Raw genomic sequence first — 114,330 nt, forward strand, 5'->3', positions numbered from 1 at the left:
ATAAAAATTAGAATGTAGGAAGAGAATAAGATGTACGTATTCAATTTCATTAAGGGTCTCTCCTTTTATAGAGAGTTATAAATAAAATATTTAAATTTGTACGTAGTTTCATGCTATGAACTGTTTTTTTTTATATATATATATAACTTCAGGCTATGAACTATTCATTGGGTAAATTTGTACATAACTTCGAGCTATAAACTTTTATTATGTAGATTTGTACATAACTTCAAGCAATGAACATTTATTTATTTATTTATTTATTTTATAGTTTTTTACCATAATATTGTTTGGTATAACTTCTAGTTATATCGTATAATTAAAAATAAATAATTGAAGATCATATACATAACTTTTGGTAATGTATTTATAATTTTGTAATTTTTTCCCCATATCTTCTAGTTATAGGAATTGCAAATAGTTTTCATAAGTTATCTTCTGGTTATAGGAATTGCAGATAGTTTTCATAAGTTATGGTTATGAATTTATCTCATAATTTATAATTTACCCCATAACTTCTGGTTATAATGATTATACATATTTTTCATAACTTCTAATTATAGAAATTATACATATCATTCATAATTTCTGATTATGAATTTATCCCATAATTTCTAGTTATAAGGATTATACATATTTTTCACAACTTCTTGTTATGAATTTATCTCATAACTTTTGGTTATAGGGATTGTAATATTTATGTATTCGAATAAAATAAATGAAAAAAAAAATCAAAGAGTAATAAAATAGAAAATCATGATATAAATTCATCACATACCTTTTTGTGAGAAAGAAAAGAAAAGAGTCTTTCTATAAAAAGGAGAACGTCTTTCAATTTCTCTGATTATTTTGTAGAGACTACTCTGATAACGTGTTATAAAATTATAAAGTGAAAAAAGAAAAAAACAAGAAAAAGAAATTAAAAAGTAGGAAGAGAATAGGATGCACGGAAAAACTCTATTCAATTTCATTAAGGGTCTCTCCAATTTCAATTTCATTAGGTTATAGAAATCTCATATTTTATAACAAAATTGAAGTCATTTTTCAAATATGAGCATTTTCTCATCGTTGGTATAAATATTTATAAGATTCTCATCAAGCTCAATGCTGAATTGGCTCAAGTCATCTTTTTGGGCTTGGCCCAATGTGGCTCTCATTATAGGCATGAATATCTTTGATACTTTTAACTCGTTCAATTTATTATAATTGTTCTATATAAAAATAAAATAAATTAAACATATAAGTTTTTTATTTTTTTGTATTTTTTATAATAAAATCAAATATAAAAATCATTTTTTTAACATTTTTTTTCACACTATTACTCAATTAAACACAACATGAAGTCGCTTTTAAAATTGATTTTTGAACTCCAATAATTAAGGGACCGTTTTGGCTTTGTTTTTAAAAATTTATTATTTTTAAAAACAGAAAAATAGTTTTTCTTAAACTAAAAGTATTTAATAGTTTTAAAATATAATTTAAAAAGCCAAAAAATACAAAAAGCTCGTTTTCATGAATAAAATCGAACGTCTTTAAATATAATTTTTCTATTTTAATTGGATTAAAAAATTCTACTATTTATTGGGTTAATTTTTAAATTTCACCTTATTTTTAAATTAATAAATCCATAAAAAAATCTATAGCATTAAGCTTATTGTAGCAGTTACAAGTTACAACTGTGAGTAGTTAGAGAGCGGAACTTTTCATCCTTTAACCAATTAATTCCTAGAAAATTAAGCTTTATGGTTATGATACTCAGATACGATCCGACACCGCCGCCGCTACCAGAAATCGACCGACAAAATACAACTAACTGTAATGCTTTGGTTTCAAATTGAAATAGACGTTTTACTTTTTTTTTAAAAAGAAAGAATTATAAAACTTATTTGAACTTATATATTGAGAAAACGAAAAAATTTCCAAAATTGAAGAGATCAGAGATCTGGCTTATATAATTTAAGAAATTATAGCACAGTTGGAATCAGATTCGATCATATGGGGAAAGGCTCATCATTTCTCTTCCAAGGAAAAGACTTGAAAAATAAAAATTATAAAAATAATAATAATAAAGACAATAAGCAGAAAGAGGAAGATGGATCAGAGTAATGGCTTGGAATCTCAAAAAGAGAAAGAAATAGCACAGTATAATCAGCGTCGATCATCTGGGGAAATAATCATCACATCCATCTTCACCCTTTGATTTTAATGAAAAATTTTAAAATGAGAAAATAAAAAGAAAAAATAAGGAAATAGGGGAATTTATCCAGATCTGACAACAAAAAGCTGCGATTCAGCACATGACACATTGAAGATGGTGTTGCAGAACCGGAGCAACTATTGCGTCGGCTCATACACAGCGGCCATGAGAGATGATAGAGCGCTGGTAATCAGTAAATCGACGCATATGCAGTACAAAAAACAAGAAACAAAAAGGCAACAGACACGGAAACCCTAACCCTAACCCAGACTCCAGAATATCTACACACTGGAGGAGAGCGGCGTCGTTTGCTGAACAATGGGGTGTCGATGGCGTTATTTATAGACCGCGGGGTTCTGCGAAACCCTAATCACAATCTCTCCGATGACGAGCTCTAACTAATGGGCTTGGGGTTGGGCCCAATATGTAAAAATATGGGCTGAAATTTCAATTTTGAGAAGGCGAGTGGAAGAAACCCTGAGAATGAGTCCGAAGCATGAAGCATGGTTTTTTTTACTCGATGGTCCTCGTTTTGGGCCTATTTACAACCCCAGGCCGCATAAATTCAGGCCCAGGCCCGTCCGGGGATGATTCGGATTAAAGCGGTTTTATCAGATTACTAATGTTAGTAATAATCACTATAAACTGAAAAAAAAAAAAAGTAATGTTTTATATGATAAAAAAGTGATTTTTTCTCTATAAAAAACCCGTAGATTTTTTTTTTCTAAAGATTATTCAAAAAAAATTATTTGAAATAAGTTCAAAGCCAATTATAACCATTTTTTATACATCCTTTTAATCCACACACTAATATTACATTTATATCACATGGATATATTGTTAGACTTATAATTTATGTAAATTTTGACAAAAATTATTATATAAATGGTGAAAAAACAGCTAAGAATAATTTAGAAGTGAAAAATTTTGAAAATGTAGAAAATAAATGAAAAAATATATATCTTGGACTATTTTGAGAATGACATTAACTTTAAGGTCTTATTTGATTGATCGGATATAATATAAAATATGATAAAAGAAAGAATGTTATATCATATCCCATGTTTTGTTGGTGATGAGATAGGATACGTTATCTCATCATTTATTATATTTTATGTTCAATCAAACATACAATAAGATAAATGGTGAAATTTATTATTCACCATTTTTTTTTCATCATTTTATATGTTAATCTTATGCTAAAATATGAGATATGCATATCCATGTATCAAAAATTCTTTTTTTTTTTATCAAAAATTTTTTAATATACTCATTTTACAAAATAAAAATTTTATTATAAATTGATTTTATGATTAAAAAAATATATAAAATAATATTAATATGTAATATATAATTTATTTTTATATATTAAGTAACATAATATAAAAAAATATTTGTAAAGTTCGAATATTTTAATCATGAATATTGTTAAACAAAACAAAATTTTCATTTTTTTAAATATAAAATATTTGAATGTGATATATTTTTTATTTTAAATATTGAAAATAATACATATTTCATATTATTTTTTTACTAATTTCACAAAATAAATATAAATACGATATGACTTGATATTCTACTTTAAAATATTATGTCAATTAGATATATATATTTAATGATATCATATCCCATTGAAAATCATATCATATCCAATGAAATATGATATATTAGAATATACATATCATATTCTATCTTATCCCATCAACCAGTCTAAAAATATTTTGGTAGAAAAATGTATTTAGGATGAATATAACATGGGATAAGATAAAATATAAGATAGTATATTTTATTTTATTTTTTATTGTTATCCAATTATTTATTGTATCATATATTAAATTAAACATGAAATAAAATAAGTGATGTGATATATTATCCACATTTTTATTTTTATGCTTTTTACATTGGATATGTTAATCTTGTGATAAGATATAAAATATACATATTTCATGTATTAATTTTTTTATGAATTTTTTATTTTTTAATATACTCATTTTAAAAAATAATTTTTTTTATTATAAATTAAATACATGATAAAAAACTAAAAAAATATATAAAATAATATTAATATATAATATATAATATATAAATTATTTTTGTAAAATTTAAATATTTTAATTATGAATATTATTAAATATAATAAAAAATTTATTTTTTTATAAAAAATATTCGAATGTGATATAATTTATATTTTAAACATCGAAAATATATATATTTAATATTATTTTTTATTTATTTCATAAATTAAATATAAATATAATATCCTGAATTACATTAAAATATCATATATTAGGATATGTATATCTTAGGATATATATATATATATATATATATCTATCTATCTTAGTTTATCTTATCGTATTAACCAAATATAACATTAATTATATCATATACTATTTAATGAGATATAATAAAATAATATCTCATATTTTTATTATGTTACCCAGCCAAAGCATCCCAACCCTTATATATTAAATGAGTCAAATAAACTGTGAATCGCAATGGAGTCAGCACTCAGCAAAGAGATAATAGAGTGGTCTAGAGAGGATCTTCACGGCGCGAGGATGCAGCCAATGGAGAAAACAAAGGGAAAAAAAAGGGTATAGTTCATGACTCCCTGTCTTAATCTTAAATCCTATCGATTATCGATTGCAGACTAAATGTGGAGTAATCTAGCGGTCTGATCCAAGATCTCATGGTAATCGGAGGGAGCTTGGATTCACGTTCTTTTTCCTGAGGTTTTTGTGAGCAATAGGATTTTGTTCCTTTTTTTTTTTTTTAATCTTGTTTTTTTTTTTGTATATATATATATGTTATCTGTTTGGATGCCGAGAAAACGTGGGAAAATCGGAAAAAGCAAAGAAACGGGAATTTTGAGCCTGGGATTTCTTATAGGGGAAGTATGGCATTTCGTGCAGAAGGGAAATTGGGTTGAGTAGAGTTTTGTGTTATGAATTGTTTGATATATCATGCTCTGGTCTGGTGATATCACATGGGTTCATTGTTCTTCATCTTTAGATGACTTAGTTTTTTCTGCAATCCAGCTTCTGATTCTTCTTTTTTGTGTTTTACTCATCGCTTGGTATCAGTAGATTGTTCTTCAATCGTTCTGTGTTTCGTTTTGCTTGTCGGCATCAGTAAATTACTCATTGCAATGACTCAGTTTATACTATTCTTCCATCTCAGAACAGTACTCAGAAGTATCTGGGATGATTTAATTCAAAAAAAATTTCATCTGTTTTCTTTCCTTAAATTCCAAGAAAACTCATAAGAACGGTATTTCCTAACTGTGTTTCGAACAAGTTCTTTAAAGGGCAAGTGATCAGATTGTTTCTGTTTTCCTTTTCCATCAAAACTGGTTAAGAAACACCAAAATAGAAAATTTGTTTCATGATAGAAATTTCTAAAGGAATCTAGCTGCCTTCCAAGAGATTAGGTTATATTTGGAACACTGGATTAGAGGATAGGAACGGATCGATTCCATCCTATTCATTACTGTAGTTGGATTGCTTTTTAGAACAGGAATAGAAATAAAAAATTCGTTGTTATGGAAATCAAATTACTAGGATTTTAATTGCTGTTTTCTACACGGTATTCTAATTCATCTCCGTTTCCATTCCATTTTCATTCCTATTCCCACATACCAAACATGCCTGTGTCCTGAAGCGATCATTGATTTCCCTTGGCAGAAATCAGCATTAGTCCGGAGCTCGATCGGTGCATATGCTGTACAGTGTGAAGCATGCTTGAAATGGAGGTTGATTGATACAGAGGAAGAGTACGAGGAGATCAGAAGTAGATTCATAGAGGAACCATTTGTTTGCAGCAAGAAAGCTGATGTCTCTTGTGAAGACCCCACTGATATCGAGTATGATGCTACTCGAACCTGGGCTGCAGACAAGCCAAACGTTCCAAAGACCCCAAAAGGTTTCCAGAGAGACTTGGTGCTTAGAAAAGATTTCTCCAAAATGGATGCCTACTACATCACACCCACTGGGAAGAAAGTGAGGGCCCTTTCTGAGATAGCTGCATATCTTAGTTCAAACCCAGACTGCAAAGATTTATCCCCTTCAGACTTCAATTTTATGGTTCCAAAGATTATGGCTGATACAATTCCTGCTCATATTGAAAGAAAGGTTTCTACTAGTGGTAGCAATAAAAAACGGAAAAAATCAGAGAATGGAGATGAATAAAGAGACACCAGGATTTTCCGGTTATCCCTGTTGATATTATTCATTGGGTGATCAAGTTTGTTGTTCCACAGGTCATCCTGTAACTTTGCTCCCTGTTATCTGGTTCGTTATGTTAAAGCTTCTTCACTTTCACAGATCAAAATGTTCTTTACTGTACTTGCTACAAGTGTAACTAGTTAAACTATGTTGTTGTTGGGCATTCATCAATAGATTGTCTTGTTTTAACTTCAAGATAGTAGCTATGCTGATCATGATGTTAGAAAATCAAGAAATAAGACCTCATGTATAAAACTCACCTTGTGACATTGTGATAAAGATCACCTTATGTAGATTGTATACAATGTCGAGTCACTTTGGCAACACCTTGTCACCTTGTATCAGTATTGACACCTGGTACATTCCCTCTCCTTACTCTTTCACACTTGATGTTTGTACAAAAATGATAGAAAACCTCGTAAACTTAGGATGAGTGGGGAGAGGGATCAAGAACCCTTTTATATCATGTCTAGTGACCTTCCATCAAGAGTCACAAATGAACACTTCCTTCTAGATACGTGAATCCTCTCTCTCTCTCTCTCTTTCTTTTTCTTTTTTTTTTTAATTTCATATAATATTCATGGTATATGAAAACTTTAATATAGGTACATTACTTTGGTCATTGTACCTTACACACAACTTGGTAGGTTTATGACTTTAGTCATGATTCCTTGTATTTTTTCATATGCTATATATATTTATTTTTCCCACATACATTAGATATATAATATGAAAATGTAAATACATTAGGTTAATGACTTTGGTCATGAACTTTTAGAATAGTGGGGATTAACTTTATGTGGTCGTGAAGGTCACAATAATTCCAACACATCGTGATTCCTTGTGATCATCCATTTCTTCACAAATGACTTAATGGGGACTTTCGTATGAAGTTCTACTTAGAGCATCGGAGAAACTCCTTTTTTCCATGAGGGATGTAGATATATGTTTTTGAGCTTAAACTGAAAAATAATGGAGAAATTATAGCTCTGTTAAGGAAGTGTTTTTTAAAACAATTTAAAAAAATATATGTTTTTTGTAACTGTTATTAAAAATTGTTTTATAATGTTTTGTAAAACAAAAGTTTATTTGAAAACTTGAAATGTTCTCAATCTATTTTTTTAAAAAAATAACTTTTATGTATAATACTTTATTTTTAATCATTCATCGTATTTGTATAATTTTATTTTAAAACAACCCTAAAAAAAAGTAAAAGCATCTTGAGAAAGCATTTTTCTTTTAAGAATAGAAAACTACTTTCTATTTTTTAATTATCAAATTTCCTATTTTTTCTTCTCAAAAATAGAAAGCTATTTTTGTTTTCTATTTTTTAGAAAAGTTAACAAATAGGCCTATGTCTCTTTGGAAATTCCTCCTCAAAACCATTTTTGGTTGTTTTTTTTTCTTTTTTTTCTTTAAAACACCTTGCAAACTTTGGAATGTGTTTAAAAATAGGTTGTTTAGGACAAATTTAAAGCATTTTCAGGTATGGATTGAAAACAAGGATAATATTTTTAAAACTTTTCCATTATATGTAAGTAGATAATACCTTTATAAAGAATAAGCTGACATCACTACTTTTCATATTTGAGTTCCCAAAACAAAATTGTGTTCCTGAAAACAATTGAAAACTAATTTCGATAATGTTGCCAAACAAGCTCTATGATTCTCTAAAATATTTTCAGAGATTAAATGGAAAAAAAAGGTTCAATATGCAATCTCAGGCTCAGCCTTCTTGATTATCTGGATGTAATGGTTTGCTGGTTAATTGACAAAACTGTGACCTGAAGCTGTAGTTGCAACCCATTAATGCTAGCAAGGCCAAAAATATATTCATTATGCTTACTACAATTAAATTCATTCCACGTCTCTTCTTTGTTCTGTTCTTATCAATTAAGTTCACAAAGTGAAAAGTGAAGGACAAATGAACAGTTACTTGATCATATACAAAGATTAGCAAAAGAAATGTTCTCTCATATTCAATCTTTTTGTTGTCCGTACAAGAAGCCAGAATACCCCAACGTTTCAAAACAAAGCAAGACATCCCTACATACATATGGAGTCTAGCATCGAAACTGGTAGATCCTTCTGAGAGACTGAGAAGCAATGGGAGAGCATTTTAGAGCTGGGTAAAAGAATAGCAATCACTGTTGGTTACTATTGTTCTGTAAGCGGGTGTTAGTCATGCCTAATTCAGCATTCAGTCTTTGAAACTTGTTGGGGACTAGAGGTAAGATTCAACTCCAGAACCTAGTCGACCTTTGTGTATTCGAGCAGCATGTGTGGAGACCTGTAGATCTTCACCAGAGTCCAGTAGAGAATCTCCTCCACTCCAAGCTCACCCTCTGACCTTGCAGCATATATATCCTCACAGATGGCTATCAACCTACATCGTAATGAACAAGTTGGGGAAAGTTATCAGTTATCTCAAGCACAAATTGAATATTTATGAAGTGGGTTTAGTTTGAATGTGACGATAAAGCAAGGTTGTTGTGTAAATGCATATCATAATGCTGTTCACAGCCACAAATGGAAGCCTGCAAATCGAGTTCATCTATTTTTCTCCCTTTTTGGTTTGTTCTCAACCCAACAAAATTCGGAAAGAAAACAATTTTCAGCAACACATTTTGCCATAGGCATCCTTGTATTTGCAAATAAGCACATGGGGATATGGGGTTTGCAACAAAGATTTGTATTACCTGTCGCAAGAAGGAAGGTTCTCAAAGGGGATTCTCATTCTTAAGTCAGAGCACTGCAGTCTGATAAACCGGCCAACTGCAAGCACAAAGGTAATGTAGAGACCCCAGATGCTGAACTTGCTAAGAGTGTCACCAAGAATACCCTCTGTAAAATTGGAGGATTAATAATACAATAACAAGGAAAATTACAACATTTTATCGACATCTGCAGTAGCGATGTTTTTTAAACTTACGTGGAGGGGTTTCCTCAGATGCAATGATGGCCATGGGTCCTGTCAACCCTCCACATCCACTTAGATTCGAAGGATTAGTATCGTGGAAGGACCACCATTCAAAATTCCCACGATTTAGAACAAGATCAGCACTGACTGCATTTGCCTGTAAAGTATTCGTATTTAAAGTACCATCTTTATTTTGAAATAGTTTGGAGGCTCTTTATGAAATAACAGCTTTGCGGTCTACTATAACATTATGTACGATCATTATAGTAGATGCAATAGCCAATAGCTACCATTAGTTTAAGCTCCTTTCCCAGATAAAATATTCAATAGCTCATAAGGGTTAAGATTTAATTTAAACAAAATGAAGTCATTAGAAAGGTTTCAGTGGTTAAAAAAGAAACTGATACCAGTTGTTATACTGGTAAACAACCTCAACAATGGCCATTCTTTTCTAAGAATGACATCTAAAGACATTTTTGTTAACTGTTAAAATGGTGTCAATAACAAGCCAAAAGCTAATACATAAAAATTAGAATAAGTTCAGTTGAGAGAGAGAGAGAGCTACTTTATGCATGATGCAGAATGTTACTCAGATAAGCATACCTCTTGTCCTAAAGGTCTGACATCACCAGAACCAGTAACTCGAAAGTATCTCGAATAAACATTGTTTATCCGGAAGCTGTTGGCAGTACCATTGAGAACTTCCTGGACATCTGATTGTTTTGGAAGATTCAAATGATCAACATCTGTATCATATTTCACAACTTCCTTGCCTTTTGGCCTACCTCGGGTAAGCAGCCAAGTAAAAGTAATATCCATTCCCATATCCCAGTCAAGGGATTGAATGAATCTGTTCTGAACCACATGGGGAATAAGCCACAAACTACTTGCCTCAGCTTGACAGCATATTAATTGGACATCACTCTTCTCAAATGCATCCAAATAACCTTTGGGGTCAAGATCAGCACCACCATCAAGCATATCCCATGGGATTTTTTCACATAGAGTGGTTTGGTATAAGGTTAACCTTCCAGCCCCCGTCTTAATATCAACCTGAACACTGCAATCTTTGATGAGGTTTGCAACATTTGTTGGGTTACCACTGCTGTAAATCTGAGGAAACCAACACCCACCCCCCAAAAAAGAATCATTAGTACCCAATTGAAATACACCAACTGTTGCCTTCTCTATTTAGATGAAAATCATAATGAAGTATATTTACTTCTAACCTCATGGTGGAGCCTCAGGTTTTCAAACAAAAACAATAAGAACATTGGGACAGTAGTATTAACAATGTTGGTCACTGTCAGTAGCATAGCTAACTTCATACATTTTTAAGAATGGGCAGAATAACTGCCAACTGCATACTCAATTGTAAATGGGTTCAATATGATTCCTTGATGGTAACTCATTCAAATAAAGTCATCTACTTGGGAATAGACTTTCTTTGGGCAAAACATAGTCCTGCTCAGTGAAACTATTTTCGACTTAGACTGAAGTCAGGAGAAAAATAAGTTGTTTCAGGTCTTGCTCATTGGCCTGGCTTCACAAATCAGCAGCCTAAAGTAAGCATTCTCTCACACTCACACATAACCCTAGGATCTACCACTAGCTAGAGTTACAATTATGAAAAAGCATTAGCTAATACAGGAGCCTGATACTACACTTAAATGTGGCCTGGTTCGGCGTGGCTTAAAATTTCTAGGAGAGTTTGAGTGTTTCTTATTCTCAAGAGGCTGGAGGTCAATTGCCCCTTCTTCACCCCAGTGCAGTTTTCTGATTCAATCTTGGAAATCTCCCTTCAAGATTAAGTCAAAACTCAATATTAATGTTTGATGCTGGACTTCAGGAAACCTAGGTCAATTGGGCATGGTAACCTGTATATCAAATTTGTTGGATTTTTGTTTTCGTCGTGTCCTATAGAGATTGGCCCTTCCTTTTTTTCTTTTTCTTTTTTAATTTTTCTTTTTTGGTTTTGATCGGAAACAAATTGTGCATGATAATGTTAGGTGATCTGATAAATATGCATAACTTTTACTTAAAAAAAAAAAAAAAAAGGCTTAAGAAGGGTTCTTGAGAGGTAATGAAGCAAGGCACAATTTCACTTGCCATGGAACATTTGTTCAAGCCAAGAAATTGAAATATTAGTTAGCTCACTCAGAATTTCATCCAAACCAAATGTATCTTGCTTGTATAGAAGGTTTCATTATCTAATATTCATTGCTGGCAACCACCAAGTAAGCCTATAAATTTAACCATTATTTAAATGAAGAATCACACAACTCCCTTTAAACGTAAGATAAAAACAAATTTTCGGGACCATTAAATTTAAAATGGTCCACTCCCTTGCTGAATCCAAAAATTTTTGTGGTCCTAGACTCCTAGGTTTTATTTTTTCTTTCCTTTTCTTTTTCTTTCCCTTAAGAATACAAATCAATCAGTAGCTTCTTTTTCCACACAAGAAGAAGAAAAAATGAAAAGAAAATCATAACTTTATTTTTCCCAAGTCACTTACCAGCATTGGAGCCCAGATAACACAGATTAGTACGAAGAATAGACATATTCCGTTGCAAAATTTGGTCATTTTTGTTTGCTTCTCTCCCTGTTTGTGAGAAGCTCTATTCAACACTGTATCACATTTGACAAGGAACAAGCTTGCATGTATGTCCTCCAGCTGAAATTGTTATTATCATAGATAAGCATGCAATTATCGAATCAAATTGCTATTGCTAAGCCAATATCCTCAGATAAAACAGCTGATTATTTATCGTAAAATCAAAACTGTTCACCAATTAAAGACAAATAGTCACAAAATTAATTTTAAGTATCATGTTATGAGCTGTTGTAAAGCAACTATGATCACATAAAAAGTTATATGATGCTAAGGCTGCAGCTTTATGAATATGAGAAATCAACAAAGGAAACTCGTATCGTCAGCCTTTGGCAATTCATTTGTCATGCCAAATAGAAATTGACACTCTAATTTTCTATTTATAATTTTTTTTTCTCGCACAATAATGATGCCATTGCCGACAACTGTCTTTGTTAATTGTGGTGTTCTCAATGTAATGACACCAGTGGCATAATTCAATAGTGTCAGAGGTTTCAAGTAAGGTGAGTCTTTCAGTGATGCTATGGATGAATATTACAATAACTTACCTTCAGCCAGTCATACATGGTCAAAGATGTGGTTGTGCACGACCAGTCAAGTACACATCGCAATTCATAAAGAAATGGCAGAGCACGATAAAGTCGGTAACCAAAATAATTAACTCTTGAAATTTTGCTTGTCAAAAATTGCCGACACAAAGTGCTTTTATGAGGAATCCCATATCGGATCTGTATAGCCTGGAGTGCCAGTGAAACTGCCTTTGTAAAATATATTGCACGAAGTGCTAATCCTCCTGCATGCCAATGAGAAGGCTCCATGTGCCAAGCATACTCTGTAACTGAATATGTAAAGAGGATGAGGTTGAAAAAGTAGAATATCACTTTTCCCATGGCAAATGACCAAAGGTAAATTACGCGATCAAGCACAATCAAGAAAAAGATAATCTGCACAAAGAAAGCATTTACTCCAGTTAGGAAATCAAATAAAATGTCATAGCCTTCAACCCATTTAATCAAGAAAGAGTTAATTATTAAAAAAGAGAATTTAATGCAGGAGAAGAAGGGGTGACAATCCTTCAAGGCATATCCCAGCAATAGTAACCCAAACAAATCACAAGGAACTGACTATTCCACTAACTTGCCTCAATTGAGCCAATGATTCAAAGGGGTCTCCATTTTACTTAATATCATTCATCAAATATTTATAGTATTCGTCACCTTTTACAAATTATAAAAAACTCTTAGTCCTCATGCAACATTCCCCAGGAAAATAGTTTACTTATAAAGTTGGCTGAAAATGGTCCTTAGTCCTCTCATCACTGGTGGAGCCAGCATATGCCCGGGGGGACAAGTGCGCCCCCTGAAAAACCAAATTTCCACTAAGTCATTAAGCCACTAAGCCAAATTTAAAGGTAAAAAAGGTTTAACCATTGAACGAAATTTGCACCTTGAAGACACATTGCCCCCCTTGAAACAATTTTTTTCTATTTTGCACCCCCCCGCCTTACATTTCTGACTCCACCAGCGCCTCTCATTGAACTTAATATTTAATTTTCAATATTTAAAATGTTAAAAAATAATAAAAGAAACAGAAGAAGCAGTCTTACCATTAGGATAAATACAAACTCTTTTGGGAATTGATCTTCAAGCTGATACACATCTAGAAATTCACTTTTATTTTTAATCACAGATTGATAGAACATGGCGACTAAGAAGAAAACAGTCAAGTCTGCACCAAATATATAGGCATACAGATCAATTTCTCTTTTGCCTCCCCCAATTATGGAAAGTACAGGGTATGGGAATCCAATTTCTTCTACAAACCCTGCATGCTGTGCTTCACGAATCTCCTTTGCTACATCAGCTGCAGGAGTCAGAGACTTGTACCATTCTGTTGGTGTACATTCTGTCAAAGGGGAGGCATATACCACCTCAAAAACAGCCAAGGCCAGACTTGGGTTTTCTTGGCTTCTTTCAATGCTTTGAACGCGAACCCTACTAGCAGACGGGCAAAGATTAGGGTTTTTTCCATTGCATCTTTTATCATGAACCATCTTAAGCAATTGATTTATTCCAGACTCGATCTTCTCTGGCTGAATCCCATCTTCTGGCCACAAGTGGACATCCATAGACAACTGAACAAAGTAGGGAGGAGATTCTGCTCCTTGTGTTAGTGATTTCCAGTACCTAGAGAAGCCCCTAATTATCATATTCATCACATTCATTATTGGTTGAAGCAGCTTCTGTGCTCTCTCACTCCAGCTGGAAGTCACAAACACCTCTCTCCTATGGAGAATTCTCCTCTTAAAAAAATTGAATTCTGTAAAGGACATCCACTCACCATCCTTTGCAGTTATAAAGCTCTGTATGAGGGTACATAAGTAGACTAAGAAAAGAGGCAATGAGCTGATAACAAAAGATGACATAATTTTATGCCCAGGAAACCCTAGCTCATGAAGTATGCTTGATTGGATGCTCAACCCAGAGTGTTGAATGATAATTTGATAAAGGTACTGAACCGAAATATATACTTCTGTGTAGATAAGCATAATAACCCAGAACATATAACTTGGGCCGTTATTCACACAGAGAGCATACAAGAAGAGGGCTGCAAGGTAGGCCATAGAGAGCAAACTAAAGTTCCAAAGAAAGACGAGAACAAAGCAACAATAACACACAACATCATTATTGGATCGCATCTGGGACCATATGTAACGGAAGATCCTTCCAATCTGCAGACTGGCAGCATCGGATGTGGTTCTGCTCTTATCAGACTGAAAAGAAGATGAATGGTTCAAACATGTGTGCCTCAAATTTTGACCCTCAATCGTGTCATGTATCCCATTCTCAGAAGAATATTGTTCATTTGAATCTGAATCTTCGTGCTCTATGTTCAAGAAGCTCACCAGGTTGGTAACTGCCTGATTTCCAATGGATTGCACCTGGGAAACACCATCACCTATCAGCTGCACTGCAGAAATTAACGGGCTTTCCTTTACTTGACTTTTAACTTCCTCTCTTTTTTCTGAGTCAACTAAGGCTCCATCAGCAGAATCCTCGCCAAGCTCAGTGATCTCAGAAAGAGAATATTCCATTGGATGCTCTGTATTCTTGATCGCAGATGGACTCTCCGTAGCAGGAAAATCATGCAAGTCAGAAGGGAATATCAAGTCTGTACAGAAACTCTGCTCTTGTTTCCTAAGAATGCCTTCCCCTTTATCAGGGGCCCCAGTGTCCCTATTTGAATTAAGAGAAGTACTTCTCCTCCTTAAACCTTCAATACAATGAGAAGCTTCATCAAAATTTGTATTAGAGCTCATGCTATGAAGCTGGGTTTGTAGGTTGAGCATCTCAGATTTAATTTTCTCTACTTGCAAGTTACGCTGGCGTTTGCTCTCCTCAGCTTCCCGAATATGCTTTAACTGTGCAGTTTTCCATGCACTTTTTTTCTCTTGCTCATGTACAATGGCACCTATTTGCTCTGCTTCAAGATACCGTGACACGTTATCGAAGTCATGGGAGGAAAACATATATGACTGCAGGGATACCAGCATAAATATGATAATCTCAACCAGTGAAGATCTTGAAGTAATCCTAAACCCATAATCATATTTGTAAAATCCAATCACCTCATATATGTAATCTATTGTTTTATGCCTCCCAGCACTGGAATCCCCCACAAAAGGAGATTGATAGGCAAGAGAAAGAACAATGATTGAGAAGTTGTATATGCGCAAGAACTTGAAAATTTCATTCTTCTTCTTTAGTATTTTGAGTCTCATCCGAAAGAAAATCAGAGCAAAACATAGGTACCCAAGGTGCAGAATGTCATACTCGAGGGTTCCAGTAATCAAAATCAAAGCCAGCACAAGATCCAAAAGATGGCAATAACAGTAAAGCCTCAGGTAGTCAAGGAAAGTCCACATGCTTTTAGTTTCAAATGAAAGATCTCTCCAAACAAATATATTCTTACGTTGAGACATCATTTGATGATATGTAAATGGCCCTGAGAAACTGGACGAGTGATCAGCACGAAGTTTGAAACATGCAAGCATGAAGACTATATAATAGCTGATAAGCGTTCGAGGATCATCAACAACCAGTCCTACAGCAAAAATGGTACAAAAATTTCAGATTAACAGATAAGGAGTTGTGCTCTGATGGGAAAGGAGAATAAGACTATAAACAATTTTTCCAAAGCAACTTGGACTTCGCCAGGTACTCCCTAGTTGTTAGAGCATTAGGTCAAATTGAAGGAATCAATGCAATACCTATAGAATGGCAGTAGAAAGCCCCTCCATGGGGCTCCTAAAACTACTTCAAAGATTTAAATCAGAGAGCTATACTAGAATTCTTTCAGACAATGTAATGCCTAGTATGGAAAAAAAAAAACAGTTTACTGATTTCCTAATTCTTAGAGCATTTTAAAGAAACAGAATGGCATAGATAATTAAGCAAACTTGCTAAGAGAGTAATACCCAGCCAACAGTTTCTGCAATAATGGAAATATAAATCAGAGCTTCTCCAGCAGTCATGGCAATGAAAATTAGTATCACTTGGGTTGTCTGGACTCAAAGAAACCATATTCTTCCAGAGGGCTAAGTACTCAAGGATGAGAATGGAAGCAAACAAGAAGATAAATACGGGCCATAACTTCCATATAATATGCCGATTCAGAAGAACACAAGCAGCTAGAGCTGCAATATATAGCATAGAAATAGCATTTGACAAAGCAAAACTGGCAAGAAGCAATGCAATCATGTTTATCTCGAGGCCAAACAGATTGAACATATTCTCCACCCAAAACTTGAAATATATTTTCAATGTAGTCTTCTGTGTTTCAAATCTCTCCTTCTTCAAGGCAAGAATCCGCTTCTTGTTCCACTTATGACTCTCCTTAGTGCTTCCCCAGATATTCTCAAATGAAAACTTTCTAGAGCCACTACCTCCAGATTCAGCCGTTTCAGAAGGCACTGGATGAGATTCTTGAGACAGACCAAAGTTAAAGGATGGCCATGAATAGCTTGTCACCCCCCTCTTTTTTACAGACAGAGAGCTGGAATCTGATGATGGCTTACTCACCTCACTAGAAACCGAAACAACAGGCAGGGTCTCTTCTTCTGAGATAAACAGTGGGCAAGGCTCTTCCCATTTCCCCATACTTAGAAGAGTACTTGGCATCTTGTCCAACCAATGAAAAACATTGTATTGAAGGGTACATGCAGCGATCACCAGTACTTTCCCCCTCAAACCTGACTCTATTCCAGAAAACCCAGGCTTAAATACAGAGAAGCCCAAAAAAAGGGACAAATCAGAGTGCTTTTGGCCAGGAAACATCTCAGCCTGTTTACCCCACATCTGAAACAGATACTCAGTCATCACTAAAAATCCAGTGTAGACTAAGAACAATTTTGATGGGATCTGAGAAACTTTAGGTAAAGTTGAACATATGACTAGACCGAGAAGATACACAAAACCAAAGGCACTAACTGGAGATAAAGATGCATAGAATACTGCAACAAACAAGATCTTCTGGCTGTGCCAAATCAGAAGCCGTCTAATAAACCCAAGTATTCCAGATTGCACAGGATGGGGAGCATCTAATCTGTTATACTTACTCTGCCTCCTCTCATAACTATAAAGTTGCATCACAATCACAATTGCTAGAGATTCCCAAACATTTTTCAACAATGAAGCTTCTGGGTTATAACCCAAATTAGGATAAAGATCTATAACTCTAGACAACCACATCTCGAATTTGGAGCAAATGCTCAAGCTATATATGAATATAAACACCAGAAGTGAATACACTTTTAATGGAAACCATAAACGTCTTTTTGTCTTCTCAACAAGTTGTCTTCCAATGATCCAAACAAGGAGAAGGAAAATGTACCCAAATGATATATAATTAGGTGTCACCAGGTATACTGCGAGAAGAATTGTCATAAAAGCTATATACGTTCCACAGGATCGATACATAGATAGAAACTGCTGCCCTATTGCACTGAGAAATGATGCTATCCTTCTCTCTGAAAATAGATAAACAAACAATGAGTAAATGATAATAACCATAGTGGAAGCAAATAAAAATAACAGCAGTATATTTGTAAACACAGTAGTCAATATACATAGATTACATGCAACGGGCATCACTAGAACACCCTATTAACCCTCCTACTAGAAAGTAAAACAAACCAGACATTTTCCAGTTTGCTATATGAAGAAAATGAAATTTCTCTGATCATGCACAACTTTTTTTCCATCCCAGTGAATGCAATATACCTATTAGTTCTTCATCCAAATGGGTTACTTCAAAACAAAGTTTTCAGAAGTGAAAGTGTAAGGCAAGGCGTTTTAAGGCGTTTTAGTGCCTTTGTGGCAAGGTGTAGGCCTTTTGCAACTCAAATTTCCATAAGTAATAAATATTTAAAAAGGATTAAAGTGTATAGAAATAAAAAAATATTAAACTTCATAAAAGGTCAATTTAAGTCACAAAAAAAATGGAATTACATAAACTTTTTGCTACATGAAAAAAAAAAAAAAAAAAAGATTGCATAAACTTTTTGATACATGCAAAAGAAAATAATAATTGATTTTTTGTAAATATTTTGTTATGTTAAAAAAAGAAGGAATAATTAAATTGCATAATACATGAAAAACAAAGAAATTGGTAGAGTTGAAAAAATTGCATAAATAGTTTAGCAAGAGAGAGATATAAATAAATAATCTGAATAAAAACAAACAAAATAAATAAGTAAAACCTTTAAAAAAACTCTAAAAGGTGGACTCAGTTGTGTACATGAGAAGAGGAATAATGTGAGCGGGTTGAGAAGAGGTGGGACTTAAAAACCCAAATAAATAAAAATCTAAAATCTGACTATGAAAATTGAGAAAAGAAGGGTGGTTAAGAGAGACAATGCCGCTGACCCAGGGTTGGAATGCTGATGAGAAGTGCCCCTGAGAGACAAGGAGGAGCAACAATCAGATTTAAATGTTGTTTTTTTCCCTCAAATCTCAACCTTTTCTATAGTAGATTTTTTCCCCCTCAAATCTTAGAAGCTTAGCCTCACACATCGGAGAGTGAAAGGCAACCAGAAGCGTCCTCACTAATGCCCAGACCCCTACAGCATATGCCTTTGGGAAGTCTTGCCTTCTTTTTTTTACACCTCGACACATTTTGGGAGCAGATTGTGCTGAAGCATGCTCCAATGCAAGCCCAAAGCACACCATTGAAAAGACTGCTTGAAAATTCAACAGGGAATCCAATCAACTGCCAACCTGATTCCTTAGTCCCCTATTTTGCACAGGTATCATGGTCCACTCGTTAATTTGACAATGTGTAATGCCTTACCCAAAGATCATATCATAACATCATCATAATTCTAAAGAATTAGGAAATCATTTTGGACCTTCTTCCGTTTTCTTTTGCTAGTCTCAGAGACCAAAACAGACAGTCATTGCAAAATACATTAGGCAAGCATAAACATATACCATGAGAACGATTATCATTGCAGTCTCTGGTAGTTGAAGAGCTGTAAATTGACAATAGAACTGATTTATTCAAACCAGCTTTCAAGATGCTGAATCCAATCGGAGGGTTTGGGGTGTGCTGCACCATTGCTGAGAACGAAAACAGCACATCAAAACCATGCTTATGAACTGCACAGCAGCATGCAAGCATAGCTATTTCTAATGAATCCCAGGAATGGTCGTGCTCAAGGAGACCTACATCAGTTCACGTGAAATGATATAATCAAACTCTGAACCCCACCAAAAAAGAAAAAAAGAAAAAACAATCAAACCAAAGGAGAAATATATACAAAGAAACTTAGCATTTGCATGAGAAAAGATATTAAAATCACAGGTCCACAACCCTTTGAGGCAACAATGTACAGTAAATCAATTAAACATAAACATATACCTATCTGCGATAGAATTTCCATACTAATAGAGCCTTTTTCCTCCAACGTTCTGGAGATAAGATTAAGCTGAAGAATGTACAACAGTGCAAAATGAACCTCACATAGGAGAATCAGGGATTGACATGTCTTCCTGCTGATGTTGTGGCTCAAAAGATATATCAAGAAGAATACCACTGAAGCAAAGGTCAGAAAAGGGAACCAATAAGTACACTGCTATAGAATCATGTAAAATCATTAGCAAGCCATTGAGTTTGTACATATTATTCAATTGATGGGCAAAGGCATTGAGCTTCCAAAGAGTTAACTTGATATATATTGTTCTCTAGGGGGAAAAAAGCAGACAAAAAATAGGCTTAATTAAAACATACTATATACAGCATGGATGAAACCCGGTTTCATGGCAATGAGGAATATAAGCGCCAGCATGATAGCACGAGAGCTTTTACGCAGGCCCCATGCAATTGTAGCAACAATCAATACCTTGGTCTCTTCGTTCACTACAATTAAAAAAAATGGGGACATGATCACATGGTTGAAAGCAAAATAACGAAATTGGAACAAATGAAAGAGTATAATAAAACAAAATCTGAAGAAAATAAATGCCTCTTTCAGGATGAAAACTCAGAAAATAAAATAAATCCCCAAGCAGAAGAGGAGTGAGAAGAGGCAAAATAGCCAGGTAGGCTATTCAGTGTAGCAGAAGATGGAAAGAGGATTAGATCTGAAGACATAGACTGCCTCTTTTAGGAAGTAAGAACCAAGAAAAATTGGCCATTAAAGGAAAAAGGAACATGGTCAATTTACTACAAAAAAAGAAGTAAAAGCAATGCACTTCCACAATGATTTGAGCATCACATATGAATGAAGAAGGCAAATGATCAATTTACCAGAAAGAGAGAAGTAAGAGCAATGCACTTCCACAATGATTTAAGCATCACACATAAATGAAAACTGATCTCACTTGAAGCTACTTAGAAAATGTTGAGGTCAAAGCATTGAAAAGGACCATGGGAATTCAAACACAATTGTGGGTTGCAATGATGAGAAGAAACAAAACAATCTGTGATTTAACAGAGAAACTAAAAACTCCATCCAGGAGTGATTTAAAACACAAAGCAAGAAACTAAAGACAGTCTGTTGGAAATAAGGACCATATACTCAAGCAAAAGGTACTAACAGACCAGACAAAGGTCAAAGTAAGCATTAGTTGGGATGGTGAGGAGTCAATGATTTTGACAGAGTGATTGGATGGGAAAAAGGACCATCCAGCCCATCCAATTGATTGGAATAACACGTTAAGTATGATATGAAGCAAACAAACTGACAAAAACAGGTAGACACAGCAAATAATTTAAGTGGGCCAAGTAACTATTTTTAAGCTAAATCTAGAACAAAAAAAAGGAAGAATAAACTGGATTACCAAATAATCAAGGTTAGAATATAGTGTCTCTACCTTCTACAGTAGAGTTCTCATTTGAAGATTGCCCATCCTCATCAGATAAGTGGAGGAAAACAGTGTTGTTAACAAGATTACCCACAGCAACCAGAATTCCAAGACCAAACTGTGCAAGCAGAAAGAAACCAGGTATAGGATAATGCCACAGCCCAACCATCTCCCAAATCTCCATGTCCTGCAGGCAAATGTACCAAGAATTATCTAATAAATCTACCAAGACTTTGGTAATAAATGGAAAACTTTTCCTGAAATGAAAGACTACCTTCCCAAGTTGCAGGTCCAGGAATGCAAATGCCACATTGAAAATATACGTGCTAACAGCCCACAAGAGAATAAAGACAAGCAGCAGTCCATTTAGCCGATGCAGATGGAACAAGGAAGGGAAGGCATACACAACATAGCCGACATATGCGAGTAATCCAAATGCACATACACTTGTGAAATGAAAACTCCAAAAAGAAAGGGCAAACAAGGAAACCTGGCAAGTTCACCACTGAAAGTTTTACATATAAGCCAAAGATAATGATAGACTCACATGCCAAAGAAAACTGATTAGAGTTAAAACTTATCAAATAACAAATCTCAAGGAAGAATTAAACAGGACCATCCATGTCAACAGAATATGATAGAAAATTAAGGAATGATCACCATAAAGCACAAAATGACAGCTCAATATAATTTTCTGTCTGCAAGAATAGCCGGAAATGGGTTAGATGGTGGCAAGCTTAGGAACTGCCAAACCCAAAACATCTCCTTTGTTGAGGAAAACCTAATGCTGAACCCACTTAATAGTGGACAAACCAAAACCACCCTGCCAACCATCTAGATTAAACTGCTTGAAAGTGCTAAGCATACATAAAATTACTATTTTGACAGACTTTCAATTGGCATATCAGGAGGCTGGCACAGACCTAAACCCTTCACACCGCTAGGATTTGGATTGTCTGAAACTGATTTGAATAATTGGAAGCAGAAATGGTTTTACAAGAGATGGCCCAAAGGCCTTGATTCTCAGGTTTGAACTCTCATATGGCAATTCCAAGATAATCCAAGCCCCAGTTTGGTGCCCCTTAGATGAGTTTAAGGATCAAAAAATAATGTCTTCACTTCATTCTTTGATACCAGAACTTCAACTTCACCCAACATAGCCCCGTCAATGCAACATGTCAAGAGTGTGGGTGTGACTGTGTGACATCCTTAATGGATACTCCTATTTTGTTTCGGATATTGACTATTTTGATTGTTTCTATTTTAAGAATAGGAATAAAAGAGAAAAAAAAAAAAGGAGAGTGCAAATTTTTTAATCAAGGATATGTTATTTTTTGCTTCTAATTGACTTTCAATTGATTTTTTTTATATTTATTATGTCAAATTCAAGTACCATTCAAAATCATTTTTCAACCAAGTCCTTATATTCTAACATTTGAGATATGAAGGATCAGGCACCTAGACAACACCTGTACCCTAAGCCACATAACATATACTTCATTTATTTACAGTTTTTATCTTTAAAATAAAGTACATTTGAGTTATTGTATCATTAGTGTGGTCAAGTTATTGCGGCAAACACCAAGTAGTTGGGATCAGGATGTGGAGGACTGGAGGCATTGGAGCCCCATTACAAGCAAATTTTATTTACCATAAAAAATTGCTACTACTCAAACATAAACTGGACTTAGAGGTTCACTTTCACAAGCTTTTCAAACTACTGAGATCTCTACCAAATACCACTAATGCTAACTTCTAGAACATAACTTTAAAGAAAGATGCCATCAACCAAGACAAGTCAAAAAAAAAAAAAAGCAAAGAAAAAAATGATGATATGTGTGGTTAAGGGATATGTACCGGGAAACCATACGTGAAAAAATTGATACTAAATGTCCGAAAGACTGATCCCCTTAATAGAACATTGGTATGCCTTACACCAGATCTGCAATTTTACCAAAAAAAAAATGAAGTAAGCCTCATGGGCAACATACCTTGCAAGAATATATGTTGTATTTTAACTTTGAATGCAATGCCCTTAAGAAAATTTATTACCAAATGTCAAACCTGATTTTTGAAATTGCATAAACACTTAAAATTAAGTTGCTACTTCAGATCAGGTAGCTTCTAAGAAAGGAACATAGACTATTTTAAAAAAAAGGAACAATATGAGCGACTTTTGTTAGGAATAAGGCTAAACAAACTGGAGATCAAAGGTTATAAAGTTGGATTAAGTATGGAAAAATTTGTCATAGAGTAACCACATTGATAATTTTTTTTTTTTGTATGAATTCGGAACAAGATCCTTGAAAAAGATAGCATAATGCAGATCAAGAGAATGGATATTCGAGTTAACTACCTTGATTCACGAATAAAAAATGAGTGCTTCGAGGGAAGAAGTTGATTGGTCAAGTCACTCTCCCCCGTTGACATAATGAAATCCATTTCCTCCAAATCACATTTGATGTAGGATAGCTGTAATCGAGGGAAAATAAGTAAGGATACAAAATTAGGAACCATTTTTCAACACATTGCATTTACAACTTCCTTCAGAAAGTTAAATATGAATTTTTGGATGTGAATCATCCAGATCTGAAAAGTAACTTGGATCTGGATTTTATAGTTTGCTGCTCAATAAGTTGGGTTCCTCAAAGTCAAAACTGACTTAGTTTGAATGATATTAAACTTCTCATACATGCAAAACTAAAAGAAAAAAAAAATCCTTAGATGAACCTTTTAGCCCAATTAATTCAGACAAGGCACTGGGGATAACAATTATCCAATTTGTCATATTATTTTTTGAAGGTCAAGAATGAAGGGGGGAAAAAGTCATGCATGGCTAAGGTGTTTAGGGGTTTCAAAGGATAATATATTTTGCCCAATAAATGTGTTTGGTTAGAATTTAGGCCAAATTTATTGTCGATTTTTTTTTTTTTGGATACTTAATGAGAAGTTAATGGCACCTATAAAAAAAAATGAGAAGCTAATGGCATTCCTAATGATGTGGTCAATTCCTCAGTTTAGGCTAATGGGTTGCTTTAGCACAGAAATTCCTATTTAATTCTATCCAGCTGCAATCAGGATTCATCAGATTGCTCTTACCAGGATTAGGGTCCAAAAAGTTTACTCTTTACTAGGATTAGGATCCATGAAAAACTAAATATCAATTAAATCTGCCATGCTACCTAGAGGCCTGGCTCAAAGTGGTAAAGGAATGGGGAGGGTTTGCGGGAGGTTCCAGAGGTTCAAGTCCCAATGGGGACAAAAACTTACCTATCAAAAAAAATTAAAAATCTGCCGTGTTATAGACTAATGGTTTTCCAACTTACAATTAAACCCATTTTGATAAAAAAATTTCAAAAAAATAAAACAAGATGAACAAACTTGAGCCCGGACAATAAAAGATCAACTAACATCTGCACTTCTCAAAAGTGAAAAACACACTTGATTGTTTCACCCTAAATCAAGAAGAGTGATGACACAAAATTCACCTAATCTTACGAAACCAAAAAAAAAAATCCCTGAATCCCTTTAAATGGACAATTGCTCCACATTGTACAAGAACTCTTTTCCACTTTCCTGTCCTCACTATTTTATCTACTCTCAATAACAATAAAAACTCATTTGTTTAATAAAGACTTTTATATGGATGTCATGCACATGGTCTGATCTATGAAGACCTTAAAATGTTAAGCTGCAGCCTCAGTTAAGCAGTTCAAAATTTTCAAGGCACCTGAAAGTTCCAAAACTCTCATTGAGAGCCAAGTTTAAGTCAGAAAAATACTCTAGATATTTTGAAATTTTGAACAGAAAGAAATGCAAAAATTGCATCCACATGTAAACAAAATTGTTGAGGAGATTTGATTCATAATACAACTCCTTTTACATATTAAGCCAAAGCATTCAAAAGAAAACTTACATCCAGTAAGGTAGGTAGGTTAAACTGATGTGCATACAAAGAATTTTAATTCTTGAGTATGTAAAATCAATCATTTTCACTTCTACAAGCAACTCTGCACTAATTTGAAACTGAATTGAAATTTAATATTCCAGTAGTACATACCACGATGTAGAAAACTACAAGAGAAAGAGCAGAACATATTTCTGGCCAGTCAGATTTTCCAGATATTTTGTACAGACCAATGAAATCAGCTATTCTCTGGAAAAGCTTAGGGAGCCCTATAGGGAGCTGATACACATAAAGAAGGACAATGTTGAAGCCAGCATACAGCTGAAGAGGCCTCCACCACCTTCAATACCATATAGACAACCATAAGCCACAAAATTAAAAAGCAGCTAATCAAAACAAATTCTAAAAATTGATATTATTCTAACATTATTGGATAAGCCATCACAAAGTCAAATCATCACCTGAAAAGGCCCAGAAAATTGCTTGTTAGAGACCAATCTACAAGACCAACACAGCTACCAATAAAAAATGGTAGAGAAATCCAAGAAGGATGGCTAATTCCCACAACCAGCTGAACAGCAGGAAACAGCAAGCAAGAAGCAACCCTCAGATGAGAACCTTCCATGTGGCAAAACAGAGAAATGATCACAGGTCAGCTTCAGATTAAAAATAAAAAACATATCTTTGCCCAAATAAATACAGGACATGGCAAAAAATCAATTTAGTGTACTCCCCTTTAGTAGCAAATAAGAGCTAGGCATAAAAATGGAAATACAATAAGCAAACAAAAAATTGATAAATAATTTAGAATGATAAAAATGAGAATAGTAAAAGTGACTTAAGCCATCAATCATGTTCAGAATTTGAAATGTCAGAGAAAACATTCCAACAAGAAAAAGGAAATGCAAAATAAGAACAGACTTTCTTGTATAATGAGTGCTATGTGCCCCAAAGGTCAGCCATTGGTGACTGACCTAAATGTTCAACCGCTGAAAAGAGATGGCCCCAACATGAATCTCGCCACGGAGTAGGACCAAATCTGTTCCCAAAAATCTCCACCAAAGCAACAAAAACCACTAGTAATTGTATGACCAAGAAATAAATCGCAGAGGGAAATCTCCAGGACATGACTCTGCAAAAGCAAACCACAAATATGTACATAAAACAAAGCATTAATAGAAGCAAGGTTATATAGGAAAAAGATGAAAAAAAAGAATGTCAATTCCTACCTCATGAATCCAATTACCTTCACCCACCAAGCATCTTCCATACTCCATTTACCCCCCTCAACCGCCCAAATAATAAGAAATGTCACTTGCGAAAGAATAACAAGTATGGAAAAGATAACAACAAACCACAATAATAGATGTTGCCTTCGAAAACGAAAACCTACAGAAAACCAATGATAAGTCAGTGTTATTAAGAAAAAAAACAAGCAAATTATAATTATTCAAAACAAAAAGGAGAAGCACAAGAATATAGTAATAATAAAGAGTCATAATTTCCAAAAGATACTTATCAAACTTAAGTTTTTAATCTTTGACAACTTAATAATGAAATACATATGGCATTCTCAAAACTCTCCTAAATTCTTCCCAAAAAAATGAACTTAATCATAACCATTTATGGCTAATCTTAATTTAGTTCTTTCTGAAACCCCTCAAGTCCTTAATACAGCTGATTCAAAGGTCACTTGAGTTTGGAACTAGATAAAAGTGAGTACAATTGCAAATACTCATAGCTATTGCATACCTTTATCCACAAAATTGCATATTTGAGTATCATGCAACATTATTAGTTAAAATATCTTCTTCTTTTTTTTTTTTATAGGCAAAGTAGAATATTATTAATAAGGCCTAATCAAAAGAGGGCGCAAGAAGTGCATATGTGGTATGCACTAATGTCAGAAAGGAAACCAAATTGATAGATTGGAAAAAAAAAAAAAAAAACTTCTCTTGCATCAAAAGAGCCCAAGCAACCAACAAAATCTAGAATAGACATAGAGGCTCCATCTAAAGACCTTATAACCTAAAGTCAGAAGAGACATGAAAGAGTTTTTGAAAGCTTGATCTGTTTGTGCTTCATTGATAAAAGCTCCATAATTCCTTTCCTTCCAAATGGTTCAAAATAAACATAAGGGAGTTGAGCAGCTCTTTGAACTTTCATACGCTTCTTCCTCCCAAAAGTTCCTTACCAACTAGATCATATTTCTCTAACTTTAGAAGGTAACACCCACTCAACTTTAAACAATGAGAATAACAAATGTCATAAGATTCTCATTTTTAGAAAAATGAAGGACATGATTAGTTGTTTCCTCATCAACTTTACAAAGATTACATATATTCGCCAAAGTCCATCCTTTTCTTTTTAACTAATCATGAGTCAAAATTGCCCCTCAAGCTACTTCCCAAGAAAAGAATCCTACTAGCAAAGGTTTTTATTTTTCTCTTTCCAACTTGTTGGGGTGCAACAACATCGCTCTTAAGCCCGGGGATGGGTTACCCAAATGATAGCTCTTAGAACAAGCCCGCAAGGTGTGATGTCAAATTCCATAAAAGGTTTGGCCTACCCTCATTGAACACCAATTGGTTTTCAAATGAGATGGTCAAAACTCAATCCAAGAATTGGTATTAGAGCCAAGGGTCATGGGTTCGAGTCATGGGAGCATCATGTTGGGGAAGGAATTATTAGGGTGCAACAATGCCGCTTTTAAGTCCAAGGATGGGTCACCCAAATGATGGCTCTTAGAACAAGCTCGAGGGGTGTGATGTCGAATGCCATAAAAGGTTTGGCCTACCCTCATTGAATACCAAATAGTTTTCAGATAAGATGGTCAAAAGTCGATCCAAGACAACTCTAAGTGAGAGTAGAAGGCTTTGACCAAGAACAGTCCACCTTTTGATTCTTTCCAAACCAATCTATCTATTGTGTCCCTCTTCACTAAATACTTTTGCAAATTTACTGGAAAAGCCTCAACACTTTCTAGCTCCTAATCTTAGTTAAAATATTTGTTGATTTCGGGTTCATAATTATAGGAGGTGACCCACAAGGGACAATGAGGTGTCAATACTTTAAGAGGATACTAAAGTGACAAGCAAGAGGAGGTTGGAGAGAGTGGTATGAAATCAAAAAGTGAACTTAGGCAAGTAAGTATTTCTTGTTGTTGCTTTTTGGTGGGACATAGGGTCTTTTCAAAATGCACCAAAATGATGATTCCTATATTAATTTTTCCATGATGAAATGGAAACTTCTTGAGACAACACATTACAAACACATGTAGGTCCCCCGTTTCTCTAATTCAATCGAAACATGCTCAATGCATGTCAATCTCACCCCAACAGGCCTCCAAGTTTAGACATTAACCAAGACTTTCAAATAAGTCACAAATTGCTTGCTAATGGGAGGTTAACTCCACCATTGAGATGCATCAAGTTTGTATTAGACCCCCTTTAGCCTTGCTTTTGGATCTAGTAGACATATTATTATTAGGGCATTATGTCAAAGGTGATATTTGTTGCCAAGAGTTGTTTGTGTGAATAAAACGACGACACCTCGACGCGCTAGGGACCAGGGTAATGGGAGCACATTGCTTCGATATAGTTCCTTGGTGTTTGCTAAAGAGGGCTATTGCGAGCCACCCCCCGCCTGTGCATGAGGTGCAGTGACGAGTGGGGCTCCTAAGGCCTCCTAAACGGGAGTGGAGTGGTACCTAGAATTAGTTAAACGAGACCAATGAGTCATAACTATTTTAAAGAAATATTTGTCTTTCTTGCAATAGCAGTATGGTGTCACATTCAAAAAAAGGAATAATAGGAGGAACCCTTTCGACGTCTGCCTTCGGGAAGCATCCATGTTCCATTGCATCCAAATACATAGATATTTACTTAAAGATAGGCATATGTGCACAAATCTCTTAGCACTACGACATAAATGAGCATAGGAGAAAGTAGCGATGTAGCTATATATTGGAGCTCAAAGGAAATGAATCACCTAGTGACATATTGGTGCAGTCTATCCATGTGAAATCCTAAGACAAGTGGGATCTTGTAATTAGCCAAGGCATAATGACATACACATGTCACAAGTTGGACATGTGGCATGCGGTAACTAGGTGATGTGAACTTTGAAAAATAAGACATCAAAAATATCAAAATAATTTTTAAGAGTAGATTAGCCTAGAAGAACTACCACTAAGACGAAAACAACAAAAATTATTGCAAAGAATCAATATTTTTTGTTGCCAACTGGGTACATGTTGTATGGAGGCCGGATTATCAACTGCTCCCAACTGAGACATCAGTGTGGATTCCTGGCCCACAAGCTTTGCAAAGGGAAAGGACCACAAGTGGTTCTAGGTCTGACCCATCTGGATAGCACATGCCAAGCCCCTATATAAGGTCCAAGGGAAGAAATTTAAAGCTCACTCAAGGAAATATCAAGTCTTGAGATTCCCACCCCTATGCTCTTCACCAAACCCAACTTTCCTCCCAAGCTGCTCTACTTTTCCACAAGCTAAAACAACTCACTATCCATGTGGCAAACCCCATCCAACCAAGAACCTTCTATTTATATACCAAAATACCAATTTATACATTACATATGTAGGCATAATTCAAAGAGCAGCACCTAGCATCAAAAAGCATTGATAGCAAACGCTTGAAATCAATAAATATAAATTAGCACAAAGCTGCTTACCTGTTTTTGGTGTTGTGAATTGGATGAGAAGAAAAACAATCAAATCAACAAGAGATATCAAACTCCAACTGAGTAGAGCAGCTGCAAGAACAGGAAAAATTAATCCCTCATTTCTTGGTGAAGTTTGCATTGTTGAATGAATAAAAGAGCAACTGTAATTGTGTTTATCATGCACATTAACAGCAATCTCTATGGAAGGCAGCATAATTCTGAGAAAGACATGCCAATAATTCTAAGAAAGCCAACTCACTAATAGATGACAGAACTTATGAGTCACTGCATCATACCAAACTAATGTAATTTGGGGCTGCAACCCATTCACAGGTATGTGCAGGAATTGTAATGGGGAATGTAGCACAACATTGGGAAATATATCTTTCCACATGCATGAGCTTCCTTCACACAATTTTGGTTTAAGAATTGGAAATATTGCTTTAGTCACCGACTCACCAAAAATATGAGAAAACTATTTAGATTCACCATAATAATCTGAAATGATAGTCAGTAATCTAAGCAGCTTAAAAAACAGCTGTGCCCTCAGCCCAACATGAGTCTCGTATGATGTCTGAGATCCCAGCAAGCTGGCCACAGATATTTTCTAAAACCTGGACATTTGAGGTGCCAGGCGAGACATGATGACCCTGCCTAGTAATGTGAGGTACTGATTCAACTCAAATTACCAATACATCTGAAACTTATCTATGTCTAGTCAAATACTTCAAAGGCGCGAGTCAATTAATGGTTGAACACCACACTGTGCACAGTGGAGTCTTGCATAAGCCACTGACTCAAATGATAAACTCATAAACATCAAGGTTCACTAATAAAATTCCTTCTCATAGTATCGACAAGAATGCAATATCACACAAAAAATAATCATTTAATAAATTATCAATATCAACTATCATACACAAACTTGTAACTTCAAAATTAGAACCGTCTCATCTTTGAAACATACAGAAATCCCATATCCAGAAACAGAAAAAATGATTAGACTGGTCGAACTCCTTCCATATGCCATGTAAAATATCCTAAAATACACCAAAGTTTATACTAATCATTGGCAATTACCATAATCTTACTCAGTTCATCCACCTCAAATGATCTTATCCATTCAGCCTATTGTGTATAGAATACGACTAGAAAAATCTCTATAAAAAAAACGACAAAAAGGAATTATTATTAATAATAAATCACTGCATACCTGTTAAAAACAGCAAGGGTAATACAACCCCACCAAGGAAACTCCCCATGACAAGCTCTTCTTAACGATGCAATCACTTCAACTTCATCGTTTCTCCCCCAAAACCCATCAAACCCCCTTCAATCTACGAGAAAATAAATATAACCCATTTCACGGAAAATGCAAATTATCTAGAAAACAGACTATCTGACCAGAAAAAAAAATGATTGAAATAAATACATACCCACAAGATTGTTCAATTCTTTCTATATCCCTCAATGGGTTTTCAATTCACGCCAAATTGACAAAAGCCCACTTCATAGAAAATAAAAAAAAATCCCCAAACAAAATAAAGGAACCAAGCTCTCCCGCTTCGTTTTCTTCTCAGCAGAAACCCGCCAATGGGATTCCGTAAATCTGCAGATAAAAACAATAAATGTGTATGCAAAAAAAAAAAAATTCTCACACGCGAAAGACTAATTTTAAGTGTATCCACCAGTCCAAACTAAAAGTCTCTGAGACTCGGTTGGTACCGAAAATTCAGGATTTTTCCTTTTCTGGAAATGCTATAATTGCCTGAGACGGAAAATGGACAAAAAAAGTTCAGATTTGGGAATAAAAAAACCGTTTTTTCTTTAAATTATGCCGTAAAGCTGCGTATTGAGTCTGTTGACAAATGGGGTTTTCAAAGTTGGTGATGTTGCTTTACATTTGGACAAATAAATATGATTTTTTGCTTTCTTGGGAGGTGAGGAATCGAAGTTTTAGCTTGATGGGGATTAGAGCCATATCTGAAAAATGATTTTGCCTACAGCTGGTTCCGGAAAATACACATAAAAAAGAAAAAAAATTATTTTCTTGTAATTAAAATTAATAAAAAAATTATATTTTAAATTTATTTAATTTTGACGTAAAATAGTTAAATAAATATAATAAGTTCAAAATAATATATAAAAATAATTTATAAATTTTAAATTTATTTTTTTATTCTTCTTCATTTTTTTTCTTTTCCTTTATTTTTTTTTTCTATTTTCTTTTTTTTTGCATTATTTTTGAAACTTTTCCAGAATCAAACATAACTTTACTAAAAAAATTTTGAAATCAAATCCCGAAATATCTTTTTGCTTGTAAATTTTATTTTAGCAATCATACATGTCGATTTGAATTTATGATGTTTTTATTTTATTTTTGAAAAATATTTCTAATCAAATTAGGCTAAAAAGTGAAGTGGGAATTAAAATTGCAATTTTATGAAAATTTTATTCAATACAAAATGACTTTTTTTATATAAATTAAATTAGAATTTTTGAGAGAAGTAATATTTTTAAAAGTTAATCTAAACCAAACAAGATATGATAGTCTAAAAGTTTTATAAAATTTAAAAATGAATTTCTAATATTAGGACATAAGATATGAAAGAAAACTAAATAAAATTATAATTAATTATGAATTATATATATTATTATTATTTAATTTTAAAAATAATAAATAAATAATCTAAGAGTTTATATAAAAATGATTTATTAATGTTATTATTTTTTCACTTTTTTTTTCTCAAGTTTTTTTAGGAGAATTAGTTCCTTGAAAGCCAATTTATAATTTAGTGGTTAGCAACACAAATCCAAAGTCACGTTTTGGAAACTTGAAGTGGACTATAGATGCAAACAATTTTCAAAATTATTTAAAATTTTGATTTGATTTGAGAAATTTTAATCATTATTTTGTCTATTTTTAGAAAATTTTCAAAAGAATGAAGAATTGTGCTTTTTCTCAAACTTTTAGGTGGAAATATATTTTTTTATTTAATTAAAAAGTCTAAATGTCAAATTATTTTAAATTTTTATATAAATTTTTTACTTCACAACGAAAAATCAATGCACACTTTTTTATGAATAAAATAATAAAAAAATAAGGGTTTGTTCGAGAACATTTTAAAACATTTTTATAATATTTTTAATAATCAAATTTCATTTGGGAATTCAAAATATTTTCAACCTAGTAGGAAATTTTTTAGAATATGAAAATGATTTTAAAAATAGTTTCAAACATGTTCTAATATTTTAAGATTTATGAAATTTGTAAATACTTAAAAGCTTTGTGCATATTGACAAATTTGAAAATATTTATAACTTCATATATTTTTGACAATTTGATTTTAATTCGAGATGAGTGATCCCTATCTCAACCTCATATTTGATTATTCACACTTCTTCCGATCCTCCTCACAAAAATAGTTTTAAATGGCCTTACTTATTCCCATTTAGTATAATTTAATTTTTTTTCAAAACTTTTTATTTTTCAAAATTTTAATTATATATTAAAATAAATATAATTTATAAATATTACATTTTTAGAATTTATTTTTATGAAAAAAGTAATTTTTAAAATTTTATGTGTAGAAAAAGGAAAAATAAAAACTGAAATCAAATTACTTGTTTCTGTTTAATCATAATTATAATTGAGTATGAGGTAGCGATATGAAACAAAACAACATCCGAACTTGTACTAGTTTAACATGAATTGATATATATATATATATATATATATATATATATATATATATATATATAATCCATCTTATTTATTATAAACTTGTTTTATTAGAGACGGGATGAAGTGGGTAATCGAAAAAATCGTCTTTTTGTGATTCATATTGAGTATGAATTGACAATGATCTTGAATGATTAACAAAATTTTATCTTAGGTGATCTGGCTCAATAACATAATCAATTCCAATTAACGAGTTTGGTTCCAGAACGACGTCGTTTTTGTCCAAGGCACATCCATGCCAGCCTGCACCCACACATCCCTTATCTCCTCTCCAACCTCTGTTACCCTCCTCCTCATTCCTAATGAAACTCCACTGTAAACAGTCTTAACAATATGAACACCATAATCCCAACTTCTTTCTGCCACTGCCCAATTTCAAAGCTGGGCACCACCTTCTCCACTCCCAGATACACTCAGTTTCGCACCAAAACCATCAGAATCCAAGCAAATTCTAATGAAGTTGACACACAGACAGTAGAGGAACGCACAGAGGAAGAGTCACAAAACAATGGAGCTTCCAACATCTCCACCCCGTCTTCCACTGCTCCTGCCCTTGACAAAGACCTCAAAAAGGTGGGTTTCTTCTTGTTTCTCCATTGGGTCAACTGAGAACTGCCACTTAGAATCAGTTTTTTCACTTCATGTTTGGTATGGTTATTGGGTTTCTTGAATAATGAAAATTTAAATTTTGGTATTATGTGCTTTTCCAATTGATATGGACCACAAAAAGGGTGGGTTCCTGCTTGTTCTTTACTGGGTCATCCTGAAATTACATTTTCATGTTGATATGAGCATGCCCAGTTGTATAATTCTAGGGTTTTAAAATTTGGGAGAGGCTTCTTCTGGGTCTCAACTCTCTCTGAGTACTTTCATGCTTCTTCTTTCATCCCTTCCATAGCTATGATTCTAAAAATTTGTTTTAGGAAGATTTTTAATATTATTGAACTCGCTTGATGTTCTATTCAATTCTCTTTCTGCAACAGGTTGTTCAGAAGACTGCTGCAACCTTTGCACCAAGGGCTTCCACTGCTACCAAAAACCCTGCCGTTCCTGGAACTGTACTATACACTGTTTTTGAGGTTCAAGGCTATTTATCGATGCTGTTGGGTGGAGCTCTCTCTTTCAATTTTCTATTCCCATCCAATGAACCAGACATATGGAGGTTAATGGGAATGTGGTCTATTTGGATGTTCAGTAAGTCATACTTAATTCATTGATTTCAACCTTCAATTTTACTAAAAATTCAGGCATTTGTGGCATATATGAATTCTCTTGCTTCATGAGAAACTATGAGACATGTTGCAGACATGGTTTCTCTGTAAAACTGATTCGTCCAAGTTCATTATCATGTTGGTGGTACTGGTGATGACTCCATTTTATATGGAAGATCAGTGTGTTAAATTTCCATGGCAATTAGAAATGAAGCATCTCTTTTATGAACTTCAGAAATTCCCTTGAAATTCACTAAACATTCTGTAAAATGCAGATTGGTGTTGGTATCAACTGGTTTTTGTTTTGTGCCTTTTGTAGCAATTCCTTCTCTTCGTGCCCGAGACTGCTCAAAGAATGAGAAAGAAGCTCTCAACTATCTCTTCCTCATCATTCCATTGCTCAACATTATAATCCCATTCTTCTGGAAATCATTTGCAGTTGTTTGGTCTGCGGATACCGTGGCCTTCGTTGGGATGTATGCATGGAAGGTGTGGTTTTTATCTCTTTAGCAATGTCTATTTGCTGTTCCCTTGCATAATTTCAACTCTGTGCATTAAAATAATGTTGTTTCTCTACAGTTAGGGTGGCTACAAAAGGAGGACTAGGCAGCAAACCAGTGTGGCCTTTCTTCTATTGGATCAGTTGGGTCACTGTTTTCAAATTTGATTCTCAAGTCCATACCTCCTGATGCATGTCAAGTCTCGACTTTCTTAAGCCTGTAAATGCAGTAAACTACTAAGAAATGACAGTAACATATGGAGAACAGGGCATGCAGCATTGGCCTTAGGGGATCGATGGATAAGCATATCTTCACATTTGGAGTGTAATGACAAAAGGGTATTCATTCATTCTCTTGTATTTTGGCAATTGGGCAACGACAGTTGTTTCATTTTATCAGATTGAGATGGGTGAAATTCACATCATTTCAAGCTCGGTTGGAGAATGTAATTTGATGATAAAAGACCTGAAGGATATACAATTTCTACATCAAAATGCCCCCCTGATATATTCATATAACTGGGCACAATCTTCTTTTTCCCTCTTTTCCCTGATTCAAGACATCAAGGCATTGTTTCATTATTTGCATTGAAAGCTTTGAATTCACTGGTATGCACAAATGACCAAGACAGTTCTACTTCTGCAATGAAAATGAAGGAAAAATTACTAGGACAGACCAAAAAGCTAATACAAAAATATAGTGATTTTTTACAACAGTTCTTGCATCTTCATTTGGACTACTCAATATAAAGTTCACAGGTGAAGGTAATTTTCAAACATTTGGAAACAGGCTTGATTAAGATAGCCTTGGTACTGATGGAACATTGTCTAGCTGTTTATACGGGGTGCTGGCATCTTCACCTCCATGCACATGACCCAAATCCCCACTGAGAGTAGTGCATATAACTTCAGTTCTCTTTTCATCTGGATTCTGCTGAAAGAAAAGGGGGAGAGCAAGAACACTGAACATGTTAATGCTGTCTGTGGCGATACACAAGGAAAAAGAATATTTTGACAGTATGAGAAGTTTTTATTTATGGATTAAAAGCAATACAGAGACACCCCCCTCTGCTTTTGAAAACCCAGACCAACATTCTCTAATCACTGATTCACTGGTATTAATAGGTTGATTTTACTTCTGAAACCTAAACTACATCCTTTGACCAGTAGTTTTAAGAGGTTGGTAAGGCTCCAACTTGACCTCAACTCTTTGGGTCTCTGTTGACATGGTGATCAATCGAACTCAGATCAGCTTGGCATACGAAAATGCAAAAAAGGAAAAAAACAAATACTAAACAAAACAAACAAAAAACATGGATGAGATATTCATTGAAAAGTATTGTGGGTTCGATGCATCCTACCTTTACAACAAAAACTTGTCACAAAAGCAGAACCCGAAGGATTCAACTCAACAACTCGGTGAGCTCAACATTTATAACAAACAGATTGTGTATTTCAATGTGCTACTTTGTGACATGCAGATAGTGAAATCAAGATAAAAATCAGTATTATACCATCTTTTTGTATCTAAAATCAACCTTAGCCTTTGCAAATCAAAATATTATTTCAATAAGTCATTCTCATTTAGGCGAACTAATCTGTTGTGTTCGAAATTTGAAAAAGAAAAGATTCAAGTTCTTCAAAATTGAAAAATTTACCTTTTAATTATTGCACCCACAATCTCTAGATGAAGATTCAATTTGACAAAGTCTATAGCAGACCATTAACTAAGTTGAATCATCCTTCTATGCATATTCATCATCACTATCCTCCTCGTAGTCAGAAGCAGACTCATCAGACTCATCGCTCCTTGGTTCCATCAATGTGTTCATGTCAAATGATGACACCATTTCCATCTCCTCCAACTCAATAGAGTCATAGTTCATCCGTTCCTCGAACTTCTCATCAGAGCAAATGAGAAGCCATGAAAGAGAACATTTCAACCCTTTCTTTGCAACCATCTGATGTCTCGGTCTTATGGTAGACTCCAGACCATAAGTGAAGAAAGCAGGGAAAGCAACCAAGTCATCTAGAGGCCTCTCCATCTCCTTCTGGAAGAAATCAAAGCTAAATTTCATGATGTCAAGGTTCAAAGCAAGCAATTGGGGGCATCCTACAACCATCTTTCTCACTTGTTGCAAGGAGAATCCACAATCCTTGAGGAAATCCACATGCTTCAACATAGGTGTTTTACCAAGGCTAACAACCTGTGGCATCTTTTCAACAACCATTGGGAAATCCTCAGGACCCAAATCAAGAGCTGAATTGAGAAGGCTCCGTTGACTAAGAAGCTTTGGCTCCAGGTCAATTCCTATGATCTCAGGATATTGTGCTATCATGGAAGCAAGTGATGTTTTTCTCACATCAAATTCTAGAAGGGATTTGACATTAGCTTTCACCCTTTCCTCCAATCCAAATCCAAGGATGTGAGGCCGCTTCTCTATTAATCTAGCCACAGCTAATCTTGGAATCCCCAAACTTTCAAGATACTCCACAAAAGGTTTGATCACACGACCTACTCTCATACCCAATATCTCTGGGTATCTAGTTAAAACCCCTCCAATTTCTCTTCTTGCCACCCCAATTCCAACCAAATAAGCCACAGATGTGCTCATAGTTCCCTCAAGTTTGAATCCCAATACTTCTGGATACTTCTCAAGAACCCGAGGAATATCATTTGGCTTGATATCCATCCCTTGCAGGTTCTTTACCACAGGTGCAAGGTCTACCACAACACTGGCATGGAGGACTTGTGGATATCTTCGCAAGAACTCAGTGAAAGTGGATTTCCTAACACCCAATTTGCCGAGATAATCAAGCACGGGAATCATGTTTTTCTTCACACTACAGCCAAGAACAAGAGGGTAGTTGTTAATGTCTTCAATTGTAAGCCCTAATTTATGAAGGAAATCTACCCGCTCCTTCATGACCTCAACTGTTACAGGAAGCTCCAGTCCATCAAGCTCATCAGGAACAATACCAATCCCCTTCAAGAACTCATAAACCCGGGCACGATTTTCTATTCGTTGATTCTTCATCTGTAATAAACTAGGGCGGCTATATAAGGATGAGGAACCTCCTTGCCTCTGTTCCAAATGGGTGGCGTCCACCTTGGATAAAGGTGAATTGGTAGAACTAGACACAAATGTTTTATCTGCAACAGAGTACTGTAATCTCGTAACGTGTCCAATTCTCTTCTCACGGTTACTCGAGAACCCAAGACTCGATGCAAAAATTAACTGGGGTCTACAAGGTAACTCTGGATGTACAAGCAAAAGACTCGGTTTTGTAATGCAGCCATAACTTCTTATCTTCATGTTCATAATGGTCTGTATCATGAGCCCCAAAATTGACACTGTTCTGTTTAGAAAACAAAATATACAAGAAACACTGCTTAGACAATGGAAAGTAATGGAACCCAATAGCAGCATAAATCTGCATAAACCAATAAATTGTAGAAAAAATTGTAGGACAACACCAAGAATGTAATAACAATAATATTAAAAATTAATATCTCTTGAAAATGGGGAAAAAATGTGGGTTTTTGATTTGTAACCACCGCAAATGATTTGAAGAAGCACAAAAGAAATCCACAATAAAACAACCCCATCTCGTTGCCGAGAAAAATGAGGAAAAACAAAGTAAAAGGAGTGAAAATTTTCAAATTCTACGTCTTATTCTGTTTACCCAGAACATGAAAAATAAGAACCCCCATTAAAAATTTTCAAACTTTTTACTTTCTTTGCTTCTTCCTACATTTTCCCAGACACCAAACAGAGAAGAAGGAGAAGAATACTAACCCGTTTGTGGGTTTCGCCGGAGGTGAATCGGACTGTAGAACCGGAGATGAAGGTCGGGCTTCAGCCTTCAGCCTTCAGCCTTCAGCCTTCAGCAAAGGGTAAGGTTTGAAGAAGCCAACATCCCTTCCCCCTTGTTTTAGGATTTTTTGCAAATTGGCCCACAATGTTTCTGTATTTGCTTAGATGCCTTCTGATATTTTGAGGATATATATTTTTTTAATAAATAAAATCTGATATTTAAAAAATAATTTTAATAAAATATTACTTATCGGAAAGGTTGAGTAACAGAAAAACAGCAGAGGGTCGAGATGCTTCCACTTTCCCTACTAACGACTGGGTTGAGAAACCAGAGAAAAGGAGAAGAAAATAATCAAAATATAGCCGAGAAAATGGCCGGGATTTCTATTATTTTCTTTATACTTTCCATCTTGTTATCTGCTACTGCTGAAGCTTCTCAATGCCCAGCCATTGGTACGTTCTCCCTTTCGGTTCGACGCTAATATCTCTAATTATTTGTTAATTTTGTTTTCTGGGTATTCATTTTTCTTGGATTGCAGTGGTGGGTTGATGTGATATCAGGGTAGGCGGGTTTTCATGTCCATGAAACCGGAACAATGTGAAATGGAGAAACTTCTTTTATTTATATTTATGTTTCTCGGAAACTAAAGGGAGCATAATGATTTATGGGGACGATTCATTGGAAAATTTGTGATCCGCAGTGGAAGTTGAGTAATGTTTTTGGTCAGTTATAGAAGAATTATTCTATCTGATTTATGATCGATGCCTCCGATTACTGAAAAGTGCTGAAGCTTTTGATTCCAATTTTTTTTAGTTCTTGAAATTTTGGAATGAGATCATTTCTTGGAGCTCTGGGAAAATTTGAAGGTTTCAATCTTTCCGTCCAATCTCCATCAAACTTCATCATAATTTTCAGTTTTCTCTGTGGATTTTAGGTGAATGGCTGAAATGTAAAACCGAAGACGCAAGCTTTTCTAATTTTTTTTGGTATTTGGTCAAAATTTCTGAAAACTTGCTGAAGATTTTTTCCTGCTGAAATCCGATTCAGGTGCTTTTTATCTGGATTTGGCCTAATTTACACAATTAAATGCAAATTTTAAAGCACTTATTTCTCTGTGACTAAACTGACCTATCTGTTACATGAACATGTTTTTGTGTATAAAACTAGTAGAATTCACTGTGCTGTAGTTTGTGGGTTTTGGTTACATGTCTTTTCGATTTATGTACTGACTTAATTTTCTTTCCAAAGTTAATTTCTGGGTATGACGTATATCTTCTGCATTTGGATGTATTTAATTTCTCCAAGGTTTTAGCATGTTGTGATTTTGTAAGAAGGTATAATAGGGGGAAGTTACATTATAAGCTTGATGAAGGCAGCTTCTCATCGTGTTTACCATTTTACCTTGCCATTCCTTTCAGTTGCCCTATCTGCTGATGTTTATTAACTCTCTTATAGCTAAAGAAAGTAATGTTTTTGTTTGCCATGCAGGACTCCCTCTGGTAAGGAAGATTAATGAGCTTCCACAGGATAATTATGGACGGGAAGGTTTGTCCCACATCACTGTTGCAGGTTCACTTATGCATGGGATGAAAGAGGTATGCAATAATCAAGTCCTATGAGATTGTTTTCTTATTGTAACAATCTCATAGGTCTTCCCGGTTCATTTTTTTTTTTCATTTTAGATGAAAATATATTAGATGAAAATATATTAGATGCTTAATAAGACTATTCTATCAGTAATCTACTATATGCCAATAATTGTTTTATATTTTCCGCTTCCTTTTATTCTTTTTTTTTGTCTTTTGGAGTTGGGGTTGTGGGGACAGGAGAAAGAGGGGGGGTGGGACAGCTGGCATATGATAGGAGTGATATTGGCAATTTTCTTGTTACAGACACCAAGATTGTTTAATCAACTATAGAGGATTGATTTCCATCTCCTCAATAAACTGAAACAAGTTGTCATGGTAATTGAGATTTTCTTTCTATAACTGACTTGTATTGATAGGAATTCTGAAAATTAGGTTCAAATAAAGCATTCTCATATTTATCCATCTGCTCTAAACCTCCTTATTGGCTGGCCTTGAAGCAACTTTAGTGGCAAGCAACACAACCAGCAGTCATGGGAGCTGTTGTTGGTGGCGAGGTGGCCGGTGGTGAGGGTAGGCGCAGGTATGGTAAGAAAGAGAGAGAGAAAGAAAGATAAGAAAAGGGACAAGAGAAGAAGAAGAAGAAAGAGAGAAGAAGAGAAAGGGGAAAAAGGGGGAGGTGCGGCTGATGATGGGAAGAGATGGATTTTAGGGTTTGTTTTTGAATGGGTGGTGGAGATGAAGTGTGAAAATGGAGGGTCGAGACGGACTCTCTAAAAATGGGTATAAATGAGCCTAAATATTGAGCTCTCTAAAAATACATTTATATTTATCTTTATCATTTAATTTGTTATATTAAATATAAAAATGAAATATTATTAAATTATATATATATATATATATATATATATATATATATATAATTTATTCTAAATATTTTAAAATTTAATAATATATGAATTATATATTTACCACGTTATTGGTTTGATTGTGGTTCTGACCAGTGAATCGTGAATTGGTAACTTTTTTCGGTTCAATGACTGGTCCGATTCTTAAAACATTAGTGGCAAACATTCATTGAAGGACTAATACATGTTAAATATCAATGTTCTTTAAAGCACTTGGTAATGCATTTTATTATTCTAATTAAGTACTCGTCTCAAACTTTCTTGATAGGTTGAGGTGTGGCTTCAAACATTTTCCCCAGGATCACACACGCCAATCCATAGGCATTCATGTGAAGAAGTTTTTGTTGTCCTAAAGGGGAGCGGCACACTCTATCTTGCCTCAAGTTCACATGAGAAGCATCCAGGAAAACCCCAAGAGTATCCCATCGTTTCAAATAGCACATTTCAGATCCCTGTTAATGATGTTCACCAGGTAAATTATTGTATGCCTCGTGTTTTTGTACAAGTTATGAATTTTGAGAAATTGGAAGTATTCCTTCACTGTGATAACTGTGAACAGCATCAGTAAAGCTCCTAGACACCATCTTCACCAAGCGAATGATACCCTATATTTGCCTCTTTGTGAGAGAGAGCCCTCCGATGAAAGTGTCAGTTACTTTATTGCCACTGAAAGAGTGAACTTCATAATCTGAATGCTACATAAAGGATTTCTGTTAGTGATCCATATTTTCGAAATCTTGAAGGTTTTTATAAAATTGTAAGGGTCTTTTATGCTGCTGTCAATAGGTGGCATCCTTCCCAATACCGTTGAGACTGAATTTACATGCATTAACAGATGGTTATCATCAAATATTTAACTTGTATCTAATCCTCTTCTGCTATTTTGTGCTAAAATGATCAAATCTCATCATATATAGTTACTTTTTTTCTTATTAAAAGAATCCCACATAAAACATTTGTTCTTTGTACCAAACCTGTCACTCATGTGCGAATGTCATTTCTATTGCTGACCAGATGCTAAGCCCCATCTACAAGTGTGAAGGTTCTCTAGAGTGGTTTTGAGATTGTATGCCTGCCATAGGCTGCATCAGCATTTCAATTTTTTTAAAGTTTGTCATATTCGGCACCTTGCTTCCATGTTGGAGACCATACCTGTGTTATTCTAGATACCATGAGTTTCCAAGTATATGACTTGATCTTAATGAGTACCCCTAAGTCCTAATACACCTGGCTAGGAAATTGGTCAACTAGCTGTTTGCCAATCTTAGATTCATAACCGAGAATATGTTTGAATTGTTGCCAGTTGTCTTTCTGTTTGATGGCTATTCACAAGTTCCATCTGGTTATCCTGTGTTATTTCTTGATTTTTTGCCCCCCTCCTTATAGGTCTGGAATACAAATGAAAATGAAGATTTGCAGATGCTAGTCATAATATCTCACCCGCCAGTGAAAGTGTAAGTAACCTTTCTTTGTTCATCATCTTGCTCATTCTAGATTTACCACCCGCATGGTTATTCTTCCTGTCTTCATTTATACACTATTTTCTATTTTGTGCAGAAGTTTGTACAAATTCCATGCATGTATTATTTGTAAACATGGTTAGGTTCTGAGTCCTTAGAGTCTTTGGGGGAAAAATGTTTTGTATCTACCATGAAATCTTTTATGACGCTCAATTTCCATGGATCTGGTCTCTTGGTGATGGAGCTGGCTTGGAAATTAAATTTTCCTTTACTTCTTTTCAATTACCATAAGAAGTATTTTAGAAATGATTACTCTTAAACGGAGCAAGTGTTTCCCCTCTCTAAACATATAATACCTATCTGCCAAGAAATACGTGCGGTAATTTTACTCTGCCAAGAAATGCGTGCTGTAATTTGCTCTTTACCTTTGCATCTCCAATTTCCACTTATGGCAATTTCTCTAGAGAAGCTTCATTACTTCCCAACTTTATGGATTAGTTGCACTATATGGTAGTTTCTCTTGGGAAGCTTCAAAGTTCTTTCCATACTTATTCCAGTTACTCCCATGAAGCAAATTTTGCCTTTAAACCTCTAGGTTTTATAAACCAAACAGCTAATTCTGAAAAGGGATCCCAATTAACAATTTAGAGCTTAGCTATCTGATCTATTCTGCTTTTTGGTTGGGATTGGTTTTTGTTTCTATATCCTTCCTCTTTTGGCCTGTGTGTGTGTGTGTGTGTGGTTTTGGGGCCATGGGTGGGGTAGGTGGGTTTGGTTTGTAATTGTTGGTATTGGTTTGTTTGTGTTTTTTTTTTTTTTTTTGGTTTCTCTTTTTCTTTTTCCTTCTCTTTTTGAATTTGGGACCTTTTTTCTCTTTGCTTTCTTTTTGCTTCTCTTTTTTGAATTTGGGACTTTGGGAAATAAGGCTGTCTATCTACACAGAGTCTAATAATGGTAAAAAAGGCTACGAAGGTTTTTGGGTACAATTTGTCAAATACCTCAGTATTTTGACTGGAAAAAACGACCAGAACTTTATATTTTTCATATTTAATCCTAAAATTTTGCCTCACATCCTGAATATATTAGAGCACAGATTATTATCTGTGCTTGTGGTTAACAATATAGGCAGGTTTCACATTGAATTGAATGAGAGCTGTGAGACTAATGTTTGAACTTGGCTACTCCTCAATCAATTTGAGCGAGAAACAATCAATAATAATCTGTGCTTGTGGTTAACAATATAGGCAGGTTTCGCATTGAATTGAATGAGAGCTGTGAGACTAATGTTTGAACTTGGCTACTCCTTGATCAATTTGAGTGAGAAACAATCAATAAATACATCATATCAAAAGAACTTGTTGGGTAATTTCCAAATAAGGCAAGTTAGGTGCCCTCCACATGAATGTCTTTTAAATGCTATGGATGAGAAAACTTACTTCACTCTGAGGCCAAAAATAAAAATAACAAAATGTGTAAAATACTGTTGCAGTTTCTTTGCCAAATCTACTTGACTGCCTAAATATAATAACAATATCCATACAGGGCAGTAGTGCAACTTTCACTATCTTGTTTGTTATGTGATTTTTCAAGTGTTGCCCATATGGGGTGTCTCCTTTGAAACTCCATGTGGTAAGCAGTCTTTCTTCTTTCATTGCCTTATCGTGGTTACTGACTGAAAGTTGCAATCTGCCTTTGCTTTTCAGATTCATATACGAGGATTGGCACATGCCTCACACTGCAGCAAAATTGAAGTTTCCATATTATTGGGATGAGCAATGCCTTCAAACACCCCCAAAAGATGAGCTTTAGTTTTCAATCCACAGCCTTTGCATTTTGCTGTTATTGGGATGAGTAATGCCTTCAACACCCCCAAAAGATGAGCTTTAGTTTTCAATCCACAGCATTATCATTTTGCTGTTATTGGGATGAGCAATGCCTTCAAACACCCCCAAAAGATGAGCTTTAGTTTTCAATCCACAGCCTTTGCATTTTGCTGTTATCCATCTGAGCCTTTCATTCATTGACTGAAAAATCCAATGGTACCATTTTCTATGAAAAGACAAAGGAGAAAGAAGAGTTTTACTTGGATTTTGAGAATAGGTTTAGAGATTAAAGTTCAAAGGAAGTTGTAGATTCTTTATGGCCGGCTGATTTGGTATAGGATAACGATATAAAACTAAAAACTTGATCATCTCATGTTTATTGTTCATACACATGGTTTGTTTTATCCAATTAAGATTTAGAATATGTTATTTTGCAAATACATGTGGAAGTTGTGAATGAGTTGGTGGATTTGATTTGATTTTCTAGTTTGCTGCAAGCTTGTATATCAAGCCTCAAAAAGCCCCCTTTCCATTGCAAATCGCCAAATCCACTTGCTAATAAGAGCCTTGTTGAGCAAAGCAAGACGCCCCTTTATCTTATTTGAGCAAACAGTAGGCCACTTCACTAAATGAGGCTTTTTCTCAAAATTCCCTTCACCCCAAAGGAAATCCCTTTGAATCTGTTCCAACCTCAACCTCACTTTCCTCAATATATGAAATAACTATATGAAGTAGATAGACAAGCTAGATAAAATGCTCCAAATTAGTATGAGCCTCCCCTCTTTGGAAATACCGTCTTTTCCACATTGCCAATCTTTTGTGAAATCTCTTTTTCACCCCATCCCAAATTGTCAAAGAATTGGAAGGGACACCAAGAGGAAGACCCAAATAAGTGCTCGGAAGATCTCCCATCTCATACCCTAATACAAAAGCCAAATCTTCCAAGTTTTCCACCATCCCAACTAGAATGAGATTGCTCTTGCTTAGATTTATTTTATAAGTAACCAACTTAAATAAGTCTTTGAGCTTGGGTGACCTTACAAAAACCAAAGCCTCATCGGCAAACAACAAATGAGAAACCTCTAATCTCTCACCATCTTTGTCATTCACCTTGAAGCCAGACAAATAACCACCCTCCCTAGTCCTCCTAGGGAGGCAACTGAGTGCTTCCATGGCTAGGACAAACAAATATGACGATAGTGGGTCCCCCCTACCTCAAACCCCTAGAGATTTGAAAAAAAAAATTGGAAGGAGTGCCATTCACCAAAATCAAGAAGCTTGTTGTCGATATGCACCATCTGATTCAATTGATCCACTTCTGCCTAAACCCCATTTTATCCAAAACTGAAAGCAAGAACTCCCAATTTACATGACCACAAACCTTTTCGATATCAAGCTTACACTACACCCTGCAATTGTTGCTTCTTAACATAGAGTCAATGGCTTCATTGGCCATAAGCATGACATCTAGGATTTGCCTTACCTCCACAAAGGCATTCTGGCTAGGAAGTTTTTAGATGGAGCCTCTATGTCTATTTTAGAATTTGTGGATTGGTTGAATACTTTTTTATGGAAGCAAGGTGCTTTTTGTTACTCTTTCCTACTCATTGCTGTTTTGGCACCTTTGTATACTTGTGTACTTTGGTGTGTCTTTTTTCAATTAGGCACTGCTAATAGTATGCTTATTTAACTATATATATATACTGCAGCCCAGTTCCATTATACCATGTTCTCATATGGACTACTTCTATAAAGGTGCCACAGCATGGTTATAAGGAGGATCACTAGGGTGGTATTTTTCTTTTTGTTCTGTTTCTAGAGGAGCATATCACTTTTGATAGAAATTTGCTTGGACAATGATGAAATAAGGTTGAAATGATACAGATTTTCAAATCTGACTCTTTCAACTGTAGGATTGCGGTTATGTGTTTGTTTGTTTTGTTTGGTGTGATGATAAGAGTGATTTATCTTCATAGTCCCCAGTCCCTACTGTCTTCATTGAAAGTTCATAACAAAACGATCTTCTTTTCCTTTACATGATTGATTGCATATCTATCATTTGGAATTGTCTTTGAAAATACAGTGGCGTACCATATAACAGAAGAACAGAAAAAATTTGGCCTTGGTGGAAGATTCTCAAGGAAAGCCTTCCAATGGCAGCATTCAAACACTTCACTGTCATTGGAAGAGTCAAAACTCCACAAGATCAGATTGCTAGTTTCTTCATAAAAAAATTGTTGTGTCCAAACCATGTTCTCAACTCTTGAAAGTTTTTATTCCTGTAAAGAACTTGGCAGGGTATCAATATCCCTGCCAAAAGGTAGCATAATTACACTTGCAGACATCTTCTGGACTGAAAAAACATGGATTACAAGGCGGATACCATTAAATATTAATCTGTATCTAGTCACCAATGTGCTAAAATAATAAGATTTTCACCATTTATATATATATATAGTTTCTTGCTTGTGAAAGATTATTCAGCATAACATCTTTCCCATAGTGAACTTATGAAACTCCTACATGGTAATGACATCTGCATGGTTGGACCATGTAACAAGCCTCAATTTACTGTTGCAGAGGCTCCCCAAACATAGTTTTGAAACCCTAAACCAGTCTTAGGCTGCATCAACACTTTAGTTTTATTTTTTTGAAGCTTTTCTGGAGTGTACTTCTACTAGTTTTCCCTTGCCTAGAAGGTTATGCAAATTCCCATGGACCAACATGATCGTATTTTGGGGCCTCCTACCTCACACAATGTCCAAGATCTTTTATGGGACAAAAAGTTTTTGTGAATGCAGGTTCATGGATCTGAAGAGCCCTGTGATTTGTGAATGAGTAGGTGGGTTTGGTTTTGTTTTCTAGTTTTACAGCAAGCTTTTCTACCAAACCCTAAGGACTCTAATTTTTTCCTATGAAATTAAGAAGGATATGTTAATCACCATGAAGTAGCCATCTTTTTAAACAATGAATCTGCATCTCTTTGTAACAGTTACAACTCTTAAATAAGGGCGGTTTTACTTAAAGGTACATGATGATTCTTTCCGATCTGTTATCAAATCATTCTAATTTTCATAAATATGTAAATAAAAATAAAAAGGAAGAAACAAAACTCCTCTGATCACTAGTTCGGTATCCATAGACCAGGATCATCCCTTCTTTTTGGTAAACATGCTTTTCCGTGTAGCCTCACCTTCTGCAACTAGAACATAGAACTCTGATCCAAGCATCTCATGTATATCAAGATTCAGAGAGCTGCTCAGGTTGACCGTCTCCTTGATCACTTCAACAGTAACACTGAAGCCTAAATTAGCCAAGACCCGAACAGCATTTGCAATTCTGCATATGTTCTGCCTTGTTTCCAGGGAGGTGTAAGTTCGTTCTTGTTCTTCAAGACTCATGAAGGTACTACTACTGGACTTGGTGTTCAGTTGTTCAGCTTTGTCTGTTTGATCCTCTATCAGTGTACCTTTGGCTTCAACGTGTTCCCCAACCCAGATGAATCCATTACAGCCGAGTATCAAATCAACTCCAAACTCTTCCAGATAATGAAGATGCTGTTTTCGTCTTTTCACTAAGTAAGGAGAGATTGTGAGAACTTGACCCCTCTCAAGCTGTCATACACATTATTATCATTAATAGAACTAACATATGAAAAATAAAAATGGGATTCATAATGTATGGAGGTGACAAATGATACTAATCAAAGTGATAGTGATATTTGACACCATTCCAATCAATGTTAGGTTGTGAAAATTTGCAATAAATTTGGGCTGCATGATGTTTTTGCAAATGTAAGAGCACATAGACCAACTAAATAAATATATACTGACTAACCTTTCCATACTTCTGACTCCTTGCTTGAAGATGTAAGCTGCCATCATGCTGGAAACCGCGAACTTCAGCCTGAAAATAAGTCATTAAAGAAAAACATTTTCATACTTCCAGATTGAAATTCAACAAAATAAGTTTGTTGACAAGGGTAGGAAACATCTTGAGTTTTTGTGCATGATATCCATTATGATTTTGCAAGACAATAAAGGAAATAGAATTTTTTGCCCTTTTTTTTTAGATCTATCCAGTGTTAACTACCATGCTAGATGTTGAGAATGCTACAGCTCACAAAGAAGTGGATCAATGTGATTAACACTGATTCGGATGAATCCAGTACAGCTTTTGAGGAATGTAAAATTTTATTGAACTTACACACACAATGTCGTTCTCTTCAAAAATGCTGCGCATATTAAGTTCATCGACTGCAGTTCGTCGCCTCTAGCAATTAGAAACAAGGAAATGCAAATTAATCCAAGAAAGAAACAGAGCAATTGATCATGTACTTCAACAAACATTAAGAGTTAAAACAAATATTTCATGCTTCACGTTGCATCCAAACAGAGATAATTTTAGGATCATGAGGATAAATTGAGATGCTACCAACCCACACTGAGTCAACCAGCAAGTTGTTACCAAAGGGTTGGATAATCCCGGTTTTGCAAAACAAGGTTAATGATATTAATGTGTTCATTGTTCAAATGTGCCAGATTCAAGGTCACAAATATTTTATAAGCACAAGTCAAGCATGCTCACATCTCCAAGAAACTAGTTAAGGCTCAATTCAAGAAGGAGATGACATAATGAAGATGACATGAAGTAAGACGACTGCAAAGATTCAAGTGAAGACCTAGTTAGGGTATAGTTTCAGCTCCTTTTGTGTGCTAGCTACTTAGCTTAGCAAAGGAGCAGCTAATGAGAATGACAAAAACCTTACCAAATGATATATGACCACATTGAACCTTGTTTTTTTTATGGAAAATAACCTTTTTCTTTAAAGGCTAAAAGACCAAACCAAGATGACTTCAAATTTCTACTTGAAGTCCAGTTTAAATCTTAAGAGGCGGCTTCATAGATTAAGAGGCTTTAGGACATCAAGAGTTCCCAAAATGGAGCCTAGAGAGTAGCAAATGCACTGTTACAGGCCCTCATCACAAGTGGTTGACCTATAGGTTGATCTAATGCTCTATGATGTGCCTAAAATTGAAAATCATGCAAAATCATGTGGTCAACCTGATAAATTGTTTTGTCAACCTAATAAGTTGTTCTCTCCAATAGCTACCTGTGGCACACATTTAATGCTCTAATGGATGGTCAAGTGATCAAGCTATAAGTCAACCTGTTCTAGGAAATTTGTGTCTAACAACTAGTTTGACTCCTAAAGGTGTGTTTATGATGCCTTAGACACGTTTATTGCTTACCAAACACCTGCATGTCAATTATACTCTATTAAATACCCTCCTTAAAGTCATTTAGAGTCTTTGTTGTATCTTAATTCACTGTACTCTTATGAGGCTATGTGAGGTAGGAGTATAACACCTAAAAGCTTGTAAAGGTCCATTGGAACATAAGTAATCCAAGTGTAAAAGAAGGATAAGAAAAGTCTTGGCTAAGAAGATCCTTGATTTAGTGAATCATCTCAAAGCTTGTGGATGAGCTAAGAGGTCATGAACATAGCCAGGTTATATATATATAGTAAAAATGTGCAATTCCTCCCCCTCCCCCCACCCCACCAAAGAACCGTTTCCTGAAGAAATGGTTTTATTTCGTTTAAAATTTTGGACATAGATATGTACCATATTCTCTATCATATGCAACAAGGAGGATACCCAGTGCAAAACCATTTACGTTCTTTATTTGGACAACTTAAAACTTTTAGTGGGACTCCCTTTCCCGTATTTGACAGCTGGCTTGAGAGCCAAATATCCAGAAGAATTGAAGTTTGCATATTCTATGACAGAAAGCCATCACTATTGATTCTTTTCAAAAGGATTTGGAAACAAAAAGAGATTCAATACCTGGATACCATCAGGCAAGTTCATGGAAGAAAGCATCAAAACTGCATCTTGGCTAAAATTTATATCCAATCTCCAACGCTTAGGAGCAATCTGTACATAAATGAACAAAACAATTTAACTGGTATTGGCAGCAGGATAGCAAATTGACCAATAACAAAGTACAAAAAACATCAGTTTTCCCAGAACAAATCCACTAAAATGCTGACTTTTTGAGCCCATTATGGAAGATACTGTGGGCATATAAATGTGGCAATACTAGTGATTTCTGAAAAACTTTCAAACTTGCAAAACTGTAAAATTAATTGCAACCATTACATGTTAACAAGTAAAATCAATGAGTATAACAGAAAAAGAATGCTCATAGCATTTAGAGAACTTCACTCAGGAAAATCAAGACCAGCGTTGATAAATTGATAAAAATAAATAAAAATGAAATTAAAAAAGACACCAGCAAGGTATAGTGGGATCCTAAAAACCTGATATCAGAATGTGACAGAGGTTATTATGCCAAATGAAGATGAAATTAAGAAAGTCTTTGGTGAGAAATAGAATCGAGGCACTTGTTACCATAGTTTTCAACTCACAAATCATCGCAGTGTCATTATATTCATCCATTAATAATCAAGTACTGTAAGGTTGTTAACATATTAAAAAATAAATAGGAAATAAATATGTATATATATATATACGAAATACATGTTAATTGCAAAAATAAAGGGCAAACCAGTATACAAAAATTTTTACAAAGTAAATGGAAAAGAGGTAACATAAGCATTAATCAATACAATAAATTTATATAACTACTGAAAACTAAAACTTTGATGAAATTATCTTAATAAAATATGATATTCATATAGAACAAATCCCACAAAATAGATTTCGAATTTTAATTTTTTAAGTTCCAAGTTCTAACTCATTTGCCAATAAATGTTGTCACACAAGAGGTTTCAAGTTTCTATCATTTCCCAATCAATTTATTAAAAAAGAAAATATGAGGACAAACAAGCGTGAGAATATGTGCCTAAGGAAAATTCACATTTCTATCTTCAGTATTCATCATCTTGAAGATCAACAAGCGAATCATCTAAGTAAAACATATTTCACCAGAATACCATCATCCCAAATATTTGTCGGAACAATAACTTACACCCAAAACTTTAGTTTTCATGCATGCCTTGAATAATGAGTTCATGATGTTTCGACATAGAATCATTTTCTCCCTTTCCTTCCTTTGGTAATTTACTTTTAAGCTTAAGTTATTATTCGGATAACGATATAATAATCTTTTTAAGGGCAAATAATTAAAATGCAGTATTTCCTACAAACTAACACAAATAATCAAACACGCTCATTTAATACATATCATGTAACACATACATATTGTATATGTATTATAAGTATATGAGAAACACTTCTTTTTACATGAAAAATATCTTGTCAAATCCAAGATAACCAAAAGCTTCTAACTTCAATACAAAGTGATGTGTTCTTATGAATCTTATCTAAGTATATTGACTGGAATGATCCATGGATAAATGTTAGGAATTTTTGGATTTACCTCTGTAACACGTCCCACTATGATATCTCCAGTCTCTGGCTTGTATCTGACAATCAGTTCAAAAACCAATTAACCACCATTAATCAATTGGTTTAAACATTGAGATTAGGGGCATTAGAAGTACCTTGCCCGCAAAGTCCGGATATAGACCAGCTTATTCACACGTTCAACCACTCCACACAGTGTCGCAACCACTTCACCATCGAGCTCTAAGGTGCCGTGTCCCCTTCAACCAACCCATCAAAGTTACTGAGACGGAATTATTAATTAAGACCAAGAAAAGGTAGATTATAGCACTTCACAGCACAAGATTTCTGTTTGTTTCAATGGAAAAATAGATCCCATAAGAAATTCCCAGACTCTTTTTTTTCCCTTTAGGCTGCGAGATACACTTAAAATTTTCTAAAAACAACCCCAACATTGTACAAAGCTAGAAAGAAATTCGATTACTCTGTTTGCTTGTTGGGAAAAATAAAAAAATAAAAAAACAAAGAAAATTAAAGTAATCGGAATAGTTTTTTCAAAAGTGAAAGCCTAGAAAATAAAAATTAAAAGCTTCAAAAACTAAATTTCCCTTATTTTCCCACAATATTCTCCGAAATCAAACGGAGGGAATTAGGGTTCGGAAACGTACTTGAGAACGCCGTCTTCGTAGTTGACGGGGATGGTGTCGGCAACGGCGACGGAGGCATTGGAATTGGCTTTAGAAGACAAAGACTCAAGCTGTTCCAGCGCTCTCTGTAGCCTCAGCTTCTGAGTTTGATTCAGAGAAAGCTGAAACCCTCTCATCTCTCTCTTCTGCAAAAACAAAAATGGTGGTGAGACGACAGAGCCCTCTAAACCCTAAACCCTAACCCAAACCCAAGTCCAAATCGTTGGGCCTAGAAGCGGTTTGGGTTTTGGATCAAATTAAATAAATAAAAATAATAAAAATAAAGGTAAAAATATATTCCCTAAAAAATTTATGGATTTTCTCCTCTCTTTTTTTTTTTTCCATATCATTCAAATATAAAAAATTATTTTATCAGCATTTTTTTTTCAAAAAAAATTCTTAATATTTATACATTCAAATCAATTATAAAGTAAAAATTGTAACAAAAAATCTTATACATAAAAAATAATTCATAGTAAATAAAAATAATCTACTACCTAATTTATTTTATGATATTTTTTTTAATCATAGTTTTCAGTCTTTAATTAATCCTTTAATAAAATATTAATTCTTATAAATAAATTAAAGAAAATTTTGAAATTATATTTTTATTATATAAAAAAAAGAGGACTTTATTTTAAAATAAATATAATTTTAAGATAAATCAATTATTAATTTAATTTTATAAATAATCAATTTTCAAGACAAAGTTCAAAGTTCAAAGTTCAAATTTCTTTAGTTTTAATATTTTATACAAGTCAATTTTAAATTGGAATTTTGACTTATTTACGTAAGTTGCAAAATAAAATTTGACTTAAATTACAATAAATAAATAAATAAATAATAAAATAAAATTTTGATTTACACATTCTTAATTGATGAAATGATTTTCTGACCTTTTTTAACCCTAATATAAAGAACTAATTTACGAGCTAAAAAGTTTGATTCAATTCACACGATCTCAAAAAATTAATTTTAAAAAGTAATTTTCTGATTTTACTGACATTATTATAAAGAATGATTCAATTTGCATAATCTTACAAAATTAATTTTCAAAAAGAAAATGATTTTATGATTTTATTATTGTTGATAATAAAACGATTTTTCACATTCTATTAATGTAAATAGGTAGACGATAAATATCCAAACTACATCATCTCATTTAGACAAACTGAAACATGTATAATGGTCCTAGGCCCACGATCAAATTAGAAGTCCAAAGGCCCAAACCATATTAACAATCCAACGCAAAAATTCATAACTCAAGCCCAAATCCATCAAACCCAAATCATATAGGCTCGTATAAAATTCTACTAAAAGCCCAAAAGCATACCTAAAATGAATGATCTGATATTGGACAGAGCAAATGCACTTAATCTCATTTGCAATGGCACCATTAAGCTCCAAAAAATTGAATGACGTATAAGTCAAAGGTAAATTTTAGGGGTCTATGTATATATATACTCTAAACCTAATTAAACAAGGAAGATATTCATAGTATTAATAGAATTGGGATGCCTTCTAAAACTGAATTGAGTCATTGCAAGTCAGGGAGATATGCCTGTACAGCTTCAACTAATGTAAAGCTGTGGATTTTTTTTTTTTTCCCTTTTAATGACACAGGAATTTTCCATGTCCGAGTCCTTCCAATGCTCCATGAAGACCCAAGCCTCAGGGTACGGATCATGTCTGCCATAACCAGCACTGGGTAATCCAAGGCAATTAACCTATGATAGGATTCGAACCTAGAAGTAGGTCACATGTAAAGCTGAGGATTTTTCAGGAAGATGAGAATAATCTAATGACTAAATGCAATGGTTTTGGATTAAAGAGAGGGCAATCAGTGGGAGATGTCAACCATCCTAGAAATCAAAAGAATACCAGCAACCAAGGTTCAACCCTACTAAAAATCATAATATAGTCCAGGAGAGAATACACATAATTACTTTTATAAATGGCTCTAATCAAATCCTCAACATTTCAAACTAAGTTATAATACCTGATAGAAGTGTCTAGAAATCACCTTCTGGGTTCAGTAGGTTTAGCAATGTCTCAACTCTAATTCAACCAGACTTTAAGATAGTTCTTGCGTTGGCAGAACAATTTCATCAACCACGGACAACTTAAAACAACAAAATGCCATCCGAACTATTTGAAACCCTATGAAAATTTCATCCACAACATAAAAAGAATTTCCTACTGACAACTCATAAAAGAGTCTAAAATCCAGTGCAATCCGAGAAAAGATTTGTATTTCTTGAATTTTATCAAATAATTTAGAGGTTGACAATGAGTGGTAGATGTGTTATCTGTAATTCACTTAAAAATGATACAAAATTGGTTAAAACCTGGACGAGCACTGTCTATCATAGAAAACTTTTCTTTAAAAATCTGTGATTGCAATTTCTTTTAGCACATATTGTACAAGAGGATACCTTTTGGAAGGCTCCTCTGGAGGTCATCCAGAATAATACTGCCAACCAGCAGCAATCCCAGCCACTAATATGACTTTGAATATTAGCTTAGAACTAATTAAGGATGATGAAGCTGATTGCGTTTGGGTAGGTTCCCATGATTTTCCTCTCAGCTTAGCAAACAACTTGGATAGCAGCTGACCAAGCCGACCAGTCTTCTTGGAATCTGTATGCAATCAGGAGCAAACATTAGCAAGTGCAGAAAGATTAATGAGAACACAAACCAAATACATGCCCATTTCATAGATTATAAAGTGGATTAAAAAACCCGTTTCACAGTTCAGAAAGTAGATTAAACAAACCACAACTTGGATGGACATTTTTTTTCCAACTACTGAAAGAGAGTGATAGTCAACGGTCGAACAATCTGAGTGCACAGATAAGGGGCATAGGAGATCTCTCTGGGGAAAGGAGAATGCATTTCAGATATTCCACTGCACTTGTTGGTGTGCCATCCATCACAATAAAGCTGAAATTCTATTAAAGCCCATAAAATGACAACCTTCTTAACTACTTGGCAAGTGTAATTCCCAGGGATAGTCAGCTCTGCTTATCTAATTGAAGCCAGTGACCCAAAAAGTACACAGCAGTACTTCTAGAGAGTTAATATGATGAAATTTGGAGAATGAAAGAATTCCTAACAAGTAACCATTATACTGAAAATTGTTAAACGCTTGAAAATGATTTGAAGGAGATAATAGCATCTCAAAAGATTAATTAGTTAGGTGATTAGTCAACTAAGTAGTTTTGTGTTCACCATATTATTTGATTTCACACATTCCTAATGAGGTTTCCAGGCCAGTGCTACTTGTGGATGACATTGGGTTGGTTGATGAGGCCAAAAAGGGGCATGCCTCCAAATCTAGTAGCTCAAAGTAAGCTTAACAAAATATGTAATGTAGAAGAGACCATTAATTGGGTAAGGTTAGTTTAGCCTGAATGCATGTTTGCCCTCTTTTCTCTTCAAACCAAACAAGTGTCCAACTTTATATCCCTCCATCAAACATGAAATAGAATCCTATTTGTCAACTCCTTCACACAATAAATAACTGTAGGTATCTCGTGATTTTGGTTAGTTCCCACTTTTTGGTTTTATTTTTATACAAGGAAATTCTTTTGGTTATGGATTTATGAAAAGGGTGAATGTTGGTTTGAAGTTGGTTTTGTGTGATTGGTTATGCAGATCAAAATAAGTGAAAATGAGAATTATAACTCACTTTCTTGGTTTACGTGTCTAAACAAATACCATGCCTATTGCAACATGGGTATATAGAGAAAATGTAAAACACTTGTTATTACCAGGATTTCAAAAAATAGAATTTTGCTGCAAGTAGTGTGTAAAGTTTCAAATAAAGTATCTAATAGAAATCTCATAATGCATGAAACAGGTAAATAGAAAATTCTTCTAATTTCCCTTCCGAGATAGTGGTACGTAACTGGATTGAATTTTTTATAATATTCTTTTATTATCAACTCCTTGGGACATATTTCTAGCAAACTCAGAAGGGTAATGCAAGTAAAAGTGAGTCTACCTCTATTCAACAAATATTACTTCTTCTAACATGCTATTTCAATATGCTCAATCAGTGGATCCCACACTACCCTTGATTTCAAAGGGGCAACCAAGAATAAACCAAAGTAGAAAGAAGGCAACTTACCCACTTTACATGCCAGTAGCAGGGCCAAGACCTCAATATCTACTGTCCTGCAGAAATTATCCTCACTCTTTGAGGAACTAACCCAAGCCCAAAAACGGCTTCAAAATGAAGTTTTCTCCTTTCTTCATCTCTTTTCTCTTTCTAAAATTATTTCCCTTTGCCTATTGTTCTTAACCATTTCATATATGATTATTTCCCTATAACCACTAAGCTTCATTATTAAACCAAATCTCATTTCACCCCAACTTTGCTTTATAAAGATAACATTCTTCCTTGTTTCCATGGGGCTATCTTGCCTCAGATCAAGAGCCTTTAAGCCCAAATAATGCTCCTAAATTCCTAATTTATATCTTGGATAAGTGCGTTTCACCACATGTCTCTTGCTAAAAGCAAGGAGATTTATCCATCATCAATACATTTATGGTAATTCCAGGGGAACTACAGGTCGAAAATAGAAAGGATGTGCAAAAATTGCTTCATCTCACTTTCTTGTTTTAGGGAAAAACATTGCACATTTAAGGGGCAGTTAGGAAATTGAAAAGGTTTAGGTGACTTTTGGGTTGTTGAGATTTTAGGTAAGTTACACCTTTCTCAGTTGTTAAAGTATTGATTAAAAATATATATATATCAGAGCAAGGCTTCAGTATATATTACCAATGTGTTTCAGTTAAGTATTGATATATGCAAAGCAAACTATTTCATGATAACTGATTCTACAAACACTATTAACCAAGACAATTACTGTCATGCATACCATAATTAAAACCTCCATTAATGTAGCACCCATTCAATAAACTTGAGATTTCTCATTGAACTTAACTAACTCCAGGAAAAGTAAAATTACCTTTTCTTTTTAAAAATCTTTCTTCCTCACCAACACGCCTTCGAAGGACATTGAGCAGTGATCCAAAATATAAAGCAAATACTGTGCATGTAATCGTGATGACATTATAAGGCATGCTAAAATCAGGAGTGGTCAATGGTACAAGTAACACTTCTGTATAACAGAGAACAGGACTTTTTTCCTGCATAAAATTCCAGAAAATTAAAGTAAAAACACAATCACAAGTAAACCCAAATGAGGCACCCTTGGAACTGGTAAAATTAGCAGTACTTAATACCTGGAATTTTGATAACAAGGGTGACTTGTTCAAAGAGTCATCCTTTAGAAAATGCATGCTTGCATGGAAGTCAGGGAAGCTTATCACAGCTGATGGGATGTCAAAACCCTGATTTGCATCTGGAGGATATTCATCAATGTGCAAAAAACCCTGTGGATGCACATTATAATAAATAAGGAAATCAACCAAATCAAGAAAAGGAGCTACAACATATGTAAACTTAATCAGTGTTTCCTCTGGGTTTGATTGGGCTTTGGTGGTGGGGGATTCCTCTAGCTTGGGAGGGTTAGCCGCTGTCGAAGGTGTTGGTTTTCAGGCTCTGTTGAGTGTTATTTTGGCTGCTGGTAACTGTGGGTGATGGAGACAGAGGGGGAAAAGTCCTTGGCAGAGATCAGAGTGGGGGGAGAAGTTGAAAGGCCTGCGCTTGATGAGCCACTGCAGGAAAGGGGGGTTTCTGGCAGTAGTTGGGATGATAGTTGTTTGGCGAAGTTCAACAAATCTTTGGGATTTTCGACAAAAGGTGTTGAAGGGGAAATCCTAAAATTGCTTCTAAAACTGAAAAGTAGAAGAGATCAAGGCAAGAAGAGGGGAATTTCAGGGACTACTAGGTTTGAACGGGAATTCAAAATGTTAGAATGTTCGATTAATTATGATGGGGTGAGCAAGGAGAATGGTTTGGACAGAGGTGGAGGGATAGAGTTTTGTATTTTAAATGAAGATTAAGATCTTATCTTGGAATGTTCGAGGGGTCAATGAAATAAATAAGAGGAAGATAATCAAAGCCTTAATCAGTTCTCAAAAAGTGGATTTGGTCTGTCTACAGGAGACTAAAATGCAGGACATGTCTCTAGGGGTGGTGCGAAGTCTAGGAGTGGGGAGACTTTTAGAGTGGGGAGTTTTGAATGCTGGGGGTACTGCTGGAGGGGTGGTAGTATTTTGGGATAACAGAGTTTTGGAGTTGGTAAGGATAGAGGTGGGCCTCTTTTCCATTTCCTATCAGTTCAGAAATTGTGAGGATGGTTTCGTGTGGATTTTTTCAGGTGTCTATGGTCCTACTATGAAAAGATACAGAGAATTTTTCTGGGAGGAGTTAGGAGTCATTCGTGGGCTTTGGAATGACCCGTGGTGCATTGGAGGAGACTTTATTGTGATCAGATTCCCAAGTGAGCGTAGTAGAGATGGGAGGGTGTCTTCTTCTATGAGAAGATTCTCGGAGGTGATCGATGATCTAGATTTGAGGGATCTCCCTCTTAGGGGGCTCGTTTACCTGGAGTGGTGGGTTGAATAGCCAATCCATGTCAAGACTGAATAGGTTTTTGGTCTCAGAGGATTGGGAAATCCATTTCAATGGGGCGGTGCAGTACATTCTATCTAGGCCGGTGTCCAATCACTTTCCCATTCTATTGGATGAGGGAGGGTTGAGGAGAGGGCCAACCCCTTTTCGATTCAAAAACATGTGGTTGAAGGAGGAGGGGTTTGATGATCTATTGAAAAGGTGGTGGCAAGGTTTCAATTTCGACGGATTCTTCAACTTTATCCTTGCAGAGAAATTAAAGGCTTTGAAGTCCAATTTAAAAATCTAGAACAAAGATATTTTTAGGAAGGTGAGGGTGAATAAGAGTTTGGCTCTGGACAAAGTGTCTTACTGGGACTCTCAGGAGAAGTTGAGATCTTTATCGATGGAGGAGTTGGAAGCTAGAAAGGAAGCAAAAGAGGATTTTAAGAAGTGGGCTCTTATGGAAGAGATTTCTTAGAGGCAAAAATCAAGAGGAAGTGTGGTTGAGGGAAGGTGACAAGAATATAGGATTCTTCCATAGGATGACTAATTCCCATAGAAGGAGAAATTGTATGTCAAAGATCAAATTGAATGGAATCTGGTTAACAGAAGAGCAGGAGATTAAGGGGGGCATGGTCAGTGCCTTCCAGAACCTTCTATCAAATCTTGGTGATTGGCGCCCAACTTTGAATGGTTTGGATTTTGATAGAATCGGTGTTGAGGAAGCTACTAGTTTGGAGGTCTTTATAGTGGAAAAGGTTTTCTCCGCTCTCTTAAAATTGAACGGGGACAAGGCTCCCGATCTAGATGGCTTATCTTTAGCTTTCTGGCAGTGCTATTGGGATTTTGTGAAAGTTGAGGTTATAGGTTTTTTCAAAGAGTTCCATGAGAAATGAAGATTTGTAAGGAGTTTGAATTCTATGTTCTTCGTTTTAATCCCAAAAAAAAGTAGGCGTGGAAGACCTTAGAGATTTTAGACTCATTAGTTTGGTGGGAGGCTTGTACAAGCTGTTGGCAAAAGTATTAGCTAATAGGTTAAAGAAGGTGGTGGGTAAGGTGGTATTTTTAGCTCAAAACGCTTTCGTTGAGGGAAGACAAATTCTTGACACTGCTCTGATTGCCAATGAGGCAATAGATTCTTTGCTGAAATGGAATGAGAGTAGGGTGTTGTGCAAGTTGGATATAGAGAAAACGTATGATCTCTTAGACTGAAATTTTTTTATGTTAGTGATGCAATGAATGGGTTTTGGGGAGAAGTGGACTGGATATCCTGGTGTATTTCCATTGCAACATTTTCTGTTTTGATCCATGGCACTCCGTTGGGATTCTTCAACAGCTCAAGGAGACTGCGTCAGGGAGACCCTCTTTCACCCTACTTATTTGTGATCGGGATGAAGGCTCTTAGTAGGCTCATCTTTAGAGCAGAGAGGGGAGAAAAGGGGGGTATTTATCAGGCTGCAGGATAAAGGGTAGAAGTGGTGATGGGATTCTAGTCACTCATTTGTTGTTCGTTGATGATATGCTGGTCTTTTGCGAGGCTTCCCAAGATCAGATAGCTTATTTAAGCTGGTTGTTGATGTGATTTGAAGTCATCTCAGGTTTGAGAATCAATTTGGATAAGAGTGAAATTTTGCTGGTAGGGAGAGTAGAGAATTTGGACGCTTTGGCTCTTGAGTTTGGTTGTAAAGTGGGGAGGCTCTCAACTACTTACTTGGGGCTTCCATTGGGTGCGCAACACAAGTTCGTGGTTGTTTAGGATGGGGTGGAGGAGAGATTTAAAAAAAGGTTTGCTATGTGGAAGAGGCAATTTATCTTTAAAAGAGGGAGAATCACTTTGATTCACAGTACTTTGTCTAGTATGTCCATCTACTTGATGTCTTTATTGCGTATTCCAAGAGTGGTTAGATTAAGATTAGAGCAAATTCAAAGGGATTTTTTGTTGGGGGGTGGGGGGGGAAGCTTTGGAGAGGAAGCCTCATCTTGAAAAGTGGGATACCGTCTATTCAGACAAAAGGAAGGGTAGTTTGAGAGTTAGACGTCTTTCTACTCTCAATAGGGCCTTTTATGTAAGTGGAATTGGCGCCTTGCGAATGAAAGGGAGACTCTTTGGAAGCATGTTATAAGTAGGAAGTTTAAGGAGGAAGAAGGGGGGTGGTGTACTAAGGAAGTGAGCGAGGGGTTTGGTGTGGGATTTTGGAAGGAAATCAAGAAGGAAGGGTCTCTTTTGCAAAACAAAGTTGTATTTTCTGTGGGGGATGGTAGAAGAGTGAACTTTTGGAAAGACAAATGGTGCGGTAACATTTTGTGATTCTTTCCTCTCTTTGTATGCCTTAGTGGCTTCTAAAGAGGCTTGGTTAGTGGAGTTGTGAGACTCAACGGGCGAGGAAGGGGGTTGGAGTCCTAGGTTCTCTAGACCTTTCAATGATTGGGAGGTGGAGAGGCTACTTGTGACAATACAAGGAAAGAAGCTTAATCCTAATTTAGAAGATAGGGTGTTGTGGAAATAGACTAAGGACAGGATTTTTTCTTTCAAATCTCTTTATAGTGCTCTAGATTCAAGAAGTGTTGTTCAATTTCCAAAGAGCATCATTTGGAGTCCTTGTGTTCCTACCATAGTTTTAAAAGGCTCAAGGCGCACCAAGGCGCAAAGTAGTCCTGGAGCCTGAGGCGCAAGGCGCATCTAAGGCGCGGGCTTTAGTGAAGTGAGGCGCACCCTTTCCCCTTTCTTTTTCTCCTATTTTCCCCCTATTTTTCTTCTTCTTTTTCTTCTTCTTCTTCACTTCTCCAGCACGGAAGAGGCTAGGGCAAAGAGTGGCAGTGGTCTCGGGTTGAGAAAGACCAGAAAAGGGGGGTGGATGGAAGGAACAGGCCAAAACGGCGTCGTTTTGGCCTGTTTTTTTTTTTTAAAGAACAGGGTCCAAAACGACGTCGTTTTGGTTCCTGTGCACTTAAGTGAATAGGCTCCAAAACGACGTCGTTTTGGTCACTGTGCACTTAAGTGAACAGTGTCCAAAACGACGTCGTTTTGGGCCAGAAAAAAAAAAAAAAAAATTAGGGCTGGCTGGGGTGTCTCTGCAGCTCGACTGGAGGAGGAAGAAGAGGAAGAAGAAGAAGAAGAAGAAGAAGAAAAAGAAGGAGGAGGAGGAGGAGGGGCGCGTACCTGGTCGGGCCGTCAGAGGCGCCTCGGGCGACCGCCTCGCGCCTTGCTGGAGGAGAGCGCCTTGCGCGCTTAAGCGGCGCCTTCGTGAAGGGGCGTCGCCTCCCTTCAGGCGAGGTGCCGGAGGGTGGCGTCGCGCCGCCCCGAGCCTAGGCGCGCCTTAGGCGCGCCTTTCAGAACTATGGTTCCTACAAAAGTGGGTTTTTTTGCTTGGAAAGCCTCTTGGGGTAAGGTGTTAACTTTGGATCGACTTAAAAAGAGGGGGTGGACTTTAGCTAATAGATGCTTCTTTTGTTGTGAGAAAGAAGAGTCTATTGATCATATTCTAATTCATTGCACCAAGACAAGAGTTTTATGGGAGTTATTGTTTGCTCTTTTTGGAGTGATGTGGGTCCTTCCTTATTCGGTTAGAGATACTCTTCTTGGTTGGCATGGTATCAACATGGGCAAGAAGCATAAGGTGTGGATGGCAGCCCCCTTATGTCTTTTTTGAGTGGTTTGGAAGGAAAGAAATAAAATTGCTTTTGAAAATGAGGAACTTTCGATTCATAGGATGAAAAATTCTTTTGTATGTAATTTTTGGCTTTGGACTAAGTCGATTATAGATGAAGGACCTCTTCTTTTAATCAACTTTTTTGATTGGTTGGGTGTCAGATGAGGGCTGATGATTTTTTGTATCCCCCTTCTTTTTGTTCTTGCTTTTTGGCGCCTCTTGTATCCCTTGTATGCTTTGGGTCAGCCTTTAGGTACCCTTTCTTCTAATATATATTTTTTCTGTGTGTTTACTTATCAAAATATATATATAAACTTAAGAGTAGGAAATAAAACAACCATGATGGTAGGACCACCGATCACAATCTAGATGTTCTCATACATAACAACTGCTGCATTTTATCCACTTGAAGAAATTAAGACATTCTGTACATTCATAGAACTTCATTAACTAGACAGATAGGGTGGTAACTGGACAATGGACATTAAAGAGGAAAGCAAAGGTTGCATAGCAATTCCGGAAGAAGCACTATACATGAGATTTAATATTCCTTTTTGGCATTGATAAAGTAGGCAAAGGATGCTCCTGCCTTACATAATGTGATAGATGTAAGGGTTATTTTTCCCTATTGTGCTAATGATGCCCGTACTTCCATGCCCAAGTCAATAAGCAAAATCCTCCCAACACCTATTGGCATGATTACCCCTCCCCACTAGTTTTTAACACTAGCCAAGCTGCACAATTGACCGTATTGCACTCTGGCTTGACAGCATCAACCCTCTCAATTTGCAGCACTAAATAGGCTTCCCCTTTTAGAAGCAAACAGCAGTCCTGAATCAATTGGAAACTGTACATAGTGCAGGATTTTCAAGAGTTTATCAAGAGAACTTAGCAGAACAAGCAACCTAGTACTTTTTGCCATTCCTAAAGCTAATCAAATAGCCCCTAGATGCATTCATCCTTCCTAATTCCCCTACTTTTCTCTTCTTTTCTGTTTCTAGAACATGCATATGAATCATAAAAATTAAATGCATCGAGTCTGATAGCCTATCAGAAAATATGAATTAGCTGCATTACATGTGTTTTGCATGTGTGTGGACACACAATGTTCGTGCATGACCTATGTCAATGACAATCCATTCAAGTTACAACATGCAAAACTACCTAAAATACCGTCTCTTTCTAAGTTACAAAGTCATCTAAATATATTTGCTGCAAAGCTCTCAGTAAATACATGTTAGTTGATAATAAACGACACAAATATCCAACATAGCTGCCATATAATAATTCCAAATCTAACCTCAATCAATATAAATGTTAGATCATACCTTATCAAACTCTAGAGTTAATGTAACTGACTTCACACAACAAGGGAGTTTAAGGGCCATCTCCATCACCCCTGGTGACACCTTGTCTTCAGAAGGTGAAATGCGCATCCTCTCAATGAAATCCGTGACAGATTGAGGTTTTCCATCAACAAACACTTGTAGGGTATGAAAATATACCCTAACATACCAGGGCACAACTTGGAAAACATTAAACCGCAACATACAACTGTTTTCAATGGTATCAGCAACACAGAGCCCATCACTTGGTTCAGTAGCTTTTAAGGAAATAGCAATGGCACCCCTTTCATTTCCACTTCCCATTAAAAATCTACTAGCATGTAATGGTGCTTGAGGAGATGACCAAACTACAGGAAACTTCCATGTAAACCCCAAATCAAATGGCTCGGAATTACTATAGTTATCAATCAAGTATTCATACAGAACTATTGAGGTATCATCATGCAAGATATTCACTTCTTTAATCACCCTATTTGGGGCAATGGATAATTCAAAGCCTGGGTTATTCCAAGTCTTTTCAAAGGTTACATTACCAGCCCCAGATCCTTCATCTTCTGCATGCAAATTTTTCAGTTCAGACACCAAACCCCTCTCAACTTGAACATACACATTACTAGATTTTGCAAGAACACATCTTCCACTGACTTTCCTCCCAAAAATTGAGCTCAAAGACCAACTGGGTTGTAATACTGAGTCACTGGAATAAGTCATGCTAGCTCTTTGAGAAGTAGTAGGTTGAAGAACAACTGTAAGGGTTTGATCAAGTGCTATCCCCGATTCTACCTCCGTTGAGCCAAATTCGGTTGAGCTCAAACGCAACCTCTGGGAATGATAAAAGCCTCTATAAATAGATGGTCTGTCCATTAATGCAGCTAGCCCAGCTTTATCTCGACAAGGAAGCAACTTCAACCAGGGAGTTAGGTTCTCAGTGCAAACAGCTTCACGAGGCAAAGAGCCATACCTCAGACTGCCAGAAAATGGCTGAAATCCCCAATCAGGAGCAGAATATGCAGTAGAAGACTCTAGGAAGTTGATTGAAGCACAAAAGAGACCCGAAAGTGTGTGAGTTAAATTTTTCCAGGAAGCATCAACCAGATCATGTGGGACATCAAAGACTGCCCACAACTCAACCCCAGGCGGCTTTGCATTGCTGCTTGATATGGGGTCAAACCCACCCCAGCGTTCGTAATTCCAGCGACCTTGAGTGAAGGACAACTCCATCTCCCGAATCCGAAATTTCTGGACCTGCTCAAGCATCACCAAGGCCATAATTCAGTCACCAAATTGTCAAGGACTCAAAAGCACTAGCTTGAAACAAACTATAAGAAACCAAAATTAGCATTACTTTCCTTTAGCCTTGTTTGCTTTAATGGAGAATCCCCAGAATTTGTTTCTTTCAAATTTTCATAGATCACCATGGATATGTTACCATGAAGTTTGAGAAAAACATTAAATGTGCTTTGAACTGCATCCAGAGTTCAACTCATGAAAATTTTCCTATGCAACTAAAGGAAAGGAAAAACATAATGAAAATGAAAGGAAGCCATATGGCTTCTGACAGAAAGTCCAACTCATGCCTTGCTAAATAAGCAAAACCAGGAGATTCAGAGAGTTATGGTTTTCTTCAAATTTTCGACATCTTTCTCAGCAACCAAACAGAGCACACAAACAATAAAACATCCATATAGATGGATAAAACGTGCGGTTCAATGCAGACACAAATCCAACTTCAGCTGTATTAACAGTGGAAACACAAATAATAATAGCCAAGATAATAAAACCTTGGAGATTCAAACGTTTTTCTTTTCTATGATTTTACTGAAAATAAAACAAACAAAATCATAGATACTACGACCTAATAAAAAAGGCTTTGGGCACAACATCCTACTTCTGCGGTGTTAATCATAGCAACAGATACCTAAGTAATAAAAATGTCCGAGATTAAAAAAAAAAAAATCAGTGTTCCTTAATTTTCCAACATTTTCTCAGCGACCAAACGGAGCACAGAAACAAGAAAAAGAAAACAAAGATACAGAAATTACCAGCTGATAAAGAGCTTTCGGGAAGAGGCGGTGGTGGTGGCCATAAGTTCTCGTGGGAGGAGCTTTGCTTTCGAAGTGGAAATGCGCGAGCACTTTGCGATCGGCCAGAGGTTTCAGCAGCAGTTCTTCTGAGAATTCTTCTTCTTCTTCTTGGCTGAGTGAGGCGGAGGCTATAGAGGAAAACAGGAGGACTGCGATGAGGAAACGAAGAACAGCAGCCATGGCGATGGAGGTGGCGGTGGTGGGCTGTTGGCTACCAGGTTATCGACCGGAGATCTGTCATTGCAGCCACACCCACCCTCTAAACCGATCGGAGTGCGAGTTGGATCAATGTGAGCGATCGTAGGGATCCAACTGCAAGCCCGCACCTCCGGGTCGGCATTTTGGATCTACCCGAATCTTTCCATTTGGGTCTACCCGACCGTAGAAAATTTCATGACTAAGGTCGGTCCGTTAAATATAGGGCAAATCTATTTTTTATTTTTTTTATTTTTATATTTTCTTTATTTTTTTCTGTTTTTCATCTTTATTTTCTTTTCTTTATATTTTCTTTCAAAAATTTCAAGAAATAAACATAAGGTTAGTATTCTACTCTCTTTTATAGGATTTCATACTAAATTTTGGCATAATCTAAAATATTAATTCATTAATTAACCTTGCTTTTATTTTATTTTTATTTTTGAGTTTTTACTTTATTAATTATAGGGTTTAATATGGTAACCAATATTTGGTTAAACCTAAGTTTCGATGATGATAAAATATGACACGAATTTAACATCTAATTTTAAGTGTAATAAGTAGGCAGATTTTCTTTGATCAATTAAGAAGAAACTATATAAAGCTATGCAACTTAACGTTGATGTGCACTAACAATGGACGCATAAAAAAAATTTTAAAGGTACCTAACAATTCAAAATCTCTTCAAGTTTGTTGATAATAAAATCAATATTTTCTTATCTATATAGGGTTTTCAAAAATGATTAGAAGTATGTTATGGTCGTTCTCGAACCTAACTGAGTTTGAAAATTGTAAATTTACAAAATTTTGAAAAATTAAGTGGACTAATTGTTTGATTGGGGGGTTTTGAGTTACAAACTTGACAATGACTAACAATTTTGCGGTAATTGAGGTTTTGCTTCAATCGATCAAGAAGTTTATAGTTTAATAGTCACTTTGTATGATTTTTCCAATGACTAGTTCTCTAGTTGTTGACCAATCAATCAACTAGTAGAGCTAAAACCATGCCCAATTGCTAATTTCACTCCAAAACTCTTGTTTAAGGCTTTCCAAGTGCATATATAAGAAGCCCAACATTTTGAAATTATTTTTACATAATTTTATTAAGCTTTAAAAAGTATTTGAGTACACTTTTTCATACAACTTACTAATCTATACTTAATGCACCTTAATTATAGTTTTTCTTGTATAATTTAATTTTATTTTCAAGCTAATTTACAAAAGGTAGACTCATTATGGTCATGATTAAGTAGGACGCTTAATAAATCACTTTCATCCAACCAATATTAATATTTGGAAAAAAATAACCAAAGTTGATTTAATTAATTAGATAAAATACTAGTGGGGTTTATGAGAAATCACATTGATAAAAAAATGTAAATTTATTTTAATTGCTTAATATATGGTACATTCACATATTTGATGAATGGAAGAAAATTCAAATTTGTTACTAAAATGCAAACTAATTTCCATTGATGTGGTGATTGTGTTTTGGGTTTTGATAATGATAAATATAATGATTATGATAATTGGATTACTTAGAGAAAATGACTAAAAAAAAAAAAAAAAAAAACATGTTGCATGTTTTAGGGCGTATTTGGCAACATTTTTTTAAACACTTTTCAAGAATAGGTTTTAATAGCGATTCTTGATTATTTTAAAAAATAAATTCAATTTATGAAGTTAAATATAAAATCAATTTTCTTTCTTAATTTGTGAATATACCATGCATTTATGTATAATACAAATGCTTTCAAAATATTTTTCATATTTTTAATCATTTATCAAAATATCTTAAATTTGTTTTGAAAAACAACAAGCTTTCATAATAAATTCTTAAAAAACTATTTTTAAAATTCAAATTTTATGTTAATTCCAAATGAGGCCTTGAAATGTTCAAATATGCTTTCAAGCATTTTTAACCTCAAATTCTTTTTATAACGTTAAATTATTAAAAAAAATATTTTTTAAAGTGAGGACAATAAGTTGAATTATAAACTTTTTTTTTTTGAGAAAATAAAAAGGGAAGAAATGGGATTCATTCCATACAAATATAAAATACCATCTCTTGTGGGACAAAAAAATGGAAAAATATATTTGAGAGAATGAAAATTAAAAAAGAAAAAAGAAAATTTTCAAAATTGTTAATTTAAAAAATACTTTTCATATTAAATATTTCTCATAATAATAATAATAATTAATATTGAAAATTAGCATGGGATTGATGTTTAAGTTTTTTTTTTTTTTTTTTTTTTTTTGTGATTTATAGCATTTTTTCATTGGAAGGAGGGTCTGGTTCTCCCGAGGTTTCTTCTCTTCCTCACAATCTCACCAACCTCTCTCTCCTTTCTCCTTTTTTTGTCAAATCATTTCTAACCTCTCCTAAGCCTTCTCCAATCCAGCCTACAATGGCTGTCGATCATCATCTTCCCTAACCTCCACCCTCCTTTTTCCCTGTTAATCATCGCCATAGCTAGACAGGATGGCCCTTTGGAGCCCCCCTTCATCTCTACCCCTCCTGGGCCTCCTGTCCATTATAATTTTTCTCCGTCCCACCTCTGTCGTCACTTCTCCTTCTGGTATACGCCATGGAATTATCCGAAAACCCTCCTCCTATGAGCCTGCAGTCGTCCTCTTCCGTGAAGCCCCCGCTTTCCGAAATGGGGATGCCTGCGGCTCGTCGGATGCGGACAGGATACATGTGGTCATGACCCTTGACGCCAACTATCTCAGAGGCACCATTGCAGCTCTCTTATCCATCCTGCAACACTCCACCTGCCCGGAAAACATCGATTTCCACTTCCTATGGAGTCACTTTGAGTCGGATATCTTCTCCAGCATCAACTCCACATTTCCTTTCCTGAACTTCAAGGTGTATCGGTTTGATTCGAATAGGGTTCGTGGGAAGATATCCAAGTCCATCAGGCGAGCTCTGGACCAGCCTTTGAACTACGCAAGGATATATCTCGGTGATATACTGCCGGCGGATGTCCGGCGGGTTATTTACCTTGATTCAGACCTGGTAATGGTGGACGACATCGCCAAGCTGTGGGGGGTGGAGCTGGGTGACAAGGTGCTGGCTGCGCCGGAGTACTGCCATGCTAATTTCACTAACTACTTCACCTCTGCGTTCTGGTCTGACCGGGCTTTGGCCCAGACGTTTGATGGCCGGAAGCCATGTTACTTCAACACAGGGGTGATGGTGGTGGACGTGGAGAAGTGGAGAGAAGGAGGGTATACTAAGAAGGTGGAAGAATGGATGGCGGTGCAGAAGAAGAAGAGGATATATCAGTTGGGTTCTTTGCCTCCTTTCTTGCTTGTTTTGGCTGGAAATATGCAGCCAGTCCATCATAGATGGAACCAACATGGGTTGGGAGGAGACAATCTTGAAGGGAGATGTAGGAGTCTTCATCCAGGGCCAATAAGCCTGCTACATTGGAGTGGGAAAGGGAAGCCATGGTTGAGGTTGGACTCAAGGAGGCCATGCACCGTCGATCATCTGTGGGCGCCTTACGACCTCTACCGATCATCGACGAGCTCGCTAGAAGAATGAGGTCAATGGGGGAGCTTGGATTGATTGGCATTGAAGGATCATATGATTAGGAGAGCAAGAAGGTGACATTGATATATATGTGGGATAACAAAAATATTCAAAAAAAAAAAAAAAAAATTGTTGCCTAGAAGTTCCATTTGAGGTGAAGTTGTGTAGAGGAATAACAAAACTTTTGCTGATCAGGTGGCGGAAGATGGAGGGTGTTAGGGGGACTATGAGGTATATATGTATGGAGGAAAATTATGGGTTTTGTTATTATCTTACCTACATCACTCAATGGTGTTCTTATGTGTAGATTAATCAAAAAATGAGTGCTGATTCCAGACGAATCTATGATTGTCTATCAGATTTTCCATGTTCTCCTTTGAACAACTTTTCTGTATATTAATTAATCATCTCCAAATTAATCCCACATACATATATATACTTATTTCTTTCCAATTCTCTTTTTCTTTTGCTTGGACCCCCACCCCTTTCTTGTACCAAAAGTTATGACTTCAACAGACCATTCAAAACAAATTCATGGAATAACTGACTTCACCATTCATTTTGAGGGATATTCATGGTTCTGATCATGGCTTGGGCCAAATCCCAGGGTGGGATTGTTGAAAAGGTTTGTGCAAAAAGGAAGAATCATGTATTACCCACATGTGATGAAAGTATGAAGCCATGATAAGATCATAATTGAAGTGATTGCAGATGCCTCTTCATGGAATGTGTTTGATGAAAACTTCAGAAATGCAGCAATGTACTGACCATGCACCATTTCTACCCATCATATTATTGCCATAGAAAAAATCAAAAGCTAATTAAGTTCTTGTTATTTAATCCCCAAAGGGGAGGAAACATTGACTAGAGAAGCATAGAATTGAGACGGGTGAATTTCACTAAGCAAGCTGCAGGGAATGATCTGTCACACATCGTATATGGCCACTTCAACACACAGAGGGATATTGCCCAATGAGCCAACTAACCTGACTCCAGAGTCCGTGCTAGAATTTTTTAGGCTCCATGGTGCTAGTCCTCTGCATTGCCTCCTTCCTCTGCCGGATGAAATCACCTGACATTTCATTTATGTTGGTGACCAGACTCACTGGGGGCCGTGGCCTTTCTGCTGTGCTGCCGGCCTTCCCTCCTTTTGTGGGAATTGGCTTGACCATAGGTGGCCCTTTATCTTGGAGCTGATCAGCAGAAGTTTTCCCATTAGATATTGCGATATCCCGAACTGCGGGAAGCTCCTTTCTCTGATCCTTCACTGGAACAGTCTCAGGTCCCTTCTGCAGTTGAACCTCAATGGCAGTGACAGTAGGACTACCACACCTCTTATCACCTCTATTTTTATACTCAATGGGCACATCCGTGGAGACTGGAGGCCGGAAGCCGATAAGTCTGCTCAAGACCAAGTTGAAGAGCCTGTGGCAGATGCCAAGAGGCTTGGAATCCTCCTCTTTCTGCATTACTGGTTTTGAATATGAGGTAAAAAAAAATTGAAGGGTGGTTGGTATATGAACAAATGGACTGGATGGATGTATGATGATTCTATTCTTAAGAAATGGGGTAGCCTCTGGTTTGAATGGGAACGTCTTTTTCTCTTTTGATTCAAAAGGGGTCTCATTTCTTGGACAAATTCAGCAGAAAAAAGCAAAAGGGGGAGCTTGCAAGAATATAAAGATTAGAAAGCACTGGTTGATACTATGGAATGGTGAGAGAATTGGAATTCTACCTTTGCTTGAAGCTTGTTATATTCCCAAATACCAGGAGACACGCCAATTTGCCATAGTTGTCTATACCCTACAAAAGATGGCTAGGTATGAATCAAACGTTTCTAGGCATTGGCTTCCAGGGCATTAGGAGATTTATATATGGCATTGGAATGATTCTATTCTAATGCAATCTCTTCATATCTCAATTATATTAACAAATTGATGGATTCTCTTGTACCCTTTGGATAATTAGTGTGAGAGAACAAAATACGTTGGACTTCCTTATCTTAGGTTTTGAAAAACACACATTAAGGAAAATGATTTTTTTTATATTTAATTTTATTATAAAAAATATAGAAAAATGAATAAAATATAATTAAAATTAATTAGATATTTATGCATTTTCAAATTATTTAATTTTTATATAAAAAAAATAAAATGAATGAAATGAGCTTGAAGTGATGTATGAAAATAATTAATTGAATGTAGATGAATTTGTTATTTTTCTTCATTTTTACTTGCTTTCTATTGTTCATTTTTATTTTAATTTACCTCAAATTTTATAAATAAAATTTTATAAGAATCAAACATGATCTTAAAGTCTGATTATGGTGATTTTAGTGAAAGGATTTTAATTCAAATCATGTTCGATTCGATCCAATGATTAAAATTTGAGATTTTTTTTTTTTTTTGTGAAATATCGATAATATTGACGAAATATTGGTGATATATCAGTTTGAAAGCGAAAAATAAGTGAAATAATCAAACTAGCTCGAATACTATGGAATTGATTCGGATATATCGATGGATATATCGAATATATCGGCAATTTATTGGGGAAATATCAGAGATTTTTTTGAAAGTTTTTTTTTAAAAAAATATTTATCTTTTTTTTAATTAATTTTTTTATTTTAAATCTATATTATCAATTTATTTTTTATTTTAAATCTATATTATCATTTTATTTTATTTTATCTTTTTTTATTTTTAACTACTTTTTATATTTATCATCAATGGTGTTATTTTAAATTTTTTATTCCATCAAAAATTTATAATAAATTGTAAAAAATAGAAAAACAAATAACTCAAAGTCTAAAAACAAATTATTTTCAATAAAAAGTTTAAAAAACAAACATTTTCTAATCTTGTACCATTTGAGTTGAGCCTCTACCAATTTAAGATCAATGCTTCTTTTTACTAATATTTAAGGTTATACTTGATTATTGAAAATTTGTTTGGATATATTCTTTTTTTTTTTTCTATTTTTAAAAATAAAAAATAACAGTAACTTTAATATATATAGATGTAAAAACTCTTAAAATTTTACATTAAAAAAGTAATGATTTTAAAAATTGTTTTAAAAAAATTAAGATATCAAAAAAAATTAAAGTAATTTTAAAAAATATGAGATAAATTTATATTTTTTTGTACTATATGTTTTATTTTTATATAGAAGTTTAATAGGTGGGAGAGATAAATTATTAAAAAAAAATGTATTTTCCCCATCTTTTCTTCCACGTGGCTTGAGATGATTGGATTATAAACATAAACCCTAAAATTAGAATCCAATCCAACAAATGGCAAAGGTATTTTTGAATATTCTACACTAAGATTTGGGCTCATATTCTATGGGGCATTGCTTATCATATTCAAACACTACATTTGAGTATAGCATCCCTCCATTAATTAAGTTATCCTCATGGTTGTCTATGATGAAAAGGACAAAAATAATATTATAGACATCAAGCATTCAATTTGTATCACTTTATTATTATTATTATTATTAAGGAATTTTTTATTTTATTTTTAAAAATAAATCAAAAAAAAAAAAAAAAAAACACTTTGTTTTCAAAACCCAATTTGGAAGTAACTTCTAAAATGAAAAATATGGCTTGCTTTGCTATAAAGATACTTCATGCACCACCACCTAGATGTTGTTATAGCTTGGTCCACAAGATGCCAATGATTATGATATAATATTTTTTTTTATCTTATTATTAAAAAAATAAAAATAAAATCATGCCATGAATTTTATATTTAAGAAATCCTTTTATTTAAAATAAGGATAATGTTAATAATTTTAAAATTTTAATGAATTTTTTAATTTTAATGAAAATCCTATAATAAGAAGAATAATTTATAAATTAAAATTTTTAAATGAATTTCTTGATCTTTAATATTTATGGTGAAATATGATTTTGAATTTTTTTCTTTTTTTTTATTGGTTCAGATTTGTGAGGGACCATATTGATAGCATAGTCTGGCATGTAGAGGAACATGCTCTCTCTCTCTCGTACTCTTCTCTCTCAAGATTGTTAACTCATTTCTGTTTTCGCAATTTTTCTGAGAAATCCCAATTCTCTCTGATCGAAAACCCTAATTCTTTCCATGGATTTCTTCAAATCCGTTTTTTCAGACGACCCAGATCCTCCAAGATTCGACCCAGATCCGGAATCGCCCAAAAAACCATCCCAAAGCGAAGAAGACGATGCCCCAGATGCGAAACCGGACCCTAACCCTAATCCCAGTGCTGGCGGTGGTTGGAGCTTTGGGGGTTTAATCAAAACCCTAACCACCAAATCCGAATCAGTTATCGAAATATACCGTCGAGATCTCCAGGAATTTGGGACTGGCCTGAAGCATGAAACGGCGGCGTTCCGTGAGGTCGCGAGCCGTGTCGTGAAGGAACTGCCGGCGTCGATCGAGGTCGGCGCGTCTGAATTCGGGAGCTCCGTGTTGAAAGGAACGGCCGAGATCATCTCACATGGTAAGGAAGCTCTTCTAGCAGTTGACACCGATACTGATGAAAATGCCCAGAATCATAGTAATCAGGGTGTGATCTCGAAACCGTTTAGTAGATTTGATGCTCAGGTTCGTGCAATTCAGAATGATGTCAATACATATGTTGAAGAACCTGAGGATTTGGATGATTACAAAAAGTGGAAACTAGAGTTTGTGTTGGATGACAAGGGTGAGGAAATTCAGAATTTGTTAGAAGAAAATGGGGCTATGGAGGGGATTTACAATCGGATTGTTCCAAAAAATGTCGATCAGGAGACATTCTGGTTTCGGTATTTTTACAGGGTTTATAAGCTCAAGCAAGCTGAGGATGTTAGGGCTAGTCTTGTGAAGAGAGCTATTATGAGGGAAGATGAGGAGGAGTTGAGTTGGGATGTTGAGGATGAAGACGAGGATGATGAGACTACCAGAGAGGTGGGTGGGAAGAATTCTGAGAAAATGGAAAAAGAAAATAGAGAATTGGGTAATAAAGATTACGAGAAAATTGTGAAAAAGGAGGAGTCTGTTGAGGAATCAGGAGTCGGGACTTCTGCGGTTTCTCTTGAAAAGGGAGAAAATGAGGTGAAAGTGGATGCTGGAGACAAGGGCATTCTCACTATGAGTAGTGAGAATGTGTCCGTGTCCGATGAGAAAATGCAGTTGGAAGTGAAGAAGGATGAATTAGCAGTGCAGTCTGATGAAAAGGTGGCTTTGGAAAGGAAAGTTGATTCTGGTGAATCTTCGAAAGAAAGCAGTGTTCAAGTTGTAGCAAGCCAAGCACCAGAGGAAGAAGATCTTGGGTGGGATGAGATTGAGGATCTCAGCAGCAGTGATGAAAAGAAAGTGAATCTTGGCAGCCCTGCAAACAGAGATAACGTGCGGAAGCGGCTGAGTGCTGCAGATGAAGAGGAAGACTTGAATTGGGATATTGAAGATGATGATGAACCTGTTAAAGCTTGATGTACATATCAAGTTCATAAATGCTTGAATTCATTGCGTTCCATTCTACTTTCCCCCATAATTTACGTGGTTTGGGATATTGTTTTTCCTTGTTCTTTCGTTTATAAATGCAAATATGTGAATGTAATGCTAGAATTTGAAGGGTTCTTTTCCAACATTGTCAATAACATTTGTGTCCATCCATCAGTTTGAATATTTTAGCTTTCTTGTTTCTCTTCCTTCTATCCTCCTCTCTATTTTTATCATGAGAGATATTGAATTATAGCTTGCAGATCATTTGTAGGGTTGGCCGAGTGTACATACGGTGCACTCCTTTTTGTTGGGTGCTGCTTAATATATTCTCTGATTACCTATGAAAGCAAAAATTTGTAGGGTGAATGGCTGATGGGTTCTGGAAGAAAACCTAACTGTTTTTGAATTGTGGGCTGATTTGGCTGTACATTAGGCTTGCAACTTGTAGCCTGAGGTTTTCTTGACACTTCTTTCACATGTTGTTTTGTGGGGACGATATTCCTTTGCTAGTAGCTATCATTCATGTGTTTTATAAGCATTTTGAGTTGTTGTCACTGTATATTAGGCTTGCAACTTGTAGTTTGGAGTTTCTACTGGTAGACCTTTGACATGTCATTGTTTAGGACAATGTACTTCTGAACATGCATGTTGATCGATTGTATTATATATTTGGCTTGCAACTTGTAGTTTTGAGTGTTTAATGGCAGTTCTTTCCCTTGTTATTAGTTGGAACTTGGAACATTGTACTTCTTTCACAAATCCTAGAAACAGTGCCTATTGCTCACATGTTTGATGTTAGCTAGAAGCAACTTATGCCCAAGTTTCTTCTACTTGTTTTTCTTGATTGTAATTGCGTATTAGGGTTGCAACTTCTACAGTTGAGTTTTGTTGATGATGATCATTTCATTTGCTATCAAATTCCCAGGATATGGTTACTTTGATCAACATGTTCAACATGACTTGGAAGCATATGGTGTCTGATTTTCTACTCCTTTTCCTTTTCCCCTAGGATGCTGCATTGACAGATTATGTTATGTATGTTGAACTTGGTCACTACCACATTTTCTTTTAAATGGTGGAAAGGTTATTCTTGGTGTTGGTAAAATCCATCAAATGCAGTTCTTGATCACAATTCCAAATGTTTGTTTTGTAGGCATGTATTCTGGTGATGATATATATATATATATACAACTTTAACCTTGGGAGAAATTACTGGTGTTTATGCTCTTTTTTCTGGTGGTATCTCATGGCTGTGAGTTGACTTTCATGGATGAAAACATAACTATGAAGCACCTCCCTTAAACCATAAATCATAATCCACCCAGAAAAGAAAAAGGGGAAAGAAAATGATACAAATGAGGGGTATCCCATTTTGTTGTTCTTGGCAATTTTTATGATCTAGTCACACCTCTGGGATGTGGGATATTCTTATTCAGGCCATTGCAAAACTGCAAGCTCATGAACTTATATGCAAATTGGCCGAATGTAAGATCGAAAGCAAACTGGTTTCTATCTCATTTTGTGATAATTTTCAAATCCAAATTTTATAACATCTTTAGGAACATTTGACTTCCAAATAAATAGATTCTATGTTACAAATACTTGTCTTATTTAAACAATCTGATGTTCGATTTACTTTCTTATAAATATGGTGATAATTGTAAATATTTAGATCCTAAGTTAACTTCCAATTATCGTCTATGAATACTTAAAAGCGAAAACAATTTCTCACACCCTCGATCATCCTTACCTAGAAGTTGCCAAAAGGTTTTGGGCAAGCCACTCAATCAGAAAATGGTGCAGCTGGTTTATAGGAATCCCATACTCATAAAGTACACTACAGCTGATCTGGTTCGGATGTCAAACAAAGTAATGGGCATTTGCAATAGGCGCATCCTAGAAAAAGAGAGACCAAAATAAGGAATCTTAACAAGAAAATGCTTCTACCAAGAACCCCTTAAGACTCCAATGATCTCCCTGAATGTAGGGCAACAATGGATGGTCCTATATCTAGATGATAACTTGCAAATTTTTTCAAGGGCTTCTACAAGATGTCATGAAAATTGATACTATCACCTAAAAAACTCTTGCTAATGCAGACAAATTCTTGCAAATTCACAGGCCATTCTCCGGAGAGGGAGGGGAAAAGATGAAGAAGAAGATGGTTGAGTAGAAAAAGAAATAAAAATAAATAAATACCTGCATTTTGGTTAATTGGAGCCCAATCAATATCCCAGAAGGATGAAAGCATTACTCAATGTTTCCATAGGAAACCAGTCCTAAGGTTTGATATCTTTTACCATTACTGTATATTATTTTCCCTCTTGGTTGTGGTCCTATCATGCCTTCTTAGCATTTCATGTAAATTTGGTATGCAGTAAATTGGACCTCCCACATTTAAACACTTTTCAATTAATGCACACACTATTCAACACTAATGGCTGCTGCTTAGAAGCTGACTGATTAACACTCTGATGTAGTCTTCAGAAACCTCTTTTTTACTACCAGAATAGGCGCCACCCCCTTCCTTTACCATCACTGCAAGGTGAGACAGGTTTTTATCTTGGCACAGCCGAAAATGGCATTCCTAATGGTTCTTATGGAATGAAAAGAAACCAATGCAGCTATGATGATGACAGGCATCTATATGAGGCATAGCCAAGAATTATATTCCCCTAGGACACTTCTTATGAACCAAAAAGAAACCTATAGATAATAAGTCTATTGAAACATATGAAGCTCCAAAACACTACAAGGAGATGTCTAGCTATGGCAGATGAAGCAACTGCTATGAAGGAAAGCAGAATGGCAATGGAAGTACTTTATCCATCCTGAAGTTACTTACACATGTGACTCACTTGAGGATGAAGACTTAATGAGGACAGCAAACGCGGTTTTTATTTTAATGACAATCGCATCATCCCATTGTGAATCTTAGTTGAGCGCAAACAAAACAAAGAACAGCTGTGTAGATTGCCATGCGACAGTAACATTGATGAATTGGGTAATAAGTAAAAGAACAAATGGCATATCGTGTAATGTAGAAGTTTCCAAAATATCTACATGACCTAGCGTCATCCATAAAAGCTTAATTCAGGTACCATTTCAGCAAAATATGCAACCAGAAATTTTTGTGTCCTTAAAAGAGATCAATTTAAAAAAACTTTGTAGCCAATACAAAATTCCACCCCCTATTCAGGCTATTCACACTCCCTTAAAACTTTAAAGCTCAATGGTTTCTAGAACCCTAGCATGATTGGCATCCAAGAAAAGGTATAAAAACCAATAAACAGAACCTAGAGTTACTGAAGAAAATAGGAAAAAGGTAAATCATTGAACAGCACCGGAGGTCTTGTGTGTACAAGAAGAGAAGCATCTTCAGAGGAAGAGATCATGAGCAATACCTCTGTTGATTGGTATTGCTTTGGCCTCGGAGCTGCCTTAGAATAAGCTCATACTGCTGTTCCCTCAACGCTGATGCATGGCTCAGAAGTTGGCTCTGCTGCATGTGTATCAACTGTAGAAGGTAATGCAAGAAGCCGGCTTCGTTGAGCACGTGGAGGAAGATGCTTTGCATGTTTTCTTGATTTCACTGCCCAGGGCAAGAAAACACCTGTGCCACTTTGTTGCATCTTTCTGGGGCTCATCACCATAGGGGTTACTGGGGCCAGCATGACGAGTGGAGCACGAACAACTTCCCATTTGGGCATTACATCCATCGTTCCATAACCACTGAAAGCTCCACTTGGCATTGTGTATCCAGTAGGAACACCTGGTTGCCACAGGGTAATGGCTTTTGTCAGGGGGGGGGTTACCTGTGACCGGTCTTTGTTTACTGGTGTTAGTTGGTCTCTGTTGGTTTCTGTCCGAACTCTGAAGAATGTGATGCTGACCCTTTTGTTTGAAGATGGACACATAACATGTCTTGCCATATCAGCACTGTTTCCTCTCATGACTATAAGAGACCTGCAAAGCAATAAGAAATTATGGTTATATGATATACCAACTTATGTGTTAGAGGACTATGCGGAGCTGATGATGGACATTTATTGAAAGAAGAAATGTAAGTGAAAGCTATTTCTAGAATCTCCATTTTTTAGCGTCAACCTCTCATTTAGGTCAAGATATGCAACTTTATAGGTTGTATTTCGATTTCTGTAATCCCAAAAATCATAAATGTGTAAATCAATACAATTTTTTCTTTGAACATACCCTTCCTTCAGTGTAAGCATGAATGGCCCTTTAAAGTTTCCATCATTGTCACTTCCAAGAACACGTCCAAAAGCCATTGTTGATTCAGAGAGGAGAAGAGTAGATATTGGTTGCTCCAAATGAGGTGGCTTCAGAAAAGGTTGTGAATATTCCCCCTGCATAAAAGAAGCATATTGATTTTAGTTCTTTTGTAGAAACAAAATTACCATCCAAAGTTTGGGTTAATAATACAGGCATAAGGATGAGAAATGCCCTTTCCTAAACCATGTTTGAACAAAAAATAAAAGAGAATAGTGAAAATGATGATGCAGCAAAGCTAACTATACCTCATCAAAGAAGTTGATAATGCAATTGTTTGGTTTCTTATACTCTGGTATTAGTTCCCATTGAATCAGGTGATCAATGACATTTTGGAGAAGGGCTGGAATAGGCTCCCCATTACCTATAAAGACAAATATTCCAGTCACAAATCTCCATAGAAGATGCAGGGCAGTGTTATTATTGATAATTGAGGATTCAATCACCGATTTTAGGAAGCACAACATAGAATCTATTAGAACATAGAAATCTTATTGAATTGATGCTTACATCCTTCGCTTATCTGTCCAAAAATTGGAACCCCGAACTGAATCAACTCTCTCTTGTTTCCCTTGATCTGCTTGTTGTATAAGATAAAGGTCTCACCTATATTCATCCAGAGAAGATTCACTTAGATGTTTCCAAGGAAGATTTTGGAACAATTTCAGTAATCATTACTTCACCAAGCAAGCCATTCCATTGCCAACTTATAAGACAATCAGCATGTTAAAAAGTGGCAAGTAATATTGTGAACCCAATTGCAACAAGCAATTGCAGAGAAGCAACAGAAAGTACACCCACAAAGTGCCTCTAATTTTGACAATCATCGTGTTTATGCAAGAAATATGGGATCCGGAAGAGGATCAAAACAGGATTAATGGCTAAATTATGAAAAATTGAACAAATTATAGCAGAAAAATGCTTTAGAATGAGGGCTCACCTGAGAGTTCTCCATTCTGGCCAGCAATACGGAGTTCATCCACAAAATAAGACAGCTTAGCAAGCTCTGGAACAGTGAATACGTTCTCGTACAGCTTTAGCCCTTTCACAACATTCACCTGCCAGTTACAAGCAATAGTCATTTGGTAGTTCGTTTTACAGTCCACCTATGATGATGGTATCCTACCTCTTGCTATGAGCTCTCCCATTCCTTCAACACTTTGGGGCCCCACTTTCAGACACGCACCAGGTGATATAAAATTTCATACTGGCGGTCTTACTCGTGTAAATCAGCTAAAAGAACAATAAAATTGGCCCACAAGCGCCGGTCAAAATTGATGCTGAATCAAACACTGCTAAATGAAACAAAACATCAAACTTTAATCAGCGCCTGCAATTAATTCGCATGATATTTTTCTAACGACATTATGGGTGACACCCATGTAATGAGTTGCGTGACTAGGTTGGGATTCACGCAACCGCCTTGAAATAAAGGGAGAGCCCGTGATAAACTATTGGATATCTATCTATTCCCCGGACTCCATTTTCTTTAAAGAAACAATGTGCTTTAAATTCTGAAAGAAAGAACTCGCCATGTGCCCCTTCACTGGCTCCTTGGCTACGAAACCTTTTGTTAACTTGATCTGCGTTGAACGCCCCCCGCACTCTTCATGGTTACCACAAATCCCAATATTTTCTGACGTAGGCTGGGATTCTGTGCTTTCTGTTGTTGGCTGCACATCTTGAGACCCTGCATTCCAAACAATTGTGTTTAGCAGAAGAGGGATTCATGATCCAAAAATCTTCTCATTCCTAGAAAAAAAATTATAACTAATTTTACTATTCAAAATACTTTCCTTTTGATTTTACTTTTCTCAAACAATTTCCAAGCACCTTCTAGCCCTGTGGAATTGTTTGATGCTCCCTTTAGAAAAAAGAAAGAAAGAAAAGCCCACTACCTAATTACTTTCTAGTTTCTAGCCCCGTGTTAGTGTGCGACAAAAAAAACCAAAAGAGAGACCAAAGCGGAAAGTACGATAGGGTACGGTATCCAGATCTCGGACAACTAACCCTAGTGTCCAAACACCATATCATCATAGTTTTAAATTCCGCTTTTTCTTCTCTTTTTTTTGGGTCACAGTGACACACGCACCCACCCACCCACCAACCAATAGGTATTCCTGATCAGGACCAAAGAGTTGACCCGGCAACTCGGTCCAGTCAATACAGAACTCAAATACAATTGGAATTGGGATCACAGCACAAAGATGTCAAAGCTCCAAACCCACCAGACAAAATCAACAAAAACCAGCTATGACGTTTGATTGCCATCAAACGGTTCAGAATTAGGATTAAATCATCACGCACACATCCCGAGGCATCATCTGCGTAATCGTATTCTCCCGAAACTAACTGTAACACCGGATGCTGCCAACCTTTCTGGACCTCGAAAAACCCAAACCCCACTCAAACCTCGGGAAAATATCAGCCTCGTTGTATTATTTTATTTTGTTTTTTTTATATGTCATCGATTTTTTTCTTTTGAAGAAAGATTAAACTAAATCCGAATTATTGAGAAGTATTCGAACTCTGGAATCTTCAATCTTTTTGGGACCCAAGTTTGAATTATCGGAAGCAAGAACAACGGATCAAAATGGCATATACTGCTAGAAACCAGAAATGTTGAATTCAACAGAAAGAAAATTCAAATTGCTTCAAATTGTTGGAAGGATTTAAGACTCTCACGAGTCTGATAAATGCCAAGTGTTTGCAATCGGCTCTGAATCACGGATCTCAGGAGGAAAAACTTGTGCCGGACTTATTGTCCCTGTTTGGTTGATGAGAAAATTGAGGAGAAAAAGGAAAAAATAAAATAAAATACAAAATTTTATGTTTGGTTTTTATTATTCCTTGCTTCGGAACAATGAAAACACATGTTTTAAATCGCAATCAATTTCCTTCCGTTTTCAGCAACCAAACAAAGTGTGTTCTGAAACAAAATGAATTCCTGCAAAGCAGCTAGGAACCATAGCATTTAGAAAATTGTGAGAAAAAAAAAGGGGGAAAAATAGAAAATAAAATTTTTATGCTTGTTTTTTTTAATATTTCTCCGCTTCGAAACAGTGAAAACACATGTTTAAAATCGCAATCAATTTCCTTCCGTTTTTCTCAGCAACCAAACAAAGCGTGGACTGAAACAAGATGATTACCTGCACAGCTGCGAAGCTTAGCATTTGGAAAATTAAAATCTGAATAACCGCTTTTAGATTAGGCGTCACAAATTCCAAGAACAATCACAAAATTGGCAAAAACGCTACTTTACCAACGGAACTTCTCAATCGCATAAAACGTGAGAAAAAAAAAAAAAAAAAAAACCTTTTGATATCAAACAGAACTTTAAGATTGAAAAGCGCTTACCTGAATCAGTAATGTCACTGTCCGGCGAGTCCTCTTCTTCTACTACCACCTCATCGCCATCAACATTTCCATTACTTTTCATCACTTCCTCATCGGTTCCCTTCTCTTTCTTCCCTTCCAAACAAACCTCCATTGCTTCCTCACTTATTTTCACACCTTCAGCTCCTCCAACGTTCTCCGTCTTCTTGTCAAGAACATTCTGGAGCTCGATCGCCACATCAGCAATCGAGTGGTATTTTTGCATCTGAAGGATCGGGATCCAATTCAAGCGCCTGAGATGAATGGCAGCGAACACCTTCTCGTACTCCGATCCGACGCCGCCTGTCAGCTGAGCCAGGTGGTTGCAGAGTGTGTCGATCATCGCGTTCGCCGCCGCGAATTCCCCTCTGAACCACGCGATAATCGCGTCCTTCGCGAATGACTCTGGCGCCGCCGGAATCTGTACCGGCACAGACACCGGCACCATCCCCTGTCCCATCGGAGCTTTCTCGGACGCCGATACTGGCCCCGCCGGCATCACTGCTTCTCAAATACCACTCACGAAATGCTCCCAACGGTATATCGTAGTCGTACCCAAAATGCTCCCAACGGTATATTGCACAGTTTCTGGAGCTTCAACGGCCGAATATCGGTGAAAATATCGGAATACGAAGAGAGAAATCGGAAGATGAAAGCGAGGGTTGGTTCCGAGTGCGGTGGTTTCCGGAACTATTTATATTTGATTTGCGATGTCCGTACCCATGGAACCCACTTGTCGCCATGGCACCTGACGGACTCCTGACGTGGCAAATTGAACTGAACGTTTGTTGGGTTGGGGAGAATGGTAAGCACCGTGACCATGTGAAAGTACGCATCTGCCCCTAGACCCACCAAAACCGTTGGGTTTTTTTTTGGGGCAAATCTTGCACGTGGAAATTAGTGAGCCGAGGCCATGCAATAATACAAAATAAATTTAAAAAATAAAAAAATAATAAATAAACCATAAAAAGTAACTTTTTAAACCTGCCATAATTAGGCATAATTAATGCCAGTCAACTCCTTAATTTTTACAAGAAAAATAAACCCTCAATAAAATTTAATTAATTATGATGCATTTATTACATGGTAATGTCATTAAAATTTATCTATGAAATGTCATGAAATGACAAATTAAGACATGTAGAATTAATATTCTTACATGATTTGAATCCCTTAAAAATGTTTTCTTTTCTGCCCTATATTACCTTAGGCACAAACTTTAATATATTTAATTTAATTAAATAATTTATAATATCATCTTAATTCAAATTATTAATCATTTTATTTATAAAAATGTGAGTCAAATAAGTAAAAAGTTAATTTAAGTATTTATGATTAAAATTCTTTTTTAGTAATATTTTTCATTAGAAAATTTTTTTAAAAATTATTTAGTATTTAGATATAAATTTATAAAAGTATTTTGATAATATTTTTGGTAATATACTACACAATAAAAATTGATTTTTAGAAAAGATATTTATCAAGTAATTACCTAAATAATTTTAAAAAATTCATGGAATACCCAATTTTGACAAGAAAATGTTTTCATAAGCATTAAAAAATGCTTTTTGAGAAAGGTGTCAACTTTGATTCACATCTTTTTTTTTTTATTTCTAAAATAAAAAATAACATATTGAGAAAATAATTTTTCTTAAATTACTTTTAAAATGGATTAAAAAAAATTATTACAAATAATTTTTAAAGACATTTTATAAATTTTTCTACCTTCATATGATTTTTTATTTTAAAATAAAAATAAAAATAGATGATGATTAATAATAAAAAATTATGATAAGAAGGGTAGGGGCATAAGGGTAATTAAGAGTGACCAAGTTGGCAATGACATGGACGAAGCATAGGATGCCATGTGTGTAGGGGCAATGCACAGTAGGAAAGCGTTGTTAGGTGGTGGGGGCCCACAAAAGGGGAGCCTCTTTCGTTGGCTAGGAGGCGAGGAAGGGAAGGTGTGTGGGACCCACGCTCCACCACAGTGCGTCTGAGGTTGTTGTCGTTGTGGCCACCAAAACCTTCTAATGCGCACATGCCGACGATATTCTTACCACCACCTAAAGAACAAAGACTAAAGAGACGCTCGAAACGACGACGTTTCAGCCGCCGGTTGTTCTCCTCCTTGTTCGGCTCGGCTCTCCACATCTCTTCCCTCAAAAGCTTGGGTTTGTAAAGGGCTTTGGTGTATTTGTTCCCCACAAATTTTGCTCAAAAGTGGAAAAACAAATCTTTCTTTCATTAATGGTCATGGACTCATGGGCTTTCCTATTTATTGCTTTTTTCTTTTTCTTTTTTTCTCATCCTACAAAATATTTTATTTATTTATTTATTTATTTTACAAAATGTGAGGAATTTGTTTATTATACCTTGTTAAAAAAAATTATTTAAAAACTTATTAAAATATACAAGATTATTGATGATAAAAGCATATGATTAGCATTAAAGGCTTATAATTTCTTCAACTAGATTGAAAATGCCCATGGATTCTTCAACATATATGCCTTGAAAAAAAATTAAAAGCCTATATCAATGGCACAAGATGAAAATGGATTTTTATCTATAATTAATCGAATGACTTTTAATTATCGTAATAATTTTTTATTCAGGAAAAGCATAGAGTAACATTCATTTCATATTAAATTTTTTTATAATAAATAAATTTTATAAATTTTATCTTCTAAAGATGTCGAGGGATCAGAATAATAATAATGTTTGCATTATTGCAAGTATAGTTAATTCGAAATCTTGCCTCCTTTATTCCCAAACTACAAGTGTAGGAAGAAGAGAGTGCAATTTAACTTATAAGTTAGATGGATAAGATAATGTTCTGATTTTGGACCCCTAAAGGGAATTACTAATCTCTAAATGATCTACTTATGTGTCCATTTCTCGAAGGATTAATTTTTATTTTTATTTTCTTTTTGGGTATTTGACATCAAAACAAAAGGGAGAAGCATAGGATGCAGTTTGCTTTTGCTTTCCATGAAAATGTGGGTTGGTGTGGGAAAAGAAGGTGAGAAAGGGCTCCTTTTTGTGTGGAGGAACTTGCTTCATTAGGCTTGGAAACTAAGCTTTATTTGATTCTTGGGAGGCATAAAAGAATCAAATGGGGTGTGGGCAAAGCCAAGCTGAGGGAGCCCTCCAAGAATGAAAGAGTGTGGGTGTGTGTGGGGGGCTGGGGGTGGAGGTGGGGGGCTTGATTCCATTTACCTTTATGGCCTAAAAGTCAAGGGTAAACATGAGAGGTCCATGTTAAAAGTACCCCCCAATTTGGATTGAGACCATCCCATGTCTTCCACCCACAAACCCTGGTAGGAGGTCAAATTTGCATCACCCCCATTCACTTACCCACATTTTCTTTTTCAATTTTTTTTTCTTTTTTTTTTTTGGGTTTTCCATAATGGGAAATTTTCCCACATCAATTCAATTTTGACCAATTAATTTCTTTGTCCATTAGGCATTTTTGTTTTCCATAATGGGAAATTTACCCCATGATAATTAAGGCAAAACATGTTGATTGTTTGACTGTCTAGAAGGTTTAAATCCAACAACCTTCATTTATTGTACATCATGAATAGTATTTAAGTGATATTTTTATTTACTTGAGGTTTGGATTTATCTAAATTTTGTATAGAGGTAGAATTCAAATTTTAGATACAAGATTTATTATTCTTTAAAATATCTTAATTTTAGATTTGAAATAAAATAAATAAATAAATAAATAATGTCTTAGATGGTGTTTATTTTTTTTACTGAATAGAAAAAGCTAAAAATACCATCTAAGTTTTGATATTAACCATCCAAATAGAAATATCTTAATAATTTTTAATTGATTTCCCAACTTAATAGTAGTTGAAAGCTTGATATGTGTCAAAAATAATAAATAAAAATTATAGTATTGTTGTTTTAGTATGATTTGATCAAAGTCATGTCAACTAAATAAAAATTCACACATTTGTACAATTTCTTAAAGAAATACCAAATTTAGACTTATTTGATAATTGTTTTTGAAAAAAAATTCTGAAAAATAGTTTTTAAAAATGATTTTTAAAAATTGTTTTTTAATATTTTGTAAAATAAAAATTTATTTGAAAACGTAAAATGTTTTTAACATATATATTTTTAAAATAATTTTTATATCTAATATTTTATTTTTAATCATTCTGTAATTATTTTTAAAATAGTTTTAAACAAACAAGTTAAAATAATAAAAAACAATTTAAAAATATTATTTGAAAATATTTTATTTTATATTATTAAGAATTAAACCTAAAAGGTTTTCATAATTTTAAAATACACTTATAAGATTAATAGGAATCTAAGAATTTTATCTTATATCTTATATGGGATATCGCATGAAACTCGTTTTAATGAAAATTAAAAAAAAAAGAATAAAAAGAAGGGAGGTTAAATTTAAAAAAAAAATATTAAAATTTTGGAAGGTTCATATGCAGGTTGTGAAAAGGACATATGAAAGTAATAATATTTTTGAAAATATAAATGAGGATGGATGGTGGGCATGAATCACATCTTTCACCGTTTATATTTCATGGTCTGAATCCCAAAGATGGTTACAGTTATCAAGAATCTTGCCAAAACTACTGTACAAACAATATAATAGACTCTCTCTCTCTTTCTCTCCCTCTCTCTCTCTCTCTCTCTCTCTCTCTCTCTCTCATACTTTTAATGTGCTTGTGCCCACCTTTTCTCTCTTTACTTGGACGGTGGAGACTCCTCCACACACCTCATCAAAAGAACCTTCAACCATCCAAATTCACTACCCACATGCCCTTTTTCTTTCTTTAATGTGTTGATGATGCAAACTTTAGTGAAATTGTTGATAGTGAAGTATGGGGGGTTTATTGTTTAATATTTCCAAAACCATAACAAAAGTGATATCTCATTTGTTTGTAGCTTGAAAATTGTATTTGTATTTTATTCCTTTATTTTTTTATATTTATTAATATATACTAAAGTTTAGTAAAATACCGAATCGATATCATAGAATTTTCCATAAAATATAATTTATATTAATTCATTTCTACTCATAAACCCTAAGTAAAATTTAAGGCTAATGACCCACTTTTTGGGATGGAGCTACTAGAAGGGCTTTTGGGTGACTTCATTGATGTCAAGGGGTTTTAGTTGGAATGGGGTTTTTCCTTTTTCTTTTCTTTCTTTTTTTTCAATAAATGTAAAGATGGGGTGTGATGTAGACTCCATTTGGGGTTGTGGGGTTGGGAGGTTATTTCATTCATTGAAGTCTTTTTTTGGATTCATTCATATCACCACCAAAGAGATAGAGGAAGTTAGGTTTGTGTGGATGGAGAGGAGAGTCATGAGGTTTGGCTTCAAAATGACTTCACTTTTTGAACACTTTTTTGGTTGAGAGATATGGTCAAGCAGGGGGTTTAGTCTCTTCCCCATTTGTTATGGAATCTCCTCCCTCAAATGGGAAACCATTGCTTTGGAATTTGTTTGTGAAACAGACCCATCTCTTTCAACTCTATGTAGGAAAAATGTTTTCTCCCCCAAAATCTCTCTCCATACCTTTTCATGTTAAGGTGTCCATCTTAATAAAAATCAATAACACCCTTCATGCCTCTTCATACCTTTTCATATTAGACGTCTGTCGAAGATGTAAATTGAAAATTATATTACTCAACTTTATATATACATAAACCCAAGCCTCAAAAAGGTTCAAATCATTAAAACTTGTACGTCATAAACATTATCAATTCAAACATCTCGATTAAGTCAAAAAAAAAATTAAGACACAATGAAAATAGATATAAAAGTTGGTTGACTTTAAGGAAAATAAGCTGAATAAAGCTCACCCCCATGGAAAAATTAATAGGAAGAGTCTTCTTTAACAACATCATGGGCCATTTGAATACAACCCTTCCACCACTTAAACCTCTGGCAACTACATTAGTCCATCTCCAAATTGAATTATCTGCAGCATTCTTTTCTAATTTGACATTGAATTTTATAAGCCTTTTGTTTAAATTATATATAAAAAAAATTGTGATGGCGAAACTGGCACGCCGATGACCATGCAGCTTGATGATTGGTGGAAACATGGCTTGACCTTTGCTTAAAAAAACTAAAATTTGTGAAGATTCAACTCATTAGAATAATACATACATAGATGAAGCATGCCTACAAGGGAACATGGTTTGAGGTTAAACTACTATTTAAAGGGTGACCCTAAATTTTTCAGGTTATGTGTCATATATAATGTATGAGTACCCACATTAGATTCTAAGCTCCCCAACCTCCCTTGCTCTTCTCCAAAGACTTGAATCATCTTAGTTAAAATTTTAGGCACTTGGCATTTATTAATTATTAGTACCATTTCAATAATAATGTAGTGCATTTAAATATATGTACCAAGTGGAAGAGAATGTGGAGACTGCATACCAACAAGACACTATTATAATGGAACTGTTTGAAGATTTGATATCAGAAGATGCATTCATAAGTCTGCTTAGCCCTTCAACAATTCTAAAGGCTAACTTGTAAGAATATGGTACTTTGTTTTGTTGAGAATTGGTGGGAAAATATTAAGGAAAATTTGGATTCTTTTTTTTTTTTTCTTTTCATATCAGCAATCAAAGGGAGTACTAATGTGGTTTGAAGATTGTTTTCTATCGTTTAGAGTCGGGTTTTTGATAAAACAGTGATGGGGAAATTAGTCCTTGGCAATGGACCACAGTTAGGGAAATGATGGAGGGGGAAAGAGCCAAGAAAATGAGTGGTTTGGACTTTGTTGGTGTCTGAGTGCCAGAACAATAACCAGCTGTTCTTGTCCCATAAGGAATTAATTATGGCATATTGACTTGGCTCATGGCCTAATTTTCTGAAACGTAGGGTATGCGACGAATAATCTGATCCCAGAAGTATTTCACAAGGTCTTAGAATCATCAAAGATGAAATGGGGTAGCACAAAAGATAAGCACAAGGACATAGGCTAATGGGGCTCGACTTCCAGTTATGTTTGCAAGGAAATGGTGTTGAATGTATAAGCGTTGGGCCTCAGTGGGCATCCACAAACTGGGGCAAGGGCCATGACTCATGACTAATAATATTTTATATCAGAACAGAAGTCAGAAAATAATGCATGATGCCCTGAGGGTGGGGTAGTGGGAAGGGCAGAAATGTGAACTTAGGGTTCCCATGCTGACCCCCCCAACCTTCCAATGGGGCTAGAAGTTGAGCCTCATATGGCGTTTAACAGACAAAAAGAAATAAGGCACTACCCCACCAAAGAGTCACCTTCATGGCATGGCCCCTCAACAATTTTCTTTCTTCACGTGTGTGAAGGTTAGTTTTTTCATTATAAAAACATGTCACCATACAAAATTCTCAGTCCCATCTTTGAACTATCAGCAGACAGCAGCCACCTCAATCATAAGGAGTATCTGCATTTTGACTAGAGGAGGGCTCACCATCCATTCCTGCAGTCATTTTCCTGAGAAACTTCAGTACAATGGCAAATAGATTAGAAACTCTCTTGACTGCTATTTTGCAACTACTAATTCCATGCAAAATTTCCAATCAGAGACCAGCAACTCCACCCCCAACTAACAAAGAAAGGTAGATGGCAAGTGAAATTTGGATTATTCAGATCGATCTGTGGATGATTTATATGGATACTCTGGATTCAGATTGATAGGTCAATCATCAAACAGTTCACCAGTTTAGGAGCATACACAAGTCCAATGATAATGTATTATTGAAGGCCAATTCTAAAGAATATGGCAAATACAAGTAAAGGTTATAAATGCGCACACAACCATGAGGACCCAACACTCTTGGAAACTACCAAGATCAAGCCATTATTCACCCAAACCCTTGTCCCAACTCTTGAGAAAACTCTACTTTATTCTAGTCTTATACTTCCATTGTAGCTCATGCGCTTCATTTTTTAAAGGAGGCACTCTTCCCACCCCCAACATTTGATGTAGTCTTTGCCTTCATCTTAGTATTAGAACTATCTGCTTCCAGATTGCTCTTTCCAACATCTGATGTAGTTCTGATTTTAATCGTTGTACGTTTGATATAATCAGAACTCCTCTGATCAATGTTATGGTGTCCAGTCATATTACCTTCTTCCTTCTGTCCCTGCTCAACAACCGGCTTTGGTTGTAACTCCACCTGGGGCTTTGGTTTATCTTGCAATGAAACTTGGGGTGCTGCAGCTTCAACTTTTGTTTTAGTCTTGTTTGATGTTGGCATCTCTACTCCAGGCTTGAGTTTCTCCTGCACTGAGACATGTACTTCAAGTTCAGTTTTCTGAGCAACATTGGCTACTTGAGGATTACCTGGCCATGGAGTTAGCTTTTCAAGTCGAGCCATATCTGCCTTGGACTTGAGTTTCTCCAGTGCTGATTCAGTATGTGGTTTAGCTTTGGCTGCCTGGCCAGCCATCTCTGAAGCAATTATGGCGAGTGGGAAATTCTTTTCCTGTCCAGCCATCTCTACCTTAGACTTCTTTTTCTCATCTGCAGGCACAAACATGATGGGGATTACTTCAGCTGCTTCCCCATTTTCAGGACCAGGATGGGATTTTGCAGATGGACCAGATATGGATATAGGAAGTGGACTTTCTGTAGAGATGCCAGGCTTGGGAGGTTGAAGCTGGAGAGAAATAAGGGCTTTTGCAGAAGGATCATACTTGGGAAGTTTGCTTGTTGCAGGGATGTTAGACCTGGGAGTTTGAGACCTGAGTGAAACACGGCGCATTGCTCTCAATGCAGTAGTGCCAGTGATGGCCTCAAAAATTTTTTTGCATGGGCCAGTAAGATCACTGCTGCTTGGATTATGTGCCATGGAAGAGGGAATGAGGAAGTTTGTTATAAGTTTTGGCTCAGGTTGAAATGAGACTAAGCAGGCCTGTGTGGTTCAAGTGAGTCAAGAGGGTAGAAGGTGTTTATCATATAGGGAAGAATGATGCTTTGTTCTCGTGTTCCTCGTGGGGAAAACCAGCAGCGGAGGTTGGAAATGAAGGAAGGAACTTCTAAGATTCTTGATCTTTACTAATAAGAAAGCTCTCTGTTCTTTCCAAGTAATAATAATGTAATGGTTTGGGATCAAATTCTCACTTTTCTTGCCCCTCTTTTTCCTTGGGCTTTGAATAAAAATATTTCACGACAAATCATTTCATGGTCTAGCTATTTTACAGACTGATTGCTTTGTTTCAGAAAGAAACCGACAAAACTACAGGAGATGCCTTGATCAACATCAAGATAGGGGTACCAGATTCCACGTCAAAACTCAACAAAAGAGGAATTGTACTGTTTGATTTAGTGACTAAAATTCAAGGATTCTGGGAGGAAGCTTGTTGGACTTGCATATCTCTTGTGACAGAAAACCGAATCTGAGGAAAACTTGGGGTCCTGCCAAAACTGGAACTTGTTCATACATGACCCTACTAGACTGTAAAGATGAATATCTTAATGGTTGAGTTCTTGTGTGAATGTTAGAAATCTAATGTATGGAAAGAATAAACCTTCTGATATAAGAAAAGAATAAACCTTGGTTCTTCCACATTTCGGATACTTCAAACTTTTAAATACCTGGTGGTATTGTGCAGAAAAATTTGAATCCTCCAACAGTTACAGCATATTTGAATCCAAAACTGAAGCACCCTCAGATTTTCTTGTACTCTTGCCTTTGAAACTAGAGGCCAAGAACGGTTCCATGCTTAACCTGCACTTGGATAGTTGGGTTTGGAGCTTGTAAAGAACAAAACCATTGGCCTAAACTATCCCCAGTGACTTTTTCATAGCAGAAATGATGGTTTTCTCACAGAATCTGCATATAGGCTTCTGGTAGACACAAATATTTACGACTAATGGAAAAAAAAAAAAAAAGGGAGAAAACCAAGAAAAAGAAATTTGTTTAGGATTAATCCACAGGGTAATTGCATTATGAAGATTCTTGAACAGAGGAAATCAGATGGGAAACTTGCATACATGTAGAACTTTTGTGTTCCACATATGACCGTCCCTGAAAACCATAAAAAGTATGACATTTGCTCACTTCAAATTCTGAAAAGTCATGAAATAAACTAAACCAGCAATTTGTCCCTATCTCATCACAACGAAATCAACCAAACTAGATGATGATACTACCATCCCATTTGTTCAGATCATGAAAGGTTATGAGTTGGGACTAATTTCAACAGACAGACATATAGCATACAAGATGTTCTACAACCATCAAATGAGGGGTTGGATAACGATACAAGTGCATACAGAGTGAAGTGAGCCAATTCTCTGATTCTCACAGCCACCAGAAAGAAAAATGAAGAGACAGGAAAGGCTATTAAGTCCACCATTTAACAGTACCAAAACAATCTGAGGTTGTTCTTGGAAGTAGTTATGAGACGAAACTGGCTTTCTATTCTTGCTCTAGGCAGATTGCAGACAGAGCAGGCACTAGTCTGGCAGCTCGAAGAACCCTTCATTGACAAGAGTTCTTTAAAATCCGTTTGTTTCAACAGAATATGCAAGCAAGGAAAGTGAGTTCATCACTGCTTTTGACAAGAGGAGTTTGTAACACACTGTTGGTATTTTCATCATATAAAATGAGGTAGAAATCTGCCTTATCCCAAAATACAGATTCCAGGGAACCAATAGTTTCTATAAATAAGAAACAAAGCTGGTCCTCTTCCTTGATTAAGAGTATATTTCATATTCATCTTTTGCTAGAAACCGAATAATGACATATGCTTCGAAAAAATCATGTTAAACCCTACTTTTCTCTAGCAAAGCACAGCCTTCAAAACTCCAAAAAAATCATTTCAGAATCTATCTTTCTTTGTTATTGTCCAAAGATGCATATGAAATATGGTCCAGTACAGATGATAGAAAGGACCACTTTGGGGTACAGCCCTTATAAAACATCTCATAGAAAACACTTGTATTATGCCACCTATGTTTCTAATCTTAGTATTGAACCATAAATTAGAGAAACAAATATAGAAGATATGCAAAAGGGGGTCTTAAAATGACAACAAACCGAAGACCAAATTTATTCAAACTTATAAATACATACACAATTTCATATGATAATGAAATAGGTAAGACAAATTCCAAAGAATATGGCAAAGACACTTAAAATTATACAATCATACACACTATGATGACCCACTCTTGCAAACTACCAAGATCACAACCATTATTCATCCAAATCTTGTATACCAACTGTTGAGACAATGCCATTCATTCTGGCCTCATACTTTCACTGTGGCCTCGTGCTCTTTCATTTTTTAAAGGAGAAGCTCTTTCCACCACCAACATTTGATGAAGTCTTTATCTTAATCTTAGCACTATCTGGCCCTGAACTGTTCTTTCCAACATCTGATGTAGCTCTCATTTTGATCTTGGTATTTTTAATAAATTCAGCAAACCGATCACCACTGTTTGGTACAGTTTTGTTACCTTGTTCCATTGAATTGTCTCTTGTGACAACTTTCTGTTGTCCCTGATCTAGAAGCGGCTTTGCTCGTGAAACTGTCTCCACCTTGGGCACAGGCTTCACTTGGTTTGAAATATGGGGTCCTTTGGTTTCAACTTTTGGTGTAGCCTTGGCTCCTTGTCTATTGCTCTGCTCGGTAATTACCTTACTTGGTGTTGGCATCTCTGCTCCAGGCTTGGGTTTCTCCTGGGATGGTGTCACTTCACTATTTTGTGTAGCTTTCACTGCCTGCCCAGCAACTTTCTTTTCCTGTTCAGCCATCTCTCCCTTGGGCTTGGCTGTGACATTCACCACCAGCTTCTCTTTCTCGTTTGGAGTGGGATGAACTGTAGACTCAAAGATGATGGGGACTGCTGAATTGGGTGGCTGCAGAGCAATCGGTTTGGTTTTTGGATGGACTTTTGGAGCTGCAGGATCAGCTGCAGGAGGTGGTCTTGCTGGAGCCCTCTCAGGCATGGGAGATTGAGGCCGGTATGAGAGACGACGCATTGATCTGAAAGCAGGGGTAATATTGAGTGCCTGGAAAATTTTCTCACAAGGGCCAGTGGGCATGTTGCTGACTCTCTGCTGTTCCATCAATCCGTGAAGAGCAAATGAGCAACTCTGCTATAAAGTTTGAAGGAATGCAAAAGGGTGAAACTGAGGGTGGAATGAGTCTACAATACAAGGGCCTCTCATTTATCCATGTATATATACAAGAAGAATGATGCTTGTCCTCACTATTCCTCGTGTCAACCAACTGCAAAGCTTGGAAACTAAGTAAAGGTATTTTTAAGATTCCTAATGTCTGATAGTATGAAAGCTCTACCATTTTCCACAAATAAAGGTCTGGGATCATATTCTCACTTTTCCTACTTTTTCTCTAAAATATTGAAGAAATAGGCCTAAGGAAGCAGAAGAGATTAAGGGGGGAAATTAGTCATTCAATACTTTATAGCTGTTCTACATAATCTACACAACACTGACAACTTTGTATCAAATGGATGGAAGGATCGAGAGATGACTTAGGACGAATGAACATCTAGGTGGGCAGTGGATTCCCAATGAGTTTCAAAATCCAGCAGATGATAAGGAGTGTGAGTAGCTGTAAGAATCTCTTGTACTGCTGATTTAGCAGCATGCTTTTTGACTTGGGAGCATGGCACTCTGCCGAATTCGGGTTCTTGCCGAACAGAAAGTGCAACTTTTTCACATACGAAGTTGTGTCTGATATAGAAAGAGAAATGCCTTCCATCTCTTTTCCATGAGAACCCAGATGCGACTGGACTCGGTCTCAAAACTGTTCCTGAAAATGGATTCTTCTATTCCAATGTTCATTCACATTGTGTAATGGTGATAGGGGGATGATGGTTTTCCCAATATCTGCATCTATGTTTCAGTGAAATGTTTTCAGGAGTATATAGTAGTTAGACAGGTTGTAAGAAATCATGGCCGCCATGACAGGCAAGATGAAATATTTTTGTATCCAACATGGGTCACAAAAAACATAAACCATGGTTAAATCAATTAGAAAAGGAGACAATGTTGAGGGTATCTTAACTGCTATTTATGACATCAATGTACATGGTTGTCAAGTTTCTGATCGGGGATTTACAACTTCAAATGAAGGTTAAAAGGGAAAAAACCAAACCAAAAGACAATTGAAAATGATTAATCCACAGACAACAGTTTTTGGAAGAAGGTTTCTTAAAAGAGGAAATCAGATATGAGAGTTGTGTGATCTGATGCCATTATCATCATGAGTTCTGATCTCCAGATTCTTATATGTAAAACTTATGGGTTGAAGTTCTCATCTGGTTGCACTCTCATGCCACAGCTTTAGTGACGGAAAGTCCTTACTACCTGCTCGATCCGTCGTCGGCAAAGTGGACAGTTGGTCAACTGAGAAGAGCACATTGTACAACAGCACATATGGCCACACCTGAGAACCATGGACAGTAAACCATTTGCTCATTTTAAATTCTGAACAGGTCAACAAACAATAAATAGAACTAGAAATGGTTAAAAGAAAAGTTTTGTTTTTTCCCTTTTGTCTTAAATAGCATTTTAAACCAAAGGAGACAACCTGTGGAAACTGAATTATAAGTCAACCCCCTGTGGAAACTGAACTATAAGTTGATACCTCGTCCAAGGGTAAGGAATCACCATCAATGGACGGTAATGTTTCTTGCCCACAACAAATATAAAAAGAGAACAAATTTGAAAGATAAAGGCAGCAATTTTTCCTGACTAAGAATTACAGGCATATCAAGAACACTGTTTGACCATGCACCAACAATCATATGAGAAATGAGAGGAAGAGCCTGGCCTCAGGGTAGTGGGGTTCCCCCATGGCAACAGAACTTTCCTCCCCGTGCATATGCCCATCTCATCACCCAGACATTACCTGATCAGATGATATGACCACCTAATTTGTCAGATTATGAAAGTTTTAGGAGTTAGGACTAATTTTAACAGGCTGAAATTTGGCATTAAATATGTCCTACAAACATTAAATGAAGGGTTCAAGTGCATGTGCAATAAACCAGGCCAATTCTCTTATTCTCACAGCTGCCATGCCTCTGGAGTGAATATGACACACAATGAAAAAAGAAGCGGCAAGAAATGAAAAATAGGTCCAGCATCAAACAGTACCAAAATAAAATGAAGTGTTGTTGAAGTGCTTACGGGACAAAAACAGCATTGTATTCCTGCTCTAGGCAGATCACACATAGATCAGGCATTAGTCTGTCCCTTTTCGTATTATCTGATCCATTCTCATCCTTTTCATCAGGATCTGGAAAACATTTGCAACTTCTAAATACTATTTCCCAAAGGAAAAAAATAAAGAACATTAGAAGGTAAAGATATGGCAGTAACCTTCACTGTCTTGCCCTGATTTTTTAGAAGCAGCAGCAAGAACCCTGCACAGACAAGAGTATTTTAAGGCTTGTTTGTTTCAGGAGAAAATGGAAACCACATTGTTGATAATGATGGTATGCTATACCACTCAAAAGTTTTCAGTTCACCATGAGGGATAAGTAAGAAACCAGTCTATAGGCCAAAATGCAGAACCAGGAAACTATAATTTAATAACTAAAAAATTGAAACATTGGCTTCATTCAATTACAAGTTAGAGACATATTCATTCTGGAAGAATCCAAGTAATGATACATGTTTTCAAAAAATATTTTCAGAATGTCCTTTTCACTGGCCAGACCTAGCCTAAAAACCTCCAGAATGAAATAAATGAGAGTAAAGAACACTACATCTGCACCATACCATTGCTAAGGTACAAAAATGTATTGGAAATATGATCTAACAAAGACATAATGGAACCAATTTGGGGTACAACCTTTTCTAACATCTGATAGAAAACACAACTATTATGACATCCTATTACCAGTCACTACATTGAACCACCAGATCAGTGACGATTCATACATGGAAACATTTACCGGGGGGCAATGATAACAATATATGTGTCAGTTTCCTATGTAAGTAATCAAAACCAGTGAATGGTACCTTTTACGCAATTCCCAACAACGCTTTCTTTCCATGACATATTGGATAGCACTCTTAGCAATCAGATAAACTCCAAATACTGTAAACCCCAGAGAGGCATACCTGTACCACCTGAGGACAAATACATGTAAGGAAAAGGAAAAGAAAGAAAAGAAAAAGTATCATATGCGGTCTATCAAAAAAAAAGTTATCATATGTACAACCTTGCCCATTTGCCAAGATTTGCAACAAGATGATCAATACTTTTGGGAGAGACATAAAATGGTCCTTTATGGGGCCGCTGAATACGAATTGTTCCAACATCATCTTTGACAGCCTGATCATATATTAAAGAAACACGTATATAAGATTTGCAAAAAAAAAAAGGGGTATTCAATCAAAACTACCTGATCAATCATATAGATCTCCTCATACAAGTTCTTTAAACCTTCAATTGCTTATATGGAAGCTAGTATAAATAGAAGCTAAACATAGCATTCAACCTCTTAATGTAGCTATAAGAATTGGGAACAAAATAAATAAAGTTTTAAGACCCAACCACCAGAAAAAGCAAGAATGTCTACAGACTCAAAGTACAGACCATTATAATAGCTGCCATTAAAATCTATTTAGGGCCATATCCTTGATTAAATCCTTCGCATCCATGAGCCTCAGCACAGCATTTACAAGAATCTGAATCTCATAATAATTTTACTTTGAAAAAGTTTACTGAATAAGACAAAATTTTGATGAAAATTTATAATCAGAATATTGGTGTCAAAACTTCCTCAACAAAGTTCTGAAGAAGAAGAATAATGTATTGATATCAATATCAACATACAATATCTCCTCCCTCCCCCCTCCTCTTTTAGATAGGCAAACAAAAAATTTGTGGAGGCATACAAGAGGCACCAAATAAAGAAGAAAACACCACTGCACCAAAACAGCAAAATTATATCCTGGCATCTACAATTTAGATGATTTATGAAGTCCTAAAATGAATAATTAACCAACCCTAGCAGGACCATAGACCAATCTAAAAGGAACTCGATGAGGGCTTGATAAAAATCCTAGTTATATATCATAATGATATCAGAATCTCCATTGTTACCCAAGATTAGTCTGGCAGGGAATTGGGTCAAGTTGAAAGCCAACCCGATTTCAAATCCTCTTCCCTGAACTTCCAATTGGAGGTTTCAACCCAACATCAAGTTCGCCAGGTTCCATGGTAAATTGCTTTTTAAGTTTATATAGTCTCCATTATTGACATCTCAATAAGTCAAGCATACCTAAAAAGTGAGTTTTCAAAATAATACACCTAGCCAGATATACATAATAACATATACAAAAGAACAGCATAAATTTTTTTAAAGAAAATAAAGACATATAATAGAAACAATTTATATCAATTTGATTTAAGATTTTCTACCAAGTTCATATTTTTATTTAAAATATTTGCAATGTATTATAACTTGCAGCAAATAGATAGAAATTAAAAAACATTTGCAATCCCTGCTTCCTATCATGTTTATAATACACTTGCACAGAAGTTAAACTATTTGCAAGCAAGAAATCAAAACTGGCGATAAATATTGGGCAAAAAAAATTATCATCTTATATAAGATAAAGTGATAATCAATTTGAATTTAGGTTTCTTTCATGTTTATAAATTCCAGAAAAGTTAATTCATATTCCACCTTCATCTTTTGCTTTATAGACCCTAACTTTTATTGCTAATATTATAAAATATTATAAATTTCAAATTTTTTTCCTCATTTTTGGCAAAAACAAATACTAATGCATTTCATTTGACACTAAAGCAATACACATTATACATTTGAAAAGGGACGTATTATATTCTAAAAGGCACACTGCACACCAAGGTGCAAAGATTTCCTATAGCCTAAAAGTAATGCACAAGCCTAATTGAAGTAAGGCACACCATAAGTCACATGTGCAACCACAATTTTACAAAATAGTTTTTGATAGGCAAAAGATAATTTATAAATGGCACCTATCAAAAAAGGGGGCGCACCCCCAAGTACACAGGAATATGCAATTCTATAAAAATATCCCTGATTCAAATATAGTAATGTTTGTCATCTACTCATATATCACCAAATATGATCCAAGTTTCAATCTAAACAAGAAAAAACATCAAGTTTCAAGCATTTAAAAAAGGCATTCAACAAAAATTGCATTAAAATTTGCAATTATATAAACTCAGCATGCAAAAACATTCATCATAGATCACCAAATTCAATCCTAATTTCCATTTCCAACAAAAAGAAAAAAAAAAGAAATATGCAAAACTCCACATATCCACCACTTACAAAGCATCCAACAAGGCAATTGTCCAAATTTGGAATGGGGGTGGATTAAGGAGAGGTCTCATCCCTTTCAAATTTGAGAATATGTAGTTGAGGGCAGAGGGTTTTAAAGAATTGTTGAGAAATAGATGGGTGGGGATTGAAGAGTATGGCTTTTCCAGTTTTATTTTGACTAAGAAGTTGAAAGTTCTGAAGATTTTTTTGAAGAGATGGAATAGGAGGTTTTTGGCAATGTTTCTTACAGAAAGGAGTAGACCTTGAGTCAGGTGGCTTTTCGAGATTCTATTCTTCTGATGGAGGATGTTGGGGCCCCTGCTTCTCTAGGAGGGTCAATGATTGGGAAGTGGATATGGTCGAAAGGTTTTTCCTGAGATTACAAAGGTGGAAGGTGAGCAATGATGAGAAGAATAGATTGGTGTGAGTAGGGAAGAAGAGTGGTAAATTTTCTGTTAAAGCTCTGTATAATGTTTTGGAGTTGGGTGGTCCTTCAAATTTCCCAATTGTAGTCATTTGGAATTCTTGGGTGCCACCTGAGGTGAGCTTCTTTGCATGGAGGCTACTTAGGATAGAGTCTTAACATTGGATCATTTAAAGAGGAGAGAGTGGTCAATGGCAAACAGATGTTTTCGTTGTCATGAAGAGGAAGAATCGGTTGATCGCATTCTTATCCATTATGACAAGACTCGAGTTATTTGGCATCTTTTGTTTTCTCTATTTGGTGTGTCTTGGGTGTCGCCCTCTTTAGTGAGAGAGTTGCTCTCAAGTTGGCATCGGTCCTTTATGGGTAAGAAAAGGAAAAAGGTTTGGCGAGCTACTCCATTGTGTCTATTTTGGACAATCTGCAAAGAAAGGAACAAGAGGGTATTCGATAACAAAGAGTTGTATGTTCAAGGAATTAAACTTACTTTTCTTAGTAATCTTTGGACGTGGTCCAACCTGTTTATAGTTCCAAGTTCTTCCTCTATTGTAGATTTTGTGGATTGGTTAGAGGCTCAACGAGGGGCGTTGTTTTTTGTTAGTCCCACTTTCCGTTTTGGTGACGCTGTTAGGCGCTCTTTGTATACTTCCTCTGTAAACTTTGAGGTGCTTTTTTGGCATCTTTCTTCTTAATATACAATTTTTTTTACCTATCAAAAAAAAAAAAAAAGTTGTCCAAATTTGGAAACATCATCAACAATCATCTAAAATTGTCAAGTTGTCAAAATTTGAATATTTGTCCAAAAACTAAAACATTGGTCCAAACTCTAAAATAACATCCAAAAATTTTAAAATTGTTAAGTTGTCAACAATGCAAACATTTGTCCAAACTCAGGAAAGCCATGGCATTCCAGGCACATTTTTTCTTCTTCAGCTTAGCATATTTGAGCTATAAAGGAGTCAAATTTAGGGGGAAGGGGGATATATAAAGGTGAAGGCTTAGGCAAATTATGTTGTTTACCTTTTCTAAAAAAAAAAAAAAAAGAAGGAAAGAAAAAGAAAATAGAACATGGAGAGACATTGTCTTTCCTTATTTACTTTAAAAAAGGAAAACACAGAGCACAAAACAACATTTTTTGCCCAGCTTTTTTAATAAGAAAACCAGCAGCTAAAACAATGTTGTTTTGGTTGGGAGCCAAACACAAATGTGCCTTAGCACCTGGCTGCAAGGCATATGCATGAGCACCTAAGCAGCAGCTTTGCTTAGGTCCCTGCACTTCACACAGGTAAGGTGCTTCAGCAACAGCACCAGGCATAATTTAACAACAGTGGCCAGTGGGACACATCACATTAAACATTGATAAAATGATAACACATGTACAGCTTAAGTCAGCCAAAATGGAAAAATCCCGACCCAATCTCAGCTCAGGTAGCAACTTCAGCTTCTTAACCCAAGCTTGCATTTTGGGGATTGTTTAGCCTTGAACTACTCAAGTTAGATTCCTACCCACCACATATAACCACTTATTTTGCCATTCATTTACATCTCAATCCCAATGCCAACCCCATCCCTGCCCACCACACACAACCACTTAGGTTAATTCAGATTAGATTCAAGCTAGCAAGTTTCCCAACCCAACCTTAAGCCACATGGTAATCCCTTTTATGGAGTTTGCATTTTTCAAGTTAGGTCGGGCTCAAGCAGCTCAAGTTGAAGCCTAATGCCCACGTATGACCACTTCTTTGGCCTTTTGTTTTACCTCGCTACCCCAATCCCAGGTCCTGATCTGAATCTAGTCCAAATTCAATTCTGATTCAATCATTAGTCTAACCACCGCATATAAACATTTATATCACAATTCATTTATTTTCCACTCTCAAGTGGTTTTTTATAAACCATTGGTCACTCTTTTACCAACATAATGCGCTTAAAGTGGATAGCAATTGAAACAGTGTATATCTATGCAAAGAAATATCTGTCAATTTGGTAAAGTGGTGAAACATACCTCACCAACAACAGTCAAAGGTGTGCCAGTTGGAAGAACCCGCTCAATTCGCTTCACTCCGAGCATCTTAAAAACATAATTGCCAAAAATTAAGCTTGAAACAACGGCACATGCATGCAAAGGTGTGTGTCTTTTAAGTTAATTTGCAAACACTGAATAGGACAAACCTTGAGACCTTGGAGATAATCTAGTGTTCCACGTACAAGGGATCTCCCTGACTCCTCAAACACTTCACTTCCAACTGTCAATACCAAACCCGTGGCACCTCGGGCTCCCACTATATATGCCCGACCTGTGTCATCATCCTAGTACAAAGGAATTAAAACATATCAGATAGATCTTCCAAACCAATCCTTAGATTCTAAGTTGAATAAGGGTATATTCCAAGCCTTGAACTTAGGAGGGAAAGATAGTATTTAGTCCCACAAACAGACAACCCAGATATAACTATTTCCAGGAGACGTTTCTCACCAAGTACCAGGGAACCTCTTTACTCATGGACAACATCAAAGCCGAATCTTGTATCCACGAACCAGCATCATTGTGTTTCAGAAAATGTTGCTCTGCCTGAACAAGATAGAGAAGGTCATCAAACCAACTAAAAAAAACTGCAATATAAATCAAATGTGCAATAAAAAAATAAAATAAAACAAAATATCTAAGTACCGTTTCCTCCACAATTACACCTCGTAACCCACTATACTCGCATTTGATTGGTGTGTCAGAGCCAACTCTTCCAGATACCGTAACGACTAAAGGTAATACTTTGCATGCTGTATCTAGCAACTGTACTGAAATGGAAAAAGAATACAAAACTCTCATAATTTGGTAACCCACAATGCATTAATAATAATCCATTCAGTGACCCACAAAAATTTCAAATTGAAGTGCCTCTAAGGCCAGTTAATTTTGTATCATGAGAAGCATTGCTGGGATGATAAGACATTGAGTTGCATATAGCTCATAGTCTTTTTTTTCTTTTTTCTTTCTTCTAGTAAATAAATTATCCAAAATAAGAATAGAGAGGAATGTCAAGATCAGGTTCTATCAAGCAACAATATCATAAAACATTCTAGAGAAATTCAGATTAAGATTCCACATACTATATTATGATGTTAGCCATTATCACGGTTACGTCAGTTTTAAAAAAAAAACCTAAGACAAATGCCACATAATAATAGCCCAATCAAAGCATTTTTCAATGCAGAAATAGGAAGTTTAAAATAAGGAGCCAATGATGCTGAGGAAAAATAAAATTGCAAAGGCAAAACCAGCAAAGGGGACTCACGAGTTGCAAAAACTCAAGCTAAGGAAGATGAACAAGAAGGTCATAAAAACAATTCGATAGCTGAAAGGAAAAATATGGAGCAATACCAGGAGGAAACAAAGTGGCAGAATCATCCGAACGCCCAAGACCCACATCAACCAACAGCACTATAAATCAAAATCACTTCGCCCCAGAGAAAAAAGACAGGAAAGGAAAGGATAACAAAGAAAAGAAAAGAAAAGAAAAGAAAAGAGGGGAAATAAAAAAAAGTTGTGTTGAGTTTTTACGATTGTGCAGCCCCTAAGGCAACCACTCTGCATAGTTGAGGTGAGTGTTACATTTTTACAGGAAAAGCTCAAACTTTAATTTCTTTCTGTTATTTTTGCCCCCTTTTCCCAGTAGCCAAACAGTGGAGAACCGAAAGGTTCTAAGAAAACAAAATTCCCAATCCACGTACCCAAATCCTTCAATTGCTGAACTCGAGTAACCGACTTCAACGCCTCCGCATCCCTGCATCCACCAAACCAAAAATAAAATTCAAAAAACAAAAACAAAAACCAAAACCCAAATGCTAAAAACGTAGCGAGGCTTGACCTTCCACTGCTCCTTCCAAGAAGGTAAAGAGCAGCTGCGCTCAAACAGCAACTGATGCCACCCCACGGAATCATCCCGAAGCTCTAGAACCCAAAAAAGCCCTCAATTACCTCCTTTGCATGGAGAATTAGGGCTTTTGAGAGTGAAAGGTGAAATCGATCGCAAAGGTGATAATCAATTGAGATGGAAAACCGAAACTCGTGAGGAAAACGAGGAGAAAGTGATTCTCGGAAATGGAGAATGCTATAAAATTGAGAGACGAAGGTAGAATCGGATGCGAGGAGTGGAGTGGGAGACGAACAGGTGCTGGTTGGTGTGAAGCTTAGAGAGTCTGCTAAGATGCGCCCAGTAGGCGACGATGCCTATCCTACGCCCACAAACTCCCCGGTCTGAAATCCGTACATCGACCTACACCTTAATACCTTATGCCTCTTCGTTTTCTCTGTCCTCTCTTTTATATTGCCAAGGAAAAAAACATCAATCCCCGCCCAAAAAAAATATATATATATTTTTTATTATTATTATCAATAATTTATTGATATTATTGTTATCAATAATGTAAGAAAGGGACACGAAGATTCTCTGGTCTTTCTACTCTTCTATTGTACGGTCCAATTATTTATTCATTTAAATCCTATTTTATGAAAATTATTGGTTTAATAATAAGATAAAATAATAATTTAATTTATAGCTTTTATTACACATTAATAAAACAAAATTATTATTAAAAATATTCATTTAAATCCTATTTTATGAAAATTATTGGTTTAATAATAGGATAAAATAATAATTTAATTTATAGCTTTTATTACACATTAATAAAGCAAAATTGTTATTTTTTTATTATTAAAAACAAAATTCTATACCATTAAAAAATAAAAATATTAATCTAAACAATATTTTTAGGTCTAAATCTAATATTTTATTTGGTTCAATGATTAATCTAATCCAAAATTTCTAATATAGGTTCTTGTGAACCAAAACCATGACCCACTCTAATATCAATTCTTAAAAAATTAATTAACATTAATTGATAATTAATCAAATCTTTTATAATATTCCATATCACCGTAATTTGAATTATTCATTTGGGACTTAATAATAATATTATTACATTCCAATAAAATGGTTTTAAAAATATACATAAAAATAAAATTTTAACTTTATATCCATTTATCTTCTTCTTTTTTTCTCAAAATTTTGTCTTTATTTACATTTTTTTTATTTGCCTTTTTTCTCAAAATTTCCAATTTTAACCTTGTTCTTATTTATTTATTTTTAATTTTTTTGGCTTTTATCTCAAATTTTCCAACTTTAACCATATGAATATTACACTTCTTAGCAAAACATAGTTTGAGATCATTTCACCCATTCACCCCAAGAACCCTTTCTCAAATTTAGCATTAATATGTAGCCAAAACCCAACTCACTAAAATAAAAATACACCCACGTCAATCTACATTTTCACATACATTATTGTAACACTATCAAACCATTACAATATTTCAATTTTTTTGGTAATAATATAACTTGAATATTAGAAGAGTCTCTGACAATGATTTTAAAAAGCGTTTTTCGTATTTTTAACATTTAAAAATTTTTATTATTTAAATGTTAAAAAAATCAAAAACGTTTTCTAAAGCCAGTGTGGAACACACTTGGAGAAATGGTGAATTCAGTGAGGGGTGGGTCGGAGAATTTGCCCGTTAGTATTTGTGAAGAAACATATGAGTTTGCAGCTTCTGTGTAATGGTTTCCATCCCAATTCACATATTCGGTTGTGTTATCACAGGGCTTTGCAGTCACCAAGCTTCCATTCAGGCTCTTCGTCTGGCCGCAGGCTATCCGATTGTCAAAATTTAAGGGCGGCCCGCCGTAGCCGCAGCATGCCGCTATGGATTCCTTGAAGCCTGACAGTCACGAGTGATTGAAGGTTCATTCGAGTCAGCAAAAAAATGAGAGCTTTTCCTAAAACTCATCCTAAAATAAATGTTTGGCATTGTATAAATCATTCCTAATATTTTTAACCCTTGAAAATTTATCTTTTAAGTATTAAAAATGTTTAAAATATTTTTTAAAGTGCATTTGATAGTAATTCTAAAAATTGTTTTTGATTTTTTTAATATTTAAAAAATTTTATTTTTCAAGTATTAGGAATATTATAAACACTTATGAAAATTACTATAAAACACATTCTAATAAAGTCTGTTTTGAGTGATTTTAAAAAGTATTTTTAGCATTTTGAATAATAAAAATTTCAAAGTATTAAAAATATTAGAAATGTTTTTTAAAATTGTTATCAAATACACTCTTATAAAGTGTTTAGTTGTGATTTTAGAAAACGTATTTTATCTTTTTAACATTTGAATGATAAAAAATTTCAAATGTTATAAACGCTTCAAACTAGCTTTTAGTGTTTTTGGTATTGATTATAGAAAGTATTTCTAATATTTTTAATTTGTAAATGACGAAAATTTTAAACTATTACAAAAACTAGAAACACTTCCTAAAATTACTATCAAACTTACTCTTACTCTTATATAAACTTTACAAAGTGTTTCTTAGGAAAAATATTATAATTGATTTTTTAAATTTTTTAATTTTTATTAGTATTTGATAAAGTTTGCTAAATATTTTTTAAAAAACATTTTTTAAACTAAAAGTGTTTCTTAAAATGAATTTATAAAAGCATGTAAGTTTTTCTTTCTTACTCAACAACCAGCTTTTAAATATTCGAAAAACTTACCTAATTGAGAAAAATTTGCAATGAGGTTGAGCTTAATAGCAAAAATATCAACGTAAGTGACATTAACTTGCGGGAGTTGGCTGCCAAGCTTGGCGCAGAGACCGTGCAGTTGCGAATTGAAAAGCTTAGCCGCGCGATTATGAGAATTAACGCATCCAAATTGATCCAATTTCGATGCATCTTTTCCGAACGTCGCGATGATTCTAGGCAAACATCCTAGAGGACCCATCCCATGAATCCACAAGTTCCTCGCCCCTTCGTTGTACAGTCTCTGAAACCATCGAAAAAAGAAAAATCAATTCGGATTTTCCTGGAAAATGCTCAGACGAGAAAAGAAAACGCACAACCTCAACTCCAGCTTCGAATTCTGAGAGTATGGTTGGGATGAATGCAGCCACTTGGTCTTCTGATTTCGAGTAGAAAGCACCGTCAAGATCATTCTGTCCCACATCGAAACCGTAGAGTCCATCCCTGAAATAGTCTTCTAAGGGGAGGATCTTCTGTAACTTTTTGTCTGAAAATCCATGCCAGAAACTGTTTTCAATTCCTTTCATGGAATGTGAAGTATGAAGAATTGCAGATCTTTCCCTTACCTTTTCCCAGTAGTTCAAGAACCCGGGCCTTGAATCGGATGAACTGCGCCACCTGAAGCCCGAACGAGAAGGGACTAAGAGAAGCGGCATTGGCCGGAAGTATGGTCGCCCCTCCAGTGGCGAAGTTGCAGCCCGTTCGGAAGCTTGGGGCGCCGATGGAATCCAGATATGCGTTTAGGTATGGTAAGTCCATTGAATCCACTGCATATCAGCATACAAATTTAGACTACCGGTTTTGACACATTTTCCAGGAAATTTTTTGAAAAGATACGTTACTGAGAAAATCAATGATCAAGCGGCCATCACAGAACCGGCCGGACGGCTTGTTGAAGTAGGTTTCTCCGTTCGGGGCGCCTACTGGAAAAGCAACTCCAGCTGCCAGGCCGCCGGTGTCGGAATTCGAGTCCCCAAAGTTGAAAACGGCCGGGTAGGTGAAGTTGGAGGGGCTAATAACAGGCAAATATAGTAGAATTAAGGTTGGAATCCAAGGAATTAAGATTTTGAGAGTCATGGCAGGGGAATTTGTCTGATTTTTGGAGCCTGAAACCATGGATCAAAGAAGATATAATCCAGTTTCTTGAAGTGGTGGGAACGCAAACCAGGAGTTGGTGGTAGATGGGTGCCTTGCAAGTTGAAAGAAACTGAGAAAAATGAAAGGGACATATTAGATTATTAGTAGCTTGTTATCATAATTTGTGCTTAATCAATCCACTTACAAACCCAAAAAAACCGAAAATTTCACTGTAAAAAGTGCATGGAAACGGGAAAATGGTTCATGAGGCATTGCTCAGGTTGCTTTTGGGGGTGGTGTTTGTTGTTTTATTTAATTCTAAATAGAACTTTAATACTTAATAGTGTTAAATATTAGGTTATTTATTTTTGTAATATTTTATTTCTATTAAGTATTAAAAAAAAAGTTACATATTTTGGTTTTTTGTATTTAGTAAAAAGTTTATAAAAAGTCATAAAAAAATAGAAAAACAAATAATCTAAATTCTGAAAATAAATTGTTTTCAGCAAAAAGTAAAAAAAACAAACGCTTAGTCCTTTGCCTTAGACTAGTTTAGTTTACAAGCAATACTACCTACTCTGCTATCATCTATTTGATTTCCATTTTTGCCTATTTTTCGGGTTTTTATTAAACTTTCATGGACAGCTTCTGCGCAGCTAGGGCCTCAGCCTCCAGTGTTGGCTCCCACAGTATTGTAGTCTCGGCCAGTAACGATGTCACCACATAAGGATCCATGTTAGAAGCCGGACGCCGGTCTTCCAAGTAACCTAAAAGCAATTCAAAGTAACAGAATCAGTCAGTCTGAAATGACAAAAACAGAAGAAGAGAAATAGTCCTTGTTCCAGTTACAAACCTTTGCCATTTTTCTCGGTGTCTCGCCCCACACGGATTGAGCAACCTCTGTTAGCCACTCCCTGCAAGTTATATATGTAAGTTTCAAGGGGAAAGCTGATTTCCATTGGTGCGAAAGCTTCAGGACATACCCAAGAAAAGGTGTCAATGCTGGCGGTTTCGTGCTTTCCTGTGAGCCTTCTTTCATTACCTTCCCCATAAGCACTAATATGCTTCTCATGTCGAAGGGAGAGATTCAAAATTGCCTTCTTGATCACCTCAAAACCTCCATCCTCTCGCATGCTCTTAGTACTGTTTGAATGACAATCAATCAACTATTACTTAAAAGTTCAAACCCGGAAAATGTACGTACAAATGGTATGATACCTGTAGTTAGTGTGACATCCTGCACCATTCCAGTCACCCTGCAAAATATGGGCAAAAGGGTGGATGGGAAGTGGTTTTGAGTATTCAAAATGATGACTCCAAATTGGAAGAAATGAAGAAGAAAACTACCTCTATTGGTTTTGGATCGAGTGAGAGCACAACCCCTGCTTGTTCTGTTATTCTCTGTGGAAAAAACACAGCCATTAGATTTTAAGTTTACATAGATTTAGGGTTTTAATTTGGACAAGTTACTCGGATTGATGGTTAACCCAAACCCATTTCAAATTAAGAAACAATCAACATGAACCCAACTCAACCCAAACTTTAACTTGAGGTACTAAACTAAAGTTCAACTCGACCTCACTTCTTTAGGTTATGGTTGAGTTCAGGTTAATCCAATTAAAATTGGGTTATATGATTCAAAATTCATTCCTAATGTTATTTTAAAAAAAAAAAATTTATATATTTATACCAAAATTTAGATGGTAAATAAGACAAAATTTTAAGATAGTAATAATAAAAAAAGTAAAAATAAATTTATATATTACTAAAAAAAAGAAAAAAATATTATAATTTGATATTTTTTTCTTAAAAAATCTAAAAAGAAAATAATATTAATATATAGAATAATATATATTATAAATAATATAAAAGTATTAAATTATGTTTAAGTCATCTGAATGTTGACCCAAATCCAATCCAAATTGAATTGATATTGAAAAAACTTGACACAAGCCCAATTTGAGTATTAAAAAAAATTGCCCAAAACCATCCAAACATCAAATTGAATTTGGGTTAGGTTGGGCCAACCTACCTATATTGCACCCCTACATACATTGCATTCTTGCAACTCCTACATGCCTGATAAATTGGAAAGAGGAAAAATACCTCAAGGATGTATCTGGAACACCAGATGTGGTCTCCAGCTTCAATGCCAACACTTGGACCAACCTGATATTCCCACTGACAAAGGGCAATGGAAGTAGAGGTCATGGCTAAGAACTTGGAACAGTAAGTAGACGATATCAAACTGAAGTTCCTAGACACAAGCTAGGAAGGAGAGGTGGAAGATAAAAACCTGGCCAGGCATGACCTCCCCATTGGTGCCACTGATATTGATACCAGCATAGAGGCAAGCCTTGTAATGGGCATCTGATATGTCGCGCCCGAATGACTTGTCTGCTCCAGCACCACAGTAGTAAGGACCCTATATCAGAATTTAGCAGATCAACAAACATCTCTTCTGATTCCTCGTTGTTTCATGTTCTAAATGTAAGCGAAACTATGTGGAAATGGTACATGGTTTGTGCCTTGAGGTGGTAAAGAAGCTTACTTGGGGGCCAGGATAACCTCCAACAGGCCAACCCAGAGGCCACTTCACATTTGTTTGGAGTAGGGTGTACTCCTGCTCTATCCCATACCTAAATTCCCCCGAAAAAGGGGTCTTGCCACATAAGAATCTGTTATGAGTATCACAAAATTTCAAGTGTGGAATTGGCAACATACCATGGAACTTCATTGATGACCTTCTGACTGCTGAAGATCTCAGCAGCTCCGTGCCGTTTGTTTGTTGGAATGGGCTCTCCAGCAGGGGTGTATGAATCACAGATCACCTTCATATGGCCAGATAAAATCCATATTAATCTTCAGTCATCTTTAGGAAATCACTAGTTTGAGAGCATGGTTCTGTTTCTCACCAAAATGTTGTTACCGCCTCGAAAAGGGTCCTTGAAGATTGCTTGAGGACTGAAAAAAGGCCAGAAAGGATATAAACAAAAAGGGCTGATTCTTAAAAACATAGGATCCTCAAAAGGCTTAGAATTGAGCTCTGAATTTTAATGGAGATCTTACTATAAAATCACTTCACTGTCCTCTCCTGGGGCTTGCCCTGTACTTGATCCATCATAGTTCCATTTGGGAAGCTCAGAAGGGTGTTTGACAGGCTTTGAGATTGTCTGCAGATGAAAAATGGAAAATCACAAAACTAAAAATAAGCTAAAACTTCAAGATGATATCATCACATATGTATATATATACCCTCGATTTGCTGCGAAGATCGATCCCTGACCCTCCAATCCTGACTCAAACCACAAAAGTTTCTCATTAACCAACTGCCATTGTAACTATCATTTTAACTGTCACTAACTGAAGCTATACTATGGAGGAAGATGGTATATACCAGATGTACTCAGCAATGATTTTATCAGTGTAGGGAGTGATGTCTAGATTAAGCAAATCTTTGAGCCGGTTAACAGTACTGCTTTCAGACTGCAGAGCAAGAACTCTGAATCTAGCAGAGCTTCTAGAAGTTCCCTTTTTTCTCTGATTCAACAGAAGAGAGTTCCATAATTTTGCTGTCATGGGCCTTGCAGTGAAGGAGCTCGTGGGAACCACCCGCACTTGACACTGCACTGAAGGTGCTGATATATGAGCCATCTTCACCTGTTTGAAGTGGGAGAAGTACACATATCAGCCTACATTTACATATGAATCACAAATACAACCAAAGACCAAGAGAGAAAAAAAAAAGGCCTTACTGGGAAAATGGAGGAAAATCTAGCTTGAGGGTGTGAGTTCTTCTGGTATATTTTTAAATATCTCAGATAGAGAGATGAGAGAATGTTAGTGAACTAGTTGAGTTAGTTGAGAAGCCCAGTTAGTTTCAACTAATCATTTCTGTTTAAAACCAACCTCTCAAGTTAGTTATAGCTATCAACAACTAAGTATATAAATACTACAGAAGTGTAATGATATTAGTACTGAACATAATAGCAAGAAACCATATACTCTGTTTTTTCTCTTACTCTGTTTTTCTCTTCCTCTTCTTCTAATCGTTTCTGTTATTCCATTTCTTCAACATGGTATCAGAGCAGGCTTTAGCTTAGTTATCCGCCATGGAAGAAACCTCAAGAACCACCAGTTTTCTCCCAGTTTCCTTTCCCCATCCAGTCTCATCCAAACTAGACAATCACAACTTTCTGGTTTGGCGAAAACAGATACTCACCACATTAAGAGGCCATAAGCTGCAACACTTCCTTTCTGAAACTTCAGTTCTACCCTCAGAGTTTCTCTCCTCAGACGATGAAACCCAAAATCATGTAAATCCCAAGTTCCAGGATTGGGAACAACAAGATCAGCTTATTATGTCTTGGCTTCTTGCATCTATAACTGATGCTCTTCTCACTCGTATGGTGAATTGTGACACTTCAGCCCAGGTATGGAAAACCCTTGAACTATACTTTGCTACTCAAGTGAGAGCCAAAGTAACTCAATTCAAAACGCAATTGCACAACACCAAGAAGGGAGACTTGTCTATAACTGATTACCTCCTTAAAATCAGAAATGTAGTTGACCTTCTTGCTCTGGTTGGCCACAAGATTTCTGTCAAAGATCACATAGATGCAATTTTTGAAGGTCTCCCTCAAGATTATGAAACCTTCATCATCTCTGTCAATTCCAGACTTGATCCATACACAGTTGAGGAAATTGAAGCTCTTCTTCTTGCTCAAGAAAGCCGTATTGAGAAAAACATCAAGATTGCAGACCTTTCCACTCCTAGCTTGGCTCATCTCATCACAACTAACAGAAATGGTTCTCCACATTTCAACTACAGAGCTAGCACCAGAAACTCAATATTTCCTGCCACCTCTAACCACAATGTAGCATCACAACCTCCACCATCCTCTGCCCCTCCTTTTCCCATCCATCATATGATCACTCGATCCAAAAATGGCATCTTTAAACCAAAGGCCTATCTCATTTCTACAACTCCCACTTCAGTCCCTGAAGCCCTCCAACTTAGCCACTGGAAACAGGCCATGACTGATGAATATCTCGCTCTCCTCCGAAACAACACTTGGGATCTTGTTCCTCCTCCCACTGATCGTAAATTGATCGGATGCAAATGGGTGTTCAAAGTCAAGGAGAATCCCGATGGAACTATAAACAAATACAAGGCCCGTTTAGTAGCTAAGGGTTTTCATCAGATTGCTGGATTTGACTTCAATGAAACTTTTAGCCCAGTTATCAAACCGACTACCATTCGCATTGTTCTCACTATTGCTTTAAATCTACAATGGAAAGTTCGACAATTAGATGTCAATAACGCCTTTCTCAATGGCGACCTACATGAAGACATATTCATGCATCAACCTCAAGGCTTTATCGACCCTGTC

General features: G+C 35.7%; 13 protein-coding genes and 2 non-coding genes across 21 annotated transcripts; 5 read left to right on the forward strand and 10 right to left on the reverse strand.

Annotated features, from left to right (window-relative positions):
- Positions 1 to 1,929: 1,929 nt before the first annotated feature.
- Positions 1,930 to 2,020, reverse strand: LOC117919478. Its single transcript, XR_004652075.1, has one exon. It is a non-coding gene; the product is annotated as a small nucleolar RNA Z103 (small nucleolar RNA).
- Positions 2,021 to 2,092: 72 nt separating this feature from the next.
- On the reverse strand, positions 2,093 to 2,187 carry LOC117919477. The gene has a single exon (XR_004652074.1). It is a non-coding gene; the product is annotated as a small nucleolar RNA Z103 (small nucleolar RNA).
- A 2,492-nt stretch (positions 2,188 to 4,679) lies between these two features.
- On the forward strand, positions 4,680 to 6,618 carry LOC117917660 (methyl-CpG-binding domain-containing protein 4-like). Of its 2 annotated transcripts, none has more exons than XM_034834003.1 (2): positions 4,680 to 4,794; positions 5,884 to 6,618. In XM_034834003.1, the coding sequence occupies exons 1-2, from the start codon at positions 4,696 to 4,698 to the stop codon at positions 6,385 to 6,387; spliced, it is 603 nt and encodes a 200-aa protein (XP_034689894.1). In that variant the 5' UTR covers positions 4,680 to 4,695; the 3' UTR covers positions 6,388 to 6,618. The 2 variants fall into 2 exon arrangements, with proteins under 2 accessions (XP_034689894.1, XP_034689895.1); XM_034834004.1 differs by lacking the exon at positions 4,680 to 4,794 and adding an exon at positions 4,806 to 4,892.
- Positions 6,619 to 8,253: 1,635 nt separating this feature from the next.
- LOC117917468 (piezo-type mechanosensitive ion channel homolog) lies at positions 8,254 to 31,874 on the reverse strand. Of its 4 annotated transcripts, none has more exons than XM_034833757.1 (23): positions 31,638 to 31,874; positions 31,349 to 31,521; positions 31,126 to 31,249; positions 29,922 to 30,002; positions 26,456 to 26,615; positions 26,201 to 26,358; positions 25,688 to 25,844; positions 25,380 to 25,566; positions 23,676 to 23,791; positions 23,177 to 23,261; positions 21,594 to 21,809; positions 21,329 to 21,506; positions 20,244 to 20,372; positions 19,875 to 20,048; positions 19,445 to 19,678; positions 16,432 to 17,982; positions 13,561 to 16,058; positions 12,503 to 12,898; positions 11,859 to 12,017; positions 9,947 to 10,456; positions 9,356 to 9,500; positions 9,123 to 9,267; positions 8,254 to 8,809 (listed from the first exon to the last, which is right to left on the reverse strand). In XM_034833757.1, exons 3-23 carry the CDS (start codon positions 31,172 to 31,174, stop codon positions 8,674 to 8,676), a joined length of 7,464 nt encoding a protein of 2,487 aa, XP_034689648.1. In that variant the 5' UTR covers positions 31,175 to 31,249; positions 31,349 to 31,521; positions 31,638 to 31,874; the 3' UTR covers positions 8,254 to 8,673. The 4 variants fall into 4 exon arrangements, with proteins under 4 accessions (XP_034689648.1, XP_034689647.1, XP_034689649.1 ...); XM_034833756.1 differs by having other exon boundaries at positions 31,601 to 31,874; XM_034833758.1 differs by lacking the exon at positions 19,445 to 19,678 and having other exon boundaries at positions 31,349 to 31,874.
- Positions 31,875 to 33,933: 2,059 nt separating this feature from the next.
- LOC117918664 (protein RESISTANCE TO PHYTOPHTHORA 1, chloroplastic) lies at positions 33,934 to 35,883 on the forward strand. Of its 2 annotated transcripts, none has more exons than XM_034835475.1 (4): positions 33,934 to 34,227; positions 34,638 to 34,848; positions 35,185 to 35,354; positions 35,449 to 35,883. In XM_034835475.1, the coding sequence occupies exons 1-4, from the start codon at positions 33,988 to 33,990 to the stop codon at positions 35,530 to 35,532; spliced, it is 705 nt and encodes a 234-aa protein (XP_034691366.1). In that variant the 5' UTR covers positions 33,934 to 33,987; the 3' UTR covers positions 35,533 to 35,883. The 2 variants fall into 2 exon arrangements, with proteins under 2 accessions (XP_034691366.1, XP_034691367.1); XM_034835476.1 differs by having other exon boundaries at positions 33,935 to 34,227; positions 35,445 to 35,883.
- A 127-nt stretch (positions 35,884 to 36,010) lies between these two features.
- On the reverse strand, positions 36,011 to 39,250 carry LOC117918663 (transcription termination factor MTERF4, chloroplastic). 2 transcript variants are annotated; one of them, XM_034835473.1, is made up of 3 exons: positions 39,165 to 39,250; positions 37,023 to 38,724; positions 36,011 to 36,295 (listed from the first exon to the last, which is right to left on the reverse strand). In XM_034835473.1, the coding sequence occupies exon 2, from the start codon at positions 38,700 to 38,702 to the stop codon at positions 37,110 to 37,112; it is 1,593 nt and encodes a 530-aa protein (XP_034691364.1). In that variant the 5' UTR covers positions 38,703 to 38,724; positions 39,165 to 39,250; the 3' UTR covers positions 36,011 to 36,295; positions 37,023 to 37,109. The 2 variants fall into 2 exon arrangements, with proteins under 2 accessions (XP_034691364.1, XP_034691365.1); XM_034835474.1 differs by having other exon boundaries at positions 36,011 to 36,298.
- Positions 39,251 to 39,450: 200 nt separating this feature from the next.
- LOC117918733 (auxin-binding protein T85) lies at positions 39,451 to 45,420 on the forward strand. Its single transcript, XM_034835592.1, has 5 exons — positions 39,451 to 39,635; positions 40,672 to 40,778; positions 41,946 to 42,149; positions 43,064 to 43,131; positions 44,841 to 45,420. The coding sequence occupies exons 1-5, from the start codon at positions 39,473 to 39,475 to the stop codon at positions 44,944 to 44,946; spliced, it is 648 nt and encodes a 215-aa protein (XP_034691483.1). The 5' UTR covers positions 39,451 to 39,472; the 3' UTR covers positions 44,947 to 45,420.
- A 2,478-nt stretch (positions 45,421 to 47,898) lies between these two features.
- On the reverse strand, positions 47,899 to 53,177 carry LOC117918732 (exosome complex component RRP4 homolog). Its single transcript, XM_034835591.1, has 7 exons — positions 53,002 to 53,177; positions 52,492 to 52,593; positions 52,368 to 52,413; positions 50,810 to 50,899; positions 49,167 to 49,232; positions 48,798 to 48,866; positions 47,899 to 48,574 (listed from the first exon to the last, which is right to left on the reverse strand). Exons 1-7 carry the CDS (start codon positions 53,154 to 53,156, stop codon positions 48,110 to 48,112), a joined length of 993 nt encoding a protein of 330 aa, XP_034691482.1. The 5' UTR covers positions 53,157 to 53,177; the 3' UTR covers positions 47,899 to 48,109.
- Positions 53,178 to 55,244: 2,067 nt separating this feature from the next.
- Positions 55,245 to 66,941, reverse strand: LOC117918669 (GPI transamidase component PIG-T). Its single transcript, XM_034835484.1, has 5 exons — positions 66,587 to 66,941; positions 64,527 to 65,789; positions 58,273 to 58,422; positions 57,996 to 58,176; positions 55,245 to 55,659 (listed from the first exon to the last, which is right to left on the reverse strand). Exons 1-5 carry the CDS (start codon positions 66,806 to 66,808, stop codon positions 55,478 to 55,480), a joined length of 1,998 nt encoding a protein of 665 aa, XP_034691375.1. The 5' UTR covers positions 66,809 to 66,941; the 3' UTR covers positions 55,245 to 55,477.
- Positions 66,942 to 69,173: 2,232 nt separating this feature from the next.
- LOC117919057 (probable galacturonosyltransferase-like 4) lies at positions 69,174 to 70,735 on the forward strand. Its single transcript, XM_034836098.1, has one exon. It carries the CDS (start codon positions 69,306 to 69,308, stop codon positions 70,374 to 70,376), a length of 1,071 nt encoding a protein of 356 aa, XP_034691989.1. The 5' UTR covers positions 69,174 to 69,305; the 3' UTR covers positions 70,377 to 70,735.
- Positions 70,736 to 74,385: 3,650 nt separating this feature from the next.
- Positions 74,386 to 76,035, forward strand: LOC117919223 (BSD domain-containing protein 1). Its single transcript, XM_034836357.1, has one exon. The coding sequence runs from the start codon at positions 74,468 to 74,470 to the stop codon at positions 75,815 to 75,817; it is 1,350 nt and encodes a 449-aa protein (XP_034692248.1). The 5' UTR covers positions 74,386 to 74,467; the 3' UTR covers positions 75,818 to 76,035.
- Positions 76,036 to 78,876: 2,841 nt separating this feature from the next.
- On the reverse strand, positions 78,877 to 84,167 carry LOC117918857 (RNA demethylase ALKBH10B-like). Its single transcript, XM_034835805.1, has 7 exons — positions 83,477 to 84,167; positions 81,652 to 81,809; positions 81,060 to 81,177; positions 80,630 to 80,725; positions 80,368 to 80,483; positions 80,042 to 80,196; positions 78,877 to 79,795 (listed from the first exon to the last, which is right to left on the reverse strand). The coding sequence occupies exons 1-7, from the start codon at positions 83,991 to 83,993 to the stop codon at positions 79,282 to 79,284; spliced, it is 1,674 nt and encodes a 557-aa protein (XP_034691696.1). The 5' UTR covers positions 83,994 to 84,167; the 3' UTR covers positions 78,877 to 79,281.
- Positions 84,168 to 96,505: 12,338 nt separating this feature from the next.
- LOC117918562 (E3 ubiquitin-protein ligase SP1) lies at positions 96,506 to 105,507 on the reverse strand. Its single transcript, XM_034835309.1, has 11 exons — positions 105,088 to 105,507; positions 104,951 to 105,003; positions 103,893 to 104,017; positions 103,698 to 103,793; positions 103,394 to 103,531; positions 103,227 to 103,292; positions 98,698 to 98,810; positions 98,495 to 98,605; positions 97,850 to 97,893; positions 97,658 to 97,766; positions 96,506 to 96,911 (listed from the first exon to the last, which is right to left on the reverse strand). The coding sequence occupies exons 1-11, from the start codon at positions 105,159 to 105,161 to the stop codon at positions 96,809 to 96,811; spliced, it is 1,032 nt and encodes a 343-aa protein (XP_034691200.1). The 5' UTR covers positions 105,162 to 105,507; the 3' UTR covers positions 96,506 to 96,808.
- Positions 105,508 to 106,703: 1,196 nt separating this feature from the next.
- Positions 106,704 to 109,258, reverse strand: LOC117918870 (GDSL esterase/lipase At1g54790-like). The gene is made up of 5 exons (XM_034835824.1): positions 108,703 to 109,258; positions 108,427 to 108,627; positions 108,181 to 108,347; positions 107,834 to 108,104; positions 106,704 to 106,997 (listed from the first exon to the last, which is right to left on the reverse strand). The coding sequence occupies exons 1-5, from the start codon at positions 108,974 to 108,976 to the stop codon at positions 106,711 to 106,713; spliced, it is 1,200 nt and encodes a 399-aa protein (XP_034691715.1). The 5' UTR covers positions 108,977 to 109,258; the 3' UTR covers positions 106,704 to 106,710.
- Positions 109,259 to 109,413: 155 nt separating this feature from the next.
- On the reverse strand, positions 109,414 to 112,769 carry LOC117917670 (glutamine synthetase leaf isozyme, chloroplastic-like). Its single transcript, XM_034834019.1, has 14 exons — positions 112,693 to 112,769; positions 112,335 to 112,597; positions 112,193 to 112,232; positions 112,007 to 112,110; positions 111,853 to 111,901; positions 111,662 to 111,768; positions 111,489 to 111,576; positions 111,234 to 111,362; positions 111,044 to 111,118; positions 110,285 to 110,338; positions 110,156 to 110,193; positions 109,921 to 110,080; positions 109,791 to 109,851; positions 109,414 to 109,704 (listed from the first exon to the last, which is right to left on the reverse strand). Exons 2-14 carry the CDS (start codon positions 112,589 to 112,591, stop codon positions 109,565 to 109,567), a joined length of 1,302 nt encoding a protein of 433 aa, XP_034689910.1. The 5' UTR covers positions 112,592 to 112,597; positions 112,693 to 112,769; the 3' UTR covers positions 109,414 to 109,564.
- Positions 112,770 to 114,330: the final 1,561 nt, after the last annotated feature.

This window comes from Vitis riparia, chromosome 7 (genome assembly GCF_004353265.1).
Source record: "Vitis riparia cultivar Riparia Gloire de Montpellier isolate 1030 chromosome 7, EGFV_Vit.rip_1.0, whole genome shotgun sequence".
NCBI classification, from domain to species: Eukaryota; Viridiplantae; Streptophyta; class Magnoliopsida; order Vitales; family Vitaceae; genus Vitis; species Vitis riparia.

Coding starts and splice junctions, on each gene's coding strand:
- LOC117917660 (XM_034834003.1), top strand. CDS start 4,696: ATGGAGTCAGCACTCAGCAAAGAGATAATAGAGTGGTCTAGAGAGGAT. Junction 4,795..5,883: donor AAACAAAGGGAAAAAAAAGG/GTATAGTTCATG, acceptor TTCCCTTGGCAG/AAATCAGCATTAGTCCGGAG.
- LOC117917468 (XM_034833757.1), bottom strand. CDS start 31,174: ATGGGGAGTTTCCTTGGTGGGGTTGTATTACCCTTGCTGTTTTTAACA. Junction 26,359..26,455: donor AAGGTAATTGGATTCATGAG/GTAGGAATTGAC, acceptor TTGCTTTTGCAG/AGTCATGTCCTGGAGATTTC. Junction 20,373..21,328: donor TGAGAACTCTACTGTAGAAG/GTAGAGACACTA, acceptor TTTTAATTGTAG/TGAACGAAGAGACCAAGGTA.
- LOC117918664 (XM_034835475.1), top strand. CDS start 33,988: ATGAACACCATAATCCCAACTTCTTTCTGCCACTGCCCAATTTCAAAG. Junction 34,849..35,184: donor GTGGTCTATTTGGATGTTCA/GTAAGTCATACT, acceptor TGCCTTTTGTAG/CAATTCCTTCTCTTCGTGCC. Junction 35,355..35,448: donor TTGGGATGTATGCATGGAAG/GTGTGGTTTTTA, acceptor CTCTACAGTTAG/GGTGGCTACAAAAGGAGGAC.
- LOC117918663 (XM_034835473.1), bottom strand. CDS start 38,702: ATGATACAGACCATTATGAACATGAAGATAAGAAGTTATGGCTGCATT.
- LOC117918733 (XM_034835592.1), top strand. CDS start 39,473: ATGCTTCCACTTTCCCTACTAACGACTGGGTTGAGAAACCAGAGAAAA. Junction 40,779..41,945: donor TTATGCATGGGATGAAAGAG/GTATGCAATAAT, acceptor CTTTCTTGATAG/GTTGAGGTGTGGCTTCAAAC. Junction 43,132..44,840: donor TCTCACCCGCCAGTGAAAGT/GTAAGTAACCTT, acceptor TTTGCTTTTCAG/ATTCATATACGAGGATTGGC.
- LOC117918732 (XM_034835591.1), bottom strand. CDS start 53,156: ATGAGAGGGTTTCAGCTTTCTCTGAATCAAACTCAGAAGCTGAGGCTA. Junction 52,414..52,491: donor ATCCGGACTTTGCGGGCAAG/GTACTTCTAATG, acceptor ACTGATTGTCAG/ATACAAGCCAGAGACTGGAG. Junction 48,867..49,166: donor AAGAGAACGACATTGTGTGT/GTAAGTTCAATA, acceptor ACTTATTTTCAG/GCTGAAGTTCGCGGTTTCCA.
- LOC117918669 (XM_034835484.1), bottom strand. CDS start 66,808: ATGGCTGCTGTTCTTCGTTTCCTCATCGCAGTCCTCCTGTTTTCCTCT. Junction 65,790..66,586: donor CGAAAGCTCTTTATCAGCTG/GTAATTTCTGTA, acceptor ATGCTTGAGCAG/GTCCAGAAATTTCGGATTCG. Junction 58,177..58,272: donor CCTTGTTATCAAAATTCCAG/GTATTAAGTACT, acceptor AATTTTATGCAG/GAAAAAAGTCCTGTTCTCTG.
- LOC117919057 (XM_034836098.1), top strand. CDS start 69,306: ATGGCCCTTTGGAGCCCCCCTTCATCTCTACCCCTCCTGGGCCTCCTG.
- LOC117919223 (XM_034836357.1), top strand. CDS start 74,468: ATGGATTTCTTCAAATCCGTTTTTTCAGACGACCCAGATCCTCCAAGA.
- LOC117918857 (XM_034835805.1), bottom strand. CDS start 83,993: ATGCCGGCGGGGCCAGTATCGGCGTCCGAGAAAGCTCCGATGGGACAG. Junction 81,810..83,476: donor CAGTGACATTACTGATTCAG/GTAAGCGCTTTT, acceptor TTTGGAATGCAG/GGTCTCAAGATGTGCAGCCA. Junction 79,796..80,041: donor ATGCTTACACTGAAGGAAGG/GTATGTTCAAAG, acceptor ATTGCTTTGCAG/GTCTCTTATAGTCATGAGAG.
- LOC117918562 (XM_034835309.1), bottom strand. CDS start 105,161: ATGATTCCGTGGGGTGGCATCAGTTGCTGTTTGAGCGCAGCTGCTCTT. Junction 105,004..105,087: donor CTTGGAAGGAGCAGTGGAAG/GTCAAGCCTCGC, acceptor TGGTGGATGCAG/GGATGCGGAGGCGTTGAAGT. Junction 98,606..98,697: donor AATCTTGGCAAATGGGCAAG/GTTGTACATATG, acceptor ATTTGTCCTCAG/GTGGTACAGGTATGCCTCTC.
- LOC117918870 (XM_034835824.1), bottom strand. CDS start 108,976: ATGGTTTCAGGCTCCAAAAATCAGACAAATTCCCCTGCCATGACTCTC. Junction 108,628..108,702: donor CTTGATCATTGATTTTCTCA/GTAACGTATCTT, acceptor GCTGATATGCAG/TGGATTCAATGGACTTACCA. Junction 108,348..108,426: donor TCTTGAACTACTGGGAAAAG/GTAAGGGAAAGA, acceptor ATGGATTTTCAG/ACAAAAAGTTACAGAAGATC.
- LOC117917670 (XM_034834019.1), bottom strand. CDS start 112,591: ATGGCTCATATATCAGCACCTTCAGTGCAGTGTCAAGTGCGGGTGGTT. Junction 111,902..112,006: donor GACAGTGAAGTGATTTTATA/GTAAGATCTCCA, acceptor GCCTTTTTTCAG/TCCTCAAGCAATCTTCAAGG. Junction 109,705..109,790: donor CACCGAGAAAAATGGCAAAG/GTTTGTAACTGG, acceptor AATTGCTTTTAG/GTTACTTGGAAGACCGGCGT.